Source organism: Balaenoptera acutorostrata, chromosome 5, assembly GCF_949987535.1.
Source record: "Balaenoptera acutorostrata chromosome 5, mBalAcu1.1, whole genome shotgun sequence".
Taxonomy (NCBI): domain Eukaryota; kingdom Metazoa; phylum Chordata; class Mammalia; order Artiodactyla; family Balaenopteridae; genus Balaenoptera; species Balaenoptera acutorostrata.
The window spans coordinates 57,476,226-57,620,404 of record NC_080068.1 but is presented as its reverse complement, the minus strand read 5'-3'; positions in this window follow the sequence as shown (position 1 = coordinate 57,620,404).

The following is a 144,179-nucleotide window of genomic DNA, read 5'->3' as shown; positions in this document are numbered from 1 at the left end:
TGCCCAGCACATATGAAATGTTTAAAAAATTAATTGGCAACTATAAATCTGCTGTATTTGAAACAGAAGAATTAGATTACTTATTTAGTAAAAGATAAACTTCGTTTCTTTAAGAATATAATGTTTAAACCATGCAGTTCTGTTTTCAGAACTATGTTCAGTTTCTCTACCTCTGTAATCTGTACTTTTCCCCATTTCAGTTTTTTTTTTTAAGTCTTTATAAGTCAGAAATTCATTAAATTCATTTTTTTACCCATTCATTCTTGTAACCAACTTGCCTCAAAGATGGATTTATAATATTTTATCACTAAAACACAAAACAAAACATTGTTTTCTAGATACAAAAATATGAAGATTTAAAGTGTGCAACCAGAACTATGATTCTTAGGATGTTATTTTCTTTTTCATTGATCTTGCTTGAAAAGATAGTCAATTGCTGGCTCTTTCTCCACTGGTAATTTCTTTCACAGTTTTTAAACCAAAGCAATGATGAAATGAGCCTCTATAGTACAATATAAAGAATAAAACCAGTCCACACTCTGTACAGTTTGGTACTCTGTACAGAGTAAAGTGATTGTGCTGTCCTTCTGAAATTGATGCATGTTTAAGAGACAGGAAAGGAGTCCATTTTTCATGACATATTCTGAATGATAGTGTGCATGTTAGAAGACAATGTCTGCTTGATTTTTTCAAAAAAATTAGAAAAACCTTAATAATTCAGTCAGTAGGTTTTCCTGTTAAGTAACTGCTTCTGATGACTTCATGCAGTTAGCTAAATTACCTGATCATTTTAGCAGTAGTTCTGGTTGCAGTTTTATCTTTGACTTCTGCCAGTTTTGGCTCTGCCTTCATTCCTTATAACTACAAACAATTCTGTCTGTGATGTGATCTTAAAGGTATAGTATATGTTGCCCTCTAGTGATTCATATGAACATTGGAAAAGTCATGTAGACTTTCGTAGCTATTCAGAACTGTACAGAGACTTCTTATGTCATCATGCATAATCTATATACTGTTTTCCATTATTTTCCTTTAGTAACTTCAGTTTTTACATTCCATTCCATTACGCAAGTCCAAACTAAACTGTTCTCCATTCTTCATAAAAGAACAGAACAACGAAAATAAAATACTCTCCAACAAGAAATTTTTCTCTTTGTTGCTTCTAACTGTATTTTTATGGCGTGCTTTTAACCAGAGAAGTCATTAACCTAAATTTATTATCTATTAATGTTTACTCACTTTTCTTTAGTATTTCTTGAAAATAAAGAAAGACAAGTAGAATTGAACACCTCATGGACAGGTCTACAGTAATGTTTATTGACGGTATAGATAGATGTACTATCTTGAGCAGAATTACCTGAGATGTTTGTTTAAAATGCAGATTCCTTGTCCCCAGATCTGAATCAGAGTCCGATAATAGGGCCAAGGAAGCTGCGTTTTTTATTTGGTTTCCAAGTGATTCTTGACTATTTAAAACTGATCTGAGCCCTTTCAATTCTTTCCCATGTAATTTCAAGTTTCTCTTTGCTAGATTAATCTTTCATATCTATTAGTCTCTCATTTATGGCCTTTAAGCAAAGATACTTCTAACATATGTTATCTCCTTTCATGATTTTTCTTAGGTAATATTGTCTCATGATTTTATCTTAACTTGATTATATGTAACAATTTAGGCCCAACATTAAGAAAATTCCCTTCAGAGTAACTTCATTTCTAAAGGAATACAAAGACTTCCTAACTTACAATATAACAAAATAATTGTTTTCTTTTACAAATGTTTAATAGTAAGCATGTCTCAACGTACTAATATTTAAAGTATCTAGTACATCACATGCATTTTCACACTGGTTGTTTCATTAAAATGTTACAACAGTGTTTTTGGATATTATTATTACTCTTCCTATTTGTAGCAGAAGAGTCAGGACAATAAAGTTAAGGTAATTTGACTCAGTGACTAAGTGAGTGCAAGAATCCTTAAAATATTCTACCATAACAAATTAAGACAATATTTGAAAAGAAATTTTAAGATTGTGACTATTTCTTGTGTTACTAATGGGAAAGTATTTCAAGGTAGAATTTTTTTAATATATGTTTTATTATCTAATTTTTATTAAAAATGCTTTCGAAACTAGAAAAATTAGAGACCAAAGATATGCCTGTCATTTAAATTAGTAATAAAACCTCTGAAGTAGCTAAGACCTTGACTAAAACCAGAGCCAGAATCAAATACTGTATTTGCAAGTTGTTAAAATACAAGAAAAAGGAATCATATTTCCCATGGCATTTTTGCCAGTTCTTTTCTGAGGTTTTAAAAAGTCTCTTCTATTTTAGAACATTTTAAATCATATATATATATCTTCAAATAGTAAAAAGGAACATATTTTTTAAGTGAATCTAAAATTTAACTTGAAATTCCCATTCAATCCACAGGGACTTATAAACTATTTAAGAAACTTTGTGATTGAAAAACCTTGGCAATTTTATCTCAAAAGGGGGCTCCATCTACTGATGCCAAGACAAATAAGCCATTTAGCCCACTCAAAAGCAATCAATTAAATGAAAACCAAGTTACTTAAATAGGAAACTTGTAAACCAATAAACCATGGCTAATTTTACTTAAATTTTCTTACCCTTTGCTCATACAAAAAAATCAACACAACTAGCAAAACATCTCATTACAGACACTGACAAGACCATCTGGTTACCACCAACCTTTATCTGTTCCCAACCTCCACACTTCCTGCAAGGCTAGGTCCCTCTCTAATGTTCTTTTTCACTCATGTTGAAACTAGTAAGTACCTGCTAGGTATGGGGGACTGTATAACTCTGCAGCAAATATCAGGGTATTAAGTCATATTGGCCTTATGTCCTCAAAAAGCCTCAACCTAGGATGAGAGATGACAAAATAAAGAGTTAACTATAAAGCAAAGCAAAAAAATAAAAATAAAATAAAAGCTATGAGAAGGAAGAAAATTTTGTTTAAGAGGTATATCACAGAGGGGGAGGGAGAAGATGGCGGAAGAGTAAGACGCAGAGATCACCTTCCTTCCCACAGATACAGTAGAAATACATCTACACGTGGAACTGCTCCTACAGAACACCCACTGAACGCTGGCAGAAAACGTCCGACCTCCAAAAAGGCAAGAAACTCCCCCCGTACTTGGGTAGAGCAAAAGAAAAAAGAAATAACAGAGACAAAAGAATAGGGACGGCACCTGCACCAGTGGGAGGGAGCTGTGAAGGAGGAAAGGTTTCCACGCACTAGGAAGCCCCTTCGCGGGCGGAGACTGCGGGTGGCGGAGGGGGGAAGCTTTGGAGCCACGGAGGAGAGCGCAGCCACAGGGGTGCGGAGGGCAAAGCGGAGAGGTTCCCGCACAGAGGCTCGGCGCCGAGCAGCACTCACCAGCCCAAGAGGCTTATCTGCTTCCCCGCCGGGGCGGGCGGGGCTGGGAGCCGAGGCTCGGGCTTCGGTCGGATCGCAGGGAGAGGACTGGGGCTGGCGGCGTGAACACAGCCTGAAGGGGGCTAGTGCGCCACAGCTAGCCGGGAGGGAGTCCGGGGAAAAAGTCTGCAGCTGCCGAAGAGGCAAGAGACTTTTTCTTCCCTCTGTGTTTCCTGGTGCGCGAGGAGAGGGGATTCAGAGCGCCGCCTAAACGAACTCCAGAGACTGGCGTGAGCCGCAGCTATCAGCGCAGACCCCACAGCAACAGGGGCGCAGAGGAAAAAACGGAGAGATTCCCGCACAGAGGCTCGGCGCCGAGCAGCGCTCACCAGCCCGAGAGGCTTGTCTGCTCCCCCGCCGGGGCGGGCGGGGCCGGTAGCTGAGGCTCGGCTTCAGTCGGATCGCAGGGAGAGGACTGGGGCTGGCAGCGTGAACACAGCCTGAAGGGTTTAGTGCACCACAGGTAGCCGGAAGTGAGTCCAGGAAAAAGTCTGCAGCTGCCGAAGAGGCAAGAGACTTTTTCTTGCCTCTTTGTTTCGCGGCAGGCAAGGAGAGGGGATTCAGAGCGCCGTCTAAACGAACTCCAGAGAAGGGCGCAAGCCGCGGCTATCAGCGCGGATCCCACAGCAACAGGGGCGCAGAGGGAAAAACGGAGAGACTCCCGCACAGAGGCTCGGCGCCGAGCAGCGCTCACCAGCCCGAGAGGCTTGTCTGCTCAGCCGCCGGGGCGGGCGGGGCTGGGAGCTGAGGCTCGGGCTGCGGTCGGATCGCAGGGAGAGGACTGGGGCTGGCGGCGTGAACACAGCCTGAAGGGGTTGGCGCACCACAGCTAGCCGGGAGGGAGACTGGGAAAAGGTCTGCAGCTGCCGAAGAGGCAAGAGACTTCTTCTTGCCTCTTAGTTTCGCTGCGCGCAAGGAGAGGGGATTCAGAGCGCCGCCTAAACGAACTCCAGAGAAGGGCGCGAGCCGCGGCGATCAGCGCGGACCCCAGAGACGGGCGTGAGGCGCTGGGGCTGCTGCTGCCGCCTCCAAAAAGCCTGTGTGTGAGCACAGGTCACTCTCCACACCGCCCCTCCCGGTAGCCTGTGCAGCCCGCCACTGCCAGGGTCCCGGGATCCGGGGACAACATCCCCGGGAGAACGCACTGCGCGCCTCAGGCTGGTGCAACGTCACGCTGGCCTCTGACGCCGCAGGCTCGCCCCGCCTCCTCCGTACCGCTCCCTCCCCGCGGCCTGGGTGAGCCAGAGCCCCCGAAGCAGCTGCTCCTTTAACCCCGTCCTGTCTGGGCGGGGAACAGACGCCCTCAGGCGACCTACACGCAGAGGCGGGTCCAAATCCAAAGCTGAACCCCAGGAGCTGTGCGAACAGGGAAGAGAAGGGGAAATCCCTCCCAGCAGCCTCAGAAGCAGCGGATTAAAGCTCCACAAACAACTTGATGTGCCTGCATCTGCTGAACACCTGAATAGACAACGAATCATCCCAAATTCAGGAGGTGGACTCTGGGAGCAGGAGATATTAATTCTTCCCCTTTTCCTTTTTTTTGTGAGTGTATATGTATATGCTTCTGGGTGAGATTTTGTCTGTATAGCTTTGCTTTACAATAGCTTTATTTTACTTCACTATATTATAGCCTCTTTCTTTCTTTCTTTCTTTCTATTTTTTCTCCCTTTTACTCTGAGCCGTGTGGACGAAAGGCTCTTGGTGCTCCAGCCAGGCATCAGGGCCGTGCCTCTGAGGTGGGAGAGCCAACTTCAGAACACTGGTCCACAAGAGACCTCCCAGCTCCACGTAATACCAAACGGCAAAAATCTCCCACAGATCTCCATCTCAACATCAAGACCCAGCTTCACCCAATGACCAGCAAGCTACAGTGCTGGACACCCTATGCCAAACAACTAGCTAGACAGGAACACAACCCCATCCATTAGCAGAGAGGCTGCCTAAAATCATAATAAGGCCACAGACACCCCAAAATACACCACCAGACGTGGACGTGCCCACCAGAAAGACAAGATCTAGCCTCATCCACCAGAACTCAGGCACTAGTTCCCTCCACCAGGAAGCCTACACAACCCACTGAACCAACCTTAGCCACTGGGGACAGATACCAAAAACAACGGGAACTACGAACCTGCAGCCTGTGAAAAGGAGACCCCAAACACAGTAAGATAGGCAAAATGAGACGACAGAAAAACACACAGCAGATGAAGGAGCAGGCTCAAAACACACTGGACTTAACAAATGAAGAGGAAATAGGTAGTCTACCTGAAAAAGAATTCAGAATAATGATAGTAAGGATGATCCAAAATCTTGGAAATAGAATAGACAAAATGCAAGAAACATTTAACAAGGATGTAGAAGAACTAAAGAGGAACCAAGCAATGATGAAGAACACAATAAATGAAATTAAAAATACTCTAGATGGGATCAATAGTAGAATAACTGAGGCAGAAGAAAGGATAAGTGACCTGGAAGATAAAATGGTGGAAATAACTACTACAGAGCAGGATAAAGAAAAAAGAATGAAAAGAACTGAGGACAGTCTCAGGGACCTCTGGGACAACATTAAACGCTCCAACATTCGAATTATAGGGGTACCAGAAGAAGAGAAAAAGAAAGGGACTGAGAAAATTTTTGAAGAGATTATAGTTGAAAACTTCCCTAATATGGGAAAGGAAATAGTTAATCAAGTCCTGGAAGCACAGAGAGTCCCATACAGGATAAACCCAAGGAGGAACATGCCAAGACACATATTAATCAAACTGTCAAAAATTAAATATAAGGAAAACATATTAAAGGCAGCAAGGGAAAAAAACAAATAACACACAAGGGAATCCCCATAAGGTTAACATCTGACCTATCAGCAGAAACTCTGCAAGCCAGAAGGGAGTGGCAGGATATACTTAAAGTGATGAAGGAGAAAAACCTACAACCAAGATTACTCTACCCAGCAAGGATCTCATTCAGATTTGATGGAGAAATTAAAACCTTTACAGACAAGCAAAACCTGAGAGAGTTCAGCACCACCAAACCAGCTTTACAACAAATGCTAAAGGAACTTCTCTAGGCAAGAAACACAAGAGAAGGAAAACACCTACAATAACAAACCCAATACATTTAAGAAAATGGGAATAGGAACATACATATCGATAATTACCTTGAATGTAAATGGATTAAATGCTCCCACCAAAAGACACAGGCTGGCTGAATGGATACAAAAACAAGACCCATATATATGCTGTCTACAAGAGACCCACTTCAGACCTAGAGACACATACAGACTGAAAGTGAGGGGATGGAAAAAGATATTCCATGCAAATGGAAATCAAAAGAAAGCTGGAGTAGCAATTCTCATATCAGACAAAATAGACTTTAAAATAAAGACTATTACAAGAGACAAAGAAGGACACTATATAATGATCAAGGGATCGATCCAAGAGGAAGCTATAACAATTGTAAATATTTATGCACCCAACATAGGAGCACCTCAATACATAAGGCAAATACTAACAGCCATAAAAGGGGAAATTGACAGCAACACAATCATAGTAGGGGACTTTAACACCCCACTTTCACCAATGGACAGATCATCCAAAATGAAAATAAATAAGGAAACACAAGCTTTAAATGATACATTAAACAATATGGACTTAATTGATATTTATAGGACATTCCACCCAAAAACAACAGAATACACATTTTTCTCAAGTGCTCATGGAACATTCTCCAGGATAGATCATATCTTGGGTCACAAATCAAGCCTTGGTAAATTTAAGAAAATTGAAATCGTATCAAGTATCTTTTCCGACCACAACACTATGAGACTAGATATCAATTACAGGAAAAGATCTGTAAAAAATACAAACACATGGAGGCTACACAATACATTACTTAATAACGAAGTGATTACTGAAGAAATCAAAGGGGAAATCAAAAAATACCTAGAAACAAATGACAACGGAGACACGACGACCCAAAACCTATGGGACGCAGCAAAAGCAGTGCTAAGAGGGAAGTTTATAGCAATACAAGCCTACCTCAAGAAACAGGAAACATCTCGAATAAACAACCTAACCTTGCACCTAAAGCAATTAGAGAAAGAAGAACAAAAAAACCCCAAAGCCAGCAGAAGGAAAGAAATTATAAAGATCAGGTCAGAAATAAATGAAAAAGAAATGAAGGAAACAATAGCAAAAATCAATGAAACTAAAAGCTGGTTCTTTGAGAAGATAAACAAAATTGATAAACCATTAGCCAGACTCATCAAGAAAAAAAGGGAGAAGACCCAGATCAATAGAATTAGAAATGAAAAAGGAGAAGTAACCACTGACACTGCAGAAATACAAAAGATCATGAGAGATTACTACAAGCAACTCTATGCCAATAAAATGGACAACCTGGAAGAAATGGACAGATTCTTAGAAATGCACAAACTGCCAAGACTGAACCAGGAAGAAATAGAAAATATGAACAGACCAATCACAAGCACTGAAATTGAAACTGTGATTAAAAACCTTCCAACAAACAAAAGCCCAACACCAGATGGCTTCACAGGTGAATTCTATCAAACATTTAGAGAAGAGCTAACACCTATCCTTCTCAAACTCTTCCAAAATATTGCAGAGGGAGGAACACTCCCCAACTCATTCTACGAGGCCACCATCACCCTGATACCAAAACCAGACAAAGATGTCACAAAGAAAGAAAACTACAGGCCAATATCACTGATGAACATAGATGCAAAAATCCTCAACAAAATACTAGCAAACAGAATCCAACAGCACAGTAAAAGGATCATACACCATGATCAAGTGGGGTTTATCCCAGGAATGCAAGGATTCTTCAATATACGCAAATCAATCAGTGTGATACACCATATTAACAAATTGAAGGAGAAAAACCATATGATCATCTCAATAGATGCAGAGAAAGCTTTCGACAAAATTCAACACCCATTTATGATAAAAGCCCTGCAGAAAGTAGGCATAGAGGGAACTTTCCTCAACATAATAAAGGCCATATATGACAAACCCACAGCCAACATTGTCCTCAATGGTGAAAAACTGAAACCATTTCCACTAAGATCAGGAACAAGACAAGGTTGCCCACTCTCACCACTATTATTCAACATAGTTCTGGAAGTCCTAGCCACAGCAATCAGAGAAGACAAAGAAATAAAAGGAATCCAAATCGGAAAAGAAGAAGTAAAGCTGTCACTATTTGCAGATGACATGATACTATACATAGAGAATCCTAAAGATGCTACCAGAAAACTCCTAGAGCTAATCAATGAATTTGGTAAAGTAGCAGGATACAAAATTAATGCACAGAAATCTCTTGCATTTCTATACACTAATGACGAAAAATCTGAAAGTGAAATTAAGAAAACACTCCCATTTACCATTGCAACAAAAAGAATAAAATATCTAGGAATAAACCTACCTAAGGAGACAAAAGACCTGTATGCAGAAAATTATAAGACACTGATGAAAGAAATTAAAGATGATACAAATAGATGGAGAGATATACCATGTTCCTGGATTGGAAGAATCAACATTGTGAAAATGACTCTACTTCCCAAAGCAATCTACAGATTCAATGCAATCCCTATCAAACTACCACTGGCATTTTTCACAGAACTAGAACAAAAAATTTCACAATTTGTATGGAAACACAAAAGACCCCGAATAGCCAAAGCCATCTTGAGAACGAAAAATGGAGCTGGGGGAATCAGGCTCCCTGACTTCAGACTATATTACAAAGCTTCAGTAATCAAGACAGTTTGGTACTGGCACAAAAACAGAAATATAGATCAATGGAACAGGATAGAAAGCCCAGAGATAAACCCACACACATATGGTCAACTTATCTTTGATAAAGGAGGCAAGCATATACAGTGGAGAAAAGACAGCCTCTTCAATAAGTGGTGCTGGGAAAATTGGACAGATACATGTAAAAGTATGAAATTAGAACACTCCCTGACACCATGCTCAAAAATAAACTCAAAATGGATTAAAGACCTAAGTGTAAGGGCAGACACTATCAAACTCTTAGAGGAAAACATAGGCAGAACACTCTATGACATACATCACAGCAAGATTCTTTTTGACCCAGCTCCCAGAGAAATGGAAATAAGAACACAAATAAACAAATGGGACCTAATGAAACTTAAAAGCTTTTGCACAGCAAAGGAAACCATAAACAAGACCAAAAGACAACCCTCAGAATGGGAGAAAATATTTGCAAATGAAGCAACTGACAAAGGATTAATCTCCAAGATTTACAAGCAGCTCATGCAGCTCAATAACAAAAAAACGAACAACCCAATCCAAAAATGGGCAGAAGATCTAAATAGACATTTCTCCAAAGAAGATATACAGATGGCCTACAGACACATGAAAGAATGCTCAACATCATTAATCATTAGAGAAATGCAAATCAAAACTACAATGAGATATCATCTCACACCGGTCAGAATGGCCATCATCAAAAAATCTAGAAACAATAAATGCTGGAGAGGGTGTGGAGGAAAGGGAACACTCTTGCACTGTTGGTGGGAATGTAAATTGATACAGCCACTATGGAGAACAGTATGGAGGTTCCTTAAAAAACTACAAATAGAACTACCATATGACCCAGCAATCCCACTACTGGGCATATACCCTGAGAAAACCATAGGTCAAAAAGAGTCATGTACCAAAATGTTCATTGCAGCTCTATTTACAATAGCCAGGACATGGAAGCAACCTAAATGTCCATCGACAGATGAATGGATGAAGAAGATGTGGCACATATATACAATGGAATATTACTCAGCCATAAAAAGAAATGAAATGGAGGTATTTGTAATGAGGTGGATGGAGTTAGAGTCTGTCATACAGAGTGAAGTAAGTCAGAAAGAGAAAAACAAATACAGTATGCTAACACATATATATGGAATCTAAGGGAAAAAAAAAAAAAAAGGCCATGAAGAACCTAGTGGCAAGACAGGAATAAAGACACAGACCTACTAGAGAATGGACTTGAGGATATGGGGAGGGGGTGGGGTGAGATGTGACAGGGTAAGAGAGTGTCATGGACATATATACACTACCAAATGTAAAATAGATAACTAGTGGGAAGCAGCCGCACAGCACAGGGAGATCAGCTCGGTGCTTTGTGACCACCTAGAGGGGTGGGATGGGGAGGGTGGGAGGGAGGGAGATGCAAGAGGGGAGAGAAATGGGAACATATTGTATATGTATAACTGATTCACTTTGTTATAAAGCAGAAGCTAACACACTATTGTAAGGCAATTAAACTTCAATAAAGATGTTAAAAAAAAAAAAAGAGGTATATCACAGTTTTTTTAAACATTTAGAGATGATTCCATGAAAAAAAAAAAAAAGATGAGATTTGAAAATGTACTGAGAAGAAAGAGGGGATATTGATAACTAGAAATAGAGAGGGCTTATAGGATGTTCAAAAAGTAAAGTTATAGAGTCTAACAAATAGACTCACAGACACAGAAAACAAACTTATGGTTACCAAAGGGAAGGGAGGAGGGATAAATTGGGAATTTGGGATTAACAGGTACACAGTGCTATATATAAAACAACAAGGACCTACTGTATAGCACAGGGAACTGTATTCAATATCTTATAATAATCTATGATGGAAAAAAATCTGAAATGCCTTTTGCAACAACACAGATGAATCACTTTGCTGTACACCTGAAACACTGTAAATCAACTAATCTTTTTTTTTAAATTGATCAGTAAAGTTAGAGAGTCAGGAATGTGTGGGCAGGACCCAGGAAACAGTGTTTCAGTTATTGTTTCCTCTTTAGCAGGTATCTGGAACCTACACACAGTCTCCTAGTTTGCCTATTTCTCTAGTTCCTTCTCATTCTTCATTAGCTACTTTTCCTTTGCCCATTAGAGCTCTCTGCTTTGTATGTGTTCAAACTATATAATCTCTATCCATAATTTCAATCTGTGGTCTCAGCTGCTAGCTATGTGATCGTGTCTATCAAATATAAATGTCTGAACCCCAACAATGTACTCAGAGTGAATATTCTGGTGAGTATTCAGAATCCCCTTTGAGGACTGAGGCATTTTTCACCTACCTGCTTGGAGTGTTGTAGTTTTCAGCTGAATTCCCTTCCAGAAATTACATTTATTAGAAAATAGCTTTTTCTCTGTAATAGATTCCACACATAAGTGAGATCGTACAGTATTTGTCTTTCTCTGACTTACTTTACTTAGCATAATGCCCTCAAGTTCCGTCCAAGTTGTTGAAAAAAGTACAAACTTTCAGTTATAAGGTACATAGGTACTGGGGATGTAAAATACAACCTGTCTACAGTTAACCCTGCTATATGGTATATTTGAAATTGCTAAGAGTAGATCCTAAAAGTTCTCATCACAAGGGAAAAGATTTTTTGTATGTATATGAGATGATATCAACTACACTTATCATGGTATTCATTTCACAGTATATGTAAGTCATTATGCTATACAATTTATATAATGCTGTTTGTCAATTATCTCTCAATAAAACTGAAGAAAAAAAAAATAGCTGTCTTGCCCAAGGTTATGCTCCCTCCTCGAGCAGGCCCACATCTAGTAACTGTTAAATACAGGAATATAAAGATCTGTCCCAATTTTTGTGTCAATTAAAGACAATTCTGAAGAGCCATTCCAGAGCCCAAACTTTCCTGAGATGGGTTAAGGTCTATTTTGGAAATGCATCTCAGTTCAGCTCTTCTAGCTGCACAATTCTACTTCCTGCAAACCCCTTCTACCCCTAGATAGATGTTGATCCTGAGGGCATTCTTCAGTAATTGTTCTGCATGCAAACCTTCATCTCAGAGACCATCTTGGAAGTAATCTACCTTAGACAGTATATTCAGCTGTTCTAGACCCCTTCTACTTGCATGACAGAGGCTTTTCAAAGTCAAGATACTCAAAATTAAGTTCATTATCTTTCCCCTCCAAACATGCATGGCTACTCATTTATGATTTTTTTCGGGGGGGGGGCAGATATCTATACTATACATTCCAGTGGTGCCTCCTCATCCATACCCTTCTTCTTAAAAACAGTCTACTCCATCCACAGTCTGAAAGGACCAAGCCCCTGTACTTAGGGACCACCACTGACTCAACCAGGATTCTGTTGTTACCAGAGTTGCCACCAGACCCTTGCTCAATACCCACCAACCCCTCTCTTGAACTGGAACTAACATATCTTTAAGTCACGGAATCTAGACAAAGAAAGGAAGCTGTAGGAAGAGATAAATAAAAACTAGATAGAACCAGCTGAAACCAAGATAGGGATGAATCTGACCACCAGCAGACCCTGAGCCTCATTCTACACTGATCTGACTACATTAGCGTACTAAATGACACACCTTCTGGCTGTGTGATCACAAGTCACAGACCAAAAAAAGAACAGAAAAGGGATGGCACCCCATTTCCAGGAAAACCTTACTCTTGCCCAGAAAATGAATGCACATTAGTCTCACTCCTCCCCATCATTTGTCTCACTCCTCCCCACATTGTCCTCACTCCTTAAAAGCAAATCCTTCTTGCTATTAAGGCAAGAAGTTGATTTGTGAACTAAATTCCTGCTTCTCCATTCTCTGGCCATTGAGTAAAGCTTGTGCTGCTTCAATCTCAGCTTTGGTTTCCTTTTTGGCTGTGCAAAACAAGAAAAAGAACCTTCCCCAATGAGGCAGGGGACCTCGGCAGGGCTAGGGCCCAAGTGGGTGTCCATACGACCTAATTCAGTAACACTATCGATCAGGAACTGGGATACGACATATGACAGACACTGAGTTAGTCCTTTGGCTCCAGAGTGTAAAATTGGGGCCAGATATTACTTCATGCCAAACCAAAATTTCATGCCAAGCTGAATCTGATGTTATAGAAAAGGGAAGGAAAGGAGGGAAGGAGAGGAAGGGAGGGAAGGAGAGGAAGGGAGGGAAGGAGAGGAAGGGAGGGAAGGAGAGGAAGGAGAGGAAGGAGAGGAAGGAGAGGAAGGAGAGGAAGGAGAGGAAGGAGAGGAAGGAGAGGAAGGAGAGGAAGGAGAGGAAGGAGAGGAAGGAGAGGAAGGAGAGGAAGGAGAGGAAGGAGAGGAAGGAGAGGAAGGAGAGGAAGGAACTATGAACCTTTAAGAAGCCACATTACAGAGAGAACAATAACAAATTTGTAGAAGGAAACTTAAATGAGAACTCATTTAGCTGAAGAAAGGGATAGAGATGGAAAATTGACACGCCTGATTACTTCCCAGTTCTCTTGTATTCAGACTATTTTTCGAAACTTGGTTTTATAAAAGATTTGCCTGAAACCTTATAATAAGTATTATATTTATCACCAAATAAAACATAAGGCACACCTCCTGCTTTTATAAACAACAGCAAGATTTATCCTTTTAATCCGAAACCTGAGAGGGATTGAAGTCCTTCCCTTATCTCCCACAGCTAAATAGCTAAAAAATTCTTCCATTTTTTTGTCGCAACTCTTCTCTCATTCCAACCTTACTGCAACTACTCAAGCTCTTCCTTGTCTGTCCATATGGATATACTGCCCATGGTCCAGGTTCGATCAGTCCTTCATATTTCTTTATGTGTTGTCACTAACATACTGATCTGATAAGGGCATTCCTTGTTAACTTTTTTCAATGATCACACCTCTAGATCTATAAGACCAAACCTGAACTGCTGTGATAGTACACAATGTACTTTCTTCTTTGGTCCCATATTATCTGGCTGGTTCCATCTTCTGTCACAAGCACTGCTTGATTTTTATAATCTAGTATTCGCCGTCCCATAATTTCATAAACTTGTTCTACTTTCTAAAGTTTCTCTTCTTTTGCACATGCTTCCTACTGCTTAGAACATTCTCCTTCATTCCTGTGGAAAACTGTTCATTCTTAATCCATCAGCTTAAAAGTCACTGTTTTTAACCAATTAGTTCATAAACTTCATCAGGACAAGAATCATGCTTACTTTAGTCACTGCTTCCTCTCCACAGAGCATAGTCTACTATATCTAGCAGGTCTATCTCCTGTTTTGTGACTTAATCAATGCCTTTCTTCAGTTAGGTGGCTTTAGGCATCCTCCTTGTCTTGCAACTTTGTGCTCATAATTCCATCATTGCAATTAATATATCGTATTGTCATATTTTTGTGAGCATAACTCTCTTCATAAGAATGAAAGTGTTTTGAGGACTATTTCATGAATTTTCATGTAATCAAATGTTGCCCAGAAATGAACAAAATACTTGGTATACTGCACTCAGAAATATTTGCTGTATGAATGAGTGAATACTTATAGGGTGGAAGTAAAAGATAAGGCTGCAGATCTAGACAAAGCTTGCAGCTCTCAGTAAGAAGGCAAAACCTCTGAGGGATAAAACCTAGAAATTTCCTCTTTAGAACAACAGAAACAATGTGCATGCATGGACGGTGAGAATTTCCCCTGAAACCAGATTGTGTGAAGAAGTGAGGAATGCCACAAACAAGCTGTATTTACAGAAAGCAGTCTGTTGACTCAGGAGGCAGGAGGGAGAGACTCTGCATTATCAGCAGCTGTGCAATGCTGAACTCGGGGGCTGGGAGGAAGAAGATCCTACAAGAATGTGCTCTCACGTACAGCCCTGTGCCATAGGAATAATTCCTGCGAGCCAGTAGTTGAGTCCTGGTTCTTCCCCTACCCGTCAACACCGCCTACGTTCCCACCCGCAAACACCTCCTACATACAGCAGGCCCCAGAGGAAATGAAAGATGAACAGTGATTGAAGAAGAAGTGGCAAGGAGCTATCCAGAAACAATGCAAAAAGAATGACTACAAGGAACAGGAAAAACAAGAGGCAGATGAATTGGACTTATGGAAAAAAAGTATGTTTAAAGACATTGTGATGATTTCAGTAAACTAAAGGAAACAAATCCTACAGAGTAAGAACTCAAAAGGGAAAGAAAGATTCAGAGAAGGTGTGGTGAGAAAATGGAATGAGAGAGTATGTGGGCTGGAGAAAAGCAAGAAAAAAAAAAAAAAGATGAATGTCCCCATAGAAATGAAAATCAGATTAGGTGCAGCAGAAAGGAGAGAACATACAGCTAAAACAATAGGTCAGGTAGGATGAAACACAGAAACAAATAGCTAAGAAAATGTCATTTAAAAATGTATGTTCTAATAGCAACAAAAATTTGAGCTGTGTGAGAATACAGCTAGCAAAAGATGTTATGACCTTTCTATAGAAAATAAAATTGAAAGACCAATGGAGAGAGGTTACTGAGATCATGAATAGAAGGCTCAGTAACAAAGTAGTAAACTCTCCTAACATATCTTATGCACTTGAATTAAAAATGTTTTTATTCAAGGAATCCATCAACATTATTCTCAAATATATATGGAAGATCAAAAGGCTAGGAGTAGCCAAACCAGTAATGAAGGCTAAAAATGATGAAAAGTGACTTCACAAAATGCCTAGACTTATTATGAAGCTATTTTAGTAAGGACAGTGTCATATTACCATGGGAAAATTAACAACGAAAATGATATAACTTACAGATATGGCTCTTTTTGCAAGATACATAATAACTTTATGACAAAGATACTATTACAGTTATTTTACAGATGAGGAGTTTGAGACACAAGGAAGTTAAGCAACTCGCGCAAGGTAGCAGATTCAGTTTTCTAACCTATGCTCCATAATTTGGATTTTAAATCACCATTCTTTTAACAAAAGCAAAACAAACAGAATTTTTTAAAAAAATGAAGCAGACGTATGCATATGTGGAAATCATATATGATAGAGAAGGCACTGCAGAAACTGGGGAAACGATGGCTATTTAGTAAATAATGCTTAGCATAATCAAATATTCCTATGGTAAATAAAGGAAATTAGATCCATACTTCACACCATATATAATAAATTCCAAATGGAATATAAACAAATATAAAAAGCTAACATTGTGTAAGAAAATATAAAGAATATCTTATAACATTGAGATGGGGATGGTTTTCTTCTACAGGACACAAGAAAAGCACAAGCCATAAAAGGTTAGACAAATTATACTAAAAATAATTTCTGCTGATCAAAAGGTACTATAAAAAGGAATTATAAATCACAGATTGAAGTAATTTAAACATATAACTAGAAAAAGAACCGCTACAAATCAATAAAAAAAAAAAAAAAAACTAAAGAAAAATTGGGGGCAAGGGAGAACCATGAACAAACTTCACAAAGGAAACCAAAATTTCCAATAAATGTATGAAAAACTATTCAAAATTTAGAAGTCAAACAAATGCCCATTAAATGATAAACTATACCACTTGTACCAAAGCAGTACATTTTAAATGTCCAAAAATATCAGACTTCGGTGAACATGTGGAGCAATAACACTTTTGGGGGGAGCCTCGGTAATTTTAAGCACTTATGGAAGTAATATGCTATCATGTGCTGCAGCAGAAAACACTTAGACTATAACCTGCTAGTTTCACTTTAGCAATACTGATTACTTGGGTGCTGTCTTCCAGAATGCTCACAGCAGTGTCCTCACATCCTCTTGTAAATAAGCTTCTTACAAGTTCATCCCATGAGTTTACCACATTGGTCTTGAACCTTAAAGGTGATCATAGTTTATGTTGTTTCTGGGATCCCTGCTGCACTATAATGATCCCCACTTGTTTTAGTAGCACATGAAAATTCTTAATATGGAAATAGTTGTCCCTTCACTAAAGCCAACTTACATTCAACTCTCAACTTGAACTGAGGAGACCTCTCTCCACTTTATATTCCTCCTAAATGGAGTAGGCCTCTGGCCCCACAACTTTTCATTGGTCAGCTGATGTCTCCCACAAGGCTCACAATCATCCAAAGTTCTACAATAAATTTGGCCTCCAGCATGAGGAATGCATAGTTGTCAGCACTCAGGTGATTCAGTTTGAGATCATTTTTTGTTAGTTTGGCTTCAGTCTGTAATTTGTTCAAAAATCACATGCACCATTGGCCTGCCAATGCAGGGGACACGGGTTCGAGCCCTGGTACGGTAAGATCCCACATGCCACAGAGCAACTAAGCCCCATGCACCACAACTACTGAGTCCGCATGCCTAGAGCCCATGCTCCGCAATAGAAGCCACCACAATGAGAAGCCCGCACACCGCAACAAAGAGTAGCCCCTGCTCGCCGCAACTAGAGAAAGCCCATTCACAGCAACAAAGACCCAATGCAGCCAAAGATAAATAAATTTATAAAAAATCACATGCAACAGTTACTCAGAAAACAATGTATTAGATAAAGTGCTAATGACACAACAGTTAACAAGGTAGATACATTCTGGCCCACACAGAGGTCAGAGCTGGAGAACCAGAGCTTTTAAAGACTACTACATATTCCACTGCAACTTGTTAACTAGGTAACCTTTATTTGGGGCAGTGTCATAATGTAAATAAATATTAAATATAATAGAAACATTTTTCCTTTGGATCCTCACATCTTCTTCATGGAATAATCAAAGAAATGTGAAGTGTAAGAATATGAATGAGCTTACAAAAATAAGGGAATCTAAAGAGACTACATGGGTTGAAAACAATAAGGAGGAAGCAAATGCACAAGCACAAAAGCAGCAGCAAAGCAGACAATACTACTGAGTCCCCTATTAAAGATTTCCCAGAAAGTCACATTAAGACAGTAAAATGAGCAAAGTGTATTTTGCAGTTCAAATTACAAAGTAAACAAAAACAAATGGTGTGTTTCCAGGCAATCTCATCTCTGAACAGAAGTGATAATTCTTCTATCTCAGCTGCATACTGGGATGCCCCAAAACGCTATTTTCTTCATTCTGAGAGGCTTGTAGCACGGTTCCTTCCTTAGGATTCTCAAGAGTGATGAAGATTATGATATTCAGTCACTCGTAATCCTGAAGGGGGTGGAAACAAGAGACAGCCAACTGTCTTATCCTACATGGCTATGAGAATGTGTTGTTACAATGCCCACCCAATGGGCCTAGTAGACTGCCAAGCACCACATAGGTCAACAGTAAGTGTTACCCTTCCACTATACTGAGCGAGTGTAATTAGTTTCACCAATATGAATATATATATATACACACATATATATGTGTATATATATATAATACACATATACATATAAATCTATATGAATGTGTGTTCATACATGTGTGTGTATACATATATATATATATACACACACACACAAAGGGAATATTGGTTAGTGGCCATGAGAGCAAATAATTTTTTTTCTGCTTAAATTAGCCATAGTGATTAAGTGATTTACCTGACTCACAGAATCACTGAAGCCTAGAGAAATATCTTGGGGCAGGCCTTCTTGAAACATAACCACATCCCAGAATCTTTGTGGTAAAAACTATCACCACTTCAGCTAAGATCACCAAGCACCAAATGCCAGACAATCAGCCCTTTTGTTAACAGCTACTATTGCCAGCAAAGGGGCCACATCTGCAAAAAGAACTGAGCCCCATGCACTCACTGTCAGCGCAAAGAAGGAAGCCTCAGCTAAATTACACTTACATCTTCACTCAAAAGGTAAGTAAGTACTATATAAATGTAAGTAAGTACTATGTAAAGTAAGTAAGTACTATGTAAATGTCTGCTATTCTTTTCTTCCTTCTCCTTTCTTCTTTCCTTCCCTCTTTTTCCTTTTTTGCTTATACCAGTAATATATATGGGGAAATGTTAATGTGGTTATTAAGAAAAGTATTAAACGAGGATAATTAAGATGTTCTAACCTGTAGCGTCTCATACATATATCATCTTCAGTCTTATGTTCATTTTGATATTGGAATCTCTTTAAAAATCACTGACCTCAAAATCCAACAATAAACTAACTAGTGTTTCAAAGGAGGTAAATTCAACTTTTTTCCTTGCCCAATGTTCAGTGAAACTGTAAACGAAAGTTTAATTATAACATCTCAGAAAGTAAAACTTCCTGAGTATGAAAATTCTCACTCCTAACAAAAACAAAGAAACAGCAAAAGCCATACACACAAACAAACAAAAATACCCAATCCAATTAGGATCCACACAGAGTTTTACTATGGGTACAATGTAATAAGCATGTGTTTTGGAGCTAGAGAGGCTAGAGGTGTTACTCTGATGTCATAATTACTTGCTGTGTAACTCCGAGCAGTTACCTACTCTCTTAATCTCAGTCTCTTTGAAGATAAAGTGGGAATCATAAAATCTGGCAAAAAAAAATTAGACAATATATGATAAGGGCAGAATGAATGGCTGTTTTATGACCTAAGATATCAGACACATAAAATGGCATTGGTTTCATGTCCTATCATTATTATGATTACTATCTTAACACTTTACAATTATCTTACCAAAAATGTGCTTCATAGTTTGTTGGAATTGTCTCAGATGTTACTACAGAGAAATATTATACCATAGAAAAGTTAGATCTTTAGAGAAATGCTCACCTAAGTGCCCAGAGATAAGGATTCCATAGCCTACTGCCTTTCTGGGTGGCAATGGCAAATTAAAAATTCATAGAGCTGGAAGGGATCTTCAAATATCTAACAAATTCTCCACTTCCCACAAATGAAGACACAGAATATGGAACGTTTATGTAAATACAGATCTTGGACCACATCCTAGACCCCTAGTTCCACAGTAGTGCTATTTCCATTCCTACTTCTTAGATTTTCATTATAAAACTTGTAGAATCTCACACACACATTTTCCCTTAATTTATATAGTCATTGTTCATGCACATGTTTTCCAAAGCTTTACTGAAATCCTATTACATGTCTGCAGACAGAAGGAAACAAAGTGGTTTTATGCTCAAACTCACCATCCGGTAGTTAATACAACACAGCTGAAAAACAATGCAAACCAAATGTCCTAAGTGTTAACAATACTGAGAGAAAGATGTAATTGATCTGTTGTCAATTTTCTTTTACAAAAGGCCAATAACTAATTTTTTGCATAGAAGGATGACATACAAAATGCAAGTTATTAACTAGCATTAAATATTGTAAACACTAAATATATTTTCAAAAACATGTCTTATACTTCTTTGACACTTCGTAGAACTCAAAACATCTTAACAAGTTGTTTTAATCTTGCTCCTACATTTCCCCGCTGTGAAGTTATGCTACTTCTGCCCCCTATTTAAGGTAGCATGTGTGATAGAGGGGTTCATGCTAAGTTTCTCTCTTAACAACTTTATTTTGAATGACTAGTACCAATTAAAAAATACCTTGGTTGGAAGGAAGAGTTACACATATATGTATACATAAAAGCTAGATCATTTTCCTTTCTTTTAAGGCAGATCTACCTGGGGATGTTTATTACTGAACTCTTAAAATTTAGCTAAATTTTTTATATAAACAAAATCAAAGTTCAATAAAATAAAAAGACATAGTTTAGCAGACTATATATATATATATATATATATATATATATATATCAAAGGTTATTGATAGTAATGTTCTTTTACTCTTCAAAAATGGATATCCTAAATGAAACTAAGAAAATTAATTCCACCTAACAAAAAATAGTCTATTAAGAATATTTGTTTGGTTAGGTACATACTGACCATATGTCAGTATTAAAATGAAAACATAAAAAGTCAGTTCAACATATTAATTTACCATCATGTTAGGGCCAGTAGAAAGCTTTCTGCCGTTTTGGGGAGAAATTATTTCTTGTTTATATCCCCTAGTATGCATAGAATTTTGGTATAGTATTGACATTGTATTTATATCCATCTAATCCATAAAAGATCTTTTAATGATTGGCTATGTTACATGTGACTATTAGGCATTTTTAGTATGTATTAAAAATTTAGAATACTAAGCCAGCGCTGACTAAATTATTTATGGGTACCCACTTCTCCTTGGTGTTAAGGGGAAAATGTCCCGCGTGTGTTTTAATGAGAAGACCTGTTATTTCCATTCCTTCAAAAGATAAACCATCTTATCTGATGCTGAAATCAAGGGCACATCCATTTGTAAATGTTCCAAAGTTAACTTCCAAACTGCAAAATCTAGTACATTGTTGCTTTTTAACATCTACAGTGTTTAACCTATTGATCTCTTCCTTCTTGGGAAGCTCTTTCATTTTTTGGATCCTGTGAAATTCTCTGCTTTACTCTCTCTCTCTCTGGTATTTCCTTTACCATTTTAAGATTATCTTCTCTCTACATCTCAAAAGTTTGTTTTTTCCAAGCTTTCCTTCTTGTTCTTCCATCTTACTTGTTTATTCATTTTAAAAAATCTCATACCTTTCTGTATACCAGCACTAAACATGTGCTAGTTTCTCAGAATGAGACGGTTAATACGAGAAAAAAGAACTCAGCAGTCGTACAGCTTAGAACCTTTTGGGGATACAGACAAGTAAACACACATTGTTAAACTAAGATATTGTTGGAAAGATACTGTGTGCAATGGGAGCACATGGGAAGGTTCCTTAAGTCAAATAAGTGTGTGGGTGGATGAGCCTTGTCAAGAAATACATGCCATGTGAAGTAACATCTAAACGGAGCTCGAAAGGATGAGTGACTGTTAGTCAATTAAAGAAGGGAAAGGACAATACCAAGAAGAGGTAAAATACTATGTGTGAATCCTCAAAGTTGAGAGAGAACATAGTACATTGGAATAAAACAATCATAGAGAATTAGCACTTCAGAGGGCTAAAGGGCCTCACGTGACTATGGATCAAAAGTGGGGCTGGGGTTGGAGTTGCTGCTTGGAGAGAATTTTGGTGAGATAGGAACAGGAAACATAAGCAGGGTCAGATCACCGCAGGATCTTGTAAGAAATATTAAGGGACACGGCTTTTATCCAGAGGACAATGAGCATCCGTTTTATTCTTTTAAATTCAGGAGCCACAGAATGATGAAGTTCATGGGCACCACCCCTGATAATAGTTACTCCAACATTTATCTCCTTCTCAAAACTCACTTCAATCCTAGAGCCTTATATCCACTGTCCTAAGAAACTCACACTTGGAAATCTCACAAGTATCTCTACATTAAATGTCCAAATGTGACTTCATCATCATTCTCACACCATCAAACCCTCTCTTCCTTGTTTACTAAATTCCATGCCTTAAGAAAGACTCTCATCCTTTCCCTTTACCAAATTCAGGGAAGTAGAATGCTCTACCATATTTGCCTTTCTTTCAGCCTCACCTCCAACCAATTGTCAAGTGCTATTAATTTGCTTCTTTAAAGCATTTAAAACCTGCTTAATCTTTTCTATATCAAGAGCAATTGCCTTTTGGTAAAAACATGATTATTTTTCACACTGATTATTGCAATGGGCTAAGTTGTGTCTTTTTTTTTTAATGTTTCCTGCATTAGTGCATCATTTACATTGCCACCAAAAAAACTTCTTGAAAATTTTTCAATAAAAACCAAAAAATTCCATTGCACGAGGACAGAATCTTGTTTAAGCAGGCTATTGACTCAGATGGTGACTTCAAGAACCATGTAAAACTTTTTCTCTTCTACCTCCTCCTTCCTCCCTTCCCCCTCCCTTCTCCCCCTCTCTATATATGTAAAACAGAAAACAATAGTACATTCATAAGTGATTAAATAAGGCGATATAATTTTCATTTTACCTGGAACATATCATCAATCCCACTTAAAATATTCCAACTGCTTTGATGTGTTAAGTCCAAATATAGCATATAAGATACTTCATGATTACAAACCTGTCTTGCCACACTCCATTCCCACTCTGTGCTAAAACAATCTAAGCTGCTGACAGTTCTCCAAATGAATCATGCTTTCCCATACCTCTGTGTCTTTACACATAGTTCCCTACGCCTGGTTTAGCACAGGCTCCTGCCATCCTCCTCTTACTAGCTGACTCCTAATCATCTTTGAGTCAAAGCAAGTACCATCGGTAGTCAGCCTACTAGCCCAAACAGAATAGGTACCTCTCCATAAGACCCTATCACAGTACTTATCACATAGTAACCATGTGTTATGTTTTCCATTCTGCATCCTTGGTACCCAGCAGAGTTACTTACATCTAACAAGTGCTTTATAAATTCTCATGAAAGGAGGGTGTAAGGGAAGGAGGAAAGGAAGGATAAACCATAGCTCTCATCATATAAGTAATTCATTGTTTGAAAAAGTTGTTTCTGCTGAACAACCAGGTCTCCCTGGCCACAAATACTTCAGCATAATATCTCAGTAATTAATAGTCCTATGTAAGGCTTAGTTTAAGGAATTATATTGAGAAATTATGTTAAAATGTACATATGTAACTTACATTCCACATTCTCGTCATTTTGACCTGTAATTCCCTCAACAAACCTTGTTCTTCCTATTTTTTGCATGTATACTTCCCTTTGACAGGAACACTGTCACATACCCGTTACGTGATCTCTCTCACAGGTGCGTGCATGCGCGCACACATATATACACACACACACACACACACACACACACACAACAACTTCCAGAGAAGTCATCCCTTGAATTTCAGCTGGGCTCTTACTATCCCTTATCAATTCAGTTATTACATTGTCTGACTGCCTCAAGTCAGCTGGTAAAAGGACCATGTTCTTCCTCTTTCATCACAGTCTGTAAGAAATCCAGTATATGTCTTTGTTGGTAGTGTTTACAATCATATAAGAGATGCTAAAGAGTACATATTGACATCCCAGGATAAATTATTTCAGTATTTTCAACCTACGTTTCTTTTTTTAAGCTCAAATTCTACTAATGACTGCTTTCTCCATGTAGAGCATTTAGCACAAATGGTGTATTATTGTGTAGTCCACTCAACTAAACCAATGGTCTGTGCTTAAGTGGATCCAACATCTCTGGAATTAATTTTCATAACCATCTTTTCTTCATAGCTACTCACTGAGTAGTTAAGTTACCTGTACCTCACCTCGGAGGGCAAACATTAAATATGATTTTCCCAACTTATTATACTTATTTTCTTGCCTATTTCTAGATTCCAGGCTTTATGAAGATACACAGTTGTTTTCTTGTTACTATATCATTGTCTAAGAGAGTGATTGACAGAAAGCCCTCAATGTATATTGATTTAGTGACTGAATTATGAGTAAGCTTTTATTTTCTTTTAAAATATTTATTTATTTGGCACTGGGTCTTAGTTGAGGCCTGTGGGTTCTAGCTCCCTGACCAGGTATCGAACCTGGGCCGCCTGCATGGGGAGTGCAGAGTCTTAACCACTGGACCACCAGGGAAGTCCCATAAGCTCTTATTTAGAATCAGCTAGAAAACTTGTATTGATTATTCATTGACTGAAGTAGCTACTGGAATGGTGAAAGGATAACAAATTTTTTTTCTTAATTTTTCCTCAGGGTAGGCAAGATTTTACTTAAGCTATTTTCATCAGAACACCTAAACCAATAGAAGAAAGTGTCCCTGCTGATAACTGCGGAGTTGACTGGCTCCACAAGAGCCCTTTCCTACATAAAAAACCAAGCAAACAAACAAGACCAGATCAACAGCTTACTTTACTGATAGGAATAGAAGCAAATAATGTGTACTGTCCCAAGAGCATAGCTTGGAATTAGGCTTGGTGTATTATAAGGATTAATACTCACTAGCATCAGGAGATTGGGATTGACATATATACACTAACATGTATAAAATAGATAACAAGAACCTGATGTATAAAAAAATAAAATAAAATTCAAAAAAAAATACTAGCTCACAAGTTACTAACACACCTGGTTCTTTTCACATTACTTTAAGAGCCTGTGTAATAGTTTTCTATTGGTGCAATAAAAAATTACCACAAATCTAGTAGCTAAAACACTTCTATAGGACAGAAGTCTGAGATGAGTCTTACTGAGTTAAAGATCAGGTTGTCACCAGTGCTATGTTTCTCTCTGAAAGTTCTAAGGGAGAATCCATTTGCTTACTCATTCAGGTTGCTGACAAAATTCAGGTCCTTTGCAGTGGTAGTACTGAGGTCCCTTTTACCTTGCTAGCTATCAGCTGAGAGCTGTTTCTAGATTCTAGAAGTCACCTGCATCCCTTTGCCCATGTCCCCCCTTCCTCCATCTTCAAAATCAGCAATGACATATTGAACCTCTCATTTCTTATTTCTTGTTCTATCCTTGCAGCTTTCTAAGCGACTCTTCTGCCTTCCTCTTCCACTTTTACAGGACTGTGTGACTCCATTAGCTCCATATCCCTATTATAAAATCCTTAATCTTAATTCCATCTCTTTTGCCATAGAAGATAATATAATGGTAAAGGTTAAGATGTGGACATCTTTGGGGACATTATTCTGCCTAGCACAACTTGTATATTAAATAACTCATGTTTTACCATAGGCTAGTTTTGAATATTAATCTGAGCAGTTAGTTCCATCTGAAAAATTTTTGAATATGTGATTTTAGTAACTAATTCAGTTCAAGAATTCACCTTCACAGATGAGTTTATATTTTTCTTACAAATCAAGTCAAAAATGTTAATATTACACATTACCTGATGAATTCATGTTTCATCCACTACTGAATACCAACTAAGTAAAAAAGTCAAATATTTTAGGAAAACTATGATATGCCCATTGACTAAAAGGCTTACAATGTACTTTGTAATATACTTTGTAATATAAATAAACAGTTTTTATTATTTGCTTTATATTTGATTTGTGGCTTTCTATAGACTTAGTTTTTGGGTCTAGAATCAAGCATAAAATAATTATATCCATAACCAAATTTGATATTAACTAAGATGCTTTAAAATAAATTTTCTCAGTGCCTTGAAAGGATATTTTAATGCCATAAAAACTCGCTCTTCTGCTGGCAGGATATTGAACTAATGGCGATTATTGAAATTCTAAGTAAAGTTGTTGAGCTCAGGAGTGGGAGTCAAGGAAAATGATTTATTATCCCCCAATACTACCACTAGCCTCCAAAGTTTTTAGTGCCTTCACACATAAAAATGAGGGGATTACACTGCATGAAACTTCTAATTTTCTGACTATAACTGCTTTCAAGTCAGTTCTTTAATGAATGTTTAGGTACAGGTGAAACTAAGAGATAAACATTAACAGAAATTTTTGTTTCCAGTACAAAGATAGAAAAATAAAAAGAATATACAGAAGAGTTCATAAGTTTAATAATTGAAAAATATTGATTTCATGTTAATATATTGTTTATAGTGCAGTTAATACCTAGAGACCAACTCTAAATCTTACACTTTGCAGAGACTGCTCAGTTTTACAGTTTGTCTGGATTACTTTGATGCTTACCCTTACCTTTCTTCTATTATTTTTTCCACATGGACTACTTTATTGATAAATCAAAAGAAAAAGGATCAAATAAACAAAGCAACAAAGCAGGAAAGTGCTCACATCAGGGTTGTAGCCAATCTAATTAATTTTTCATTTGGTTCTCATGTATTAGAGACCAATCAATTTGGGATTATGTTTACAAAGTTATAAAAGGAGAGGAGACTGGGCCCTCAATCTGTTGTCTAGTCTGTCCAAATTAGTCAGTTAAATGATCTCGGGGGATACCATAAAGCATATGAGTAGTTCTTGTAAGTACCTTTTCTTTTAATTACAGATCAAGTTGTCAGCGCTTTCTGCAGACCTTGACTTTGGCAGAAGAGCAAAGTTCTGAAATCAAACAATGCGGCTTTATTTTTCAGATTTTTTTTCCTTTGCTTTTTTCACCAACATGCTTTAGTTAAAATATCTTTAGAGAGCTATTTTAGCATGTGGAGGTTTGGCATGCCAGAATTGACTATCACTCAACGAAAGGCGTTTCCAGTCAGATAAAAAGTGATATTAAGATTAATGGCCTTCATCCTATAAGAACGTGTCACTCTTAGAGATACACTGAATCACTCCAGAAAATGGAATTGTATGAAATAGTAAGAAGGGGCACGATATTTCAGGGAAATAAAGAACATGGAAAAATGGTGTCTTCTAAAATGAAGTTCCCAGAACATTAAGGTGGAACAAAAGTAGAATTTATGTGTTGATCAAAGTTTGGGGGCACACCTGTGCAAGGTTTGAGGTACATTAATATGCTCTAAAGCCAGTGTTAAAAATCACTGCTCTAGGACCTGGCAGTTTAAGACAGCTGACTTGAATATCTAGTAACCTTTAGAACCATCCCTAAGCTTCCCAAACGTTCCCTCTGGCTCACTCTAGCTCTCTATTTAATTAGTCAGCAAGTCCCTAAGGCCTACCTCTCCTTAAGTCTCTTCTCACCAACCCTGCACCATCACTCACCTGGCCTGTTGCAATACATCCCAACCACTCTACCTAACTCCCATCAGAACGATTACAATATCCACCTGCACTATGTTAACACGTCCTTTACACAATGATTAAAGTTACTTTCAAAAATGTAATCATTCTCTTCTATCTTGATATTGTTATAACTCAGTTAAAAAAAGAATCACTGTCTCTGTGAAGGCCTTTGGAAACTTCCTTTATTTTATTGTGCTCAAGGAATCAGGAAATGGTAATATAGTCACTTCCTACCATTAGGCTGACAGTAAATATCAACCTGACTCATTCTGAAATCCCTGCCCAGACTCTCAGTCTCTGGCTCAGGAGAACTTCATAGACTTCAGGGCAACCTCTTTTTGGATTACTAAGTGCCAGAAAGTTTTCTTGATATAAAGTAAAAGATAGTAGAGGAGAGAAAAGGTAAAATGAATATTTTGAAATATATCAATATATTTCGTGCAACACCTCAGGCTTTTTTAAAACCAAAAGCCACTAAACAGAATCCTTAACCCTTTGTTATGTAAAATGAATTTTAATACTTTTAAAGTAATTTTATTTAAAAAATCAGTTGATTGTTTTACTAGCGATAAGTTTTCTCCCTTTAACAGAGATTTTAATTGTGAGAATTCTTGGAAAAGGTAATGAACTCATACTACAAAACCAGATGGATTCACAGAAGGAAAAGATGAATGCTGAGTTTCCTTTACAAGTCTAGAATTTTTTTTCCCTCTCTTTTGAGAAGATTAATTGGAGCATGATGCTCTTTATCTCTATGCACACAATGACTTGAAATTCATGGCTCTCTTAGGATGTAGTTTGAAAACTGGATCAGAGTTGAGTCCTTTCAGAGCCTAGTGAGGATTCCTATTATATCATTTTCATTGGGGTTTCATGGCTTAATTAGTACTTGTTAGGAATCAAGTGAAAGAACATGGTTTCAATTCCTTACCCTGAGCTACATGAGCCCAATGTTTCCTAAACTGTGTGAGATGGTTGTAGCTGTTTGACTTAAAAGTGCATTCCAAGACATAGTTAAACAGACTTTACTTTTTTTAAGTCAGATTTATGAAAATAAAATGTACATATAGTAAAATTCACCCTCTTACTGTAAATTCCAGTGAATTTTGGTAAAGATACACTTTCTTATAATTACCACCATAATAAAGACAAAGAACATTTTAATTAGCCTACAAAGTTCCCTCACCCCCCTTTGCAATCAATCCCATCCCTCAACCCACAGCCTCAGGCAATTTTGATCTGATTTCTATCCCTTTCTTTAGTTTTGCCCTTTTCAAAATTTCATATAAGTGGAAAATAACGTATGTTGGCTTTTGTGTCTAAATTGCTAAACATTAATAATTTTGAGATTCACACACATCACTGCACTTATCAGTAGTTTGTAACGTTTTATTTCTGAGAAATATCCATTGTATAGGTGTATTACAGTTGATTTATTTATCAAATGACATACATTTGGGTTTCTAAATGCTAAACCCATTTCCCAAAGTGACTGTTCTATTTTGCATCTCCATCAGGATCCTACTCTAAAACTTCTGAATTAGAAATTTTTTAGATACCATCAATCAGCATTTAAAAATAAAAAAACAAGCTGATTCTTATACACACAAATTACAAGATACCAGGATTCCTATCGCCAAGGGTGGTATTATTCCTTACTATAATTATCATCATAATTATCAAGAAATATTTGCTGAATTACTGAGTTTACCAATTACCTACACAAACACTATAGTTGTACAGCCAAAATATACTATGCATTATTTTTCTATTGCACTGTAAAACATTACCACAAACTTGATAGCTTAACACAAAATTTTCTAGGAGAGTTTCATAGATGAGAAGTCCAAAATAGTTCTTACCGGGATGAAATCAAGGAATTGGCAGGGTTACAAGACGACCTAGGAGAGAGTTTATTTCCTTACCTTTTCCAGCTTCTAGAGGTTGCCCACATTCCTTGGCTCACGGCTCTGTTCCTCAAACTCAGAGTCAGCAAGCTTGCGTCTATCTGACCATTCTTCCATGGCTACTCTCTCTTCTGACTCCAGCTGTGAAAGGTTCTCCACTTTTAAGAACTCGTGAGATTAGATGGGGCCCACCTGGTCAATCCAGGATACTCTCCTCCCCTCAAGGTCCTTAACTGAATCCATCAGCAAAATCCCTTTTGCCATGTACATAACATTCACAGCTTTCAAGAATCATCAAGGATATCTTTGGGGGCCATTATTCTGCCTACTACAGACTATAAGTTTTTCATGAAATTATTAGAAAACATTGACAGTTTTTCTTTCTTATTGAAAGTCTGGACTTTGGTTCCACTTCACTGATTTACTAAAATTTGGAGTAAATTAACTAATCTCTTGGAATTTCTATTTTTCTATCTACGATTAGAAGCATAAAAATAGGTTTTTATAATCTCAAAAAATTAATGTTCATTAAGTATAGAATAATCCCAGGAACTTTGTTCATAACATCCTGGTTTGTTGGGCGAGTGTTTGCAAATATTAGGAATAACAATGTTTGCATGATTATTGTCATGAGTCTTTTTTCTTGTAAACCATCGTCAGTAAGGAGGGAACACAGTCTACTGAGCAGGCCTGGAAACATGCAATGAAGAGATAGCATGCTTGCATCTGGTGTCACTAGGCAAATGCAATTTGGCACTTATTTTAAGACAAAATATATTCCAAGTTAAGAAATACAGTGTATGTTTTGCCACATTTCTCAAAGCAATTAGACTATTAAAATATACGCTACCTAAATAATTTGTTGCTATGAGAAAATATTAAGAAGATGCTTCTGAAATACCAAAATTACTTTGTCCATATTTAAATGCATTTAGGAGTTGTAACAAAAACCTGAGGTTTGAATTTAGAAAATTCAGGTTTCAATCCTGGGTCTACCATGTACTGATGTCTGAGGGATTTGAGATAAATATATAACTTCCCTAACTCAGTTTCCTCATCTGTAAAATGTAATTAACAATACCTCTCCCAGGAGTGTAATGTGTATCAAATGAGAAAATAGTTAAAAATGCATTAATTGTCAAAACTAGAGTCATCATCATTATCATTATTATTTTTATAGTATATATGTCAAAGCATTTTTGGATCATAAAATAAGATGTTATACAAAAGTCATTCCAGGACTGGAAACTGAAAATGTAAAACTTTCAATAAATATATCACATTATTGCCAACATATCTAAAAGCCTCAAGTTTTCTCCCATTTCAGGTATTGGCCAATTAATGATAAATAGACATGTTATATACAATGCACAACATAGCAATTTTACTCTTAGATATAAATCCAAAAGAAACTCAGATACTTACATGAGGAGACATAGAAAAGTTGATTGTAATTGCAAAAATATAGAAATTTATGTCCACCAGAAGAATTTGTAGCTAATTTGTGGAATAGTCTTTCAATGGAATACTATATGGTATTGAAAATGAATGAAGTAGAGCTGCATGAATGAAGTGGGGGACTCACAAACATATTATTGGGCCAAGAAAAAAAAAAGGTTGCAAAGATATACATGTAATAAGTATATATTAAGATATGACACCATTTATATAAACTTTTAAATCATTACATACATATGAAAGTAGAAAGAAATGCACGTTGAGTTGGGAGTACGGTTGCCAGATAAAACAGAGGATGCCCAGTGAAATCTAAATTTCAGATAAAAACCAATAATTATTTAATACAAATATGTCTCATGCAATAGTTGGGACAACTGAAAAGTTTTGGGTAGTTTATCTGAAATTCAAATTTTACTGGTGGCTTATGTCTTTATTTGCTAAATCTGGCATTGTAATTGAGGGAAAAAGAGCTGCACAGGGGCTTCAAGTTGGATTGGTGATGTTTTAGTTCTTTCAAAGTCTTAAATATTTCACAGTATGTTAAAATATTAACAGGCAAAAATGAACCATTCACCAGGAGAAAATCTCTAGTTAAAAGATAAAACTAAGATCCAAGACCAACAAAAAAGAATCAGGAAGGATGACAAAAGGTAAAGAAATAACTAAAGCATACAAATTTTTTTAATTATGAAAAGGGCAATAAAGTGACATCATGCTCTACTTTTGTTATTAATATTTTGACATTTATTTCTTCCCAAGCCACTCTCACCTGAGATGAAATAACTAATTAATTATAGAATTCAACCTAGAAATAAAAATTTAGATTTTTGATGTTTCCCAAAACTCTGTAATAATTTTAGTTATATTTCAATCAATGAAAATATATTTGGCCACAGGTGAGAACTGTAATAAATGGAATGTTTAAATCTATAAAACAAGATGCAAAGAGTGGCCATGACTTAATTATTTTAAGCCTGGAAGAGGAAAGGAAATGAATAGATGAAACAGAATAATTAAACATACATTTACTTCTCTAGTCAAAATCAGAAAATATTGGCTCTCCATCATGGCTAGGGATCACATTAAAATCACCTGGAGAGTTTAAAAAATATGAATGCCTGAGACTCACCTGCAAGCAAGTCTAATTTAACTGATCTGCAGGAGGAAAAAAATCGCTAGTTTGTAAAACTCCCCAGGTGATTCTAATATAAGGTCAGTGCTGAGACCCATTGCTCTCAAACTTGAAAAGCCGATTCCTGTTTGGGAGATAGTGTAAAGCAAAAATGTTTGTCCTGTGGATGTAGGAGATAGCGCCTAAGAAAATAAATTCAAATATCAACTGACTCCATTGACTTTATACTAAGGATTTAAAATGAGTGACAGGAAAACAGGTATATGGAAGCATGATACCTCTCACATAGTCAATGCCGAATAAACAGATCTTCACTGAAATAGTTGAAGTGTGTAAACATCCTAAAAGATAATGATACTTGTAGCTTACATAGTAAGTCTTGAGGACTATCAGTAAAACACTAAGAAACTGAGAAAAGGTCTAATTTCAAAATGTGGAGAAGGAAATCTTGCTTTTTATCTTAGAATGAAAATACTTCCATGTTTGCCAGCAACCCTCTGCCTTTAGCACAGTGAGATGAATTTAAGACAGTCAGTTTTTATTTCTACTTGAGTAACATGAGCTTTGGTTTATGGCCCTTTTTCCCCTAGCCTCATAATTAAATGACTAAATCCCATCCACAGCATTACCTACAGAAATGACTGGAGAAAGATTAGCCATTAAAGAGAGAGGAGATTGCTATTATGGCTTTTAAGGCCTATAACCACCCACTCTCTTAGGAATCCTATTATGGCTGAGCATTTGTGTTATTGGTATTGCAATTCAATTCACATATATCAAGCTGCAAACTCCATTTACAGTCAATCCATATTTCTAGGTCTTCTCTAATAACTTATTCATTTGTGTGTTTCACTTTGGAAGAAGTTATGTGCTTCAAAATATCTTCATCTGTTGCCAGTGACTATGGAGCTTCCTTTTGTGGTATGAGAAAGCATCTTTTCCCTATTAACTAAAATCCAAACACCTGCTGTTTTACCTTTGGTTTTACTTTGAGGTTCATAAAACCTTATTATGATGATTCATGTGATTTCAGATCTACTTTCTATTCAAAAGAGCAGTAATAATACATGCAATTGTTTCCCCTGGTGAAGAATGCTGATCAGAATCAATTCTATAAATCAGGGTAAACAGATATCAAGTACAAATGAATTTCATATATTTTTCCTTTTATAATCAAAAACAATTATATCACTAATGTGTGTTAATATCTTTAAATTCAACTCTTTAGAATCAAATAACTGGCCCAAGTTAAGCAGGTGACCACACATATCATCCGACTACAGTGCTCAATTAGCCATAAAACACAATTTTTTGACAGAATAGCTTGTAATGTTTGGTGAGCCTTCATTTTCCTCCTCCCCCATTACATCTAAGTGAAGGATTTTTCCTTTTCCCATGTTTAAATTCATTTCATTGACAACAGACATTGCAAACTCCTCAATGATTTCTCTGTGCCAAATGAATTTCTGTCAAACGACTTGGATGAAATCTGTCTACTCCTAGTGACCAAATTGATCCAGCTGCAGCACAAGATGAAAGAGATCATTCATCTAAGTTCGGCTGTGCCAGAGCCTGCTCCCTCCTACACATCCACCGTTGCTGAAAAGGAGCAAATAACTTTATCTTACAAGCAGAGCTGAGGATAGTTGAGTGTTTTCATTACCTATGGACATCAATGGCTTTGGGACATAATTAATCATGCTGAAATCATTTCATTATTTTAATGAGGTTTTTCCCTTTCCTCTAACTATGATAAAAAGTATGGAGGAGAGAAATTCTCCTCATTATTTCTGAAACTAAAGGAGACTTTAGGAAGGAAGTGGAATAGGAACAAAGAGAAAACTTGCAAAAGAGAAAACTTGCACCCACAGCAGCTGATCTCTCGTTTTGCTTCAACAAAGACCAAGGGAAGTGTGATGAGGAGGTGGATTTGTGGACACTCTAAGCTCAAAGGCAACATGGCTGCTGGGGTCTTGGTGTGTGAAGGAAAGTGATTTCATCTCAAACTCTTCAGAAGTTGTGTTCATCCTGAGTATTTGAGAGCATGTTTTTTTTTTTAAAGAGAGGAAAGAGAAGAATACATGTATATATACTAACAATAGGTAAAAATAAATGAACTTAACGGCTCTTCAAATAAGAACTTCACTGTTTTATCAGAAAGGAATAGGATCATTGTTATGTTTAGAAAGTGGAAGAACATAGGATAGTCTCTGAACATGTGAGCATATATATATATATATATATGTTAGATATTGAAATGTTGAAATATTTTCCATTTTATGAGAAAGAGCTTTGTTGAGATTAATTCTGGACAGCCAATAAGCCAAGGTTCAGAACACTGGTCAGCACTGAAGATTCTGTTTTCCTGAAAGCAGTGAGTCTCAAACTTTAGTGTGACTCAGGATCACCTGGATCATGGATCGCTGGATCCACCCACACAGTTTCTGATTTAGAACGTCTGGGGCGGGGCCTGAGATTCTTTTCTAACACATTTCCAATTGTTGCTTAAGCTGCTAGTTTGGGGACCACACTGAGAACCAGTCTTAAAATCATCATGTGGTATAGCATCTGTGTGTTGTTTTGTAGAAGTAGCCAAGGCATGTTTTTGCATCTTAAGGCCTCAGAAGTTCTTTACTGTGAAGACATTCTTCACAGAAAGATATGACTTTTAGTAAGCCTGAAATGTTAGACTGATAATGAACTGTCCTGTTCTCCATTATCCAAAACGAATCGCTGTCATTAAACAGGTGAATGAAGCCATCATTGTGGCTATCCTTCAAGGACATCTTACTCTTTTGCATTCACTCCTACCATACTTATCATGTTAGAGAAAAATGTGTTCTATCATTTACCATGGCACTTTTGTGTTTCTGGAAGGTAAGTTTTCATATAAATCAAAAGCTTTAGATCTTGACAAAATCTCAGATTTTTGCGTCATGTAGATTAAACCTAGAAAAAAAAAAACAACAACACCGTATGCAGTCCATTCAACTCAATTCCTCCTTTACAATGCCAGACACTGGGACCTAGAGTACAAGTGCATTCTCTTTGTGTGTGTGTGTGTGTGTGTGTGTGTTTCAAAGACAACTTTTATATATGTTTTTTTTTGAATTTTTTTTTATACAGCAGGTTCTTATTAGTTATCTATTTTATACATATTAGTGTATATATGTTAATCCCAATCTCCCAATTCATCCCACCACCACCAGGTTACCCAACTACACAGTTAAAGTCAAAGGCAGCAATGGAACCAAAATCTCTGACTTTCTATCCAATGCTCTATTTTACTCACACATTCACACACTTACTTGTCCACAGTTTCCCTCATTCATTAAGCAATGGCATTACGCATATGAAAAAATGTGTCACAAACTGCTAGGCACTAACTGTGCAAAAGAAGGAAAGGAAGAATGGAACTAACATCTTCTTAGACATCACTCTGTGCCAAGCACTGTGTCAAGGGAGGGTACCTATTGTGGTTTCCCATTTAATCTTCATGGCTGCTTTGAAAAGTATTACCACCCCCATCGTTACTAATGAAAAAACGTATACTGGCTGAACCCCAGTATTTCGACCTCAAATTTAATGATATTAATATCATAAGACACAGTCCATGTCCAAGAGAAAAGCAAAACCTACACAGACTTGAACACAAATAACTTCAATGAAATGTCATAAAGACCCATAAAAGAGATAGAAATGAAGGAAGAAGCGGTGAACACTGCCTATGAAAGAATGTTACTAAAGCTGACATTTATTAGTCATGTATTATATACCAGGAAATTAACTTATACCAATCTGATTTGATCCTTTCAACAACCCTGTGCAGAAGATATTATGATCCTCATTTTACAAGTGAAAAAAAAAGTGGAAAATAGAAAGGAATGTGCCCAAAGCTGCAAAGCAGATCTGTGTCTTAGGTTAGATGTGTCTAACTTCAAAGCCCATAGCTTTCCCATGCGCTCTGCTTTATATTGTGTATGCTACAATAACATCTACCTCTCCTGTTCCTATCTTGAAATGCACAAACCCCCTGGTATGTGGATTGCTCTGCTTTTTACCCACATAGTGTCAATAGACTTCCACTCTTTTCTAGGAGTGAATCCTGTGCCTCCAAAAAGTTGCTCACTGGTAGTGCAAGCTGAAAAAATGCCTGCACAATAGTACTAAAGGTTTTACTGGCAAATTTTTACCCTTCCTAGATGCTTCAGTCCACGTCTTAGAATGTTTTCTTTCCTTTTGACAGTCGTATCATTACGAGCTTCACTCTGAAATAGAGCAGAATAGGCAGAGAGATAAAAAGCTCACTCCTTGGAGAACCACAAACAAAATAGCATTCCAAGAGCATTATTTTCATAAAGAAATGTATTCACTCAGAAGATGAATAGAGTTGGTGTCTCTAAAGACTTTCCCAAACTTACACTTCCAAAAAATTAATAATACAAAGGAGAGTGCTTTAGGAAACGAGTGGTACAGTAACTACATTCTGTTTTATTAGAGAAAGACAGGCTTCCCTCACAGGGTAGCAAAGTGTTTCACAGCTATCAGCCCTCCAGACTGATTAGATATAGTTAAACCCATCATGGCCAGGCAGGGTCTGCTGATTCCTGGGCGGAACGTGGGACTCTGGGGGCAAACCGCCCTGTGTGTGGGGAAAGCATTATCCTGGGCAGTTGAATGACGCTGTCTGACTGCTGCCTGCTTCTGTGTCACTTTGCTATTCTGACAGTGCCATGAGGGACTCTGAGCTTTAATAATCTCCAGAGACTAATAATGCAAGAGCTAATCGTTAGCATCTCCCAGAATTCTTGTAGTTCTCACCTCCTCCAGATTCTCTGGCTGCTGTTTGTGTAACTGAAGAAAACATCAGAGCCAAAGGGAGGCAGTTTATCTTGTGAGCCTCCCTGTAGCAACTCAGCCTAGCTGGGTTGCATAACAAAAATCCGGGCAGAGGAAATAATTGATCATCAGGGGCCTGTGGGTGTGGTATCTCCTCTCAAAACCGATCTGAACTGAAAGAGAGAAATTAGTTTTAAGAGGAATTAACAATTTTTAGGCTTTAAAGCAGTCTTGAAGAGGCATCTTCCCACCGGAAAAAGCAACCTTAGCAGAGAGACATACAGGAAGAGCTATATTTATTATTCAAAGCTAATAAATATTGGGGAGTGACATCGCAGGCTAAATAGGTCTATCTTGCACTCATTGGATTTAAAACACCAAGTTGAAAGGGTACTGAGAGATTATTAGTCTAACATAACCAGTTAGATGCAGAGTATAAAATATGATACAAGCATCCTGACACCCTCTCAACATTGATTCTGTTATTATCATGTGGCCTATCACAATAAAGTTATACTCATAATACTACTAGAGAAAAAAAGTCACGAAACTGCTGGCCTAAAGGACACCTATTAATTACATACCAAACACTCTTTTAGAAAACTCTCTAGGTATATAAATATAAATACAGGGATCCAGGAATACTTCTGGTCTTTCAGTTTATCTGATAGCTCAGGAGGCACTAGTAGATAAATAAAAGCAGCAAGGAAAGAATGGAAGCAGCATGTACTTAGCAATTAGCAGTTTCAACATCACCTCGAAAGTTGTTAAAAATGCTGAACCTTGGGCCCAGCCCCAGACCTACTGAATCAGAATTTGCATTTTCACCTGAGCATACAAATTCTCTGGCTATTATGCTAATAATCTTCCATTGCTTAGCCTTCTAACAAACTCCTTTTTGTTTCTGTGGCTGCACAAAATATTTGGTGCACCAAAATATTTTAATATTTCAGGGAAACCCACTCAAAGAAAAAAAGAAAGTATACAAGCGGAGAAAGCAGTTATTACTAGAATTTGAGCTTAAAAAAAAAAAGGTAGGTTGAAAATACTGAAGTAATTTTTCCTGGGATGTCAATACGTATACTTTAGCATCACTTCTATGATTGTAAACACTACCAAGAAAGATACACACTGGATTTCTTACGGACTATGATGAAAGAAGAAGAACGTGTCTTTTTATCAGCTGACTTGAGACGAAGTCTCAACTGGGGTCTGATCTGTAGCAACGTGAATGGACTTGGAGAGTATTATGTTAGTGAAATGTCAGACAGAGAAAGACAAATACTGTATCATATCACTTATATGTGGAATCTGAAAAACACAACAAACTAGTGAATATAACAAAAAAGAAGCAGACTCAGATACAGAGAACAGACTAGTGGTTACCAGCAGGGAGAGGGAAAGGGGGAGGGGAATTTTCAGGGTGGGGGAGTGGAAGGTACAAACTGTTGGGTGTAAGATAGGCTCAAGGATGTATTGTACAACACGGGGAATATAACCAATTTTTTGTAATAACTGTAAATGGAAAGTAACCTTTCAAAATTGTATATATATTTTTTAATTTAAAAAAAGAAGTTCTGGGGTCTGAAATATTATAGTAGGACATTAGAAACTCCCTTTATGCATTTTATGAGCTTACCCACAAGTTTTCTGTTTATTTTTTTAATACCTTATCTCAGGTTTCTTTTTATCTTTCACCTTTGCGCTCTGCACCTGTGCTAAGTTCCGGCGACATCATCCCTACTTGCCCCTTCTTGTTCGGAGGGGACATGATGTCCACCTGGGGTACAACTGCTTCACAGTTATAAGATTCCACTGATGGAGTTCCACTTCACCACAAACCACTTATCATCTAGGCCTCACGTAGCAAAATCTCCCTTCCTTTGGTGTTACTTCAAACCACCTTTCTTACTTGTACTTCCTTCCCCATTGTTTTATTAGGTCTGCTGATGGAGAAAGGGGATCCCCCATGATGAGGCGACATCAGTGTGATTCAGGTAATCATGCTGGGCTGATGAAATGCAGAGGAAGCTAAACAAAAGTGGGCTCAATATGGGTCTCTGAAAGCATATATGTTACTGAGGCCATAAAACTGCTAAATATATTATCTCCAGCGCCCATATACCTTACTCAGAAAAAAAGATTGGAAACAGTAGGAAACCTCAAAGGCTATTTTCAACTAATTGTCATTAACAACTTTATGCATACGCAATCTTAAAATTATCACCTAAAAGCCCAAAGCTAAAGTACTGAAGAATTCTTATACTGCCCTTTATGGGAGTTGTTTTCTCACAAATTTCCAAAGAAAACAATAATATGAAAAAACTAATAATCTAGAAAAAAATGTAATTATATACCAAGTCCCACTAATCCATACAGTGGGCTATGTGGATAAAGTTAGATGGTCTCAGTTCTAAATAATATATATGAAACAAATGAATATGGGAACAAGATGGAAAAAGACGCAGAATAACAGGGATGTGATCTAGAAGATGAGAGTGTTTCTTGTGAAACCAGTTTACTGGTCCCAAAATCTACGGGCAAAATTCACAAGAAACCAGGAATTCATGGATTTTTGCCTGTACTTTTATTTCTAATTTTAATATGCGTTTGTCTGTATTACTGGGACTTGCTGTATTACAGAACATTCAAATAAAGATTTGAAATGAGCTATCTACAAAACAGAAACAGACTCACAGACACAGAGAACAGACATGTGGTTGCCAAAGGGTGGAGGGCAGGAAAGTGGGAAAGGGATGGAGTGGGAGTTTGGGGTTAGCAGATGCAAACTATTATATATAGAATGCATGGACACCAAGATCCTACTGTATAGCACAGGGGACTATATTCAATATCCTATGATAAATCATAATGGAAAAGAATATGAAAAAGAATGTATATATATATATATATATATGTATAAATGAATCACTTTGCTATACAGCAGAAATTAACACAACATTGTAAATCAACTATACTTCAATTAAAAAAAAAAAAAGATTTGAAGTGATCAAATGCATCCCATGTCCTATTCTTCATAGGCTTTAGAAATTGCAGCAGAATGGCTGCAATTGCCAGTTAAACAATTTCATGATGAATTTGGCTGTGAGTACACAGGGATCTATATTTGGAGTTGTAACACTAAGTTTTAAGCACAAGATTAATTTAGAACACTGTCCTTTACAAGAGATTTGGAAACAGAACACAGGAAACTCTTAATCATACCAAATTAGCTATTTCTTTGGATTTTAGCTAATTTCAATAATTTATTCAACTCATTTGACAAAAAAAAAAGATCCTTAGATTTAAAAAAAGTCAAAGTCAAGTGAGAGTTCCTTGGCTTTCTGAAGTCTAATATTTTCCTCTACTTTAAACAAGCAGGACCACTTCCTGAGCTATAAAATAAATCCAACCCTAATATTAAATCTCCCTCTTGATCAAAACCTCCTGTTTTTTCTTGATATCTTGCTCACATATCCCCATTTTGACCCCTTCTTCTAGATTCCAGGACCTCTAGCTCCTTGGCTCTCTACCCCCAGTTAAGAGTTCTACTGGCTCCCCTGTGTATCCTGGAGGCCCTGTCAATCATTTACTCATCCCTGAATTCTTTCAGACGATCATCCTGGTGCCAATCCTCAACCATAAATAAGTCCAGCACCTCCCTGATTGATTGAAGCAGCGACGTCACCCATCAGTGCTTAGAACTTAGTGAGATATCAGTAATTGCTGGCTTATTTTTTCTTTACCTGTCTTATCTACTCATTTACTCCCATTCCAGACCTCAACAAAATAACTAAGAGACTACAATCCACGTTTGTCTCTTCTCAGCCACATCCTCAGAATTCTTAGAAATTACTGCATTTTCCTCACGTTGACTTCTCTCATGTCTGACAGAAGCTGTCCCTATTTTGTTCATTCTTTAAACTTTCTACATTCTTTTTCCCTTTGTTCTTCACGTTTTATCCTCTTCCTTTCTGGAAAAAAAAAAAAGCATCTATTTCACATGAATTCCTTTGACTTTCTCCACATTCTTCCTTCCTGTATATACTCCTCTGTCTTCAGGAACCTTCCATTTCCCTCATCGGCAAAACTAATTCCTCCACTTGTTTAAGTCCCATTAATTACCTCAAGACTCTCTGAAACCTTTTTTTTTCCCCATTATTCTCATTCTTATACCTTCAACTTTTCCTTTGCATTAGACTTTGCTCTCTCCTGCCCTAGAAGGATTATATAGTTATTCTCTGGCCACCTCCAAAGAGCACAAATTCATTTTGCATCTATATCTCACATTTGTTTCTCTCAGAAGAATCACATACTTTTGCCTGTGTGTATGTACTTTTCATATATGCCATTGTCTCAAAGGAATTTGGGGGATTTTAAATTTAAGCTAAACATTTGAATTCCTTGAACTTAGATTTATTCAGCCGCAAGTAAGGAAGTGATGGAACTCACCATAACTTGGACAAATCTCTGAAATCATTCAGGTTACTTACTAGCAAAGACTAACAAAAGTGGCCAGCTGCTCTGAGTGGAAATTGAAGCTACAAAGGCCTGGACCAAGAGGATACAGAGAAGTTCAGGGACTAGGGGTCAAGAGGAGCTTGTGAGGGCTAGTTTCCCAATTTCTTAGTGCCTAATTTGTAAAGAATTAACTGAAAAATAAGATTAAATAATATATATATACACATATATATATGTGTATATATATATGACTCCTTTCATGAAATTTCCTCCTTATACTTTTGACCAGGGAAGTTCAAGGCAAGTGGCAACCTAATATATAATTATATTTAATACAAGAAATCCTATGTCTTTATACTGATTTCTGAAAATAAAAATATTTAGATAGCCATTGGCTCATTATTAACAATAGCGGACATGGAACCGATAAGATAAAATGTTCTATTTATTTTTCTATTTGCATATTGTCTTTTAACAAAGCAAATTAATTAAATAAATGTTGATTGAAATAAAACTGGGCTTTTTCATTCCAAAACCAATTTTCATCAGCACATTAAGAAAATTTTTCTAGCTTGCTAATTAAAAGAAATATTAGAAAATCAAAAACAGAAATTTAAACATAAAATAATAAGCAATCTGTGAAAAGGCCTTTCTTTGTTTAGACTTTCTATTTCTGACCAATGATAACATGTTAGGAAACTTCCATATTGTGTAATAACAGTTTACTCTGACACCTTACAAAACAAGCAAATCTCTCCTATTTTGCTCCTGCAAAAAATGAATAAAGAGCATATCCATCAGCCTTCTGTTCTTGGAGTGATATGGAAAGAACACTCACATAAACTTTTTTCCTCATATCATTTAGCACTATGCAAATCAGTGAACCTCTTTGTTTTTGCTATGAGGAGTAATTCTAATTTCAGGCATTTACCTCATGTAGTTATTGGCTATTCTGAAGGAGTCACATGGGTGTTCAGGTATTTATTCTTTGTTCCAAGGATGACCACAGAATTAGCTCTAACACAAACTTCAAATACAAAAATGTCATAAAAATGTGGTAGGGAGGAGCATTACCCAAGCAAAGCTTCTTCACCTGGGCAGCAGGAGTGCTTTCCTTCAGCAGCCAGTTGAATCCAGTTTGCAGTCTTTCCAACTCAAAGAACCAACCTCACTGTGCATCTCAGAGATGCCACAGGAGCCAAGAGCACCTCCTCATCACAGATGATTCTCATTTTGACAAGCTCTATGACAAAAACCTGGGAAGAAACAGAGAGCTCACTTTGGAGCCATGTGGCTGACAAGGTCTTGGGGCGGCTCCAGGCTGATGTCAGCCTCTGAGGTGGGAGAGCAGAGTTCAAGACACTGGACCACCAGAGACCTCCGGACCCTACATAATATCAATCAGTGACAGCTCTCCCAGAGATCTCCATATCAATGCTCAGACCCAGCTCCAATCAGTGGCAAGCAAGCTCCAGTGCTGGACGCCCAATGCCAAACAACTAGTAAGACAGGAACACAACCCCATGCATTAGCAGAGAGGCTGCCTAAAATCATACTAAGTTCACAGACACCCCAAAACACACCACCGGATTGGGCTCTGCCCACCAGAAAGACAAGATCCAGCCCCACCCACCAAAACACAGGCATCAGTCCCCTCCACCAGGAAGCCTACACAACACACTGAACAAACCTCACCCACTGGGGGAAGACACCAAAAACACTGGGAACTACGAACCTGCTGCCTGCAAAAAGGAGACCCCAAACACAGTAAGTTAAATGAGAAGACAGAGATATATGCAGCAGATGAAGGACCAAGGTAAACACCTCCCAGACAAAACAAATTAAGAGGAAACAGGCAGTGTACCTGAAAAAGAATTCAGAGTAATGATAGTAAAGATGATCAAAAATCTTGGAAATAGAATGGAGAAAATACAAGAAACATTTAACAAGGACCTAGAAGAACTAAAGAGCAAACAAACAATGATGAACAACACCATAAATGAAATTAAAAATTCTCTAGAAGGAATCAATAGCAGAATAACTGAGGCAGAAGAACGGATAAGTGACCTGGAAGATAAAATAGTGGAACAAACTAAGGCAGAGCAGAACAAAGAAAAAAGAATGAAAAGAACTGAGGACAGTCTTAGAGACCACTGGGACAACATTAAACACATCAACATTCGAATTATAGGGGTCTCAGAAGAAGAAGAGAAAAAGAAAGGGACTGAGAAAATATTTGAGGCGATTATAGTTGAAAACTTCCCTAATATGGGAAAGGAAATAGTTAATCAAGTCCAGGAAGCACACAGAGTCCCATACAGGATAAATCCAAGGAGAAACACACCAAGACACATACTAGTCAATTATCAAAATTTAAATACAAAAAAAATATATTAAAAGCAGGAAGGGAAAAACAACAAATAACATACAAAGGAATCCCCATAAGGTTAACAGCTGATCTTTCATCAGAAACTCTGCAAGCAAGAAGGGAGTGATTACATATTTAAAGTGACGAAAGGGAAAAACCTACAACCAAGATTACTTTACTCAGCAAGGATCTCATTCAGATTCGACAGAGAAATTAAAACCTTTACAGACAAACAAAAGTTAAGAGAATTCAACACCACCAAACCAACTTTACAAGAAATCCTAAAGGAAGTTCTCTAGGCAGGAAACACAAGAGAAGGAAAAGACCTACAAAAACAAACCCAAAACAATTAAGAAAACGGTAATAGGAACATACATATAGATAATTATCTTAAATGTAAATGGATTAAATGCATGAACCAAAAGACATAGACTGGCTGAATGGATACAAAAACAAGACCCATATATATGCTATCTACAAGAGACCCACTTCAGACCTAGGGACACATACAGACTGAAAATGAGGGGATGGAAAAAGATATTCCATGCAAATGGAAATCAAAAGAAAGTTGGAGTAGCAATACTCATATCAGACAAAATAAACTTTAAAATAAAGACTATTACAAACGAAAAAGAAAGACAGTACATAATGATCAAGGGATCAATCCAAGAAGGTATAACAATTGTAAATATTTATGCACCCAACATAGGAGCACCTCAATACATAAGGCAAATGCTAATAGCCATAAAAGGGGAAAACAACAGTAACACAATAATAGTAGGGGACTTTAATACACCACTTTCACCAGTGGACAGATCATCCAAAATGAACATAAATAAGGAAACACAAGCTTTAAATGACACATTAGAAAAGATGGACTTAATTGATATTTATAGGACATTCCATCCAAAAACAACAGAATATACTTTCTTCTCAAGTGCTCATGGAACATTCTCCAGGATAGATCATATCTTGGGTCACAAATCAAGCCTTGGTAAATTTAAGAAAATTGAAATCAAATCAAGTATCTTTTCTGACCACAACACTATGAGACTAGATATCAATTACAGGGAAAAAAACTGTAAAAAATACAAACACATGGAGGCTAAACAATACACTACTAAATAACCAAGAGATCACTGAAGAAGTCAAAGAATAAATCAAAAAATACCTAGAAACAAATGACAATGAAAACACAATGACCCAAAATCTATGGGATGCAGCAAAAGCAGTTCTAAGAGGGAAGTTTATAGCAATACAATCCTACCTCAAGAAACAAGAAACATCTCAAATAAACAACCTAACTTACACCTAAAGCAATGAGAGAGAGAAGAACAAAAAAACCCCAAAGTCAGCAGAAGGAAAGAAATCATAAAGATCAGATCAGAAAAAAATGAAAAAGAAATGAATGAAATGATAACATAGATAAATATAACTAAAAGCTGGTTCTTTGAGAAGATAAACAAAATTGATAAACCATTAGCCAAACTCATCAAGAAAAAAGGGAGAAGATGCAAATCAATAGAATTAGAAATGAAAAAAGGAGAACTAACAACTGACACTGCAGAAATACAAAGGATCATGAGAGATTAATACAAGCAACTCTATGCCAATAAAATGGACAACCTGGAAGAAAGGGACAAATTCTTGGAAAAGCACAACCTTCCGAGACTGAACCAGGAAGAAATAGAAAATATAAACAGACCAATCACAAGGACTGAAATTGAAACTGTGATTAAAAATCTCCAAACAAACAAAAGCCCAGAACCAGATGGTTTCACAGGCAAATTCTATCAAACATTTAGAGAAGAGCTAACAGCCATCCTTCTCAAACTCTTCTAAAAATAGCAGAAGGAGGAACACTCCCAAACGCATTCTATGAGGCAACCATCATCCTGACACCAAAACCAGACAAAGATGTCACAAAAAAAGAAAACTACAGGCCAATGTCACTGATGAACATAGATGCAAAAATCCTCAACAAAATACTAGCAAACATAGCAAACAGAATCCAACAGCACATGAAAAGGATCATAGACCATGATCAAGAGGGTTTTATCCCAGGAATGCAAGGATTCTTCAATATATGCAAATCAATCAACATGATACACCATATTAACAAATTGAAGGATATGATAATCTCGATAGATGCAGAAAAAGCTTTCGACAAAATTCAACACCCATTTCGGATAAAATCTCTCAAGATAGTAGTCATAGAGGGAACCTACCTCAACATAATAAAGGCCATTTATGACAAACGCACAGCCAACATCGTTCTCAATAGTGAAAAACTGAAACCATTTCCTCAGAGATTGGGAACAAGACAAGGTTGCCACTCTCACCACTATTATTCAACATAGTTTTGGAAGTTTTAGCCATGGCAATCAGAGAAGAAAAAGAAATAAAAGGAATCCAAATTGGAAAAGAAGAACTAAATCTGTCACTGTTTGCAGATGACATGATACTATACATAGAGAATCCTAAATACGTTACCAGAAAACTACTAGAGCTAATCAGTGTATCTGGTAAACTAGCAGGATATAAAATTAATGCACAGAAATCTCTTGCATTCCTACACACTAATGATGAAAAATCTGAAAAAGAAATTAAGGAAACACTCCATTTACCACTGCAACAAAAAGAATAAAATACCTAGGAATAAGCCTACCTAAGGAGACAAAAGACCTGTATGCAGAAAACTATAAGACACTGATGAAAGAAATTAGAGATGATACAAACAGATGGAGAGATATGCCATGTTTTTCAACTGGAAGAATCAATATTGTGAAAGTGACTATACTACCCAAAGCAATCTACAGATTCAATGCAATCCCTATCAAAATACCAATGGCATTTTTCACAGAACTAAAACAAAAAATTTCACAATTTGTATGGAAACACAAAAGACCCCACATAGCCAAAGTAATCTTGAGAAAGAAAAACGGAGCTGGAGGAATCAGGCTCCCTGACTTCAGACTATATTACAGCGCTACAGTAATCAAGACAGTATGGTACTGGCACAAAAACAGAAATATAGATCAATGGAACAGGATAGAAAGCCCAGAGATAAACCCACGCACATATGGTCACCTTATCTTTGATAAAGGAGGCAAGAATATACAATGGAGAAAAGACAGCCTCTTCAAGAAGTGGTGCTGGGAAAAATGGCAGCTACATGTAAAAGAATGAAGTTAGAATACTCCCTAACACCATTCACAAAAATAAACTCAAAATGGATTAAAGACCTAAATGTAAGACCTGACACTACAAAACTCTTATAGGAAAACATAGGCAGGACACTCTATGACATAAATCACAGCAAGATCCTTTTTGACTCACCTATTAGAAAAATGGAAATAAAAACAAAAATAAATAAATGGGACCTAATGAAACAAAAGCTTTCATACAGCAAAGGAAACCATAAACAAGGAGAAAAGACAACCCTCAGAATGGGAGAAAAGATTTGCAAATGAAGCAACTGACAGAGGATTTATCTCCAAAATATACTAGCAGCTCATTCAGCTCAATATCAATAAAACAAAAAACCCTATCCAAAAATGGGCAGAAGACCTAAATAGACATTTCTCCAAAGAAGATATACAGATTGCCAACAAATACATGAAAGGATGCTCAACATCACCAATCATTAGAGGAATGCAAATCAAAACTACAATGAGGTATCACCTCACAACAGTCAGAATGGCCATCATCAAGAAATCTACAAACAATAAATGCTGGAGAGGGTGTGGAGAAAAGGGAACCTTATTGCACTCTTGGTGGGAGTGTAAATTGATACAGCCACTATGGAGAACAGTATGGAGGTTCCTTAAAGAACTAAAAATAGAACTACCATACGACCCAACAATCCCACTACTGGGCATATACCCTGAGAAAACCATAATTCAAAAAGAGTCATGTACCACAATGTTCATTGGAGCTCTATTTACAATAGCCAGGATATGGAAGCAACCTAAGTGTCCATCAACAGATGAATGGATAAAGGAGATGTGGCACATATATACAATGGAATATTACTCAGCCATAAAAAGTAACAAAATTGAGTTTTTTGTAGTGAAGTGGATGGACTTAGAGTCTGTCATACAGAGTGAAGTAAGTCAGAAAGAGAAAAACAAATACCGTATGCTAACACATATATATGGAATCTAAAAAAAAAATGGTTATGAAGAACCTAGGGGCAGGACAGGAATAAAGATGCAGATGTAGAGAATGGACTTGAGGATACGGGCAGAGGGAAGGGTATGCTGGGATGAAGTGAGAGAGTGTCATGGACATATATACACTACCAAACGTAAAATAGATAGCTAGTGGGAAGCAGCTGCCTAGCACAGGGAGATCAGCTTGGTGCTTTGTGACCACCTAGAGGGGTGGGATAGGGAGGGTGGGAGGGAGATGCAAGGGGGTGGAATATGGGGATATGTGTATACATACAGCTGATTCACTTTGTTATACAGCAGAAACGAACACAACATTGTAAAGCAATTATACCCCAATGAAGATGTTTAAAAAATAAAAATGTGGTAGGGACCCATATTTCTTCTCACATTGTCTTTTCTCATCCATCTACCATCCTTCAGGAAACTGCTAAACACTCTACCTCCTCCGACCACCCATTTTGGCTATATAGATATTACTCTAAAATATTTTAAGCTCCAGGTAAACTTTGAGGCAAATTTGTAAATCTTTTATCTTTAAAAAGAAAAATTGTTACTTTTAAATGCGTATGAGTATGAAGAGTGAAGCCAGATGAAATGATTTTTCATGCCCTAGGCACCAGAGCCCCAAGCACATGCATGAAATAAGGTACAGACTTTGACTCGACAGAATGAATATTCTTGTTTTAAGAAAATATAGAAAGGCTTATTGTATTGCAAACATTCCTCATGTAAAAATAAAGTATTTTTCTTCATTTTAGTGGCCCTCTGAGCTGATGAGCTGCTTACAGCATCAGTACTTGGTGCACATATGTTAAAAAAGCTGCCAGATGATGGCTGTTCCAAGGATAACACAGGACACCCCAATGGTGGGTAGGAGAAGGGTATGGGAGAGGAAGGGACTGATGCAGAACTGACAGTCCTGATAGGAGCAGATGGTGGTGAATACTCACAGAGCTTTTTTAATACACACCGTTCCTTATTCCAAGCTATTGTATAGGGACTTCCTATATGCTAGAGCTTTCAAAGCTAATTGCCTTTGTATCTGCTGCCATAACTGTGTTTGTCCAAGGGGAAGCTGGGGGTGAGGGGACAGAAGAGCATATAGTGTGGACTTTCTGGCACTCTACTCCTTATTCAACTGTCTATTAATTATGTAATTTCACAGTTCAGAGATTTCAGACGGTGCAGCCAGGAATAAATCAGATGCCCTTTGGGGTTAGAAAGTAGAAAAGAGAGAGAAGAAAGAGGGGACGGCAAGGGTTGAAAAGTCTATGTTTAACTTCATGAGAAGCCATGAAATCAAGCTCAGTGTTGAAAAAAATTATCCGTATAAAAAAGCATCAGAGTATATTCAGAGAATAGTTAGGAGAGATTGGGGGTTTCTGCTGAACCTGTGTAAGAACTCCTGAAGACATGTGCTTCCTGGCTGTCTTCTGTGGGAGAGATTTTGTTTCCATGTGTCATTTTCAAAGTACTTGCTGTTCATCGTTTTTACTTGCTGAGCACCCACTGTGTGCTATTGAGAGCTATTAAGGGTGGACAAGACTGTATTAATCAGGGCTCTCCAGAGAAACAGAACCAATAATACATGTAGGTAGGTAGGTAGATAGATAGATAGATAGATAGATAGATAGATAGATAGATAGATAAATAGATAGATAAAGATTTATTTTAAGGAATTAGATCATGTGATTTGGGAGGCAGGGAAGTCCAAAATCTGCAGAATAGGCCAACAGGCTGCAGACCCAGAGAATAATTGATGTTGCAGCTGCAGTCTGAAGGTGGGCTGCAGGCAGAATTCCCTCTTCCATGGGGGACTTCAGTCTTTTTTCTCTTAAAGCTTTCAACTGACTGAATGAGGCCCACTCACACGATAGAGGGTAATCTGCTTTCCTCAGTCTACTGATTTAAATGTTAATCCCTCAGAAAAAATACCTTTACAATAACATCTAAATTGGTGTTTGACTAAATATATGGGTACGGTGGCCTAACCAAGTAGACACATAAATTTGATTATCACACACAATCACCCTACTCCTTTAACTTTTTAAAAATGAAATTAACCTCCATAGAAATTTTTCTTCAAGGACACATCTCATATCCATTTACATGAAAATACCTGTCTTCTGTGAAGATCTGTTCAAGAAAACTAAACTTTATGAACTCTGTTTCCCAGGGATATTCTTTAAATATTGTTTTATTTAAAAAAATTAAAATTCTGAAATGTCAAAAAACTTCACTCATTTTTTCTCTTAGCATTCAAAATTATCTTTCCCAATAAACTTCTCAGTTATAGGGAACTGGCTTAAGTGAAAGCAAGTGGTTTTGTTCTTTCATAACATTGGGGACTTTCAAAGACCTTGTTAGCCTGAGATTTAATATTTTAGTCTTGGTTATTTAAAAAGTCAATATGATTGGTATAGTGTATGTGAAAGAGTTAGAAGAAAGAGAGCATGAGGCAGGTGGATTTCTTGATTATTTCAGTCCATGAAGCCGAAATTGCCATTGGGTATAATACATGGAGATTTTCTATCTATGGAGCTTCTGAGTAAGAAAGAAATATGACTAAACAAGTGTGAAGAATAAACATAAAATTAAAGTTTATGGTAGGTGGTGCTTTATGTTTTACAAAATGTGTCATCTAGTTATGATTTGTTCATTTGACCTTACCAAATTTTCCTAAGCCATGCAGGGTAGCTACTGTTAGACCCAAGCTTCAGAATTGGCAGATGAGGTTTCACAGGGATTATGAAACTTGCTTTTGGCTACCTAGCTGGTAAGTGGAAAAACAGGATTTAAACTATGTCCATCTCATTCTCAGTCTAAGGAACTTAAGGGCTGGGCAGCTGTACACCAAGCTTCAGATATGTGCCTCGATGTCTTCATTTCTCAAACAGGAATAAAATAACACTGCTCAGAATTGTTTTGACGATTACATAAGATAGTGCAGGAGGAGTGGGGAGCAGTTGGCATATGGATAATACTGAATCCTTGACAGCCTTTAGAATTATTAATCATCAGCTGCCACACAATGGCTCAGTGCACAGTGGAGGGAGAGGCGAGTGAGTCCTAAGCCCCAGCACCCAGAAAAGAGACTGCTTCTTCTGCCCTGCAGTGTTGCTCAAGGCAGAGTTTCCCCAACCGTGTAGACTACAATGTTGTCAATGAGAAAGGTAGTCTCCTTGGAGTTGAGCAACGTCTCTTGCTTATCATGGCACTACAGAAGCAGCTGTCACTTTATTGTTGGTGACTAAAATGTTAGCCAAGGTGAAAACGGCAGCCCTGAAAAAAAAAAGGAACTGGTAAAGAGGTGGCCAATTGGAGCAGCACCCACCATAACCCAGCCCTTTAGGTATCTTATGTCAAATAGCAAGGAGGGCTGTATGAAGTCAAACTTTTTACCACTCCCTACCCACCCAAACCCTAGTGATATAATGTCTTCCACATAGTTCATTTCTATCTCTCTTATTTGAATTTTAGGGATGGAAATTTATAAGCAAAATTAAAATTTTAACTACTTAAAACTGCTGGTTGATTAAGTAGACAAATAATTTTGAATATTATTTTCTGACATCATCTCATGATCTTTTAATCATATATTGATATTTTTAAAAAAGGAGGGTAAATACAATGTCTCCACTTGGCATATAGAGAAACTGAGACATATAAAACTTAATTATAGATTGTACTTAGATTTATAAATCAGTGAAAAATCCAGAATGGAACACAAGTGATGTTTTTATTCATATTATTTGTCTATTCAGAGAACCAAATGGCATCACTTACATTTCAGAGAGAACAATAAATCAACCTAAATTTCTTTCACAAACCTTGGATAGTATAAATTCACTATTCCAAAATGAAAAAAAAAAGCACCTTAGATTAAAATATCAATATAAGTTGTCTTCAAGGAATCAAATAAAATATTAAATCTAAAAAAGAAGTTTGTTTATACTGAAAGGCTCAGTGAAAAATATCAAAGTCAGTTTGTCTTAGCAATAACCCTATGAAAATCAAGTTGGAAGACATAAATGCTTATGGGTGACAATGTTTATTATTATGGTGTTAAACAAATAATGATGACAACTAGATAATACATTTAGAGCATGTAACAGAATGATTCAGCATACTAATTTTTTCTACTACTTTTTAAAAACATATTTTTAATAGTGAAACATACGGAAGACAGACTCATGATAAAGATAGCAGTCTTGATTTAGAACTTACCTTTTCACTAAGGGGCTAACAATTCTTGTTATGCTTTCATCTTTTCCATGCAACATCTCAAGTGAGCCAGCTTTGAGAGCAGTTAATGCAAAGACAAGATAATCATTTCTGGTGTATGGCTTATATTGGGTCTCCCAGAAGCTTGACTGTGAGATTAGGATTTATGTGCAAGTAGTTCATTGGGGTGATAATCCCAGGAGAGTGGGGAAGTGAGGCAAGGAAGGGAAGGAAGCTGGTATAGGCTTTTTCATGCACAGGTTAACAATGTGGACAACTAGGATTCAATCTGTTTCAGTACTTTTGGTAGAGGGTGAGAAATATGCCCTACAGTTTTACAATTGGAGTAGAGGGAGAACTAGGGCATTTATTCACCAGTTCCCATTTGTCATTTGCGGGCTGCTGATGGGTAGGGTCCATTGATGGTTAACTCCCTAGCATTTCTGGCCTGCTCTGCCTCAGGCCACTGCAGTCAGAAAGAGCCTTTAGGTGCTTGCATTAACAAGGCAGTGAGTGACAATGGGATATAGTTTGGAAACCCAGAGCAACTGTTACCTGTTCTTAGCCCCAGATGTAGACTGGCTTCATAATTATAGCATGGTCATCAATCTCTAACACTTCATCTCCTAGATTCTTTGGTGCAGTCCCTCTAATATTGACCTAGTGGTAGCCTAGGGCAGGGATTCTGCTAGCACCTCATGCCATGGTCAGTTGTGAGATGTGCAGCACTAATGTATTACCAATAAGAATTCAGATACCAAAATTTGAAAATAATTAACTTTTTAATGAATTTAAGTGAATCCCAGGTTATCCTCTTTAATGTATCCGTTTAACTCCCTGGACTGATATGCTTCTTAGGTGAAAGAGTGAAGGATAGAGTGATAATGTGTGCTCTGAAATGCTTATAACCAAGAGTCCACCTCATCTACCCCAGAAACTATAGTGTCTCTCTCATATGGACAAACTTCATTTGTATTTTATGGGTTAAAAGTGCTGGGAGTCTGGTAAAGATAGTGATTCATCTCATGTATATTCCTTCTGAGTGAGGGACTTGCAAAGGGCATGCCAAGCACAAATCCTCAAAGAGTTGGAGGCATATTCTCTCTTTTCGTGGTAAAGTTTAACTTTCATGAGAAATTTAGTTAGACATCTGATCAAGTGCTTTCCAAAGGGCGTGCAATTATCCAGATTGCAAATATCATTCAGAATTGGAAAAGACTGGCATGTTATCACATGCAGGTTTTATGGGTCATGGTGAAGTAAAGTGCATTATAATTTTAGCCACCCTGAAGAACAAAGGAAAGAGAATGTATACATTTAGAATATTTAATAAAATAGTCTCAAAGCAGAATTCGCTACAGTATTTAGGATGTCCAAGAGATGTTATAAGAGCAAGTATGTATTTCAGTGCATTTTGTAAAATGGTTTCAGAGTGGAATGTGTCCAAGAGACCATCACTGGAAAAGATATTAATTATTAATTCAACAGTTTGAACATTGAGTACTATGCTAATCAAAAGAACTTGCCCTTACAGAACTGAGTTCATACACAGAGTCAGAATATGCATAACAAAATTTAAATATAAGAAAAGGCATTAGATAACTGTATATAATTATTCTGAAAAGACAAGTTGGGACATTAAGAGCTGGAAGTTCATAGAAGGGTCTCACCGTTAGTGATGACCTGGTTGAGAAGATGGAGATTGAACTGGATCTGAAAGACTGGTAAAGTTTGGATAGGATTAAACCACTCTTAGGTTAAGGACAGAGAAAGAAACAATGAATAGAGAGACCTTACAAAAGTACGAAGGAGAAAAATACCTCAGATAATGATTACTGATATAGTAGCTATTCAGTGAATAATTCAATATTCAATAGCTCATTATTCAATAACTCAACATCTCAATATTATTTTTAAGCATTTATAACAACCATCAAAAGGATGGAGTCCTGGGTTTGAGATTCATTTCAGTTCTGCATTTCTGTTAATATTTATATATTTATATCAATTTTTCCCAAGCATCAGGCAGTAGGTCACCAAATAAAGGATTTAATGCTACAATATTTTGAAGATTGTTTCTTAGAGACCATTAGGGGAAAAAAATGTTGTTAAAGACAGCTATGAATAATCCCTTTCTATAACATTAAAAACTTAGTTTTCAAGTCAATCCAGATTTGGGTTCTCCTGAATAGTGAAGAAATGACCTAGACAACAATAAGAATCTTGTTTCTTTATTATCAATTGTGCCCATTCGATGAAAAGCAGTAGAGAAAAACAATGTTATGGTTATGGGTATTATGAGACCACCCAGACAAGATAATTTGGGAAAAATTATCCCAAAAGGAATAATTTCAAAAGGTCATTTATTCATAACTTTTCAGAAATGCCACACTGAGGTCTCTGCAATCTTTCTTGATAGCCTGAGTTTCTGAGACCACAAATATAGCTAAAATTTAATGGGTTTTTAAAATTATATGTGAAACATATTTTTATAAGATTTGTATATATTCCCATTTATTCCCTTCAATAACCCTATGAGGTAGAAAATATTATTATCCCCATTTTACAAATGAGAAAAACAAAACTATATAAAGGTTAAGAAATTTGTCCAAGTTTTCAAAAATAGTAAGATTTGAACCCAAATACTTAAGGAATATGCCTGCATTTAATAGTAACAGAATAACTGTTTTAATATCCTTGGCTACTTATTATATCAGTGTCATTTCTGGATCTGTTTCTTTTGACTAATTTCCTCCTTATTATGAATCATATTTTTCTGCTTCTTTGCATGACTGATAATCTTTTATTGGCTATCACACATTATGAATTTTTCCTTGATAAAAATTTTTGTATTACTTTAATACTTGAGCCTCATTCTAAGATTCACTTCAGTGCTTTTTGAGGCTTACTTTTAAGGTTTTTTGGATAGGTTCAGAGTAGTCTTTAATTTAGAGTTAATTTTGCCCTACCGCTGATGCAATGCACTAATGAATATTCTGCCCCAGCCCATGTGTTATGAAAGAATTTTCTGCTTTGGCTGATGAGAATATAAAATAACTCTGCTTCGTGTGAGGACTGGCAATTATTCTGTTTGTTCATCTTTCTGGTGGTTCTTTCCCCTGCCTCACGTAGTTTCCTCACATGCATTCATCAATCAGTACTCATTTGAGAGGAACGCTCTACATATTTTCAGAACTCACTCTCTGTGTAGCTTTTTCCTCCCACTATTCTGCCTTGAAATTTCTAGCTACTTTGGCCTTCCTGAATTCTTAGCTCTATCTACTCAACTCAGGAAGATTGCTGGACTCTGAGTTTCACTTTCCTCTGCTGCCACCTGGAAACTCTTCAAAACTGAAAGGAGAGCAATTTTAGAGCTCACTTTGTGTATCCCTTTTCTCAGGGATCATTGTTCTTTGTTGCTTATTATCCAAAGTCCACAAACCATTTTTTCTTCCTTTTTTAATTTTTTTTTTTTTAGTTGTTTAATGTGAGACAGTAAATCCAGCCACTATACTCCATCTTAACCAGAAGTGGAAAGGATTTGCTAGAGGAACTCATTTCCAGAGATCTAATCCTAGACATCGCTTTACTAGTGATAAACATCTAAGTCATCTGTGAGATGAAATGTGAAAAAAGTAGGTGGTAGGGTTCATAACTGTTGCCATCCTTCATAGAAGTCAGGTTATGAGCAGGAAACAGATGGTACACTCAAATTAGATCATTTTAGGGGATGTTAATAAGGGGAGAATTTAGCAAGGTATGAACACTGTTCAGGAAAAGCAGCAAGAAATGGTGCAGTATCCCAAAATTTGTGACAGAAGGGGCTGTTTTCACGCTAGCCCTGAGAGTTGAAGAAGAATTTACTTACAGAACACAGAGAAAGAATTATTCTTGATAGAAGCTGTAGACATCAATAGAAAAACACAGTCAACTTAAACTCACCTAGCAAAAAAGGATTAGGTCAATATAAAACCTGACCTCACAATAATCTTACCTACAAGATCTCCTGCCACAGCCTCCTATGGATTTCAATCGGAAGTTGGAGGCCAAAGGAGTCATGTGATCTGTTCTGTGGGTCAGTGTCCAGAATGATTAGTGCAGAATGGAGAAGTGTAGAGGTTTGATCTGGATAGACAAATGGAGAGTTCCAAGACACTTCACCAAAGTAAACTGGAAAATATGATGTGTATACTATTATCAATTCTAAGAGCCAATGAAGGGAATAAAGTAATCATGTCACATCAAATATAACCACAGTTAAAAATGGTAGCCATGTTGGGGCATCTACATGGGTGATATCTTTACAAAGTATTCATAATAGTCAGGTAATTATACACACAGGAAATCTGAATAAGCATCAGTAAGCATCACAACCTATTTTACCACTTATTCATTGTTTTAACAGAGGTTTAGCAAGTAGCTGTTAACCAATCATTCATCAAGTATTTTTAAGCACTCAGCATTATACCAAGAAATAGAAGTATATAAAGAAGCAAAATATATGGTTGTGGTGGTCAAGGAAACCACAACTTGGGAAAATAAAATACACATACAATGAAATAATCAAACACACACACAAATATACACAGTATGATTTGTTTCCTAATGATAAATGATATAAAGATTCAGAATTATAGCATAGAAAATCATCATAGAATGAAATATATGTAGGTCATTAATTTGAGATTTAGAGGAATTTGTAAATTTACATACTGCTTTCTTATAAAATTTTAATGATGTAGAATTTTTTACTGACATTGCTGTTTGTTGTTGGAACCCTGTTATTGAGGACCTTCAATTTCCTGATATTTATTCCACTCAGCAAAAATGTCCTATTACTTGGCAATTAAAAGAAATTATTAACAATGAACACTAACCAGTGGTGTCCACTCAAACATCTGCTAGAATCTAAACTATAGAACAAAGAGAAAATTGTCAAAGGACATTGGTGCATTTATCTGTTTCATCATGTCTCTGATATTTAAAAAAACTGAAAATATAAATTAGGAAATTAAAGCCAAAGTGTCCTTACTTTTAGAAGTGATTCAGGGGCTAAATATCTTAAAATGAATTAAAAATAATGTTTCAAACTTGCCTTTCATTAAAGAGTCCCAAAAGGCAAAATTGGTAAAGCACATAACAATTCCCCTATTAAACAGCTCTTCTGATTTACTTGGCAGATTAGAAACCTGCTCTCCACATAGGTTTGTCAGAACCATTAGTCATCAAATAGATGTGATCATGTAATTTGTATAATCAATTGAGAGGCACATAGTTAGCTTTCACCCAGCGGAACTGCCTTCTGACTTTCCTCTCTTCTTTTGTCTGGATTCCAGAGTTTAGTTCATATATATCACCTCTAGTCTAGATCTTTTATTAATAATTTAGGTGGTTCTCTAAGGCACTTCACAAATTCTTTGACTGAATCTACCCAGAGCTATTAAACTGTCATTCTACTTTCTCTTTATTTACACAGAGTTGATGTGAAGCTATTGGAATTCTTTTCAATCAAGTGTAATATAAACATCAAGCACTTTCTACAAAATGAAGGACTATTTCAGAAATGTTCATCTAGTACCAATTTAGAAATTCCAGCCTAATCCATTACATTGTGAAATCTGGATGAAGAGATAGGATCATTAAAATCCCACATTTTCCAGACACCTCAGAGATGCAATGAAAGTAAGGATTCAGTTTTAAATAGCTTACTACTTGACTTTCACAGATATTTGATTTAAGAAGGGGTTCAGGAATTTGTGAAATCTGCATTTCTGTTCTGTAGAATTAGAAAAACCATGAGCATTCTACACTGAACCAAATAATTTTGCTTTTCAACTGCACGTAATGTGAGCAGCTTGCTCATAAGGAATGCCATTAAAGAATCAAGGAAAAAAGAAAGAAAAACCTATTCCTTATGCTAAATTGATTTCTGTTGTTTTCTATTGTCTTCCTCTAGTAAATAAAGAATGGATAGAACCTCTCCTTATAAATATCATCACATGGAAATTTTTGTTTTTGGTGAAGAGAAAAGCTTTATTAACATAATACCAAAGGCAGAAAACATAAAGGGTAAAAGATTGATTAATTTAACTACATTAACATTTAAAATATTTAAAATCTCTTCATAGGGTTAAAAAAACACCTTAACTGAAGTTGAAGGTTACATAACAAACTGGGAGAAATATTTTCAATATAGATGTCAATCGATATATAAAATGTCTGTACCAATAAATACGAAAAAATAGAAAGGAACAAAGAAAATTAATATGCAACTGACAAAAAAAAAAAAAAACATTCAATGGTCAATAAGTGACATTCAACCCCAGAAATAAGGAAAGAGATGCACTGGAGAGCCAGGACCAGGACTGAGATGCAGCAGGTGTTGCTAATAAAGACATACTCTGTTCAAGCAGCCCGATACCTCCAGACTGGCTAATACAGAGCAGCTACCCACCCCATGTACCCCACTCCACCAGCTTCCCTGGCACCTAATAACAACATAAACTGAGTAACAAAGGAGGAATAAGGGAAAAATGCTATCATAATTCTTTAAAATTTTACCTAATATTTCCTATAACCACACATAACTAAGATTTCTTAACTAAAAAATTGCTAAAAATCAGATCAGTAAATCTTAACAATTTTTAATGGAGTTAGATATAAACATTTTCTAGAGGAAGTACTTTCTTTACAAGATACAAATAGTTCATTGGATCTGACTCAAGTGGATCAAAGTTTTTGCTCTAAATATTTTAATTTTTCCTGTTTATCTTTTAAAATTTGTTAAAGAGAACTTTTGAGATAACAATCCAATTTTTCCCTTCTACTCATACTTTTGTCCATATAAACGTGTTAGAAAGTGGTAGAAAAGATTTAAGATTAGAGGGTAATAAACATACTTAATCTGTTTTCAATTACTACAACCCACTTAAAAGGGTAATTATTGAAAGTTAGACCACATGAATTTTTTAAAAAGAATTCACTTCATTTCATTTTACATAAAGCTTCAAGTTTCACCAGAAACTGAAAGCCATGCGTTCCGAAAGATTAAAAGCCAGTGGTTAAGTGTTTCTATGTCACTATAAATGATCTCTTTAAGGGGGAAAAACATGATAAAGAAAGACAAAAAAATACTACCAGGCAATGAGCTTGAATAATAGGCCTTTAGAAAAGGGAAAATTAGATCCTATTTAAAACTATAAATTGAGATGCTGCATTATTCACTTTCTATGCAACCACGTATATATTTGAACTGCTATTTGTTAGTGGGTGGTTCTGTAGTGAGACTGCATAATGTGCAAAGATATTTAAGCAATTTTTCAGTGATATTAAGTATTATTTAATGTGCTGCAGAATACTATAACTTGCACATGGTAACACTCTCATAAATTGGATTTAGAATAATATTCCGTGTACTAATGGGGCAATTACTTTCTAAGAAAAGGAGAATACTTTGAAAAACTCCATTGGTCTTAAAACCATACTGACTCTCAGCCTCCACAGAAAATTTCATCTCCACTGCTTTTAAAGTTATGTGTACCATCTTGAAGCAACAGTAAGCAAACAGAAAAGAAAAGCAACAAATGTGAAACAAAGTTTGAAATCTATACTATAAAAAAAAAAGAGATCTCATTTGTCAAAATCTGGAGGTGTGGAATTTTCAGCTATTTCCCAATGCTGAGACCAGCAAGCAGTAAATCTAATCACATTATATCTCTTTCCTTTGAAAAGATAGTCCAACCTCTGACTTCTATGGTTCCTTTATTCCCCCACACTAATGTGCTTAAAATCTCTCTCATCTAATCCGTGTTTAAGAGATTTATCTTCTATCAGGGATTATTTTCACAGTGATATCTTCGCCAGTGAGTTGCTAACAAAAAGTGGAGAAAGATGTGCTCAGAAGGTGTAAAATTCCACAGCACAGCACGCCGTTGAAAGAACAGGCACTCAGAGACTTTATGCAGCTACTCTACTCATGCTGCACTTTTTCTCCCACCTAATTCACTTTTGTCAGAAAAGTTAGCTGGACTAGAAGGGCAATGTTTATTTTACTTTTTCTTTTCATTTTAAGCAAGATGCAATTACAGGCTATTTAGTAACATTGTTACTCTTTTAGGCCCTTCCTAAAAAAATTCCCCAAAGTATATATACTAAAATATCTACACATGACTAGAATAGAATATCCATGATCTACCTACTATCTATCTATCTATCTATCTATCTATCTATCTATCTATCTATCTATCATCTATCTATCCATCTATCTATTGAGAAACATGAGTGGAGGTTCAGAGAGCATAGCTACTGAGGAAAGCATGGGATCTGAGTGAAATCAGTTTAATAAGCGCTGAATACAGGTAATGGATGATCTTCCTTACTCTGCATGTGTTGTAAGTTGTTCAGGTAAAACTCTAACTCCTTAGACACTGAAACTCTTGGAAACAAGAATTCAGTGTGATAATGTTCTAAATCAGCAGTCCCCAGCCTTTTTGGCACCAGGGACCGGTTTCGTGGAAGACAATTTTTCCATAGACTGGGGGCGGGGGGAATGGTTCAGGCAGTAATGCGAGCGATTGGGGAGAGGCAGATGAAGCTTCACTTGCTCGCCCACCACTCACCTCCTGCTGTGCAGCCTGGCTCCTAACAGGCCGCGGCTGGGGGGTTGGGGACACCTGTTCTAAATGTCATACTTTGCTGAGCCATTTAAATGCATGAAGCTAATGATCTCATTCTTTGATGCTAACAAGAAAATTATATTTGACCTAATTATAACTAAGGTAGAATTTAAGATAAACTTTCAAGTTATGAGGAACAGTCAGATTAGTGAATCTGTTTTTGTTTTGATGACCACCACCAAGGATGCCATGTTTTGAAGGAAAGTACCGGGAGCCAAAGCCCATCTAAATCAGCCTACAATTTGGCCTATCTCATTCAACAGGTTTTACTGCTCCCGATTCACATTACAAATTGAATGAGATAAATGTTGTTGGAGTGAACTTCCTTCTCCTGACTTTATGTCTTGTCTTGGAGGAACATCAGTTAGTGTAACTCTCTTGTCATTTTTCCAGCCCATAATTCAGTCCTTCTAAAGGAAGAAGTACATTTTCACTTGGGTAAGTGTGGAAATGGACTCTGGGAGTGTCAAGCTGAACCTGTCTCCTCTTTTTATCTCTTGAGTATCTGCCTGCCCACAGACAACATTTTCTCTGGTGTGCTCCGAGCTACAGGAAATGTTCAGTGGACGAGGCTTTGCTCTTCCCTGGGAGGTCTGGGAGCTGTCAGGCTCTGCCTTGGATTAGTCTATTAATGTAGTTTAGCACTAGGAAGCACATTTTGGTCATACGCGTAAACCAGTTCTTCAACATTGCTAAAACAAAAAACTGATGTCCCTCCTTGCTCCCCACCTATCTGTCTTTACTTCATTTATCAGTTTGTTAAGAACTTATGTAAAAAATAAAGGAATATTTTTGTATTGACCTTCTCAAGCTCCAATAAATATGCTACCTTAAAACTAACTTAAACAGTGAAATAAATACAGCCCAAGAAAGAAGAAACATTGAGCTCTTAAAATCCTATTCAAGGTGACATTTAAATAAGACACTTACATTTTTAGAAGAAATCATGGAAAATTTTTAAAAAATAACTATTTACAAAGGGGAGTAATAATTCAAGCTGGAATGATCTAAAAGGTGATGATGTCTGTAATTCTGCTTGTATGCTCACTATAATAACTTTTAGAAATTTTTATTCTAAAAGAAATTTCACCCTTCTCATAAGGGTGCCTTCATATTAGGGATGTGTTTAGATATTAAATGGACATGCAAGCAGTGAGAGCAGATGACAGAAATTCTAAATTCTAATGTCAAGTTCTCATGGGCTACCACTAACCCAATTTCCAGGATTAGATTCAAGTTGGATCTAGACGTATCACGGTAAATCAGATCTGAAACCAAAATTTCAGGCCTGTTAATTTAGTTTTTTTCTGCTCAATTTTAACAAGATGTGTCTCCAAAATAAAGGGGCGTGTGGATGAATTGCTGATTTGCCCACATAGCAGAGCAAATTCAACAGTTATCTAATAGACATGACCCTATATTTTAACAATATTGACAAAATTGAAATGAAAAAATGTGAAAAGAGGTATTAGTTGAGAAAATATGCCTTAAAATTTTCTTGCAATTCATAAATACATTGCTTAACATTTTCAAAATATTCAAAGCACCCTGATCTCTCAAGGAAAGTTTTGACACAAAACTTACTATGAACAATCATAGTAAGACTAATAATGGCAATAATGGGACAACAGTTTGAGTATCCAAGAAAGACAAAATTACCAGATAAATTTTGTATTTTGATAAGATTATAGTCTGTTTGTTTTCTATATAATTAGATAAAAATCTGGCTTAGGGTCTAGACTCAGCAATACATACCTGTTAAATAACCAAATACATTGAGAAAGATCTCATATGAATTATTTTATGTTGGACATATATGTCATGTAAATGATTAAAAATATTAATAACATATTAAATATTTATAAAATATTAATCTGAAATAAACAGCCTATATAGTGATTGGTGATTCTGGGTTTCTGTAGGAAAATTATATACACATGTTTGTTCAATATATATAAAATGAGGAATTTTACTGAATACAGAGGAAGAACTGAATAATCTTGATGAGAAGGGAAAAGTTGACAGGATATTACATATACACTAAATCACAAAAGATAAGTTAATTTATCCTAGTTGAGCAATTTAGGTGGTAAAGTGTCCTTGAATTGTGGTGAAAAATGAGAGATGAGTCATCCCAGATATAATATCACGGTCAAGAGATATGGGGATATATGTATATGTATAGCTGATCCACTTTGTTATAAAGCAGAAACTAACACACCATTGTAAAGCAATTATACTCCAATAAAGATGTTAAAAAACAAATAATATCACGGTCAAAGAAATGGATACATGACATTTCAGTGACTCTTAGGAAAGTGGAAAATAGATTTGAAAAGTAAGGGGACAGGGAGGTCATGACATGAGACTGTACAAATAGGTTTGGATTTTGGCCTGGAAGAAATGGAAGTTCATCAGAGTTTTCTCATAACAGCAGTGACAGGACCAAATCTATAACTTAGGTCCATAACAATAATAGTATAATGGGAATTACGAGAAACAGTATAATCTTGATTGCATGATGTAAAGGTCTGTATATATGCCTAAATTTAGTAAATAAAGAGATAGAGTCAGGGAGCTAAAAAGCTCTTATAATCATCCATGCAAGAGATAATAAAAGCCTAGTGATAGTGCAAGTGGTGAAGAAGGGAAAATGTTAAAGAGATATTTTAAGGAAGAATCAACACAACATTGATTGGATTATTACATAGAGGGAAAAAAAATCAAAGTGACATAGGATTATAAATTACCTAATAGAAGATACAAATAATAGGGCCCATAATCTCCATGGAGTTAAATACACCAGTGGTTTTAAATGGACTTTGAAAGATGTATTCAATATTTTCAGGTGACTTTCTTAATGCTTATATTCCATCATCCATGACCATTTTTAACAGATTTACATGTTCTGACTTTTCCAAAATCTGTATCATTACACAGAAAAAAGAGTTCATATTTCCTAAAGAAAATGAAATAAACATTTGCACTTATAATCTTTGACAACCCATGAAAATAATAATTATAACTACTATAATAGCTATTACTTACATGACATTTATGTGTAAAGCATGTTCTACTACAAGCTTTCTATATATTAAGATGCTTACTCCTCAAAATAACCCTATAAGCCCCATTTACAGACAGATGAAGAAACTGAGGCATAGAATATGGTTAAGTAACTAATAACTTGCCCAAGACCCAAGAGCTAGTTATGTGGCAGAATAAAGATTTGAATACAGGTGATCTGGCTCCAGTGTTCATATTCTGAGTCACTACAGCTTGCTGGGCTTTAGCGTTTCACATGGATAACCTCCAAAATTGTTCCATTCATCACAGTTGTAAACATCCTAAAATATGTAAAAGCCAATACCATCCCTAGTCACAAAAAATAACTGATAAAAAATGTAATAGAAAAAACATTATCTATAACAGTGATAAACTTGAAAGATATATAATTCTAATAAGAAACATGCAAAAATGTAGAAAATTATAAAATATTAATGAAAAATGTAGAAGATGAATAAGTGGGTATATGCTATGTTTACAATGTATAATAAACTCAGTATTTAAAAATGCCAATTTCAACTATATACCAATAAAATGGACAACCTAGAAGAAATGGACAAATTCTTAGAAAGGTATAATCTCCCAAGACTGAACCAGGAAGAAGTAGAAAATATGAACAGACCAATTAAAAGTGCTGAAATTGAATCTGTGATTAAAAAACTCCCAACAAACAAAAGTCCAGGACCTGATGGTTTCACAGGCAAATTCTATCAAACATTTAGAGAAGAGTTAACATCTATCCTTATGAAACTCTACCAAAAAACTACAGAGGAAGGAACACTCACAAACTCATTTTATGAGACCATCATTACTCTGATACGAAAACCAGACAAAAATACCACAAAAAAAGAAAATCACAGGCCAATATCACTGATGAACATAGATGCAAAAATCCTCAACAAAATACTAGCAAACCAAATCCAATAAAACATTAAAAGGATCATACACCATGATCATGTGGGATTTATCCCAGGGATGCAAGGATTTTCAATATCCACAAATCTATCAGTGTGATACATCACATCAACAAATTGAAGAATAAAAACCATGTGATCATTTCAATAGATGCAGAAAAAGCTTTTGACAAAATTCAACACCCATTTATGATGAAAACTCTACAGAAAGTGGGCATAGAGGGAACCTACCTCAACATAATAAAGGCCATATATGACAAACATACAGATAACATCATACTCAATGGTGGAAAACTGAAAGCATTTCCTCTAAGATCAGGAACACGACAAGGATGTCCACTCTCACCACTTTTATTCAACATAGTTTTGGAAGTCCTAGCAGTAAAAGAAATAGAAAGAATCTAAAATGGAAAAGAAGAAGTAAAACTGCCACTGTTTGTGGATGACAATGATACTATACATAGAAAATTCTACAGACATTACCAGAAAACTACTAGAACTCATCAATGAATTTGGTAAACGTGCAGGATACAAAATTAATACACAGAAATCTCTTGCATTTCTATACACTAACAATGAAAGATCAGAAAGAGAAATTAAGAAAACAATCCCATTTACAATCAAATTAAAAAGAATAAAATACCTAGGAATAAGGCAAAAGACCCATACTCCAAAAACTATAATGTGCTGATGAAAGAAATCCAAGATGACACAAACAGATGGAAAGATAAATGGTGTTCTTGGACTGGAAGAATCAGTATTTTCAAAATGACTACCCAAGGCAATCTACAGATTCAATGCAATCTCTATCAAATTACCAATGGCATTTTTCACAGAACTAAAATTAAAAAAATTTAAATTTGTATGGAAACACAAAAGACCTGGAATAGCCAAAGCCATCTCAAGAAAGAAAAACAGAGGTAGAGGAATCAGGCTCCCTGACTTCAGACTATACTACAAAGCTACAGTCATCAAAACAGTATGGCACTGGAACAAAAACAGAAATATAGATCAATGGAACAGGATAGAAAGCCCAGAAATAATTCCATGTACCCATGGTCAATTAATCTATCACAAAGGAGGCAAGAGTATACAAAGGAGAAAAGACAGCCTCTTCAGTAAGCGGTGCTGGGAAAACTGGAAAGCTACATGTAAAAGAATGAAATTAGAACATCCTCTAACATCATACAGAAAAATAATCTCAAAATGGATTAAAGACCTAAATGTAAGTCCAGATACTATAGAACTACTAGAGGAAAACATAGGCAGAACACTATTTGACATAAATTGCAGTAATAACTTTTTGGATCTATCTCCTAGAGTAATGGAAATAAAAACAAAAATAAACACATGGGGTCTAATTAAACTTAAAAGCTTTTACACAGCAAAGGAAATCATAAACAAAACGAAAATACAACCCACAGAATGGGAGAAAATATTTGCAAACGAAGCAACTGATAAGGGATTAATCTCCAAAATATACAAACAGCTCATGCAGCTCAATATCAAAAACCAAACAACCCAATTAAAAAATGAGCAGAAGATCTAAATAGACATTTCTCCAAAGAAGACATACAGATGGCCAAAAGGCATATGAATATATGCTCAACATCACTAATTATTAGAGAAATGTAAATCAAAACAACAATGAGATATCACCTAAAACCAGTCAGACTGGCCATCATCAAGAAGTCTACAAACAATAACTGCCGGAGAGGGTGTGGAGAAAGGGAAACCCCCTACACTACTGGTAGGAATATAAATTGGTACAGCCACTATGGAGAACAGTATGGAAGTTCCTTAAAAAACTACAAATAGAGCTACCATATGATCCTGCAATCCCACTCCTGGGCATATATCCAGAGAAAATCGTGATTCGAAAAGATACACGTACCCCAAAATTCATTGCAGCACTATTTAAAATAGCCAAGACATCGACACAACCTAAATGTCCATAGACAGATGAATGGATAAAGAAGATGTGTTATATATATATACAATGGAATATTACTCAGCCATAAAAAAGAATGAAAAAAATGTCTTTTGCAGGAACATGGATGGACCTAGAGATCATCATACTAAGTGAAGTAAGCCAGACAGAGAAAGATAAATATCATATGATATCACTTATATGTGGAATCTTAAAAAAAAAAAAGGATACAAATGAACTTATTTCCAAGACAGAAAGAGACTCACAGACTCACAGACATAGAAAACAAACTTCTGGTTACTAAAGGGGAAAGGAGTGGGGAAGGGACAAATTAGGAGGTTGGGATTAACATATACACAGTACTATATATAAAATAGATAACCAACAATGACCTACTATATAGCATAGGGAACTATACTTGATATTTCATAATAACCTATAAGGGAAAAGAATCTGAAGAGGAATATATATGTATATATACATATATATATATATATAATAAGTAAATTGTTTTGCTGTACACCTGAAACTAACATGATATTGTAAATCAACTGTATTTCTATATAAATAAATAACTAAATAAATATAAATAAATAAAATAAAAATGCCATTTTTCCCTGAGTAAATCTATAGATCCATTCAATGTCAATAAAAATCCTAGAAAAGTTTTTTACAGAATTTGAAATACTGATACTAAAAGGCAGATAGTTGAATCATAACACAAAGAATTGCCAACACAATTCTAAAAACTGAATATAAAGTGGGGAAAATTGCCCTACAAGATACCAAGTTTCATTATGAAATTGAAATTAAAGAGTGCCATAATGACACAAGAAAGAGACAAACAGATCAATGGGAAAAAAATAGATCAAACACAGATTAATGATACTTGAATATGCTATAGACAAATATAAATTCCTAACTGAGTAAAAATTTAAAAGCAAAACTATTGAAATATAAGATAGATCTATATGATCTTGGGTTTAGGTGGCATTTCTTAGAAAAAATACAGAAAACATAAAAAGGATAACCTTAGAGTAAATTATTATTAATTTGACTAAACTGTGTTTAATTTATATAAATACACTGAACAAATGAACTATATATAAAATTGGAATATTTGAACTGACTTTTAGAAAGAATTAACTATGTAAGTAACAAAGAATTAGTATCCAGAAATTTTTAAAAATGTAGAAATGAAGATTTACAGAACTTCATAGAAATTATTACCTGGAATTAAGACCAATTAATCACACACACATGCACAAAGCAATAAAAAATAACATAGAAAAATATCTGTCAGTAAATCTAGCATCCAGAATTCAGCAACTTCTTCTCAGCCCCTTTACTATCTCTCTAGAATAGGCCCCAGTTTTTCTTGGCCAGGATTATAGCAGTAGCCTCTTAACTCATCTAGTTTTACTCTTGTCCTCTTTCTACTCTCAACACAACAGAGAGATCTCATTAAATTAGGGGTTAGACTATAACAGTTCAGAACAAAACCATTACTTTCTTCATCTCAACTTGAGTTAAAGACTTACGGTGTAGAGTGATTACAAATCCCAATTTGCCCAGGAGAGTCCTGTTTTATTTTTGTTGTTCCAACCAAGTTATTACTAGTGCTCCCTCTCACTCTTAAAAGTGTCCTGGTGAGTGATAAATATATAGTTATTTGGCAAGATCCAATCCCTGCAACATCTCTTTTCTCATCTTGTTCCACTCTCCCCATTTATTCAGCATTAGCATCATTCCCTGCGTGTTCTTATTTCAGGAATTTTTACTTACATCTTAAATTTCCTCTGCCTGGAATGCAGATATCCCTTGTCTACATCCCTCTCCAGGTTTTTGATAAAATTTCAACTTATCAGTAAAGGGCCATTTTATTTGTAATAGCAACACTACCCTCATACTTCTACTTGATATACTCCACTCCCTAACTCTGCTTTATATTTTGTCATAACTTTTATCACCTTTTGACATATTATATGTTCATTTGTTTATTTTTTTCTCTTCCCCCAACCCTCTAGAATATAAGTGCATGGAGAGCAGGAATTTGTACTTGTTCATTCACATCCAGTGGTGCCTGTTACATAATATGTAATCAACAACTATTTGCTTAATGAAAAATAACTGTATTGGGACTTCCCTGGTGACACAGTGGTTAAGACTCCTCACTCCCAATGCAGGGGGCCTGGGTTTGATCCCTGGTCAGGAAACTAGATCCTACATGCATGCCACAACTAAGAGTTCACATGCCACAACTAAGGAGTCCATGAGTCACAACTAAGGAGCCCGCCTGATGCAACTAAGGAGCCCACATGCTGCAACTAAGACCCGGTGCCACCAAATAAAAATAAATATTTTTAAAAATAACTGTATTGCAGAATATTATGCACAATGCTGATACTTCTTATGCAAAAATGCAAAATGTTAAGACATATAAAGAAATAATGCTGTGTACTATACTATTCCACATATACCAAAATTTTGATTGTAGTTACTTTGGGGGAAGAAGAAAGAAAGAAAAAAATATGATTGGGAACAGTGTTATTGGTTATTTCAACCTTAGCTGAAATACTTTTATATGTATATTAACAAAACATGAGGTAAATATGAAAAAATTAATGGTTTTAAATTCATAATGGTGGAAATACTGATATTTTCATATTACTCTTTATACTTCTTCTTGAATATATTAAATGTATTACTTTTCTGCATTTTTTATTTCCTTAAAATATGGTTCGTATTAGTTATAATCCCTCATTGTAAACTGAATACCAGAGGAGAGTGATTTTCTCATTCACTAGTCAATAAATTATAAAGTCTTCCATAAAATTCAAATTGATTTGAAGAACGCATTTATTAAACCCATATACCCTTTTGGATATTGCATTTAGTGGAAAATATTGAAGCTAAAATCATAAACTAGAAGCAAACAAATGATGTTCCAGGGTATTATTCCCTCTATAATATAATTGAAGGAGTATCATTTATTTCAAAGTAGTTTAACAGTCTTTACTATGTTATATCATAGAATTTTTTTCCTGGCATGGCTTCTCACTAGCTCTCCAGTTTTGCCCCATGTCTCTCTAAAGCTTACTCAATAAGTGCCTTCTTTCATTTTTCTGAGCATGAAAGGAAAATAATATTTACTGAGATCACATAACTTCCTAGTCTTTTTGCTCATTCATGCAATAATGTAACACTCTTCTCCACCAATCTCACAGAAACAACTGGCATCTTGTTTGTGAAAAGCATTTTATGAACTCTAATTCCTTTTATGATCATTAGGACTTATTATCATTCTCTGGAAAAAACAATTCCCTAAAAATTTAGCAATGATTTTTGTATGGGAAAAGATGTGGAAGAAAATTAAACATAAGTGAAGGTGTTCATAAAGATAGATTTTTCCTTTAACCATAGATAATTAATGAGAAAAGTAACAGGGAATTCTCAGCTGAAGTTCTGTTCCAGTACTATGACAAAAACTTCTCTGTTCTTCATTTCTTGGCCAGAGAGGATATTTTAAATGATTGTTTTCCATAACAATAATAGCATACCAAAAGGTTGTATTGATGAGAACTTTATTTTGGGAACAAACGATGAACACAGAGCCACAATTGGATACCATGACATTGCTGATAAAATTAATTTCAGCAAGCGCAGAAAAGGGAAGCAATTGGTTGAGATTTTTATCTTTCTGATACTGAAGAATCTATAAAAATCAATTGAGCGACTCAAAAGAAATGAAAACTTTAAAGAATTTTTTTTGAGTATTTTCACAGAAATAATGGCAGATACCAAAATTACATAGAAACATGTACATTGTAATCAGAAACATTTCAACTGGAGGCTACATTTTCAACAAATTACATTCTATGAAGAAAGGTTAAAATTATCTCTAGACATGGTGATAATATCATTCTATCCAAAAGATAAAGTGGAATCTACTCTGTGAGTGATTATCTTTTCTTTCCCTTTCTTTTTTCTTGATTTAGTTTCTTTCCAGAACAATAACAACAAAATAGTTTGTATAGAATAAAGCAGTTAGATGAAACAGAATAGGTAGTACACTAGCAGAGAACTGATTTCATATGCACGAAAAAAGTAGTTTATGTATTATTTTCTCGTTTGCTTATAATCAGTTCAAACCCAGAAATATGCACAGAAAGCCCACCATGTGCAAGACAAGTCATCAAGAATAAAATGTTTTCTTTTCTCAGATTTCCATGTATCTTGTGACTAAAACCTTCCAAAATTAGAACCTATATTGTCAATATGCAATAATCATCTATGAGTTATTCCAAAATTATTTCTATGAATTTGTCCAGCTGATGCCTTAAACATGTCTATGTGAGTTTCACTGCCACCTAGTTTATGTCTTCAGTGTATGGAATGATTTATTTTCTGTTACCATCAGCAAAGAATATTTATTCTATCTTGTTTCTATCACCACATGGATAAAAGGCATCTGATACAAGGGGTTTACAATACACAGTTTTGTCAGTATATCATTAAATCCAAGGTGCCCATCACAGTGCCAGGTAGCAAAAAGATACACTGAGTGAATGAAGGAATGAATGAATGAACTAAGTAAATTTCAATCTTTTATTGAAGTATTTAAAATACTTGATAAATGGAAATAGAATACTTTCCAAATCAACATAGAGGTTTAATCTAATACTAATCAACTTTCCAATACGGACTTCTAAATAACTTGGCAAAATGATTATGAATGTTACAGGAAAAGAAAACAGTAAGAATAGCATAGACATTTTTGAAAAAGATGATTACTGAGATGTTTTCTTGTATATTGAAACACAAGATAAATTTGGAATTATAAGAAAAGTTATCCTGGATATTAGATTAATATCATATAATAAGTAGCCTAATATATTAGAAATCTTGTATATAATAAAAATTACATTACTAGTAAGAGTAAAAAATTTGATTTTTTTAACATATTATATTGGAAAAATTGGACAATTACTTAGGGGAAAAATAAATTTTTTCTTCATACCTTATCCCAAAACAAATTCCAACTGGACAAAACAAATGTAATAAACATAAACATTAAAACTTGTAGGTGAGTATTTGCTGAACACTCAGAATGGGCAAGGACTTTCTGAGAATGTAATGATAGATTAAATAATAAAGGAAAAAGTCAATTGATTTGACTACATAAAATTTTAACACATCTGCTTCCTCTAAATAGTCAGTTTGGCCATCTTCTCAGCACTCAGCCAGAACCAGGGGCCAACATCTATATTTAAAACTAATTAATACAATTAAAGTCAAATGATAAAGATGAGGGAGATAACTGCAACAAATATGAAAATTAACAGATAAATATCCTTAATAAACACTGAGGTATACAATTAAAGAAATACTGTCTCTAAATCCAGTGAATCAAAAATGATTATGATCAAATCACTTTCAAATAAAATTTAAGATATGAAGAAAACTATGGCAAATACCCCATATCGCTAATGAAGGTATACAAAATGAAATAACCGGGTATCATTTTTCTACCTATCAAGTTTACAAACTTTTTTACACAATGATAATATTCCACTGTTGTATGAAATCAGTACCATAGGCATTCTTCAATCAAACTAGTGAAGAGGAAACACTGATATAACTTTTGGAGAAAGCAATTTTGACAGGTCATAAGAGGACAGTGAGCTTTCCTTACAGATGTGTAAAATTAATGAAACCATGACCTTCATATTCCAGTTTAAAATAATGTCACAGCCAAAAAAAGGCACCAAGTCTGCAACCAATATATAATTTTAAAACAAAACATTTTTTTCTATTTTTATAACACTCCTATGGAGTTATTTATCTTAGACCTGAATAACAGTTCTTAAAAATTCCTTTTTTTTCTATCTACTCCCTTACTCGGTGAAGCTGCCCTCTTTCAACATGCCATTAAAAACAACAGCAACAAAAAAAAATTTTCCCACTAGACTAGTCCAATTGTTACCATATCCCTATAAATTTTCTCCATGGCTCCTCAATTCTGCACCAAAAAATAAGAAAGAATGAATGTGGCAAACGAGGAACTTGACGGGGAGTGAAGCAGGTCAAGAGAAATAAAGCAATCAATTTCAGGAATAGAACTGGAATTTCCTTTCATGAGCAGGGTAGATGTAAGACTTAGGAACACTCCTAAATTAATATTTTATTCTGATATGCAAGAAAACAATCAATATACTGTCAAAGATTGTTTTCAAAGAAAGATTCACTTGCAGCATTTAAATAATAGCAAAACGTTGGACTCAATTTCTATGTTCATTAATAGGTTAGAGATTATTTAAATTACCAATCATTCATGTAGGAAATATGCAGTGATTTAAACTCATGTATTTGAAGAGTAATGACATGAGAGAATTCTAAGTGGAAAAAAAAAGCAGGGTAGAACTATATTTTCAATATGACAGTACTTTTACGTGGAGAAAACTAAAGGAAGTGCACCCAATATGTTGCAATTGCTATCCTAGACTTTTTCTTCAGGTTCCTTGTATTATGTTATGTCTTTTCTAAAGTTCTGGCAGTAAGTACGCTTTGTTTTAATGATTTTTTAGAGGTAAAGAGGTAAAGAAAATGTGAGAAAATGATACTTTAGAATAGTTAGTTACACGTTAATCTCTGTGTTCACACTGATAGGAGAGGTGGCTAATTGCCAGTCAATCCCAGTTACTAAGAAGTTAAAGCAGTAAATTTTCTTCCATTAGATACAGTTAAAGCTAAGCATGAAGATTCCTGTTGTTTTTCTCTGGGCTATTATTACAGACGCTAGAGGAAACGGCATCATCATGAATCTAAACTCGGGATGGTGACTTGACAGTGTGTTGGTAAAAGAAACTCATGTTACCTAGCACAAGTCTAAGAGAGCACAGAACTAATCTATCTTCTGATACAGTACCAATTCTAAATGAGAGGAGAAATGGTGATGCATTAGTCTATGTCTCTAATGTCACAGATCTAATTTAACACACTACTGATAAGATAAATCTTTGACTATGTCTTGCATAAATAACAGATTGTTATGACACTGTTAATATAGCATGAACAATTAGCCAAGGGATTTCGAGCACGCTTTTTCATTTATTCTTATTGAATACTGAGTATACACAAATATTTGTAGAATATATTTAAGGTATAAAATAATAATAATACATGAAAATCAACCAAATTATCTCTCAGTTTAAAAAGGACATTTAAGTCTCTATGTAACCTTTTCTACTTAGCTGTAATGGCTCTCCTGAATTTTGTATTTACTATATTCTTCTTTTCCTTTCCTTGATTTATCAGACGCTTATATCTCTAAAATTGTCCTGTTGAGTTCTGCATGTTTTCAAACTTTAAATAATGAAGTTGTACTGTATCTACCCTTCTGTAACTGCCTTTTGACTCAACTTTAGTTCCAGAGAGCCATCTTTGCTTATTTATATGTTGATAAAATTAATGAAATTATTCTTTGTATAAGCTACATTTTAAGACTCTAGCATGTAATGTATCTTTTCTAATATTGATGTATTTTATTTGTGAATTTCATGATTTACTTTTTTTTTTTTTTGCTACTACAAACAATGTTGCTCTAACACATTTGGCTTGTTCCCTGGCACCTGGCACAATGGGTTTTAGCATGCGTATTTAGGAGTGGAATTGTTAGGCCATAGGATAGTTGAGTTCAAAATTACTATATGATCCCAAATTTCTAAAGGTTGATAGCTAAAGGATTTTTTTTTTCTAAAGAATACTTTATTCATTTTATTTATTGCTGGATTTTATTTGATAACACTGTTTTGAATATTTTATTCTAGGTTCATGTCTGAGATTAGCTTGTATTTTATTTGCCTATGATGTTCTTATTAGGTTTTGTTATCAAGGTTATGTTAATATTACAAAAATGATGTGGGAGTATTCCCTCTTTTTCTTTCCTCTAAAAAAAAAGCATTTAAGACAATAAGTATTTGTTCTTGAACATTTGATAGATGTTTCTAATAAAAGTAAGTGGGCCTAGGGAGATTTTAGTTTTAAATTTTTAAATTAATGGTTAATGTGTTATTACAGGGATATTTTACAACTCAGGTACAATATTTACTTGTTATGGCATTATTTAATTGTTAAGGATTATGATTTATTGTTATATAATTATTAAAGGTTTTATATGTCTAAAACACTTTACTTTTTTAAAATTATTGCACTTAATCTTTTAATAGTCATATATTTTGATAAACTATTGTGTCTCTAGTTACTAACACATTTTTATTACAAACATTTTTGTATCTTCTTTGTTTTTCCTGTGATCAAACTTTCCAAAGTATAATAATCAATACTCTAGGAATATTTTCTACCATCTTCTTTTGTGACTTCAACTTCTTCCCTCTCTCCTACATACTTTTTTTCCCCTTTTCTTTCATGTGGATTGATTATTTTTCATCTTCCATTTATATTTATCAACTTTATTTAACATTATGCAATGTTTTCAATTTTTAATGATTAATTTAAATATGTTAATAAGAAAATAGTCTAAAGCTCTAAGTGTAGAAAATACTAAAGAATAATTAAAAGTAAACATAAGGTTATACCTAAACAATAATAATAATTTATGTCAAGTTTTAAAACATACGTATGAAACTAAAATATAGAAAAACAATAGTATACAAATTGGGAAGGAGGGATTATATAGAGCTGGGTGTTCTAATTATAACACCTACATTATGAATTATATATTATTTAAATATAACATATAACAGTGAAATTTACAAGTCAAGACATCTCTAGGTAACCATTTACCTAGTTATTCAAACTCAAGATTAAGAGCAGGATCTTCCAAAAAACAAAAAGACTGCCTTTACTTCAGACATCAGAAACAAACTCAAGGTTCTCCAGGGTCATATTCACTTCTCACCAGCTGCCTACAAATCTGGAGTTTCTGATATCACCTTCAGGTAGAAAAACTCACAGAACTCAAGAAAGCACCATACTTATAATTATAGCTTTACTATAGCAAAAGGAATCAAATTAGAACTAGTCAAAGAAGAGATACATAGAGAGCAGTCTGCGAGGGCTCCAAGTGTCCTCAGGCACATGTTACCCTCTCAGCATTGAAGTATGACAATACTCAAAGAATACTGCCAACCAGGAAAGCTCGCTTGAGCTTTGGTGTCCAGAGTTTTTATTGGGGTTTTATTACCTAGGCATGACTGGTTGAATCATTACCCACATGACTCAACATCCAGCCTTCTACCTTTCCTGAAAGTTTGGACTGATATCATGTGATCCAACTCTATAACCCATGCTTAGTCTCCCTGGCTTGGCCAGCCAGTCATTCTGAGTCATCTCATTAGCATAGACTATCTATGGGCTCACCATAAGTCACCTCATCAGCATAAACTATCAGCTGTGGTCTGAAAGGCTGGGAAATTCCAAGGGTTTAGAGTTTACCTATCAGGAACCTATCATGAACTGGCCAGCCAAGTTCTTTATTATACACCACTAAAAGAATTGTTAAAGAATGCACACCTTAAATAGAATGACAAAATTTATAATAATAAAAAGTAGAAAAAGGACACAAAACAAGAACATAGAAAGGGTAAGACAAATAAAAAGCAAACTACACTATGCTAAATTTAAACCCATATGTTCTAAACACACAAATTGAAATAAAAAAAATAAGATCGAATTTTAAAGAAAACATATGCTGTTTATAAGTGACACATCTAAAATATAAGAATACAAGAAGAATGGAAGTAAAAGAATGAAAGGAATATACTATGCAAACACTAACAAAGTTGGTATGGCTATATTAATACCAGGCAATGTAAATTTTATGACAATAAGTATTATTAGAAATAAATAGGTACATTTCATTGTGATATAAGTTTAATTTATTAGAAATGCATAACACTTCTGAATTGTCATGCAACTAACTTACTTGCCTCAAAGTTATAAAGCAAGAAAATGATAGAACTAATGGAAGAAATAACCAAATCTATAATCATAGTGAGTAATTTAAAAACATCTATTCCAGTAACAAATGATTTTCTAAAAAAAATGAAATAACACTTTGAGTGGTTCTTAAAGTATGGTCTATGTGTGGACTTACGGAGGGAACATTTCAAAAGTCCTTTTGCTCAAAACTATTTCTATGATAATTCTAAGATATTATTTGCTTTCTCATACACAAACTTACTGTGTTGACACATGTACTGGTGAAACAAAAGCAATGGTGGGTAAAACTGTTGGTACTGTCAACTAAAAAAAATGCATGAGCTAAAAGTTGAAAATTATGTTTTATTCAGTGGCCTTACTGAGGACTATAGCCTGGGCTGATAGCCTCTCAGATAGCTCTGAGGGCCTGTTCCAAAGAGTTAAGGAAGGCACCAGGATATATGGGAGTTTTTGCTGAAAAAAAAAAGAAAAGAACAAACATGTAGTCGAACATCAAAAGATTACTGCTAGTCACGAAAACAAACATCTCAAGTTAATGATTTTAGTGTTTTTCTATGTATGGGAAGACGCAAGAGCCTAGGCTTATTGAAATTATTCCTTTGATATACATCTTAACTATCTAGGGCCAGTATCCTCAGCATCCTGTTTTTCTCTGTCCTGAATTCCCCTCATAATGCACCATCAGGGGTGACTGCAGTGGCTGATGGCTTTAGGGGTACAACATTCTTTGTTTACTGAAATGGCAGGCAACATTTTTTGTCCATAGCACATTAGCACAAATCAAAGCAGTAGCTCCAAACTGTATTAGGAGTCAATGTATTCCTTACTACCATTAACAAACAGTTAAAATTAAGCAAACACACAGGGAAACCAAAGATGTGTTTCAATGGCCTCTAATAATATATTGCTACAAAGAATTTGATAACTCAATTGGCAACTCAGATACTAATCCAGTAATTTCCTGAGCATGATTTGATGACCCATGGGTCTCCAAAACCCTCTAAAACTGTACTAAAAGTCCTGTATTTTTTTACTGTCATGTACTTAAAGAAAAAAAGAAAGCCATTTTTACCTAAAAATGTCCCTGATGAACAATAAATATTATTAATTTTATTAAATCTTATCTCTTGAGCACACATTTTAAAAGATTCTGTGTTACAAACACGAACTATGCACAAAGAATTTCTGCCTCATACAAAAGTATGATGCTGTCTAAAGGAAAAATACTTGTGCAGTTGTTTAAACTATGAGTTAAACTAACCATGTAGTACCATTTTCTTAAAAAAAGTAATGACAAAGTATTGTTATTTAGACTTGAGTATAGACATTTTTTTCAAGAAAACAAATTAAATGAGATTATCATTTCAAGGAAAACAACTGTCAATATTTTTTGCCAGTAGGAAACGTATAAACCACCCTGAGCTTGAAAGCTTCCTAATACTTAAAGACTCTTAAGATTGGTGGTGAGATTAACAAATGTGATTTTTGGATATTCTATAATGTAATGTGTCAATATTTAGAAAATCTGCATATAACCAATATTTTCAGAAGACCAATGCATAATGTTATAAAATCATGCACAGGTAGAGATCCATTCAAAGTACGAAATAGACCTGTGAATTTTAATGTAACTGACTGAAGGTTTCATTGATATAGCTTCAAATTCCATGTTGTAACTAATTCAAGTTGTGGTATGGTATAAAAATGATTATCCACAATTATCTGAAAATGCTTTTAAAGTACCTCTTTTATAAACTACCTATCCATGTGAGTTTAGATTTTTTTCTCCTACTCCATCCAAAACAACTGAGCCCAACAGGATTATTACAGAAGCAGATATAAGAATCTTTCTTCATCATTAAGCCAGACATTAAAGAGATTAGGAAAAATGTAAAACAATGCCACAGTTCTCTCTAAATCGTTATGTTTTGGAAAATATAGTTTTCATAACATGTTATTTATATAAAGATATAGTATTGTTATTCTAATTATATAACATATTTTTTGAGTTTTCACTTTTAATAAGGCAGATATCAACAGATATAGATCATATAAATGAAAGTTTTTCGTGTCCTCAATTTTTAAGAGTTTAAAGATACCCAAAAAGTTTTAGAACCTTTGTTGTAGAACAATTTAACAAATAATCAATAAGGCTGGCCAAGCTGAGTAATATAGGATAATGTACCTAACAACCAAAAACTATACTCTCTTTAAAATTTCATATATTGACAAAATTAATGATATGCTGGGCATAAAGGAATTCTCAACAATTTCAAGGTACTAAAAACTTACAGAGTGTTCCCTGATCACAGGGGAATTATTGTAAAAATCCACTAAACAATAATCACCATATGTTTAGAAATTAACAAATATACTTTTAAATAACCTGTTAGAGGAAAAAACACAGTGTTGATTAGAAATTATTTAGAACCTAATTGCAATGAAAAGAGTACTTATTAAATCTTATGAGATGCAACTAAAGTCATAGTAAGAGGATAAATTATAGCTTCAATGCATATATTAGAAGAGATGAAAGGCTAAAAATCAATGAGTTATGTATCCATCTAAGTAAATTGAAAAAATTAGAGCAAATCAAATTCCCTAAAATTTTAGAATGGAAGAATTAATAATTAAAACAATAGTAGAAATTAAAGAAAAACAAACATAGCCTGACCAAGAAAGCCTAAAGTAGTTTTTTATGAGTTAAGTTGAAACATAATTTATATACAGTAAAAGTCACCCTTTTCCAGAAGTAAATTCTGACAAATGCATATCTATGTAACTACCACTCCATTTCTTTCACCCAACAAAGTTCCCGCATACCCCTTTGTGGTCAGTTCCCTTCCCTTGCCTCAGCCCTTGACAACCACTCATTTGTTTAATGTCCCCACAACTTTTTCTTTCCCAGGATAACATATAAATGAAACCCTACATTACGTAAATATTAGTGACTGGCTTCTTTCACAGCATGAATTTTAGATTCACTCATGCTGCTGCATTTATCAAGAGTGCATTTCATTGTACAAGATGTACCATAGGTTGTTTATACATTAATCAGTTGATAGACATTTGAGTAGTTTCCACATTTTGTTGTTTATGAATAAAGCCAGGACTGACTTCATGGTTATACAACCTGCGCAGTAGCAGAATGCCTGCAATCACAAGAGCCCCAATGCCTGGCTTAGTGCTCTGCTATCACTGCCTTGAAATTCTTAAAAATTTTATCTTTGAACTTGTGTTTCGTAAATGAAATCTGATGGGACAACGGAGCATGGACTTGAGCAAAGGAGACACATGCAATATGAGTATCTGCCATCCCTTGCTACCCCATCACATATAGTGTTCACAATACCCCATGAGCACAAAATTCTGATGGGTCATGATGCATGGGAGTTCAGTGAGACTCAAAGCAGTCACAAGGCAAATGTCTTATGTCTAGTACTGAATAAGCAGGGACACTGGTAACCTGCCAAAACTGATACAAGAAGAAATAGAAAACCTGAACAATTTACTGAAGAAATTAAATACACAAGTAAAATCTTCCTCAACAAAAATGTCAAATGTATTTATTGCTGAATTACTCTAAACATTTAAAACAGAAATAATTGCAATCTTACACAAACCCTTCTAGAAAACAGAAAAACTGGGACTACTTTCAACCTCTTTTTATTAGATAAGCATACCCAAATTTGACAATGATTTTCCAAGAAGGGAAAAATTGCAAGCCAATCTCATTCATGTATATAGATTCAACAATCCTAACTAAGATTTACAAACTAATTCCAGTTCCAGCAGTATATAAAAGGAACTTCCTCATGACCTGATTGGCCTTATTTTAGTAATGCATGGCTGTGTGTCAATTCAAAAATTAATCAATGTAATTCATTACATTAACAAAAATAGGAAATCATATGATCATGTTATTGATGCAAAAAAGCATTCAAAAAAATTCAAAATCCATAGCATAAACACTCAGCAAATTAGCAATCTAAGAAAACTCTCTTAATATAAAAAGGATATCCACAAGAGAAAAATAAGCACATATCATACCTAATTGTGAAATGACAGAATTTCTTCTGCAATTGAATATTAGAGTAGAATTACCACAATTGTCCTTTACAGTCAGTATTGTACTGGAGGTCAGGTCTTGGTCAAAATACTGAATTTTTAAAATGTTATAAGGATTGAAATGTATGAAATAATCTGTTATTATTTATAAATAATCCTGCATATGAAAAATCCAAAAGATTGTACAAAGTATTAGAATAAATAATTGAGTATAACATGGCTCCTGTACATTAGCCAATATATAATGTATAAAAAGAATATGAAATTAAAATAATGTGTTTAATATGTTTCCTCAGAATACCATAAATTTGGTTTTGAGATAAATAAGGCCTCAATAAGCAAAGTAATATAACATGTGCAAGGATCAGCAGGCTCAATATTATACTGATATCAATTCTCTATAGCACATTTATTAAGTTCCTATTGCTGAATAACACATTTTGACAAATTTAACAGATTAAAACAACATCCACTTACTATCTCACAGTCTTCTATGGGTCAGAAGTTTGAGCAGGGATCAACTGAGTTCTCTGCCCAAGGTATCTCAAGGCTTAAATTAAATTGTCAGCTAGGTCTGCAGTCTATCCAAAGCTCAAATGAGCTTCATGTTGACAGATTTCAGTTCCTTGAGGTTGCAGGGCTGAAGTCTCTGTCTTCCTGCTGGCTGTTGGCCAGAGTGGCTCTCAGTTCCTATAGACAACCCTCAGGTTCCAACAATGTAGTCCTCTCACAACATGCTGGCTTATTATTTAAGTCCAGCAGGTGATTCTCACTCTCTTCTGCCACGTGGAGTCTTATATAATGTAATGCAATCACAAGTGTGACAATCTTATTATAGTGCTCATAAAATATAACATCATCAAGGGAATAATGTTGCATCATACTAACAGGTCCTACCCACACTCAAGGGGAAGAAATTATACATGGCATGTACACTAGGAAGTGGTTATCTTGGGGGCCATCAGAGAATCAGGGGCCAAGACTTCTGCAATGCCAGTCTAAATTCCAACAGTTTTTGAATGGAAATTGAAAAATAGAGTATAAAATTAATATAAAAATGAATAGGTCAAAACATAAAATAGATAGCTAGTGGGAAGCAGCCGCACAGCACAGGGAGATCAGCTTGGTGGTTTGTGACCAGCTAGAGGGGTGGGATAGGGAGGGTGTGAGGGAGGGAGACGCAAGAGGGAAGAGATATGGAGACATATGTATATGTATAACTGATTCACTTTGTTGTAAAGCGGAAGCTAACACACCATTGTAAAGCAATTATACTCCAATAAAGATGTTAAAAAAAAAATGAATAGGTCAAGAACAGGAAAGAAAGTAATAAAAAAGAGACAAATATGATAGGGCTGATTTTACTGGATATCAAGACACATTTTAAAGCTGAACATATTCCATGGAAGGGCACTCATTTACTAAAGCATTAAGGAATGCCCTGATAAGAAGGACACCAGCATCATCAAGAATCTCAGTGGTGGCTATCTGCTATAGACCAGGCTGAAGGAAGGAGATAATGTTAAAAAATTAGGTTCACAAATAGCAAGGAGGAGGAGAGAATCCTTAAATAATGTCAACATAGTGCACTTAATTATCAGAAGCAAAGCATGTACAATTATTTTAATGAGTATTAATAATGGATTAGCAGCCAGGGGGACTTAGTTTACAGACAGCTATGGAAATGGTTGATAGAACATGGTTTTCACATGGCTTTCACAGTGGCAAGGAAGATGGGTGGCCAACAAGGGCTTAATTTACACAACCAAAATAAATAAAGGTGAATGATAGAGTTGGAGGTAGTTATTCCAATGAAGAATTAAAATCTCTTGCTCAGCTTTCATACCTGATCCAGTTCTTAGACCCAGAACTCACTGAGATGGAAAGAGACTCAAAGGAAGGACCCAACAACACCATGCCAATTTTCTATGATAATAATTTTCCCAGACCTTCCCAAAGGGACCTTCAGCCTTTCACTTATGTAACCCTGCCCAGAGGAAAGTGGAATACTCAAACGTTTGAGGAAAATTAGTTCAAATTCTTACTAACCCTTGGGACCTCAACAGCATGGCTCCCCTCTTATAATGGAAGCATAGGGAGGCAGGTAATAAATAGAATCATGGCTCAGATCTAGCTCATTGGAGGTCCATTAAGTCTACAGACACACCTGTTGGTCCATTCCCTGGTTCCCAAATGAATACAATTGGTAGTTGGCAGAAACTCCACATTGTTTACTGGGTCTGTGGTATAAAATTTATTATTGGGAAAAGGTCAGACTGAAGCATCAGAATTGCCATTTGCACCCCAGGTAATAATTCTAAAATAACACTGCATTCTAAGAGGAGGTAGCAAACTAGTGTCACCCATAAAAACCTAAAGGATGATGATTTGTTCATATCATCTTATCTCTGTTTAATCCTCCAGTCTAGCCCTCACAAAAAAAAAGATGGAACCTGGAGGAAAACCACTAATTCTACCAGAGTAGCCCCACATGCAGCTGCTGTACTCAATACCATAGCAGATCAAACCTTAGGTTTGGAATGTGGCCATTGATCTGGTGAATGCATTATTCTCCATCACTCTAAAGAATCTGGATCAGAAGCAGTTCATATTTACAAGGGACAGACAAATACATGTAGTTATGGTCTTGGCCTAGGCTATTTTAACTCTTCCACCTCTGTTTAATGTATTCCCTACAGACTTAGACCATTGGTCATTTTACAGAATACCACATTGGTCCACTATATTGATCCATCATGATGATCAGACTAGATGAACAAGATATGGAAAGTAGATTGGAGATCGTAATAAGACATAGGTTCTCCAGTGGATAAGACATAAAGCCAAAGAAAATATAGGGTCCTACCACATCAGTGAGTTTTCAGGAGTCCAGTAGTAAGAGGCATGCTGGGACATACTCGACAAAGACAAGTCATTGCAGCTTGTACGTTCTACTATTAAAAAGAAAACAGCCTGGTCAGATTTTTTGAGTTTTGAAGGAAGTGCATTCCACACATGGGAATACTACTGTGACCTAATGGCATGGAAAGCAGCAGGTTTGAGTGGGACCAGTGTAGGAAAGGACTTTGCAGCAGGCGTAGACTATGGTGAAAACAACGCTTCTATTTAAGGTCAAACAACAGAGCAGAACCTAAGATACTAGAGGTATCTGTGATTGTAAAAGATACCTAGTGGAGTTTATGGCAAGGCTTGACAAGAAAATCACAATGTATATGTCAGGTTCTGGAGCAAGGCCATGCCTTCTTCAGTGGAGAACTACACACCACTCTAATAAGAGCTCCTGCATGCTACTGGTCCCTGGTAGAGATAAAATATCTGGTCAAGTGACTGTATGTCCAGAGTTATCCACCGTATAGTGGGTTTGGTGAGATCCACCATCAAATCATAAAGTTGGGTAGACTCAGCAGCAATTCACTGTAAGATGGAAGAGATATGTGGAGGATCAAGAAGAAGCAGAGAACGTAAATAAGCTACATTATGAGGTGGCCCAGTGCCCCAAATCATCCACCTCTGTAATACCTGTACTTCTCATCTCAACCTATAGCCACCTCAGTGGTCCCTAAAGAGTTTCTGTTTTCACTTAGATTTGGCTTCTAAGTAGACATTACTTTCCTGTCAACTGATCAATATATTTTATGCATTATTTTAATCATTTTATTGGGATAGTAGGGAATCTTCTCTGCCATACCTACTAAAATTGGAATGTTAGTATTTATGTCATTAGTTCATTTAAATTTATTGTTTATATAAGTTCTATAATGTTAAATATATACATACTACTTAGGATATCATGCTAATTTTGTTACGCAAATCTAACATGGTTGACAAAATAGCATTTTTGTACCACTTCATTCATTTTCTTCTCAGTTTAGCCCTTTGTTCTGTAGGACTGACAATCTTGAAAGCCTAATTAAATGACCTGGAAAAAATAATAATATATAAGGCAAAAGAAAGGGAGAATAACTAAAAAAGATTAGTTTCATTTCAGAGCTCAACAACCCAAAAAAACAATCAGCTTTGGGAGAATGAAATATTTCGAACTAATTTTTGTACATAGTTGAAATGTGCTGTTAAACATATTGGATCTTTCACTTTTATTTCTCCATGAACTATGGCAAAGTCACAGCAAATTTATAAAAAATGGAATGGTCATTCCACATTTTAAGCCCCTATCTGGAAATAATAATGGATTATTGGATATATAAAATATGTGTATATATGTACATATTTTCCCATATTACTAACATTCATATATTATATACAGAAATGTGAGAATCCATCTCTTGTTTTCAAATTCCTGAGAAAAGGTATGTGACTAGAAATCGAAAGCAAAACTTAAACATCTTTTCCTGATTTTAATAATATTTAAAACAGATCTATATTTTATGCTATGAAATAAAATTATCATATGAAGCAAAACTTACACTTACTATGTTTCTAATTGCTTTGCAACTATTTTCATTCTGGTAATTTATATAAATAATGTGATAACTTAATAAGAACTATCAAATGCCATATTACAAATTAATAAGAGGGTAAAGAAATAACTAAAATTCTAATTCACTCAATGTGCTTTGTATATTTTTCTGGATGCTAGATTTAACAAGTGAAATGTCTTTTTAAGAGTGTAATTAAGAAAAGAGCTGAAATCAAGTCTATGGAAGCAGAGGTGATGCAATCAGATTGATTCTTCATGCTTCATATACAATTGTGAACATTCATTATAAAAGGCCATATAGAACTGGAGCAACTGAGATTGGGTCTGCATGAAAATGTCCACTTGACAGTACTGATAATTTAAATAAATCTAATTTGCATATATATATATATATATATAGTTGATCTTCACTATTTGTGGATTCCATTTTTGTGAATTTACCAACTTAATAAAATGTATTAGGAAACCTAAAATCAATACTCAGCATTTTCAGTTATTTCTGAACATGTTCAGACCAAAAAATTTGAGCTGCCTGGTACAATGTTCCCAGTTGAGGTCCAACAAGATGACCCTCTGCCTTGTTTCAGCTCTGTACAGAGATGACCAGAGGATAGAGATGGTAGGGGCAGTGTGTGGAGTGCAAGATGCTATGGCTCTGGGGCCAGCTGGATGGGTTTGAATCCCAACTCTGGCACCTGTTACTGGAGCAATCTCAGGTAATGCGGTCACTTACTTCAGAACCTCATTTTCTTTTTTGTAAAATAAAGAAAATAGAATCTACCAAGATAAGTTACTTTAGGATTTAAGATATTAAATTTTGTGAGATATTACACACACACACACACACACACACACACACACACACACATTTTCCCCAAGAGCAATGGTTTAGTATTTGCTAATTTCATGTTTGTAGCAACTTTAAAGAACATAACTATCACAAATAATGAGATCTGACTGACTTTATATATACACATGCAAACATACATTTATAGAATTTAACCCTGAATTATACACAGAGACATGGTCTGAAATATTCTTAAATCGTATTTTCATCTGCAATAGTCACAAAGACATGTGCTTATATGAGCAGAGCTAGAAATGATTATATTATGCAGTATTTGGAGAAAGTAAAAATCATGCACTGATGATAAAATAAATCACAGACTTATGGTTAGTAACATTCTGCTGAAATAAAAATGTAAAACAAACAACAAAATTAAGTACCTTCTAAAATGTGGAAAGAATATTAAAGAAATATATTGCCTATCACCATTTACTAATAATGACTTTTTAAAAATTTATTTATTTTATTTATTTATTTTTGGCTGCATTGGGTCTTTGTTGCTGCTTGGGGGCTTTCGCTAATTGCAGTGAGTGGGGGCTACTCTTTGTTGCAGTGTGCGGGCTTCTCATTGCGGTGGCTTCTCTTGTTGCAGAGCACGGGCTCTAGGTGTGTGGGCTTCAGTAGTTGTGGCATGCAGGCTCAGTAGTTGTGGCTCGCGGGCTCCAGAGTGCATGCTCAGTAGTTGTGGCACATGGGCTTAGTTGCTCTGCGGCATGTGGGATCTTCCAGGAGCAGGGATCGAACGAACCCGTGTCCCCTGCATTGACAGGCAGATTCTTAACCACTGCACCACCAGGGGAGCCCACTAATAATGACTTTAAATAAGTCTCTGAGTAATTACCATTTAAAAAAACTAATATTTTATGAGGCAAAAGAAAAAGATTAATCTTCAATTAATTTAGTTTCTAATTTAATAAAAATTATACTTTTCAACTTATATTTCCACATAACCAGAGAATTGATGTCTTTTATCCTGTATTTATATATGCAGTTAGTTTTTTATTTCACTGTTTATAACAGATATTATTGATAATAGGTAAGATGGAACTAGGTTACAGAGATATGACATAAATCAATCTCTGTTTCATTCCCTAACTCCATTGGCAGTATACATCACCTATGGTCTATTGATGATTTTAAAATAGAAAAGAAAATGGTCACAGTTTCTTTTAGAGTATACTGATTAAAATCCATTGTTTTAGTTAAGAATGGATGGTGAGTCCTCAAACTGGTTAAAAAATATATAACATTTAAAACTGTGACCGGTGTTTGCTTCCTAAGATGCTTCAGGAATTGAAATTGAAATTACCTTTACAATGGATTCCTTTTTGTCCTGAAAAAACAAATGTAGTAGTATATCATACAATTATGCAAATACAGACCAAATAACTATCTATTCCCGAGGAACATCTGAATGCAGTTGTTAAACAAACAAGAAAGTCGAGTAGTGGTTTTTATTCTACTGTTCAAGACTTGGGAATGGTTAAGAGAGTGTTGTGGGGATCCTTTCACTGGAGTGCTCGGCATTGTCCAGTGGACCCTCTCTGGGTACTACCACACTTTAAATGATGTACACCTTTAATTGAATTTCTATTGACTAGACTATTATTCTGTCCATAGCCATGCAAATGATTTTTGTTTTCAGAAACACAAATAAATTGTCTGGTAGAGAATATAAAAATCCATATTAAAATTCAAATTTGAACAGGCTTTAACATCTTACTGGTTTCCCCATTAATTATTTAGTTGAATAAAATCTTTGGCACATGTTAATTTTTTATTTTATGAGAGTTTTATGTTATAATAGCTATAATGTTTACAATGTTATAATATGCTAAACATAAGTTTTACGAGTCATGATTTTACAGTTTTGAAAAATACATCTTAAAACTATGAATAGGATTTTCATGCAGACATGCAGCAATAGTTTTACTGTTTTTTTCTATATAGAATTAAACTACTCCATGCTTATAGCAATAGGAACATACAGATATGCTCTTTCTCTTCAAGTAATACTGGAGAAGAATCTAAAAAAAAAAAAAAAAACTGAGATTGACTCTCTCATTGACCTATTAGTGGCTACTTTAAGTTTGCAATTAATTAATTTTAAAATTGAGGCAGGGAGTGATCATAAGATGGTAAAAAACAAAACAAAGCAACTGAAGCAGAGTAAGTACATTAAAAAAATAATAAAAGGAGATTAGGTTGAAAAATAGGTGGAAAGGATTTGAAGGTATCCTAGTATCAAGGGGTAAATTTAGCTAATATGTAAATAACACAAAGCCATTGGGCATTAAAAGCATCAGAGTGAAAGATACAGAATCGGTATCAAACAAAATACCTGAGTTCAAATCTGAATTCCATCCTTTATTGGCTGTGTCACCTTGAGTAGGTTAAATAATATCCCTGAGCCACGAAGGTCCTTTATTTCTGCCTTTTGGAATTAGCGTAAGGATTAAATGAGAGAATATGGAAGGACACTTTGTAAACTCTTCAGCACCATGCAAATGTTAATTATGTGTATTCATAAAAACCATGAGAATAGCTTTTTTAACTAAAAAAAACCTGTTCTTTTGGATGGGAGATTTTCAATATGTTCTCATTGCTCCTTTAGTTACATAAGGGCTAAAATTATATAATGCACTTATATATTTCTACTTTTTCCATAAATTTCTTTGAACATTTTCCAATATTATTATTACATTTTTCTGTTACCTTTGAGAATAGCATATTCCAAGAGTGCTTTCTTTCCTACCACATAAAATCCAGCTAATAATTTCAGCTCCATATAACCTAACTACCTATGGCTACACTATACCTTTTAACTTGACGGATATTTTTCCTAGTTTACTAAATCATCCTGATTTTTGTCATAAAATAGAAGCAGCCTTTTATATTTTCACGTATTGATTTTTATATTCAGAAAAAAATTTTTGAACATGTAAGACACTGATGCATATATAGAGCCAACTCATTTTTTTCTGAGTGGGCTGAAATAACTAATGCCTACTTTGAAAATGTTAGATCTACATACAAAAGAGTGTTGGGAAACTTGGCAGATGTCTGTTCCTTGGCCAAAACTCCAGTTCTACCCCTTCCTCATAAGAAAGCTTTCTCTGCAACTGAAGCAACTGGCAACAGTTAGGGTTATAATTCTTCAAAGGGCTACAAGTGGTTAGATGTGATTCTCTGCCTTTGTTTTTAATGAATTGCAATCCCTAGATATTTTCAAAGCAGTCATTTTCTCTGAATACCCACCTTATCATTACATAGTCTCAGAAAAGTGTTAACTTGAATATATTATTTCTTCCAGAGCAGCGTTGCGATTATATGGCTTTTTCTTAATCCACAGTTAGGCTGTGGTTTCCATCACATGATGGTCATCTGGTCTACCCTTTCTATTCTCTTTCCTTAAAACACATTTTCTAAGCATAGCACAACAAAACACTTTAAAAACCAATTTAATCCTCCTTGAGTTTCTTTGGTAGTGATTTTATTATTGCTTCTTAATATATTAACTATTCATTTAAAAGAAAAAGTATGTCAGTGAAAACTATTATCAAATTTAACATCTCTAATCTGGTTTTCTCCTGAATCTCTAGCCTCCTTTTAACTAATTGTAGTCATTGGTGATTAAGCATTATTATATTCTTGTTCAAAATTTCCACCCTGATAGTAACTGCTAAATTCATATATTACAAAGTAGCATTTCCCAGATAATGTCTCTTTTCCATCTCCTGAGAAGTGCTTTCTATGGAGAGTGGATAACAAGGAGATAGCCAGCTGTATACACACAAGAACATCTACATTAAGCAAGCCATTCCATGCTGTAGAGACTCAGCTGTCGATGCTGTGGTTTTCAGAAGCATAGTTTTCATCTTAGCATACATAGAAATGCCTGATAAAATTGTGTCAATTAACATTTAGTTCACAGAATTAATATTTATAGAACCTTGACCTTATAACTCCTTTGTAATCAACTGTTTGGGCCTGAAATTCTGAATTTGAACTCCAGCCCCAATATATTTGTAATTTTGAGTAAGTTACATAAATTCTTAATTTAGAAAGTAAGGATTATAATAATGGCTGCATGTGGAGTTGTTGGGCAGAGTCCATGAGATGAAGCATTTAAAAGCTCTATAAACAGTCTGGTATTACAAGAAAATGTACTCATTCCTTTACATCATCTCAAGTCCTAATATCCTCATACTCAAATTTGTGTAGTAGGTAACAAAGGGATAAAGACTGACAAAAGTGATTATTCTTTTATTTCCTAATGTGTGTTCTCCAGATTAATAAAATATGAGAAAAAATATTTTAAAAATATATTATGCTAGGCAGATAAATATTTTATTTGATGTCACAAAAAAGCGAATCAATATTTTCTTGACATTTTTCAGTTCATAAACATCTAAATGTTTAGTTTTATATGAGTATTGTCTTATAGTGTTATATCAATCTTTTAGAAGTTAAAAGAACACATTAACAGCAACATGTGACTTTTTCATTAAATAAGGCTTTGGTTTATTTTTATTGGCATTGGCTATTCCCCTACACCATTTACTCTTCTTGCTTTCAGCGTTTATGATGAAAGCCAGAATTCTTTTCCTTGTTCCTCTGTAGGTAAGGTGTTTTATTTTCCTTTGGTTTCCTTTCAGATTTACTCTTTGTCTCTGGTTTTATGTAACTTGAATATGATATGCTTACCTGGTTTTTAAAAATCTGTTAGCTTTGCTTTCTTAGTATTTTATATTTTTTTGGTGTATCTGAATATCCTGAATCTGTCATTTGGTGTCTGTCATTACTTCTGGAAAGTTCTCAGACTATTTCTTCAAATATTTCTTTCGCCCCATTCTCTTTTCTCTTCTGGTAGTCCAATTACAAATATGCTACACATTTTGATATCTCTGCACAGTTTCTGGATGTTGTTTTTTTTTTAATTTATTTTTCTCTTTACATTTTAGTTTGGGAAGTTTCTATTGACCTATTTTCAAGTTCACTGATTCTTTCCTTGGCTATGTGGAGTCTACAAATGAGCCCACTGAAGGCATGCTTTATTTTCCTTACTGTGGTTTTCATTTCTAGCTTTTCCTCTTGATTCTTTCTTTATAGCTTTCATGTATCTGATGACCTTGTCTTTTGGCTTTGCATGTTTTCCATTTTTTGCACTAGAACATTTATCATACTACTCATAGTTATTTTAATATTCTTATCTGGTAATTTCAACATCTGTATCATATCTGAGTCTGGTTCTGATTGCTCTTGTCTCTTCAGACTGTGATCTTTTCTTGCTTTTGGCATTTGTTCTATCATTTTGTTGAAAGCAGCACATGTTGTAGAGGGTAAAATATACTGAGGTAAACAGGCCTTTAGTGAGAGGATTTGAAGCTGGCCTATGTTTAGTGTTTGCTGTAGTCGTAGGTACCAGAGGTTTCAAATTCCTCTAATGTCCTTGTTTTTGCTCCCCTCTTGGCTTTGGGACTACCTTTTGAATTGTTCCTCAGAGTTCATGTCTTGAAGCTGTTTAGCTGTGATCCACTGCTGTAAGACTGAAGACTTACCGGTGTGGTTGTAGGGTGTGGAGGAGGAAAAGAATTCATAAACTTCCCATTAAGTTTCACTCTTTTCAGAGGCCTGTGTCTAGGAGGTGTTTCACACTTCCCAAGTGTTTCTGTCCCTCCTCCAGTAGTAGTTTTTTCCTTTCTTACTATTTACTCCCTTCCCTGGATAGTGTTCCCCGTGTATTACATTGAATCCCTGCCTCCTAGTGACTAGGTTTTTGTTTCCTCCTACTGTTCCCACACCTTAGGTGTGACAAGAAGACTGGAGGAACTCAGATATGAAAATGTTCCAGGACTGCCCAGTGGGAAGCCTTTCTCTCTGGAGAGGAAGGCTGTGTTATGGAGAAGAATCTGGGAGTGTTACACTTTGCCTACTCTTCTTCCACCCTGGCTCCACCCTCTGCTAGGTTTCTGAGGGCATTTTTCTTGGATCCTCATTCTGAGAACCTGGTGGGGCTCCTAAAGAGAAAGTCCATGAAAACATGGAGACCCCTGTGATTTCAGCCCTCAGGAGTTTCTCACTCTTACTGTTGTTCGTGCTCAGCCTCCAATAGCAGCTCACTCAAATTACTAGTGAAGTAGTCCTACTATGGATTCTACTGGCTTCTGCTGCATCTAAGCAGATCTCAGGAACATGCCTGCCTCTTTAGATTTTTGTTGTAGCATTTTTCTTTGTAAACTTGAGGAGTCCAAGAAAAATCATAGTTTTCAGTTTACCTAGTTTTTATTTGTTGTAACCCTACTCTGTTCACACTACCTGATTCCCCATCTCATATGATTCACATGTAAAGATATTATGACATAAACTGCCTTTCATTGATGGAATTTTCGCTTGCAATTTAATTATTTCAGTAACTATAAAGCTTGACTTTTGTAGCATACAAACCACTAACAGGTCACTGAACAGCGAACAACTCTTGATGTGTTTTCTTTTTCTATCCTAACTTTCTTTCCTCACGTCATTCAATGTTAAAAGAAAAAAAAAGGGGGGGGGATGCCAATCAATTCCTGTTACTCCTGAATCTTTTAGTTACTAAAATTGAGGTGACGTATTCTATTGCTTCCTATTGAGATGAGTGATGAATACAATATTGGTGTTGAAATTGATGTCTGGCCAACACAATCATTGGAAATGCAAAGGCATTAATATGATACATGGCAGGTGCTGCAAGCTCATCTAAAATAGCATATTCCAAAGGATGGGGGTTAGAGAAGAAGAAAAACCATTCTATGTGGACACTGTCATCATAATTCATCATGTTGTCCTGGACAATTAAAGGACAGTTCTGTTATTCTTTGCTTCTTGCATTAAGATCCCAGTCAACTGGTCTATTTCCCTGGAGTGCTTTCTGATAAATCTTCCCCAACAGTTTCAATTTACTTCTCTCCACTAAGCCAGGCAAATATATACAATCCAGAAAACTTGAGAAGTTGAAAAGATGGCAGGTAAAATTGTCCATGGATGATACTTCTGAGTGCAGGCCTAATAGGAATTATTTCTACTCTCTGTGGTTTAGACATGACTGGAGTTGAGGGATGGAGTGAGTTGGGAATAGTTAGCAGGGAAGTAAACTGGTAGGTGATTCACATCACCTCCTCAGCAAGAGATTTAAGTTGACTAAAAATCACTTAGTGATTCTTAGGTGCCTTTTATAAATTGTCCCATTATAGTGCTAAACAATTTTCAGAATGTCTCTAGCTTTCCAGTTTGGTAGTTGCCAATCACATCTTCTTTTTGTTCTTTGTTGGGCAAATGGGGCATATTCATTACATTTGTATTGCTTTCTGGCTTATAGTGGTCTTCCCATTTGAGCCAGTGAACTCTTTTTAGAAAACCAAAAGATAACAGAAGCATATTATCTCAGACATGCATAAAAGTTATAAAGTAATTGTATGTGTGAAGAAAAATATTCTTGATTTATGACTCATCCAGTTGGTCCAGAGTATCCACAGAAAACCCCCAGCTGATAAGCCACCATGGTTAAAAGATATGTGGTACCATATTAAGGAAAGTCTGGCAATTATCTAGTGAACTTAAGTTAGGAAAACAGCACATATAGATAATTCTGATGTTAAATAAAGCCACTTTTTTAGATTATCAAATGAAGGTGCAAGTTTACATATTAGACTTCAATAATAATATTCTTATATTATATAAAATAAATACTTAGATCAAATTCTACTTTAGAGAATTACATCCTTCGTGTTTGTTAACCATCTGTAATATTATTTCCTTCTTAAATAATTGCCTTCTCTCTGACATCCAAAAGCACTCCAAACTTTTTCCTTCATAATGATGTCCACAGGCTAAGTCTGTGAAAATAAATTTTACTAGTTAATTAACCTACTATATGCTAGCTGATTAACATACTTCCGTTCATTTAAGCATTAGCACCCATTAGCTTATTGATGAAGAAAGTGAGAAACAGAAATATTGGGCTCCATCTAGTGAGCAGCTTATCTGAGATTGGAAACTGAGTTACTCTGCCACATCATGATACCCTTCTGCAACCTTCCTCGGCTATCCTGTTTCACAGATGGATACTCAGGATATGGAAAGTCATAAACCAAGAGAGAAATAGGTAGCTTTTTAATATAGAGTAAGTGTCTATGCTGTTTCTTATTCCACATAAAGAGTTATAAGAAATTCAGTTTGGAAGAAGTGTACCACTGGATTTCTTTGTGTGGTGAAAGTAGGACACTTTGTTTTGTGTTGGTAGGACATTGTGTGTTCGTTTAAAAACATACAAACAAGCTAAAAGTGTGTTTAGTCTTAATTGAATGGTGCTGCCATTGACAACTCCACAATCCTTGCAAAACTTTTCTAGAAGCCTCTCTATATTGCATAACGTGGTAGAAATGACCTAGGCAAATAAATTATTTCTTTTATTACAGAAATGTAGGATATCAAGGATCCATTTTCACTCTGAGATTTTAAAGTAAGCATAGAGATAGCATTAAGATATGTATAAACATGAGTGATAGATTGAGTTGTCTAACAGCCAGCCTCAAGCAGAAAAACCAACTGACTTGAACAAAGGATCTCAGCAGAGGGAGATTTATGTTATTCAGCTGAATTACATTCCTTTATAGACTGCTGCAGATGGGTTTCAGGAAAAGCAGCCATCTATCCGATTTAAATAGACTGCATGCTAGTACTATAGATGTAACATTAATTCATTGTTGGGAGTTGCTGTAGGCATAGAACTAGCTTTGTTCTTTGACAGTCTCCCCCAGTTTAAATAGAAATGCCATTTACCAGGGTGTCAAAATAAGTAGGGCCCATATAACACTATAATCAAGTTGCAGTGACATTACATATTTTAGCCTCAATATTGAAAATGGTTACGTCAGCGGAGACTTACAATCTGCAGAACTCTGCTGACCCCTGAGAGCCACTTGTAATTTATCAGGTGGTTATTGTCTTCTATGTGTCAATAATAATACTGGTATCTTTAATTTGTGCTGCATATTATAGTTATGATGCTAATAATCTTTTCTGTAGACTCTCTTCTTTAATTTTTTATGTTTGTGAAATATATATTATTATCTTAGATTTAGGGATAATAAAATTGCACAGGAGATGTTAAATGAGTCTCTCAAGTTTATACAATCAGAAAGTGATAAACCTAGAATTCAAATACAGATATCCTGACTCCAATGCCAGTAGTCTTTCCATGGCACTGTGTTAGGTAATCTGGAATGGAGTTACGATAAATGAAGTATATGATGGAGTATGGAGTATATTAAGATTTCAGTTGTGAGTAAAGCGTGCATACAAACAACCCTAATAGGAACTGTGACGGCGGGCATTAAGTCTTGCAACTTCCTTGAAGCATATCTTGTGTCTCTGTTATTCATCTAGTTGTGGCAGAAAGGGATAGTGCTGCCACAAAAAAACCCACAGGCAAACTTACCTCAATAGCTCATAATAATTAGAAACCAGGCTTTAATTCTGAATACTAACAGAGATGTTATGTTCAATCCTATGTTACTAAATATGCACTAAGCTGCTTACAGGTAGGCCACACACAATCTAACAATCTATGTGAAAGCATTCTAGATCTCTTTTACATGTACAGGGTCTGAGAGGAGTGGGAACATATTTAGCTAATGTGTTCAGGCATTTACCACTACTACTTGTTTGGAATGCTGCTAACGTTAAGACAACCCCCCCGCCACCCCCCAAAAAAAACAAAAGAAACAGAAAACCTTAAACAGTTTTATGTTAGAAAAGATATAGAGTTAACCTGAAATGTTTTCAAAGAGTATGAGAGTCTGATATCCATAAAGTGTACATTTTCTAAAATGAGATGGATGAGATGCTTTACATTTTAAACCATTAATGATGCAGCATCTGCACTTCCAATTCAATTGGCAGCATATTGTCTTCACTCCACTCTCCCTTTACAGGGAGACTATCTGTCAACGTTTAACAACATACAGACACCTCTCCACCTGCAGTTTCAGTCTCCAATGACTCTGTATTAATGAGGAAGTATCAACACTTGAATGCAAAGCCTCTCTTAGGATACATGGTGACCAGAATGATGAAATAGTTCTTTTGTAGATAATCAGTGGATTGGATAGAAGGAAATACTTGTTCTGCCCAGTTAAGTCATAATCTTAAAGTATTCTAGTACCTAATAAAAACATATAGCCTGGTTAGAATTTTATGGGAATGACTTCATTTTAAAAAGAGGCAACTGAATCAAGTTTTAAAATAGGTTCATCGAGGGTAGAAACAGTTCAGTTTTCTTTCTTTTTTTTTTTTCCACAGCATGTTTATATGTAGCTCATTGTATAACATAATACACAACTCTGATATTCTTTTTTGATCAATAAAACATAAGTAAGGTATGTAAAATAAAACATTAACATATTACTTAAAATAAACATACCTTTCAAAAATTTGAAAGAAAATCATAGAACTTTGATTATTAGGAATAAGCCAAATATGCACATCCCACTCTTTTTTAACTGACCTCTGTCATTTCTTTAACTCTTCTACTTATGCCTAAAGCCAGATTCAAACAATTTCCCAGGTGCTATATAATTTTGAATTCAACAAGTATTTATCAAACAGTTTTATATTCCAAAAACTGTGCCAGGTATTTGAGAAATTTTTTAAAAGTAGAACTTTTTCTAGGCCCTCAAGAAGCAGCTCACAATATTACTCTAAGAAGACATATGCCAATCATATAATACAAAGAAAAAAATGTGGTCACATTTCAAATTTGTGAGAGAAAGAATAAGTGCAATGTAAATTACTCAGGAGGAAGATGAGATAGAGAACACTGAAATTCAATTTTATTCCTTAGTTGACTTCTCTTTACTATTCTCTATTTCCTATGCAAACTTTCTTTGCTTTGCATGCATTCAAGGAAAGTAAATGATTTAAAGTCTTTCTCCAAGCTATAAAGAAAAAGTAACAGATTGGTTTGTATACACACAACACACACATACACATGTATCATTCTACAATCATATGTATGATTGAGTGATCATTCCTATAGCATATTAAATCCATACAAATTAATGCCTCTATTTACCAAAGATAATCACAAATTTATTGAAAATGGTGTCTGTGAGAGAGGTATAATTTTTAATTATAATGAAGTATAGCTTGAAAATTACTTTATTTCATGGTATCTCTGAATACACACTCACAAATGCAATATACCATTGTACATTACATGTATGTATAAATCTAATTTATATGTAGACATATATATCCATATCCATATATTTTATGTATATGTATGTGTGGGTGTATTAGTTTATTCTGAGAGACCAATTCTTCACATAACCTTAGAGATCAAAACATTACCTAGAAGTCTTGATAAAACTTAACCAAAAAGCATAACAAAGTAGAAGTAAACTAATGATGGGCAAAAGTCATCGGTAATTGCTTATAAATATTAGTTTTTCAATTAACACAACAATTGCAAACTATCAGTACCATTTTCCGTATCATTTTCACTGAAATGAGCCTCTGAAATAAAAGGAAAACTCTCCTTTTTGTTCTCTGGTATAAGCAACTCTTTGGAAGTGAATTAAGTAAACATGAGCCTTGTGCATTTGATAAATATGTATGTCTTATTTCTCCTTTTCCACTGCTTTTCATCCAGCTGCAGCTGGGAACCAAGCAATAAATACTATTTATTTATTTTAATAGTATGCTTAGTGAAAGTATTACCAATATTTCCTAAGCTTAAAAACATCCCAAATGCATTTTACTGCTAGGCTCAGCATTTTCATAGTAATTTACAACTTAAAAAGGGTAAACTCTATTACTCTATGTCAAACCAACAACTGGGTAAGTGCAGAATGTTACCCTATGAAGTATGACCAAATTTACTGTTGCAGTCATTAGTACATATTGATTCTGTTTATAACAACCCAAAGGGAATAGTAAACCTATTATGCTGGTGCTTGGTCTCTTTGTCCAAAAGGAGCCAAACTCGGCAGTGCCAAGTTTCAAGCAATGTCCAATTAGTGCAGCAATCAATGCAGCTCCTTTTCCTTTGGTTATTTTAAATACAACTAGTCAGTGACATGAACTTCAAGATCTTGTATCTCACAATCACATCTGAGCAACGTTTCTGCTCTTATGCAAAGGCAACTTCACTTGATCACCTTTTGAAGTCAGACTTTCCCTGTGTGAAACCATTTGTTTATCTCTTTTGTCTTCTATACAAAATGGCATTCAAATTTACAATACTGCTATGCCCTAGGTGGTTTCTTATAGGCTCTTTTATTTCTATATCTTAGGCTTCAACATTTTACATTCATGGTAACTTGGACGGGTTCCCATTAAATCCTGGTAAACATATTTGGTAGTCAATTGTCAGACGCCAGGTTTTCTCTTTATAATAGAAAATCACTGTACGCCTGAAATATATACAAGTTTATTCATCAATTATACCTCAACAATGCCTTTAAAAATCCAAAACAAACAGAAAAGAGAACATATGGCTGGGACCTCTGCCATCAGAGGGCAGTCTACCCTAATTCAAGGTGTTATGGGCTGAGGGACTTCCCTAGTGGCACAGTACTTAAGAATCTGCTTGCCAATGCAGGGGACACGGGTTCAAGCCCTGGTCTGGGAAGATCCCACATGCCGCAGAGCAACTAAGCCCATGTGCCACAACTACTGAAGCCCACATGCCTAGAGTCCGTGCTCCGCAACAAGAGAAGCCACTGCAATGAGAAGCCCACATACCGCAACGAAGAGTAGCCCCCGCTTGCTGCAGCTAGAGATAGCCTGTGTGCAGCAGCAAAGACCCAATGCAGCCAAAAATAAATAAATAAATAAATAACTTAATTTTTTTAAAAAGGTGTTATGGGCTGAATTGTGTCCCCTAAAAATTCATATGCTGAAGTCCCAACTCCTAGTACTTCAGTATGTACCTGTATTTGGAGATATGGTCTTTAAAGCAATAATTAGGTTAAAAGGAGGCCTTTAGGGTGGGGCCATATTCCAATATGTCTGGGGTGGCAACAGTGCAGAAGGATGACCATGTGAAGAGGCAGAAAGAGGGCAGCCATTTGCAAGCCAGAGAAAGAGGCTTCAGAGGAAACAAGCCTTGCTCTCACCTTGATCTTGGACTTCAGCCTCCAGAATTGTGAGAAAAAAAATTTCTATAGTTTAAACCAAAAAGAAGAAAGAAAGAAGAGAAAGAAAGAAAAAAAGAAAGAAAGGAAGGAAGGAAGGAAGGGAGGAAGGGAGGGAGGAAGGGAGGGAAATCAAATTGTAAGCCTTTGAAGAGAGGACAGCTCTTGCTATCACTTCCATACCAAGAAAGTCTTTCTTCTACCAATGTTGTTTGTTCTTCCCAAAAGGAGAATACTTTTCTGATTGTAAGATTAAGGAACACTAATCTACCTTTACTAGTGGGCAAGTTCACAGAGCTAGGTTTGTTTAGTTGTACTGAAACATGAACATGAACTTTACTCTTTCACTTTAATTTATCATATGACCAGTGAGAAGATAAAAGATCTTAACATTTGAATTTGGGCTTAAGGGGATGCAGAGTCTCTCATCTTCCTTTGGGCTGTGGCATGTTTCACAGAGCTCTGCATTGAAGTAGTTAAGTCCTGCCTCCTAACTAGTATCATTCCATGTATATAATGAACCTAAAGAGTCATATAACAAATGAGTGACTAGACCAAGGCAAAATTTCATCATTTTGGAGCCTCTCATCATAAAATTCATTTATATGTATCATATAATTAAAATCTAACCTATACCCCACCCCAAACAAAACCCACATCTGAGATAACAATTTGAATGTAAACAATGTTGTATCTTTTATCCAGAGGCATGACAATGTTTTGAATCACTATCAATTAGAATAATAAGGAGTTGGCAAATTATATCCTATAGGACAAATCCTGCCTGAACCTGTTTTTGTAAATAAAGTTTTATTTGAACATGGCTCTGCTCACTAGTTTCAACAGTTTATGGTTGCTTTTGCATTACAAAGGCACAGTTGAGGAGTTAAGACAGAGACCATGTATCCTACAAAACAAAAAAATTTACCATCTGACTAACAGTAAGTTTACTGACTCCTGGACTCTGTCATACTTTATATAATGATACATATTAAAATTCCTAGAATAGCCCCTAATAGTAGTAGGTCCCTATATATACTAGCCACTAAAGTTCAGTGGATTGAATTATTAATCTAATATAAATATTTCATGTAAACTTTATAAATGAGGGAAACCCTGCCTTAGAGGCAGACTTCAATCAAACTTTCTTTGCTCTCTCCTCCCTCTCTTTCTCCCTTCCTTCTCTTCTCCTTTCTCTTCTCTCAGGTGTAAAAGGAGAAAATATAATAGTAATGAGTATCCTCCTTGAATGAAACTTGCAGAAATGTCTGCCACCACAGGCAGAGACTACCCCCTCAAGCATGTTGGCAAACCAGTCTCACTAGGAACACCTGAGGGAGCTAGTCTGGGCTGAGTCCCCACACATTCTTATACACTACCCAGTATCCACTTGTTCTTACCGTTCTCAGTTTTCACTGTGAGCCTTGTCTTTGTTGTAAACACCTTTGCCACAAGCATATTTTGCCACATACTAATTGGCCATAAGGCGATTTTGCTGTGAACCATAAAATAACTGGTTGACAATTTTTGGTTTGATAGTTTGGTTTCAACTGGTTGAAATGTGTTTAACATTTTTTTCAGTTAGCAATATTATGGACGGCTTTATTGAGCGGACAGAAGATGATGATTTGCCTCAAGAATTGGTTTCTTATTTTGAAACATACTACATTGGAGGTTAAAGAGGCTGAGGGCCTGGAAGGCACAGACTTGACCCCTTTTTCCCATAGAACTTTGGAACATCTATCAATGGACATGTGACTCTATCCAAGAACAAACAGCAGTATAGAGAGTCTCACAACTCAGTACAAGACTCAATTACAAATATGCATCCTAGTGTTTGGGAAACGATACCTCTATTAATGAAGGAAGAAATTTTAGTGAACAAGAAAAAGCAAGTTGCCAAATGATAAGACAAGCAAAAAAATGTATAAAATACTATGAACGACAGACTTGGAAGACAAGCGCTTAGGTATGACCCACAAAATAAAATAATTCTTTGTTCAGTATTGCCATGAATCTACACACATTTTAAATGTCTTCAAATATTTTGTATTTCATAATAAAAGTCTTTTTAATTCTGTTACTCATTTTTCATGTTTCATTATGTCCTTTTTAAGGTCCCTCTTTTATTTTTCATTATTTTATCTCTTATGGCAAAATTAACTTACAGCTAATTAGTTATGCAGTGAAAATATTTGGGGCAAAAATGCTTGTGGCAAAGATGCTTATGATAAAGATACCAGACTACACTTCTCCTCTTATCACTCTAGTTACTCTACCATTTGTGCAATAAAATGCCTCAGCAAATGCTTAAGTAGGAGTCACTGCCATTGTCAATTTCATGGACTCATGAGATGGCTAATTTATGAATTTAAATGCTGCATAGGTGGTCATACTGAATTGCAACTTTTGTTCACATTTGATTTATCAGTTCATGTTACACAGCCTTAATATTCTTCACAGGAGAAGCACTAAAAGATAAAGAGAGCTGGTAGGAAATGAGGAGGATGAAAGGTGGAAAGAATAAGATTAGTAAGAATGCTATAGCTATAGTATTTTTAAAAATACTGTGTGCAAACATAGAAGAAATAATTACTTCTTCCCAAGACATTGCATCAATTTTCCTACTTCTCAAAATAAATTGTCATAAACAATTTGTCTTTTCTCTGCTGCATCGTTTGGATGTTTATTTTCCTACATGGTTATATTAAGTTCTTGAATCATTTAATTTTAAATAAATCCATTATGTCAGTTTTCATTATAGTAGTGTATATGCATAATAAATTCAACTAAAAATTAAACTAAAGAATCAAAAGAGACAAACACAGACATGAGGCCAAGTATTAGCCCAGCAGAGTTGACTGGAAGTTCAGTCATAAACATTTCCAAAGTGAAAGAGCAGGGAAGTTGCTAATCACAAACTCCAAAAATTCACAGTCAAACCTTACATATTTAACCATATTCTTTCTCTACTTACTTAGTCTTTGATTTTACAACAATGAATGAAAAATTTTCAAAGTGTAAACATTGTCTCTAGAGTACTCTTATTTGTTATAAAGTGTTATAAGTGGTACTAATTGGTTCAACAACTTCTAAACAACAGGAAAATATACCAATTTTTAAGTTTTTAAAGTCTTGGGAGAAGTGTTTAAATGCTACTTTTAACAGCTCTTTGAAAATTGATGCATGAATATTATAATTTAAAGCATTCTCTACTGCACAATTCAAACAAGCCTCTATGACCATGTTTATCATTTAAATCACAAAAAGCATGCACCATTTACATGGCTTTGAATATACTTATAGACTTCCAAAGGGATGGGGGGAGATGGGAGAGGGCAGGGAGTAAGGGGGGGGGGGGGGTGGGCATTATGTAACTGACTATGAACAGCTTTCATTAATATGGAAAATGTTGAAATTCAGAGTCAATGTATTCCCACTGTGTATCTGGAAAACATAGTGCTTTGGCTAAACATATTTTCAAAACAAAACAACACCACCAACAAAAACAGATGAGTATTTTAGAAAAAAATTAAAATCTATATTCCATCTGACTCTTTTCCCAATTGTTTCTTCATTATACTGTGAAATAAGGGACGTTGTTCACCATCCATTTCTACAAGGATTAAGTCCTTAGCCACTGCAGTCACTGACCTACAGTACACCCTGGAAGGATGCCAGCAGGAAAAAGAGCAGGATGAGGCACTCTGTGCTCTAGGAAAACAGGCAAAACAGGCCCTTAGATAGTCACATATATTTCAGAAGAAATTTTTTATGAACCTGAATTCTTGCACCTTCCCATACTTAGAAAAACACTCAAATCATTAACTGAGATATCTGTTCCTTGTGACTAGCAGCAACCTTCCACTGAGATGTATGCTGAATTGTAAGTAACTCCCCAACCAAAATCACATATATTCTGGCCTCTCCTCCTACCTTTTCAGATCAGTTTCTCAGAGCTGAGAGGCTATCTGCCAGACCATAGTCCTCAGTAAGTCCCTGAATTAAATTGAACTCACAGCTCTCATGTTGTGCATTTCTTACTAACAATATATTTACTATATGTTATGAATGGAAAAACAGAAATAAAGTAATATTTATTAATATTATATTGCTCATGATACATTTTCAAGTGAAATATGAATTTACAAATAAAATTTTGGTGTGAAAGTGTAAAAATTCTAAAAAGTTCTCAAATGTAATTGTTTAGAAGATACTTCTTTGGGCCTCTTAAACATATCTTATCCATCTGTTCATTCAACATAGCATTCTCTAGGATGCTTGCACAATATTTACATCATTTCAATTGTATGTGTAAATATGGTGATGGTGCCTCTTTAAAAGGACACCAGTATATAGTGTAACTGGTACCATACATCAGGGATCCAGACAGTTCTCCTATCATCCCATTTCCAGATGCTCCTAATCTCTAGGTCTTACAGCACTATCAAAACTAACATGCCATACTGAGCCAGAAGAAGTGAAATGGAGCAAGACCCTGTCGGGTCCTCTCTGGTACAAATCCTTTCCGTGTCCCCCATTTCTTATCTGCAGGAAAAAGGCTTCAGTGTCCTAGACCTTCCCTGAGTTCCAAAGGGCAGATTCAAACAGTTCCTAATCAGGGAAGGGGGGGAATGCAGAAACAAGGGAGGAACAGTCGAGAAACAATAGTACAGTCTAGGGGCAGGGTCCTGATTCCTCAGTTCCTCCTCAAGGAATATATATAACAATATCTTTCAGTTCTTCTGCAGGAACTAAGGTCCTCACCCAGGTGGAGGATGGTAACTTCAGGCTGAGCACAAAATTCCTGGAACATCACCCTATTACCTCACACCAATCAATCAGAAGAAAAGTCACACAGCCTGCAGTCCTCATCCCAAACTTTGCCTAAAAAACTTCTCCTCATAAACGCATCAGGGAGTTTGGGTTTTTTTGTGCATGAGCCACCTGTTCTCCTTGCTTGGCCCTGCAATAAACCTTTCTCTGCTCCAAACTGACATTTCAGTTTGTTTGTCCTCACTGTGCATCGAGCACAGGAACGTGCATTTGATAACATAAGTCTGTATCAGGTTAGCTCACTTACTTTCTTCTCTTTTTTGAAACAAATAGATTTCTGCTAATCCTACATATATGAACATCTGTATATTTCTCTATTCAGGCATATATAAGATTTGTATTATAAGTGAGCAAAGCTATCACAGTTTCTTCTCAGCTTGTTATGAGACACAAGTTCATGTGCCCAACACAGAGTGAATTTTTAACTCACAGTTTTAACTCACACCCTAATCTACAGAGAATACAAAAGGTCACCAATACCTTGAGTCTGCATCAGAATCATAGTATGGTAGTCCTTGCCAACATTTCATGGTTGCTGGACATAAATAAATATTTGATTGATCAAATATACTTAATGCTAGAGAAGAATGAACTTATGCCCACAAGAGGTGTAATAGTATAGCCCAAAGGAGGCAGTTGCAAGTGAGAAATTTATTTGAATTCTCACTTTATCTTAAATGTTTATATTTTTTTTTTACTTTGCTTAGTCTTTTATTTGGTCTTTCAATCACACAGCAAATGTTTACAAAAGATCTACTTCATTCCAGACAGTGTTGTATACACTGGGAAGAGGAATAAATAAAAGCAATCAGTCTAGTGCAAGAAGAGATGTGTCCATCAACAGCATCATCACCATCATCATCATGGAGAGAGCTAAGGGGAAAATTAGAAATATATGCAAAGAACAATAGTAACACGATCAAAGAAGAAAGGAATGATATATGTGTGAACTACTTTTTCGGTTCTGTTCCTCTTAATGCCAGGTCCCCAAATTTATCTATAATAAAAGAACCCTCTAACAATGCTAATTAGCAAAACTGAGACCTATTATAACTTCTTTTCTTTTTTTTTGGGGGGGGGGTGGGGTTTTCCCAGACCAGGGCTCAAACCCATGTCCGCTGAATTGGCAGGTGGATTCTTAACCACTGTGCCACGAGGGAAGTCCTGGACAATGGATCTTTTTTTTCTCTTTAATTATTTTATTGAGGTATAGTTGATCTACAAAATTGTGTTAATTTCTACTGTCCAGCAAAGTGATTCAGTTAGACCTATACATATATTCCATTTCATATTCTTTTCAATTATGGAATATCACAGGATCCCAAATATAGTTCCCTGTACTATACAGCAGGACCCTGTTGTTTATCCATTCTATATATATACTAGTTTGGATCTGCTAGTCCCAAACTCCTAATCCATCCCTTCTCCAACATTTCCCCCTTGGCCACCACAAGTCTGTTCTCTGCCTGTGAGTCTGTTTCTGTTTCGTAGATAAGTTCATTTGTGTCATATTTTATTTTATTTTATTATTTATTTATTTTTTATACAGCAGGTTCTTATTAGTTATCCATTTTATACATATTAGTGTATATATGTCAATCCCAATCTCCCAATTCATCACACCACCACCCACCACCAGCCACTTTGCCCCCTTGGTGTCCATACGTTTGTTCTCTACATCTGTGTCTCTATTTCTGCCCTGAAAACTGGTTCATCTGTACCATTTTTCTAGGTTCCACATATATATGTTAATATACGATATTTGTTTTTCTCTTTCAGACTTACTTCCCTCTGTATGACAGTCTCTACATCCATCCACATCTCTACAAATGACCTAATTTCGTTCCTTTCTATGGCTGAGTAATATTCCATTGCATACATGTACCACATCTTCTTTATCCATTCGTCTGTTGATGGGCATTTAGTTTGCTTCCATGACCTGGCTATTGTAAATAGTGCTGCAATGAACATTGGGGTGCATGTGTCTTTATGAATTATAGTTTTCTCTGGGTATATGCCCAGTAGTGGGATTGCTGGGTCATATGGTAATTCTATTTTTAGATTTTTAATGAACCTCCATACTGTTCTCCATAGTGGCTGTATCAATTTACATTCCCACCAACAGTGCAAGAGGGTTCCCTTTTCTCCACACCCTCTCTAACATGTATTGTTTGTAGATTTTTTGATGATAACCATTCTGACTGGTGTGAGGTGATACCTCACTGTAGTTTTGATTTGCATTTCTCTAATGATTAATGATGTTGAGCATTCTTTCATGTGTTTGTTGGCTATCTGTATACCTTCTTTGGAGAAATGTCTATTTAGGTCTTCTGCCCATTTTTTGATTGGGTTATTTCTTTTTTTAATATTGAGCTGTATGAGCTGTTTATATATTTTGGAGATTAATCCTTTGTCCACTGATTCATTTGCAAATAGTTTCTCCCATTCTGAGGGTTGTCTTTTCGTCTTGTTTTAAGTTTCCTTTGCTTTCCAAAAGTTTTGAAGTTTCATTAGGTCCCATTTGTTTATTTTTGTTTTTATTTCCATTACTCTAGGAGGTGGATCAAAAAAGATCTTGCTGTGATTGATGTCAAAGAGTGTTCTTCCTATGTTTTTCTCTAAGAGTTTTATAGTGTCTGGTCTTACATTTATGTCTCTAATCCATTTTGAGTTTATTTTTGTGTATGGTGTTTCGAGTGTTCTAATTTCATTCTTTTACATGTAGCTGTCCAGTTTTCCCAGCACCACTTATTGAAGAGACTGTCTTTTCTCCATTGTATATACTTGCCTCCTTTGTCATAGATTACTTGACCATAGGTGCATGGTTTTATCTCTGGGCTTTCTATCCTGTTCCATTGATCTGTATTTCTGTTTTTGTGCCAGTACCATATTGGATTGATTACTGTAGCTTTGTAGTATAGTCTAAAGACAGGGAGTCTGATTCCTCCAGCACCGTCTTTTTCCCCTCAAGACTGCTTTGGCTATTTGGGGTCTTTTGAGTCTCCATACAAATTTTAAGACGTTTTATTCTAATTCTGTAAAAAATGCCATTGGTAATTTGATAAGGATTGCACTGAATCTATAGAGAGCTTTGGGTAGTATAATCATTTTCAAAATGTTGATTCTTCCAATCCAAGAACATGGTATATCTCTCCATCTGTTTGTATCATAGTTAATTTCTTTCATCAGTGTCTTATAGTTTTCTGCCTACAGGTCTTTTTTCTCCTTAGGTAGGTTTATTCCTATTTTATTCTTTTTGTTGCAATGGTAAATGGGAGTGTTCCTTAATTTCCCTTTCAGATTTTTCATCATTATTGTATAGGAATGCAAGAGAAATCTGTGCCTTAGTTTTGTATCCTGCAACTTTACCAAATTCATTGAGTAGCTCTAATAGTTTTCTGGTGGCATCTTTAGGTTTCTCTATGTATAGTATCATGTCATCTGCAAACAGTGATAGTTTTACCTCTTCTTTTCCAATTTGTACTAATTTTATTTCTTTTTCTTCTCTGATTGCCGTGGCTAGGACTTCCAAAACTATGTTGAATAATAGTGGTGACAGTGGACATCCTTGTCTTCTTCCTGATCTTAGAGGAAATGCTTTCAGTTTTTCACCACTGAGAATGATGTTTGCTGTGTGTTTCTCGTATATGGCCTTTATTATGTTGAGGAAGTTTCCCTCAGTGCCCACATTCTGGAGGGTTTTTATCATAAATGGGTGTTGAATTTTGTCAAAAGCTTTTTCTGCATCTATTGAGATGATCATATGGTTTTTATTCTTCAATTTATTAATATGGTGTATCACATTGATTGATTTGCATATATTGAACAATCCTTGCATCCCTGGGATAAATCCCACTTGATTATGGTGTATGATCCTTTTAATGTGTTGTTGGATTCTGTTTGCGAGTATGCTGTTGAGGATTTTTGCATCTATATTCATCAAGGTTATTGGTCTGTAATTTTCTTTTCTTGTAGTATCTTTGTCTGGTTTTGGGATCAGGGTGATGGTGGCCTCATAGAATGAGTTTGGGAGTATTCCTTCTTGTGCAATTTTTTGGAAGAGTTTGAGAAGGTTGTGTGTTAGCTCTTCTCTAATTGTTTGATAGAATTCACCTGTGAAGCCATCTGGTCCTGGACTTTTGTTTGTTGGAAGATTTTTAACACACTTTCAATTTCATTACTTGCGATTGGTCTGTTCATATTTTCTATTTCTTCCTGGTTCAGTCTTGGAAGATTATACCTTTCTAAGAATTTGTCCATTTCTTCCAGGTTGTTCTTTTTATTGGCATAGAGTTGCTTGTATTAGTCTCTTATGATGCTTTGTATTTCTGCAGTGTCAATTGTCACTTCTCCTTTTTCATTTCTAATTTTATTGATTTGGGTCCTCTCCCTCTCTTTCTTGATGAGTCTGGCTAATGGTTTATCAATTTTGTTTATCTTCTCAAAGAACCAGCTTTTAGTTTCATTGATCTTTGCTTTTGTTTTCTTTGTTTCTATTTCATTTATTTGTGCTCTGATCTTTATGATTTCTTTCCTTCTGCTAACTTTGGGTTTTGTTTGTTCTTCTTTCTCTAGTTCCTTTAGGTGTAAGGTTAGATTGCTTATTTGAGATTTTTCTTGTTTCTTGAGGTAGGCTTGTATTGCTATATACTTCCCTCTTAGAACTGCTTTTGCTGCATCCCATAGGTTTTGGATCATTGTGTTTTCATTGTAAATTGTGTCTAGGTATTTTTTAATTTCTTCTTTGATTTCTTCAGTGATCTCTTGGTTATTTAGTAGTGTATTGTTTAGTTTCCATGTGTTTGTGTTTTTCACATTTTTTTCCCTGTAATTGATTTCTAATCTCAGAGCATTGTGGTCAGTAAACATGCTTGATATGAGTTCAATTTTCTTAAATTTACTGAGGCTTGATTTGTGACCCAGGATGTGATCTACCCTGGAGAATGTTCTGTGTGCACTTCAGAAGAAAGTGTAATCTGCTGTTTTTGGATGGAATGTCCTATAAATATCAATTAAATCTACCTGGTCTATTGTGTCATTTAAAGCTTGTGTTTCCTTATTAATTTTCTGTCTGGATGATCTGTCCATCATAAGTGAGGTATTAAAGTCCCCCACTATTATTGTGTTACTGTTGATTTCCTCTTTTATAGCTGTTAGCATTTGCCTTATGTATTGAGATGTTCCTATGTTGGGTGCATATATATTTATAATTGTTATATCTTCTTCTTGGTTTGATCCCTTGATCATTATGTAGTGTCCTTCCTTGTCTCTTGCAACATTCTTTATTTTAAAGTATATTTTATCTGATATGAGTATTGCTACTACAGCTTTCTTTTGATTTCCATTTGCATGGAATATCTTTTTCCATCTCCTCACTTTCAGTCTGTATGTGTCCCTAGGTTTGAAGTGGGTGTCTTGTAGACAGCATATATATGGGTCTTGTTTTTGTATCCATTCAGCTATCTGTGTCTTTTGGTTGGAGCATTTAATCCAGTCACGTTTAAGGTAATTATCTATATGTACGTTCCTATGATCATTTTCTTAATTGTTATGGGTTTGTTTTTGTAGGTCCTTTTCTTCTCTTGTGTTTCCCACTTAGAGAAGTTCCTTTAGCATTTGTTGTAGAGCTGGTTTGGTGGTGTTGAATTCTCTCAGCTTTTGTTTGTCTGTAAAGCTTTTGATTTCTCCATCAAATCTGAATGAGATCCCTGCCAGGTAGAGTAATCTTGGTTGTAGATTCTTCCCTTTCATCACTTTAAATATATCATGCCACTCCCTTCTGGCTTGTAGAGTTTCTGCTGAGAAATCAGCTGTTAACCTTATGGGAGTTCCCTTGTATGTTATTTGTCATTTTTCCCTTGTTGTTTTTAATTATTTTTCTTAGTCTTTAATTTTTGTCAGTTTGATTACTATATGTCTCAGTGTGTTTCTCCTTGGGTTTATCCTGTATGGGACTCTCTGCACTTCCTGGACTTGTGTGGCTATTTCCTTTCTCATGTTATGGAAGTTTTTGACTATAATCTCTTCAAATATTTTCTTGGGTCCTTTCTCTCTCTCTTCTCCTCTGGGACCTCTGTAATGTGAATATTGCTGCATTTAATGTTGTCCCAGAGGTCTCTTAGGCTATCTTCATTTCTTTTCATTCTTTTTTTTTTTATTCTGTTCCTCAGCAGTGAATTCCACCATTCTGTCTTCCAGGTCACTTATCCGTTCTTCTGCCTCAGTTACTCGGCTATTGATTCCTTGTAGTGTGTTTTTCATTTCAGTTATTGTATTGTTCATCTCTGTTTGTTTGTTCTTTAATTCTTCTAGGTCTTTGTTAAACATTTCTTGCATCTTCTGGATCTTTGCCTCCATTCTTTTTCCGATGTCCTGGATCATGTTCACAATCATTATTATGAATTCTTTTTCTGTAAGGTTTCCTATCTCCACCTCATTTAGTTGTTTTTCTGGGGTTTTATCTTGTTCCTTCATCTGGTACATAGCCCTTTGCCTTTTCATTTTGTCTACCTTTCTGTGAATGTGGTTTTTGTTCTGCAGTCTGCAGGACTGTAGCTCTTCTTGCTTCTCTATAACTTATTTTCTTAAATTTTTAAGCCTACCATATTTTATATAACGTAAATACCCAGTAAATATTCACTGTTACTGATATTCATTTAAATGACTTATTTAAACAGTGCTGAAAAATAAAGAAATGTATCAGAATAAGAAGTAGATAATATATGAAAGAACTCTTCAGGCCTCTCTGCTTTTCTAGACTCAATCATTGCCTTCCTGGCCTGTAACATGTAGTAGATTCACCTTGCCTAAATAGAGTCTCCCAGTCCTGCCTTCATTTGTCCAGATTTACTCTGCTGGTATGTTTCAGGTCTTCTCCAGTTTCCGAACGAGTTACTGGCATCTTTAAAATCGTAATGTGAAGTTATGTGTGTCTTGAACTTGAAAGATAAGACTTCTGGAGGATATTTAAGTAAATTCGATTTATGTCCTGCCTCTTGAACTCCAAACAACTCTAAATTTACATCTTATTTGGCAGGACTGTAATTACAGGGGAAAGTCCTCTTTCAAAGGCATTGCTCTTAGAAATATACATCTACCCACTTAAGTAATGACTTGCCTTGAGAAAGTACGAAGTGCTGAGCTCTCCTTGAACCACACTGACGATTTCTCTCAGCAGTGACCTGAAGACAACGATGTGTACTCTGAAAGAGGATTGCCATGATTTTTAATCTGGCTGGCTTTCTGACCAGGCAAAATATAAATCATTTAATCAGCTCCCAACTGAGCATCAGGTACAACTAGTATAAATTTTCCTTCATAAAAGTTTCATCAAAGCTGGGGATGGCTGCACTGCCTTATCTTTTGCTAGAGAAATTACAGCCTGCAAAGATTGGCTGGTCATCATACGTGATTTATGGGCTTAGGGGGGATGGCCTTCATGCAGAGGAGTTCAAGTGTAAATGGCCTCTGCAGTTACTTCCGTCTTTCCCTTAAAATAATGCTTTGCTTCATTTACTGCAAAGGAAATGCCAACTAACAACTGCTTTTCATTTTTGTTTGTTTGTTTGTTTGTTTCCTGAAAACACTCTCACTTCCATCAGTTTCCAGCTAGAAACAGAATTGACAGATACAATCTTCAGTATGGTAATTGTTTCTTATAAGCTAACACTTCTGTATGAAGAGCTAGAAGAATAAAAAGAATCATAAAGCTCTACCTAGTTTCATACTGATATTTATAAAATGAATATTATTAAATTAGATGTCTTGCTATTGGCTATTTTATATTTCTGATAAAACATCTGTGGGACTGTAAGGTGGAAAATACTTCCAACTAAATGAAGGAAATGTGGATTCAAAAACTTTCTTAATAATATCACTAACTCACTTGTCTCTTTTGCTTTTGTGATATTAAAACTGGCACAATTCAGGTGGAAAAAATCATCTTAGTATCATAAACACTATTCAGAATGAGAGGGCACAGTGAAAAACTACTGATGGAAAGACTAAATAGTCCTAATCATGAAATGTTTGTAAGACAAGTGATATATCTCTCAAGTACTGGTCACATCAAAAACTAAGACATAAATCAGTGCTAACAAGTAAACAGGTAAGTTAATTTTGGGGAATCTAATTTGCAGGAGGCTTACAACACTCATAATGTATTTCAACTTAAAAGCCCCATCATTTCATACTTTTAAATCAATAAGTATCTGAATTGATTTACACTCCAATTCTATGTAGTTTAATTTAATGTGTTTTTGCTGAATTATAGTAAAACTTAAAGTGGGGCAAATAGGTACAAAAATTTGATTCAAAAATTTAAAATTCAGTTGAAAAGACTGGGGATAAGGTAAATGTTAAACAGTATATGTCCCAAGAAGTACGATTTATATATTCTGAAAACTATCAGCACACAATCAATTAAAACTCCTTAACACAAATGAATATAAAGTGTCAGAAGTAACATGGCCACAGATGAGCTGTCTCACAAGAACAATCTTTCTAGCTGATAACAGAGTGAGTTCTCTTCTCAGATGGAAAAATGGAATAACAGGCTATTGCACGTGTGACAAAGGGAAAAAAAGGAATTTTTGATTATGGTGTTAAACAAGTAAAATTTCTCTTAAAACAAAAAACAAGGCAAATGCTAATCCAAGAATCCTCAGAAAGTCAATCATAATCAACTTCTCAGTCACAAAATCCAATCAGTTGCACAGTAGCTGCTGCTCTCACATCCTGTGTACCATAACTCGACCCCTGAAATGTCATTAAGTCTTAAAGAAAGTAGAATTCTGGAAGCTTCCAAGGGCAACCTTATCCCCAGGTCTCAAGCATGAATAAGGACCTCATTGAGGATTCCATAATCCACAAAACTCAGGTTCCAACATTCTTCCACAAGTCCTTTTGCAGTTTTCACCAACTTTAGTGTACAGAGGAGTTGCCCAGGGGTTAATCCAAATCTTCCTAGATTTGAGTTTTTTACCGGAAATTTGAGTCAGTTGGCTTGGCACCTGGCTTTCTCCATCGTCACACAACTCTTCGAGGAAACATGATGGAGATTTGCTGCTGCTGTTGTTAAGTCTACATAAACACTATACTGAAAAAAACCTTTTTAAATACAATAAAAGATCCTCAGGTAATGTGATACATTCTAGATGCTCACTCTTGTTCACTAGGTGAATGAGACAGTAAAAACTGATTTGAAGAAGAAAATTTATAACTTCTGATCCCTGGTGTGCCTGGCCACAGTAAATGAGAAATAAAGAAATCCAGGACTATAAAAACAATGGATGTCAAAACCAGTTTGAGCTTGATTTATGTTTCTATTTCAGGAGGATAAAACAACACTTTTCATTGAGAGTGATGTTATTGGGTTACTGGTCTTACTTAACCTGAAGTTGACGGTCCATCATCTTCATTCTTCACTGTAGACTTGTAAGCTTACGTGTGACAGCTCCAAGGAACTATCATTTCTCAGAAGCTCTGGGCCTTTACTGGTCAGTGTTTCCCCCTCCCCTTCAAGTGAAATGTTTCACCATCTAGTCAGCTATATAGTCCAGAAATCTCTAATTTCTTAGAGAGTAGCTTCAATTTCTTAAGTTCTTAAATTTCTTAAATGCATGAATTAATGAAAGGAAGTCTGTTCATAGTCCTGTCATTCCTCCCCATATTTTATCCATTGACGAGCTACTTTGATTTTTGCCCCTAAATACTTCTCCACTTCTTGAAAATTATCAGACAAACTCAAACTCCATCATCTCAGAGCTCTGTTCATTTGCATACGCACAAATCAAATCATGAAACAAAAAAAATGACCCCTTGAGGACCCCTTTCCCCATTTAAACTTCTTGGTGGCTTCACATTGCTATTAGGATTAGAACAAAACTCCTTCACATGCACATATAGCCTTTTACAGTTTGGTCCCTACCTCCCTCTTCACCTGAATCTCTTATCTTGATTTCATTTACCCTACTGTCACTGTGTTTGTGCCAGGTTGGTCTGCTGAGTCTTCCTTGTTCACTGTGCTCCTTCATGCTCCCTTCTTCCATAGGGCATTTGCATATTCTGTTTCCTTTCTTTGTGATGTCCTTTCCACTCAGAATCCCATGAATGCTTATGCATCCTTCATATGTCAGCTCAAACATAACTTCCCAGGGGAAGGTTTTCTGTCCATCCCCCTGAGATCAAATCAGAAGGATACATGCATCCCAATGTTCCTTGCAGCGCTGTTTACAATAGCCAAGACATGGAAGCAACCTAAATGTCCATCGACAGAAGAATGGATAAAGAAGGTGTGGTACATATATACAATGATATATTACTCAGCCATTAAAAAGAATGAAATAATGCCATTTGCAGCAACATGGAAGGACCTAGAGATTGTCATGTTGAGTGAAGTAAGTCAGACAAAGAGAAATATCATATGATATCACTTATATATGGAATCTAAAAAAAAAAAAATGATACAAATGAACTTATTTACAAAACAGATACAGACTCACAGACTTAGAGAATGAACTTATGGTTACCAGGGGGGAAGGGTGGAGGGTAGGGATAGTTAGGGAGTTTGGGATTGACATGTACACACTGCTATATTAAAAATGGATAACCAACAAGGACCTACTGTATAGCCCAGGGAACTCTGCTCAATATTCTGTAACAACCTAATTGGGAAAAGAATTTGGAAAACAATAGATACATTTATATGTATAACTGAATCACTTTGGTGTACACCTGAAACTAATCAACTAATCACTGTACTCCAATATAAAATAAAAAGATAAAAAAAATAAAGGTGAAAGGGAAAAAAATAAAATGAATATGGAAAGTAAAAAAAAATATATTATAGGAAGACATAAACTACAAAGCTTTCCTTTATAACTTGGCAAAGGTGAATTTTCCATATTTTAATGATTACTTGACTAAAAATTATTTCTTCTATTACAAAATTCATTTAATTTACTTTAGTATTCCTAGCTTTCAGCACAATAAAAGTCACATAGTATTTCTTGAATGCATGAATGAATGAAGATATATGTTCATATCTAGAAAAATAAAATTATGTGACTCCAAGGACAGAAACTGAAGTAAATTCAAACTGGTAATTGAAATGATATAGGAAAAAATCATTATGGCAGCATCATTCTCAAAATTTTCATCCTTAGATGCTTTTACACTCAAATATTATTGAGGCTTATGTTTGTATGGGTTATATTGAAGAAACTCACTATGTTAGATATTAAAACTGAGAATGAAAATATATATTTATTTATAAACTCATTCAAAAATAATATAAAATAAACCCAGTACATGTTAACATAATATATATTTCCCAAATAAAACAACCAGTAAGAGAAATGGCTTTGTTTTACATTGATATAATCTCTTTAATATTTAACTTAATAAAGGACAGCCAGATTCTCAGATATGCTTCCGCTGCAATATCACACATCACGTAGCCTCTAGAAAACTGCACTTGTAAGAAAATGAAAGTGAAAAAGTAAAAAGAATTTTATAATGTATTATGAAAATAATTTTGATCTTGCTGACCCCATGAAAAAGCATGTTAGGTACCCACGCCCCCCGCCAGGGATTCCTACTTTGAGAACCACCGATATAATTTATTCTCCAAACTGAGAGACTTTTGAAAACAAAAGACTGTACTACAAATATTTATGCTAGAATATCAAGCATAAACATGGCTTATCATTAATGTGTTAATAAATGGTTATACAAATATGCTAATTAAAATATCTTATACAGTTTTCCCTCAGTATCTGCAGAGAATTAGTTCTAGGACCCATTGGGATACCAAAATTCATGGATGCTCAAGTCCCATAATCGCCCCTGTATCCACGGGTTCCACATCTGTGGATTTAACCAACCGCAGATCATGTATTAAGTTTGTAATCTGTGGTTGGTTGAATCTGCAGATGTGGAACCCAGACCTGCCAATATGGAGGGTCAACTGTATATTTATTTTAAAAAATTGGTATATAAGTGGACCCACACAGTTCAAACCTGTGTTGTTCAAGGGTCACCTGTAATTCAAAACAAATATAGATCATATAGGATGGAAAATTTTACTACACAACCATAAAATTTTTTAAGTTGGATACACTTTTGTGTACTCACAGAGTTAACATTGTGCCTTATATACGATAGGTTTTTCAGGGATACTTAATGAACAAATGAATAAGTTACTGTGTAAAGGAATAACTAAATAACTCTGACTGCATGTTTCCCAGCCCTTAGAGTCTGTTTTGAAATGGACAGAGGAGGGTGAATTAATACTGTTGCAGTGATTCTACCATATTATCCCCTACTTCCTCAAAGTCACAACTTTTCAGTCTATTTATTACAAAACTATAAAGGTAGAATCTATGAAGTGGAATACAAAGGCTCCTATATGGTCTGATTGGAGAGCCACAGAGCCTTTAATCCTGAAAAATTCTTCCCAACTCTAGCTGTACTTGAAATATATTGACCACAGTTGCTAAGAATTATTATTCTTCCTTCTCTATTGCCAATTTTTAAATGTACGTATGCTTGGGAGAAACATCCCTCATTTAAGAGCAAAGTAGCCACTCAACACTAACCTTATATTCAAGTCCTTAAGATTTCCCTAGAAATTGTTCAAACACACACACACACACAGGGCACAAACCACTTACAAAAGGATATTTAATCTTTTATTTATTCAAGATAGAAAACTTCCTGAGTTTGAGATGGCCTTAGATATTTTCTCTTCCACAGAGATGACCTTAAACATGAAAGCATTCTTGGGTGCAATATAGATTCAGGATAGTAAGAAATGTTGAGGACAGAGGCAGGTGATTTAGTAAGTTGATAAGAACTAATTCAACAAATATATGGAATCTTCTTAGAAAAAGTTTAATGATTAAGATTTAAGATTAATGATATAATTTTAAATACCTTATAAAATATTTTTCATATATCTTTTTAAAAAACACTACTTTAATACTTTTACAGCCAAAAGTCAATGGAAAGAAAAGGCAAATAATCTCTTCTAATTACTAAGTGTTTTAATGTATTATTAGCTGTTGCTATATCATATAAATTGACTAGAATCATTTTCAATTTTCCAGAAGTCATATCTAAATAAAAACACTAAAAACTGAAACTGATATAGAAAAACATAATTTGTTAAATGATTTACTTATTGATTTCATACTGCTCAAAATGATTTATTAATCCTCTTTCTACATGTTAATTAGGCATATTAATATTCCTTTTGCTACAAGGGATTCAAATATACAAAAAAGCTAGATTTGAATATAAGTGATATGACAGAAGCACACAAATAACTAAAATATAAGGCAATGATCCAAAGTTTTGGTGGTTTCCAGAGAAAGGGGATATTACTTTTGGTTTTGATCATCTAGGGAAAAGAAACACAGATTTAAGCCTTTGTTGGGTACATATGAGATAAATTCTTCTCTTGAAAATGAAATGAACCTGGTAAAAGAATTATCCTCCGAACAGTCCCTGAATACAAAGTGAGTGGAGGGCTGGCTTCTACTAGGAGGATAGAGAATCAAAGTTAGTTTTCAGTTGTATTGTTAGGAAATAGAGGTAGAAACATGGCTGATAGTAATAAAAAAAAAAATTACAAGGAAAGATGGTAAAATGGAAGGTGAAAGCATAAGAAAAGAGTTCACAGAGATGTTGATGGTCAAGATAATTGAAAGACAGGAGGAGCAAGGAAGGTATTCAGCTTCTAGATCCGTTTGTGAATATAATGTATGGGTGGTAACCGCATTAGGTTGAATAGGTAGCCAGAATTTCAGCTCAGAATATAAGATGTAAAAATGTAGAAGAGGGAGAGATATGTCTTATTCATGTTTATATCTCTGGAATGTATAACAGTTCCAGGAACTTAGCAAGTGCTTGAGAAATGGCTATCGATTGAGGACTGAATGTACAGTGTGTAGTCCTTGGCTCACGCTGGGTAGATGTGGATCTAAGCCTGTGAAAGAGAACTTGGAGATAGACCACAGGGGTCTTGCCTGTCCAGACAGATTACACTTTACTAGATTTCAATACAGTGTCATAAAATATTTTTGAAAAATGAATTAACTATTTAAAGAAATACTTAAGGATTTTCATAGCAAGTTACATTCAGGACACATGGGAGCAAGAGATTTCAAGCTATAGGTATCATTTCTAGGAGGGAAAACCACTCATCTGCAGAGAAAACACAAGGAAGGAACCAGAGAAATGAAATTTACTGATTTTTTTTTTTTTAACGCCAGGCACTACATTACACACATTGGGTACATTTTCTGATTTCCTTCCTTTTTCTAAAATATTTTCATGCACAATTTTTATATGAGAAATCTGAGGTTCAGACATTTTAAATAATAAAAATTACATACAGAGAGAGAAGATACGATTTAACCTTTACTTTAAAGCACATACTATTTCTACTATAACAAAAGTTACATTCTGGGAAGCACCTACTTCAAAGCTGATTAGAAGACCTTATGGAAGATCAAGAGTTTGAACATCAGGGGACTTCCCTGGCAGTCCAGCGGTTAAGGCTCTGCACTTCCAAGGCAGTGGGCACAGGTTCAATCCCTGGTTGGGGAACTAAGATCCCACATGCTGTGTGATGCTGTGTGGCGTGGCCAAAAAAAAAAAAAAAAGAGTTTGAACATCAGTGATGGAGATTAAGAATGTCATGAATTCTTGGCTACACTTCCCACAGAGATGTGGAGTCTACTTTTTCCCTCCCTTGGAATCTGTGCTGTGACTCTTCTTGACCCATGGGATGTGACACAAATGATACTGCCTATCCTCCAAGGCTAGGTTATAAGCCTTGGAGCTTTTGATAAGTCTCTTGGAAAGCTCACTCTGGGGGAAGCCAGCCACCATGTAAAAAATCTGACTCTCCTGAGAGTACCATGCTTCAGGAATCCCAAGTCACTTAGAGAGACCCTGCAGAATGAGATGCCATGTGAGGAGAGAGCAAGGCTCCAGACATGGGAGTGAAGAAGCATTCTCGCAAGTGGATCCTCCAGCCCCAGCCACCCCAGCTGATGCCGTGAGGATCACCACGCTGAGTACTTCTCCAACTCCTGACCCACCAAACTGTGATCAAAATAAAATGGTTGTTGTGAGCTGCTATGCTTTAGGGTAAACTGTTGAGTAGTAATACGTAATTGGAAGAGCCAGAGACAGCAAAAGTCACAATACTGCCATTGATGATTTTTAAAATGATGAATCAAATGATGTTGAAGGTGCTTGTAAACATTGAGTCTTACATAAATAACCTAATGATTAATGATATGTTAAATCAGATTATTCCAATATAGTAACATCACACACACACACACACACACACACACAGCAAGCTAAAAAAAATGAGAAAAAAGTAGCAGGTGAAAATGAAATGTGAGGAGAGAGGGAAATTCTAGTAGTCAGCACTGATCTGTCAAATAGGACTCATTCTGATATTTGCAGAGCTTTACCTCAAAGGGTCATTTTAAAAATCCTCCTTACCTCTGTGGGAATTCTTTAGCCCCAGTGACCCACCTTCAGTGCCCTACCCCACAGCTAGGTCAGTTAAAATCAATTCTCAGTCAAAAATCAACGAACAAGGAAAGACTTAAAGGAAAGGAGAGAAAGATTTGACAAGGGCTTTATTGAAACCTCTCTGCACTTTACACATTTTGGGCCTAGAAATGTAATAAGCATTTGCTAGTCATCCTGGGAAAAGCTATTTTCTCTCCTCTCAGCTAGACCCAAAGAATGAGGCAACAATGCTTTGTCTAAAAATCTCCTTTTTCAAAGAAACTAATATTAGACTGTAAACTAAGAAAGGTGCTGTGCTTTCAGGAAGCATGTCACCAAACTCATTGATTGTTTCCTGCCCATAGATAAGCCTGAGTAAGTATGCTCATTGATTTATGTCAGTTCTAAAAGCCTCAATTCTCCTGAATTATTCTAGTGCATTTCAAGCCAACAAATTCTAATTCATTTCTTTAATCTATGGACTGCCTAAGAAATTTTCAGTCATTTCAATAGGATTTTTCAAATGTATAAAACGTATTTTTAAATACTCATGTCTTTGTTAAATATTTCATATTTCAAAATGATCTGTTGATGGGCACCATGGAACTTTAAGTGGAGTTAAGTATATGTGCACTTAGCTCATATACCGTGTTCTGTCAAAGACCTTTAGTGTCTCTGACAGCACTTAACGATTTGATCTGGGCATTTGTTTCTATGTTGTCTACAGTGGTGACATTCAATCAGCATAAGATTCTAGCAGCCATTTGACTTTAGCTAATAACAGGTGTAAATCATTATTGCTGCACAGGGTGAGAAATGTAGGGTTCTTCTTTAAATTAGCATGATGACTCTCATTTTCCTTTTTTAAAGTTTATCATAAATACCAGCAATTGACAGGTCCTGCTTTTCCATAGATTTCCCACAGCAAATATTGAAATATGATGACACATAAAACACTTCTAGAGGTGATATGGCACAATAATTCTAGCAGAACTTTCACAATTCTTCACTTCTGCCTCCCTCTGTATGTTAAACGTAAATCAATTTATCGTGTTAAAAGACTTCAAATTCACAGGCTCAGGCTGCTCGAAAAAGAAATAATTTCTTTACCTATGCCAAACCAAGGAAATTAGGCAAAGATAAGACAAAATCTCAGGCTTATTTGTTTATCCATATATACCCTGTACTTTGATAGTATTTGGCACATAATGGATGTCCATAAATAGTTGTTCAATTAGTTAAAAATTAGGTAGACATTTTAATTGTCCCCAAATGATTATTAAGGCAAAATAATATATATATAATATATTGTATGTATTTTACATATATAACTTATTTACAAAACAGAAATAGACCCACAGACATAGCAAATAAACTTATGGTTACCAAAGGGTAAAGAAAATAAACTTATGGTTACCAAAGTGTAAAGGGAGGTTACCAAAGGGTAAAGGATAAATTAGGAGGTTGGGATTAACATATACACACTACTATGTATGAAATAGGTAAACAACAAGGACCTAGTGCATAGCACAGGGAACTATACTCAATATTTTGTACTAACTTATAAGGAAAAAGAATCTGAAAAATAATATATATTTATCTGAGTCACTGTGCTGTACACCTGAAACTAACACGACATTGTAAACCAACTATACTTCAATTAAAAGAAAAAGGAGTAGGTCACTGGAAAAACATTCAAAGTTCTGTATGCACCCCTCCCAAATTTCATTCTCTTTCCCTTCAGTGTCTCAGAGGACATCATATCTAAGCTTGCTGTTCTTTTAGTAGTTTTACCACATGTATTTGTATCTCTCATCAAAAGAGTGCTTTGTTTTGCCTGCTTTTGACCTTTATATAATTGGAATTGTCAAGTATATGTTCTCCAGGAACTTTTTACAATTTTCTCTATTGTGTTGTTAGATTCATTATGATCACTCATTTTTGCTTCTCTGTGGTACTCCATTGTATATGAACATAACACAGTTTATATGTCCTGTCTTCTGCTCATGGCATTTCCTTGATTCTGTTTTTATTTACTTATGAACAGTTCTGTTGGAAACACTCTTTAATATGTTTCTGTTTCCTGGTATGCGTGTATGATAGTTTCTCAAGAGTATATATGCAAGTACATTTAAAGGGTATATTGCTAGGTGTAGAGTTGTTGGTTACACATTGTGCATATCTTTGCCTTTTCCTGAAAATGCCATAATGTTTTCCACAGTGGTTATATAAATATATATTCTTAACATTAGTGTGTAAAATTTCCAGCTGCTGACATTCCCACAAACATTTGATATTCTACTAATATTTCAAGTAAAGTACTTTTTTAAAGCTATTGAGCTAGTTTTGAGGGACTACGAAAACTAAAATGTCAGCATTTTCTTTCTAAAAAGGTAAAAAATAGCCAATTGACAATAAAAAGTGCCTCTACATAGTTTTCTTGAATTATCAAAAGCAATTATTCTCAATCCATATATAGTCAAATATCATTTAATAGCCAAGCATGTAATATATTCATTCAGAGGCCAAGTTGTCTTTTTAGGTCTTCATTACAGAAGATTTACCATTTTATCAAAGCAAACTAATAAACAATTCACAAGTCTTCAACAATAATATATGGTTATTTCTAAGGTAGACAAGGCAAGTGTTTCATATTGCAACATTTATCCTGTGGAATATTTGAACTGTGGTATGTTATATAAGGATAAGACTCTGTGTTCTAGTGAGTCTGAGTTTAATTTGGTTCCAATGTACTCATTACTGTACATCATCTTAGTCTTTATTAAGTTAATGTACGTTTTGAATATCCAAAAGGAGCATCTCATATTTAGTGCTTTCCAAACTTTTTAGGCCACAGAACCCTTTTGCTTATAGTGTTCCATGAAACGTAGTTTTGGAATTGTGGTCACATAGTATTTGTATAAACTTAACGAAAGCCCAACAATGCAAAATTGTGCCTTATGTTGTACCTTTCTGTGAAGTCTATATCCCATTCTTTGATGAGATTTTTAAAATGTAAATCATACATTACTTCAGGGAATGTGAACTTATCTAGCTTTTCCAAAAGGCAAAGTGATGATCTTTATAAAAGCTTTAGATATTTTTAGTTTGAGATTATATTTTTAGTCTATAATACTTTTGAACAATGTTTTGGACCTTGTATTTTTCAGCACTAGAAATTATCCTTACAAAATAATAAAAGTTTCATTTAAATACATGCCCAAAGATGATAAAATTAGAAACAGCTTTAATTTACAACAATAAACCAGGCTTAGTTACAATAGGATATACTGATAAGCTAGAAAGCATGTAATCTGTAAAAATTCTATCCAAAAAAAATCCAAAATTGTTTAATAACACCAAGAAATATTCATAAAATACAAGATTAAGTTGAAATATATGAGTATTTTAAAGCACACATGCATATATTAAAATGGAAATAAAAGTAGAAAGAACACAAAATCTAAATAGTGGTAATCACTAAATGGTGGAACTGTGATTAATTTTAATTTATTTATGAAATTTTGCATTTTTCCCAAGTGATTTACACTTAATGAGTACCGTTTTATCAGTAAGAAGAGGTAATCAAATATTACTAAATTTAAAAATAGCCTTTGAAATCCATCACTAAAACCAATGAACAATAAAAAAAATGCTCTCAGCAATTTTTTAAAAGTGAAACTTTTTAGTTTGATGTAGTCCCATTTGTTTATTTTTGCTTTTGTTGCCTTTGCCTGTGGAGTCAGATCTAAAAAAATATTGCTAAGACTGATGTCAAAAGTTACTTCCTATGTTTCCTTACAGGAGTTTTATGGTTTGGGGTCTCACATTCAAGTCTTTAACCTATTTTGAGTTAATTTTTGTATATGATGTCAAAAAGTGGTCCAGTTTTATTCTCTTACATGTAGAGTTCTAGTTTTCCCAACGTCATTTGTTGAAAAGACTGTCTTTTCCCCATTGTATATTTTTGCCCACTTTGTGGTAGATTAATTCATCATATAGGCATGAGGTTTTTTTCTGGGCTCTCTGTTCTGTTCCATTGATTTATTTGTCTGTATTTGTGCCAGTACCATACTGTTTTGATTCCTACAGCTTTGTAGGATAGTTTGACATCAGAGAGTTTAATACCTCCACATTTGTTCTGTACAGCAAAGGAAACCATGAACAAAATGACAACCTACTGAATGGGAGAAAATACTTTCAAATCATATATCTAATAGGGATTAATATCCAAAATATATAAAGATCTCATGCAAATCAATATCAAAAAGCCAAACAAACAATTTAATTGAAAAGTGGGCAGAGAATCTGAATAAACATTTTTCCAAAGAAGACATACAGATGGCCAACAGGCACATGAAAAGATGCTCACCATCACTAATCATCAGGAAAATGCAAATCAAGACAACAGTGAGATACCACCTCACACCTTCAGGATGGCTATTATCAAAGAAAACAAGAAAAAACAAGGGTTGGTAAGGATGTGGGGAAAAAACAGAATCCTTGTGCACTATTGGTGGGAATGTAAATTGGTATAGCTACCATGGAAAACAGTATGAAGGTTCTTCAAAAAATTAAACATAGAACTACCATATGATCCAGCGATTCAACTTCTACGTATTTATTCAAAGAAAACAAAATACTAATTTGAAAAGATATATGCACCCCTATGTTCACTGCAACATATTTACAATAGCCAAGATATGGAAGCAGCCTAAGTCCATCGATAGATGAATGGATAAAGAAGATGTGGTGCGGGGCTTCCCTGGTGGCGCAGTGGTTGAGAATCTGCCTGCTAATGCAGGGGACACGGGTTCGAGCCCTGGTCTGGGAAGATCCCACATGCCACGGAGCAGCTGGGCCCGTGAGCCACAATTGCTGAGCCTGCGCGTCTGGAGCCTGTGCCCCGCGACGGGAGGGGCCGCGATAGAGAAAGGCCCGCGCACCGCGATGAAGAGCGGTCCCCGCACCGCGATGAAGAGTGGCCCCCGCTTGCCGCAACTGGAGAAAGCCCTCGCACGAACCGAAGACCCAACACAGCCAAAAATAAATAAATAAATAAATAAATAAATAAGAAAATCCTTTAAAAAAAAAAAAAAAAAAAAAAAAAAAAAAAAAAACGTTTGATTGAATTTTAAAAAAAAAAAAAAAAAAAAAAAAAAAAAAAAAAAAAAAAGAAGATGTGGTGCATATATATATATATGTATATATATATATACATACACACACACACAATAAAATATTGTTCAGCCATAAAAAAAAAAATAAAATCTTACCATTTGTAACAACAATACCATAAGGGTATCATGCTAAGTGAAATAAGTCAGAGAGAAACAAATATCATATGATTTCACTTACACGTAGAATCGAAAAAACAAAACAAACAAAATGAAACCAGACTCATATAGAGAACAGACTGGTGGCTGCAAGAGGAGAAGGGGTTTGGGGTGGGAGAAATGAATGAGGGGTCTCAGCAGGTATAAACTTCCAGAAATAAAGTGAATAGATCATGGGAATCTAAGGTTTACTATGGGGACTATAATCAGTAATATTGTATAACTTTGTATGGTGACAGATGGTAACTAAACTTACTGTGGTGATAATTCCTAATACACACAGACATCAAATCACTATGTTGTACACCTGAAACTAATATAATATTGTATGTCAATTACACTTCAATTTAAAAAAATAGATTTTCTTTAAATTAAATTTATTCCTGAAGAAACAATTCAAAGTACAAGGTAGCTTCAACAAGGTAGCTTCAGAAGAGGCAATCTATTTCCAAATTACCTGAGCTGTTTGATAAAACTGGAGATTCCTGGGCTCCACCCCTAGAAAGTCTTCTTCTAAAAGTCTAGAGATCTCCAATTCCTTAAGCAAAGTTAGACTTGGTTTCTCTTGTGAGATGTATCACTTGTTTTAGAGTATGGATTTATCACCTATGTGCTCTGAGGTCCACTTTCCTCATCTTTATGTAGTGGAGCATTTTGGTTGGTCTAAAACCTGGTACCCATTATTCCATTGGTGACTAGAAACTATCAGGCATCCAATTCCCAGCTCCTCTGCCCTATACACATATCCATTTCCTCTGGAGCCATATTTCTGTTGCTGCGAGTACTTGCTGGTATTATCAATACTAATTCTTTATGTTGATTTCCTTTTGCAAAATTACAGAAGGATAAAGAATCTTCCTGGATAAAAAGAGTAATAAGGCCCTGATCCCTTATACTGCAGAAGGAAAATACAAAATATGAAAATAATGTCTGCACATTTCCAAACACCTATGTGCCACACAGAGGTGTATGGAGATATGGGGTTGTACTAGAGGCAAAGCTCCTGGATCCATGAACTCCCCAGGGACCAGGGGCTCCAGGGGCTGCCATAGAAATATTGTTATTTGATAAATGTGCCAAGATGTGAAAAAGTTTGGAAAATTCTGGATTACAGGAAAAAACAACAGGGACTCAGATTAGGTTATATGGAATATTCAATGTTTATTGTAATGCAGAAGATGGGTCTAGACTGTTTTCCTGTGAAGTGGAAACAACTTTAAGGTATCAGACGTGAGAGGTATGTGCTATTTCCAGCACAGCATGCAGTAAACCCTGAAAATTATCCTGGACCAGCCTCTTAAGTGTCACTGGAGTCCCTCAGAATATGCAGCTGCATGTGTACACCAATGGGCTACTTTTGATAGAACTGCATCCCCCCTAAAAGATATGTTGAAGATCTAACCTTCAGTACCTATGAATGAAAAAATTGGAGGTAGGTTTTTTGCAGATGTAATCAACATAAAATGGGTTCATACTTAGGTCATATTCAGATTAGGCAGGCCCTAATCTAGTGACTTTTCGTCTCTATAAGAAGGAAATTTGGACACAGATACACAGAGGGAAGAAAGCCCTCTGAGAACAGAGGCAGAGATTGGAGTGACGTAGGTACAAGCCAAAGAACACCAAGGATTGCTGGCAACCATCAGAAACTAGGAAGAGCCATGAACAAATGATCCCTAAGAGCCTCTAGAAGAAACCACCCTGCTGATGCCTTGATTTCACACTTCCAGAGCTCAGAACTGTGAGACAATAACTTTCTGTTGTTAAAAGCTACCCATTTTGTGGTACTTTGTTATGCAACCCTAGAACACTAATACAGGTGGAAACCAATGATCCAAAACCACTGAAGAGCTGTTATAGTTGCAGCCCAGGTCACTGGCTGACTGAGCATTGTTGGATCAGAGCATCACTGACCAAGGGAAATAGGGATTGGTCATTTCTGGAAGCAGCAACATGGGGGAAATGTTTGCAGTATCCTATGTTCTTTGAATCAGAAGCCTAGAAAAATACACACCAAGAAGGAAAGCCTTGCAACTACCTACAGAGGAGTATGTCAAGGTTTTCAACTTGAAGTTTTACCAGGAATTGAATAACCGTTTACAACATACAGTGGTTATAAAACGTCCCGCTGTCATTTTACCTGGGCCCAACATTAGGATGGCATTGTCTCAGTACATGGATGAGCTGATTTTCACATGTACAAGAGAAACCTTCCAGATATGCAACTGCATATTCTCTGCTTCCTTGTCACTTTCCACTGTGTACATGTTAATTCATACTAATTTACTTTGAAATAAGGAAAAATATAAATTAGGGGAGCTTTTCTACATCTGAAAAAGAAAAGGGCATAAGAAAACAGAGTGTGGAAGGACAGAAAACTATATTTATATGTTTATAAATATTTTTTATCTTATATTTATATTACTTCTGAGGTTACTTTTCAGTTTATAGTTGGTAGAAGGCAGGGGGAAGAATAAGAAGGGCCATGACTATGTATTGTATTTGAATTTGTGTATATTTGTTCACTTATGAAAAGGAACCCTTCCCTACTGTGATCTTAACTCAAGTTTTCCTTTCTATCTCTGTTCTATCTTTGAGTTAAAACGTTTTATGTACCTTGTGTCAAAAGGGCAGTGAAGAAAGGGGGTACAGACTTACAGGATTTTGAAAACTTTGAAAAAGTAGCACAACAATTGCAGTTAAATGTGTGATTACTATAATCAGCGCTGTACTATCCAGAACTCATAAATTTCCCCATGTGGACTCAAGTTCAGATAATTTACAATGGAATATTACTCAGCCATAAAAAGAAACGAAATTGAGTTATTTGTAGTGAGGTGGTTGGACCTAGAGCCTGTCATACAGAGTGAAGTAAGTCAGAAAGAGAAAAACAAATACCATATGCTAACACATATATATGGAATAAAAAAAAAAGGTTCTGAAGAACCTAGGGGCAAGACAGGAATAAAGATACAGACATAGAGAATGGACTTGAAGACGTGGGGAGGGGGAAGGGTAAGCTGGGACAAAGTGAGAGAGTGGCATGGACTTATATGTACTACCAAATGTAAAATAGATAGCTAGTGGGAAGCAGCCTCATAGCACAGGGAGATCAGCTTGGTGCTTTGTGACCACCTACAGGCGTGGGATAGGGAGGGTGGGAGGGAGACGCAAGAGGGAGGAGATATGGGGATATATGTATATGTATAGCTGATTCACTTTGTTATAAAGCAGAAACTAAAACACCATTGTAAAGCAATTATACTCCAATAAAGATGTTAAAAAAAAAATAAGGCATTGAAAATCATGTAAAAAGCCTTAAAGAATATGAACCACTGGGTAGTAAGTAAGTGAATCTATGGCATTTCCCTATCTATATGCATGCTGTTCTCAACCAACTTTAAATAGATACTTTTATGTGCTACTTATAAGAACTAAATAATGTCTTGGTTTACCACTAGCTTGGCATCAAGGCAAAATGTACCTTATAAACTTTTTTTGTTTTCAGACTCTAAGAAAGCTGCTATATCAGGATACCTTCCTATAACATCAAAAGACAGCACAATATCTTTAAGGATGACTTTACAGCTGGGTTTGAAATCCTTTCAGATCTCTCTGAAAGATAATGTGGTCAAGCAGAAAAGAATTTCTGCCATCCTCGATATATAACAAGGAAGATAGATAAAGGGATGGTAACATAGGTAGATAGAAAAAAGATAGACAGATACATAGATAAACAGATAATATGTGAACATACTATGTGTGAGATCTCTGTGATACATGACATATTTGTTTATCATAGTCTTCACATCAGAACTGGAAACTTAAATAATCATTGTAAGGCCAGAGATCTTTAATGAAATGTTAAATACAAATACAGAGACATTCAGTGTTAGAAGTTTTTAAAACTATAATTCATAGCAATTTTCAACCCTTTCTCAGACTCTAGAAGAATGGCAGTTACTTTTTAACTTTTCTTCCCACTCATGAAAAGTTATCCACTGAAATAACAAAAACATGATTAAGTATAATGATCAATGGTTGGTTTGATTCATTTTTGACAGGTGACACAGCCAGTGATGATCAGACCTTCATCACAAGGAAAAAAATTTATAGCACCCCTAATTACATATAATTTTAGGTACCCAGCCTAATGGCTTTTGCAGATAAGAACAAAATAACTTTTATTCAATCCACACTCTTATATTAATCTAAAAGATAGTACATTTTCATATTGATATGTTTTTTTAAATCATCTAGTATCACAACCACGGAATAAAAATCATCTGCTGTTACCCAACTGAAAATTCCCCTTTTTAAAAATATTGATTACCCTAGAATAATCAATTAAGATTTGGCAAAGTCTTATTTACAATAATTCAACTGAGCAGCAATATTATTTAGAAACTGGTCACTAGGCATGTGCTGGTAATAAATAGAATCCATATTTAATTCAAACTCACAGACAAAAACATTACATTTAAATAACATTAATATTGTGACAATCTTACAAAGACCAAGGAATTCAATATTAAAGCTACCATTCTTTCTTCAGATGTTTACTTAAAAAGATAAAAGAATAAAGCATTTTGAGTTATATATATTTAGAACTGGAAAGAAAATGTTATTTTATTATAGATTTTTAAAATGGTTTTTGCTGCATATTTATAGAGTAGGCTTAGAGTAGGTCAAACTTTTGCTAATACATAAAATTTGGCTTCATTTAATTCCATGCTAGTGGCCTTAGACATTTTCAAATGGTAAAATCTCCTCAATATCTCTGAAAGAAGTGTTTTTATTTTCCAAAAGACCAATTTTCATTAGCTATCTTAAATAGTTGTTATAAAAGTTAGAAATTCAAATCACAACAGCAAACCAAAATGTTATGTTTCTCTTTATTCTGAGAAGGGTTCCTAAGGGTGCCTAACTAAAGAAACCATGAACACCTTCTAGAGTAATGAAAATAAAAACAAAAATAAACAATGGGACCTAATTTAACTTATAAGTTTTTGCATAGCAAAGGAAACCATAAACAAAACAAAAAGACAACCCACAGAATGAGAGAAAATATTTGCAAACAAAGCAACTGACAAGGGATTAAGCTCTGAAATATACAAACAGTTCATGCAGCTCAGTATCAAAAAAACAAAAAACCAAATCAAAAAATGGGCAGAAGATCTAAGTTGACATTTCTCCAAAGAAGACATGCAGATGGCCAATAGGCACATGAAAAGATGCCCAGCATCACTAATTATTAAAGAAGTGCAGATCAAAACTACAATGCGATATCACCTCACACCGGTCAGAATGGCCACCATCAAAAAGTCTACAAACAATAGATGCTGGAGAGGGTGTGAAGAAAAGGGAACCCACCTACACTGTTGGTGGGAATGTAAATTGGTACAGCCACTATGGAGAACAGTACGGAGATTCCTTAAAAATCTCAAAATAGAGCTACCATATGATCCAGCAATCCCACTCCTAGGCATATATCCAGAGAAAACCATAATTCAAAAAGATACATGCACCCTAATATTCATTGCAGCACAATTTATAATAGCCAGGACATGGAAGCAACCTAAAGGTCCATCAGCAGATGAATGGGTAAAGAAGATGTGGTACATATATACAATGGAATATTACTCACCCATAAAAAAGAACAAAATAATGCCATTTGCAGCAACATGGATGGACCTAGAGATTGTCATACTGAGTGAAGTAAGTCACAAAGAGAAAGACAAATATCATATGATATCACTTATATGTGGAATCTAAAAAATGGTACAAATGTACTTATTTACAAAACAGAAATAGAGTCACAGATGTAGAAACCTAACTGTGGTTACCAAGGGCAAAAAGCGGGGGGGTGGGGGTGGTGGTTAATTGGGAGATTGGGATTGACATATACAGACTACTATAAATAAGAACCTATTGTGTAGCACAGGGAACTCTACTCGATACTCTGTAATGACCTATATGAGAAAAGAATCTAAAAAAGAGTGGATATATGTATAAGTATGGCTGATTCACTTTGCTGTATAGCAGAAACTAACACAACATTGTAAATCAACTATACTCCGATAAAAAATTAATCAAAATGCATCGCCAAAAAAAAACATGAGCATTACTATGCTAAATATTTGTTTAAAAAAATCTAAAATCTGTACTAGAAATGCTCATTTGAACAAACTAATTAGATGAAAAGAACAATTAGAAAAATGAAGACAAAAATAGATGAAAGATATTTGGATTCTCAACCCAACTCTCGCACTGACCCATTGTGTGATCTTGGACAAGTCACTTCAGTTATTATATTTGCTCCTATAAATGAGGGAGTGGGGCTTTTAAGGACTTTTCAGGTTTTAAGATTCTATGCATTTATATTTTGAAAAGCAGCAATTAAAAGGCTCAATTCCTTAACTGAATTTTTCCTACTGAACCATAACACAAGTATATTGTTAAGAACAATAAAAACAAAGGCACTGTGAAATGTAATAGCATGTTGCCTTTCACATATAAATAGCCTAAATTTCACTCACAGGAGCATATATGTCTAACTTTTATACCAGAAGTGATAGCTTTTGCTTATTCGCCTACCTCTCCTTTTTTCTTCCTTCTGTCAACCTTAGGGAGGAATTGAGGTATAGTAGAACACAGGAAGTTATTTAGCTTATAAGAGCAAACCTCTATAACTGACTCTGTTGCTGAATAAGCTTCCTTCCATGCTTCCCTTAGGACAAGGAGGCTGCATATCGATGTTCAAACCTGATCAGTTATTTTAAGTGACAAGTAGATGCATGCATGTGGACAATGGTTAAATTTGTTTGTGAAAAGTCAGGAGAGCAAATTTCAAGAATCTCCTTCATTAGCAATGCAACACTAATGAGACCCTTTTCCAGTTTTCTAGTTCTAAAACCAACATTTTGAAGTTGATGAAAAACAGCTGGCTGAAATTCAATCTGGCTTTCACTACAGTGATGTTTTTGTAATGTGCTAAAATGTTCTATAGAGAATGTGATATACTAAACAGAGTCCATCCCCTTAATCTTGTGTATAATTATTATAACCTCAAAACAGCAAATAAAAAATTAACTGATATTAAATGTTATTGAGTAAAGGAATTGTCAAAACCTCTATCTTTTTCCAGATCAATTTATAACCTCTTGCCTTTACCATTACTTTCTACAAGGTACTAAACCTCAGGAAAATAATACTGGAAGTCATTCTTGATTTCATACTAAGAACACAGCTCTATATTTGAGTGTCTCATCAATTTAACAATATTTTGCCAACTGAAGCATATAATGCTGTTCACCTGATCAGGAAGGTGCTATACTACACGACAGAATAACGTTCACTTTATACTGACTTATCACAGAGATGGAGTATCCAAACTGTCACTGTACAAGACTGCATCTGCTGCCTTTTAGTCCATCAACTCAAATTGTTGTTTCTCTGTTTCGAAATAACAGGAAGCACTAACAAACAAGTATACAATTCTTCACTGGGATTAAAGAGCAAAGCAGTTAATTGCATCTGTCACATAGAAGGTAAAAGAACCAGAAGATCATAGTTCAATACAAATAATAACCTCTCGTAATAAAACAAGGAGCTTTGAAATTAGAATTTTATGGGATTATGTGATGTGGCCACTCCAGAATGGCTCAAACTTTTGCAAATAAAGTGATTTCTAGTATTTTTAAATCTCCCAAAGATTTTTAGAGACTTGTTCATATTGTTTTGTACAAATCTAAAAATCATATGTATTCCAACAAGAATTGACTTTTTCTATTTATAGTAAAACTTCTAATTAAATTATAAAATGAATTAATCACTCCTTGTGAATGTATCTTCATGGTAGACTGTTCAATAAAATTAGGATGTACGTATAATGCCTCAATCACAATAAGACTTTATTTCTTAATTAAACAAAGCCTAAAATGCATCCTCCTGTTTGATAGGCAGCTCTCTTCAAAATGGTAATTTGGGGACCTGGGCTCACTCCCTGTTAGTCGTCTTCCGTGTTCAACACCTGGCTTGAGTGGTCACCATGATTTTCTTCATGAAGACAATGAAAGGTGAAAGAGCATGTGGAGAAGCAATACACATTTTAAAATCACTTCATCACTTTCCATTAGAGAACTAGTTATGTGGTCCCATACAGATGCAAAGAGTACTGGGAAATTCCTGTTACCCTTGACTGGATGGTGCCTTCTCACCTACGCCTCTATACTATAAAAGAGACCATGATGGCTGATTAAAAAAAGCAGTTGTGAAGTTTTTATTCTGTTGCCAAATAGTGTATATTCAACCCAGTGAGTCAAAAAGCTGCTTTTGTTTCTTGTTTCATCAGGAAAGTGTCCTGACATAACACTAGATACAAAAGTATTCTTTAAAAGCCTCAACGGTATAAAAATTATATCTGTAAAAATTTTCATGAACTCTTTCCCTAGATTATTAAAGTCATAGACCCTTATTAAACCCTTTTTTCACCATTCCAGGTAATCTCTAAAATACAGAGTAAGCATATAGATATATGAAGATATTTAATTATTACAAACGGGCCACATAGTACATAGAATCAAAGTTAAGGGATCAGACTTCTTAACAGAAACTGAGTTTTTGGACAATCTCACTCTGGAAAACCTATTTCCATAACTACTGACACGTATTCCTTATCCTAAATGTCCACATGTGATTAAAAAGAATGCAACTGATTTTGTGTTCTTTCAAATTTATTTTTGTGCTGAGCATGGGATATTTATTCATGTCCACCTGGAACCTCAGAGTGTTGCAGATGTAATTAGTTAATTTAATATGAGATCATAGTGGATTAGGGTGAACCCTAAATCCAGTGACTGGTGTCCTTAATAAGAAGAAAGGACGCAGAGACACACAGAGAAGGCCATGTGAAGACATACGGAGGGAAGAAGGACATGTGACAATAGAGGTAGAGATTGGAGTGATGCAGCTACAAGGCAAAAAAGAATATAAAGGATTTCCAGAAACCACCAGAAGCTGGGAGAGACATGGAACAGATTCTTTCCCAGAGCCTCCAGAAAGAACCAACTCTGCTAACACCTTGATTTCAGACTGTGGCCTCCAGAACTACAAGAGAGTAAATTTCTATTGTTGTAGGTCACCCAGTTTGTGGTAATTTTTACAGCAGCACTAGTAAACATACAGAGAACATCACAGAATTACATCTTAGAGTTACCCTAGTTGAACAATCATGGCCCTTTTCCTGGGCATTGGATTCCCTTCCTGTTTGCTGGCCTGTAAATCTTTCACTTCTTACCTTCAGGAGGTCAGAGATCAGAAGTAGCTATTGCAGCAAAAAAATCAAGAAAATTCTCCCCTTTATCACAAAGAAACATGGAATTAATTACTTTACCATCTCATTCCTTAACTTCTCTCTGACTTCACTTGATTTGGGAAGATAGTAATTTTCTCTCCCCATTGGGTACTACAAACGTCTTTTTATTCCACTCAAGTGTCCAAACCTACTTGTTTTTATGTGACAGTTTTGATGAGAAGTTCATTGCTGGGCCATGGGTCTTAGAATCTCATAGGGGGATTTAATAACAGTAGTAACAATAATTCCTTCAATGTTTCTTACATTCTGTGCACTGTGTTACTTTCATAACAGTCAATCAAAAATTCTAGTTATATCAAACACTTACTGTTCACTCATGGATCAGGGAACACACTTACACTTTGAGTTGCTCTTGATCAGGTCAATAAATAAATGATTTTCTGGTGCACTGTATTAATGCTCAGGTAATACCTGGAATAGATAGTTTAGATTTACTTAACAGTGTAAAAGACTAACTCAGTTTTTAGCATTGCCTTTTCAGAACAACACTGCAAATAACGGCTGAGGGTCCCCAAGATTAAAAGTCATCTTAGAAATAGAATGTATGTGAACCAAATAATTTTAGAAGTAAATGGGACTACAGAGATTATTTTCACTTAATACCTTATTTCCACCACTAATCTTTTGTCCCTCTTTTGATCAAATTAGTGAGACACTCAATGGTACTCTAAGTGTAAGATAGCTATCGAAATTCTCTGTATTAAAAGAGGAGAGTAGTGACATAAATTGTAGTAACCCATCTTAGTTTTTCTCTGAAAATATATTTGTGGTTCTACCTGAAGTTCCATATTCCATATCTCCTTGGTCATAAATAACTGACGGTCAATGAGTTAGGGAAAAAGTGCTGACGAATTAGGAAAACTTTATTCCTACAAAGAACTCTGCCTACAGGTCTGATATTATCACCACCACTATCCCAAACCCCTGAACCTTTAAGGAAAATGCCCCTAAAAGAGCAAGAGTCATCTTTTCACATTGACGAATCCAGATATTTCTTTATCATTTCAATCTTTTAAAGTCTGCTACAAATACTATTTTGGAAAATCTCCAAATTCCCATCGTGACCACTGCTTTCCTATGACTTGAGATATTTGGTGTCTATATCTTTGCATTAATGCATTGGGGAATCTCTTCTCTATAAAATACTTTTTATTTATCACCAACTACAGAAGACACATGCTTTATTGTATAATCACATGAGCTTGGTTCTTTGAAGTGGAATTTCAAATACTCAGAGTATACTGTAAAAACCTTATTTGGACTATAATTATCAGTATTTAATACTATATACTACTAGATAGATAATACAGGGAAATATAGGTTTTATGCCTACAATTAACTTAATCATAATTAATTTTGCAGTAAACTAAGAAGAATGAAATCATTCAAATGTACTCTCAGGAGTTAACTGCAATTCAGATTATTAGAAGAAAGTGATTTATCTCTTGCTCATAATAGAGAAAAAAGGCAAAAAAGCCATATGAAAAATAGAAAAAAATTTTTCTTAGAAAAAGAGAACTATGATTATAAATTTTATAAATTTCTGTGTAATAAATGATGATACGTCTAAACTCTAAAAATCATTTTTTAGGTAACGTATGAAGATACTTCATAAGGAATATAGTCATGACATTCTGAACTAAATAATGAATGAGCATCTAATAAAAATCTAACAGAAGCCTGAGGAATATTAGTTGCCATTGAAAAAAATATTATATTCCAGTTCTTTCTGTTTTGTTCTCTCTTGTTTTAAGAGAAAAATTATTACTTTGGATTTATTTCTTATTGGATATTATTTAGATCATAGTCAACTACTACGAGGAGAAATAGATGGCTTTACCAAGGTTTAAACAGAGAATATTTGAAATAATCAATAAAAGGTTTGCAGATCAAATAAAAATTATATTGGCACAGATTATTTCTAAAGTTGGATTAAAGAGCATATAACTACATTATTTTAGTAATAAAACCACATTGTAATAAATTTCCAAGACAATATTTATTATAATGTAATCAAGATTTTGAGGAAAATCAACACTTCAAGAAAGTTCATGACTCCATGCATCAAAAATATTTAAGTGGCATGTTTTTCTAGGAAATTTTGTAGAATTCTGTTGGATTTTGTCTTTGCCAGTTCTGTACTTTTTTTTAACATATTTATTGAAGTAAAATTGCTTTACAACGTTGTGTCACTTTCTGTTGTATAACAAAGTGAATCAGCTATACGTATACATGTATCCCCATATCCCTTCCCTCTTGCATCTCCCTCTCACCCTCCCTATCCCACCCCTCTAGGTGGTTACAAAGCACAGAGCTGATCTCCTTGTGCTATCCAGCTGCTTCCCACTAGCTATCTATATTACATTGGTTAGTGCATATATGTCAATGCCACTCTCGCACTTCGTCTCAGGTTACCCTTCTCCCTCCCCATGTCCTCAAGTCCATTCTCTACATCTGCGTCTTTATTCCTGTCCTGTCTCTATGTTCTTCAGAACCTTTTTTTTTTTTTTTTTTAGATTCCATATATATGTGTTAGCATATGGTATTTTTCTCTTTCTGACTTACTTCACTCTGTATGACAGACTCTAGGTCCATCCACCTCACTAAAAATAACTCAATTTCGTTTCTTTTATGGCTGAGTAATATTCCACTGTATATATGTGCCACATCTTCTTTATCCATTCTTTTGTCCGTGGGCAATCAGGTTGCTTCCATGTCCTGGCTATTGTAAATAATGCTGCAATGAACACTGTGATACATGATACTTTTTGAATTATGGTTTTCTCAGAGTATATGCCCAGTAGTAGGATTGCTGGGTCATATGGCAGTTCTATTTTTAGTTTATTAAGGAACCTCCATACTGTTCTCCATAGTGGCTGTATCAATTTACATTCCCACCAACTGTGCAAGAGGGTGCCCTTTTCTCTACACCCTCTCCAGCATTTACTGTTTGTAGATATTTTGATGATGGCCATTCTGACTGGTGTGAGGTGATACCTCACTGTAGTTTTGATTTGCATTTCTATAATGATTAGCAATGTTGAGCATCCTTTCATGCTTTTGTTGGCAATCTGAATATCTTCTTTGGAGAAATGTCTATTTAGGATTTCTGCCCACTTTGGATTGGGTTGGTTGTTTCTTAGATATTGAGCTGCATGAGTTGCTTGCATATTTTGGAGATGAATCCTTTGTCAGTTGCTTCATTTGCATATATTTTCTCCCATTCTGAGGGTTGTCTTTTTGTCTTATTTATGTTTTCCTTTGCTGTGCAAAAGTTTTAAGTTTCATTAAGTCCCATTTGTTAATTTTGGTTTTCATATCCATTTCTTTAGAAGGTGGGTCAAAAAGGATCTTGCTGTGATTTATGTCATAGAGTGTTCTGCCTATGTTTTCCTTGAAGGGTTTTATAGGGTCTGGCCTTATATTTAGGTCTTTAATCCATTTAGAGTTTATTTTTATGTATGGTGTAAGGGAGTGTTCTCATTTCATTCTTTTACATGTAGCTGTCCAGTTTTCCCAGCACCACTTATTGAAGAGGCTGTCTTTTCTCCATTGTATATTCTTGCCTCCTTTATCAAAGATAAGGTGACCATATGTGTGTGGGTTTATCTCTGGGTTTTCTATCCTGTTAAATTGGCCTACATTTCTGTTTTTGTGCCAGTAGCATACTGTCTTGATTATTGTAGCTTTGTAGTATAGTCTAAATTCAGGGAGCCTGTTTCCTCCAGCTTTGTTTTTCTTTCTAAAGATTGCTTTGGCTATTAGGGGTCTTTTGTGTTTCCATACAGATTGTGAAATTTTTAGTTCTAGTTCTGTGAAAAATGCCATTGGTAGTTTGATAGGGACTGCACTGAATCTGTAGACTGCTTTGGGTAGTATAGTCATTTTCACAATGTTGATTCTTCCAATCCAAGAATCTCCATCTGTTTGTATCATCTTTAATTTCTTTCTTCAGTGTCTTATAGTTTTCTGCATAGAGGTCTTTTGTCTCCTTAGGTAGGTTTATTCCTATGTATTTTATTCTTTTTTTTTTTTGCAATGGTAAATGGGAGTGTTTCCTTAATTTCTCTTTCAGATTTTTAATCATTAGTGTATAGGAATGCATGAGATTTCTGTGCATTAATTTTGTATCCAGCAACTTTACCAAATTCACTGATTAGCTCTCATAGATTTCTGGTAGCATCTTTAGGATTCTCTATGTATAGTATCATGTCATCTGCAAACAGTGACAGTTTTACTTCTTCTTTTCTGATTTGGATTCCTTTTATTTCTTTTTCTTCTCTGATTGCTGTGGCTAAAACTTCCAAAACTATGTTGAATAACAGTGGTGAGAGTGGACAACCTTGTCTTGTTCCTGATCTTAGTGGAAATGGTTTCAGTTTTTCACCATTGAGAATGATGTTGGCTGTGGGTTTGTCATATATGACCTTTATTATGTTGAGGTAAGTTCCATCCATGTCTACTTTCTGGAGGGTTTTTATCATAAATGGGTGTTGAATTTTGTCAAAAGCTTTTTCTGCATCTCTTTAGATTATCATGTGGTTTTTATCCTTCAATTTGTGAATATGGTGTATCACATTGATTGATTTGCATATATTGAAGAATCCTTGCATTCCTGGGACAAACCCTACTTGATCATGGTGTCTGATCCTTTTAATGTGCTGTTGGGTTCTGTTTGCTAGTATTTTGTTGAGGATTTTTGCATCTATGTTCATCAGTGATATTGGCCTGTAGTTTTCTTTCTTTGTGACATTTTCATCTGGTTTTGGTATCAGGGTGATGGTGGCCTCATAGAATGAGATTGGGAGTGTTCCTCCCTCTACTATATTTTGGAAGAGTTTGAGAAAGATAGGTGTTAGCTCTTCTGTAAATGTTTGATAGAATTCGCCTGTGAAGCCATCAGGTCCTGGGCTTTGGTTTGTTGGAAGATTTTTAATCAGAGTTTCAATTTCATTACTTGTGATTGGTCTGTTTATATTTTCCATTTCTTCCTGGTTCAGTCTCAGAAGGTTGTGCTTTACTAGGAATTTGTCCATTTCTTCCAGGTTGTCCATTTTATTGGCATATAGTCACTTGTAGTAATCTCTCATGATTCTTTGTATTTCTGCAGTGTCAGTTGTTAGTTTTCCTTTTTCATTTCTAAGTCTGTGGATATGAGTCTTCTCCATCTTTTTCTTGATGAGTCTGGCTAATGGTTTATCAATTTTGTTTATCTTTCCAAAGAACCAGTTTTTAGTTTTATTGATCTTTGCTATTGTTTCCTTCATTTCTTTTTCATTTATTTCTGTTCTGATCTTTATGATTTCTCTCCTCCTGCTAACTTTGGGGGTTTTTGTTCTTCTTTGTCTAATTGCTTTAGGTGTAAGTTAGGTTGTTTATTGAGATTTTTCTTGTTTCTTGAGCTAGGATTGTATTGCTATAAACTTCCCTCTTAGAACTGCTTTTGCTGCATCCAATAGGTTTTGGGTCATCGTGTTTTCATTATCATTTGTTTCTAGGTATTTTTTTATTTTCTCTTTGATTTCTTCAGTGATCTCTTGGTTATTTAGTAGCGTATTGTTTAGCCTCCATGTGTTTGTATTTTTTACAGTTTTTTTTCCTGTAATTGATATCTAGGCTCATAGCGTTTATCTAGTCTCATAGCATTGTGGTCAGAAAAGATACTTGATACGATTTCAATTTTCTTAAATTTACCAAGGCTTGATTTGTGACCCAAGATATGATCTATCCTGGAAGATGTTCCATGAGCACTTGAGAAGAAAGTATATTCTGTTGTTTTTGGATGGAATGTCCTTTAAATATCAATTAAGTCCATCTTGTCTAATGTGTCATTTAAAGGTTGTGTTTCCTTATTTATTTTCATTTTGGATGATCTGTCCACTGGTGAAAGTGGCGTGTTAAAGGCCCCTACTATTATTGTGTTACTGTTGATTTCCCCTTTTATGGCTGTTAGCATTTGCCTTATGCATTGAGGTGTTCCTATGTTGGGTGCATAAATACTTACAATTGTTATATCTTCTTCTTGAATCCATCCCTTGATCATTATATAGTGTCCTTCTTTGTCTCTTGTAACAGTCTTTATTTTAAAGTCTATTTGGTCTGATGTGAGAATTGCTACTCCAGCTTTCTTTGATTTCCATTTGCATGGAATATCTTTTTCCATTCCCTCACTTTAGTCTCTATGTGTCCCTATGTCTGAAGTGGGTCTCTTGTAGACAGCATATATATGGGTCTTGTTTTTGTATCCATTCAGCCAGTCTATATCTTTTGGTTGGAGCATTTAATCCATTTATATTTAAGGTAATTATCGATATATATGCTCCTATTACCATTTTCTTAATTGTTTTGGGTTTGTTATTGTGGGTCTTTTCCTTCTCTTGTGTTTCCTGCCTAGAGACTTTCCTTTAGCATTTGTTGTAAAGTTGGCTTGGCAGTGCTGAATTCTCTTAAGTTTTTCTTGTTTGTAAAGATTTTAATTTCTCTGTCGAATCTGAATGAGATCCTTGCTGGGTAGAGTAATCCTGGTGGTAGGTTTTTCCCTTTCATCACTTTAAATATGTCCTGAAATTCCCTTCTGGCTTGCATAGTTTCTGCTGAAGGATCAGCTGTTAACCTTAAGGGGATTCTCTTGTATGTTATTTGCTGCTTTTCCCTTGCTGCTTGTAATATTTTTTCTTTGTATTTAATATTTGATAATTTGATTAATATGTGTCTTGGTGTGCTTCTCCTTGGATTAATCCTGTATGGGACTCTCTGCACTCCCTGGACTTGATTGACTATTTCCTTTCCCATATTAGGGAAGTTTTCCACTATAATCTCTTCAAATATTTTCTCAGAACCTATCTTTTTCTCTTCTTCTTCTGGGACCCCTATAATTCAAATGTTTGTGCGTTTATTGTTGTACAGTGGTCTCTGAGATTGTCCTCAATTCTTTTCAGTCTTTTTTCTTTATTCTGCTCTGTGGTAGTTATTTCCACTATTTTACTTTGCAGGTCACTTATCCATTCTTCTGCCTCAGTTATTCTGGTATTGATTCCTTCTAGAGAATTTTTTTTTAAACATCTTTATTGGAGTATAATTGCTTTACAATGGTGTGTTAGCTTCTGCTTTATAACAAAGTGAATCAGCTATAACATATACATATATCCCCATATCTCCTCCACCTGGCGTCTCCCTCCATCCCTCCCTATCCCACACCTCTAGGTGGTCACAAAGCACCAAGCTGATCTCCCTATGCTATGTGGCTGCTTCCCACTACCTATCTATTTTCCATTTGGTAGTGTATATATGTCCACGCCACTCTCTCACTTTGTCCCAGCTTACCCTTCCCACTCCCCGTGTCCTCAAGTCCATTCTTTACGTCTGCATCTTTATTCCTCTCCTGCCCCTAGGTTCATCAGAACCTTTTTTTTTCTTTTATATTTCATATATATGTGTTTGCACACGGTATTTGTTTTTCTCTTTCTGACTTACTTCACTCTGTATGACAGACTCTAGGTCTATCCACCTCACCACAAATAACTCAATTTCATTTCCTTTTATGGCTGAGTAATATTCCATTGTATATATGTGCGACATCTTCTTTATCCATTCATCTGTTGATAGACACTTAGGTTGCTTCCATGTCCTGACTATTGTAAATAGAGCTGCAGTGAACATTGTGGTACATGACTCTTTTTGAATTATGGTTTTCTCAGAGTGTATGTCCAGTAGTGGGATTGCTGGGTGGTATGGTAGTTCTATTTTTATTTTCTTAAGGAACCTCCATACTGTTCTCCATAGTGGCTGTATCAATTTACATTCCCACCAACTGTGCAAGAGGGTGCCCTTTTCTCCACACCCTCTCCAGCATTTATTGTTTGTAGATTTTCTGATGATGGCCATTCTGACTGGTGTGAAGTAATACCTCACTGTAGTCTTTTTTTTTTTTTTTTAATAAATTTATTTATTTATTTATTTTTGGCTGTGTTGGGTCTTTGTTTCTGTGCGGGAGCTTTCTCTAGTTGTGGCAAGTGGGGGCCACTCTTCATTGCGGTGCGCGGGCCTCTCACTGTCGTGGCCTCTCCTGTTGCGGAGCACAGGCTCCAGACACGCAGGCTCAGTAATTGTGGCTCACGGGCCTAGTTGCTCCACGGCATGTGGGATCTTCCCAGATCAGGGCTTGAACCCGTGTCCCCTGTATTGGCAGGCAGATTCTCAACCACTGCGCCACCAGGGAAGCCCCTCACTGTAGTCTTGATTTGCCTTTCTCTAATAATTAGTGATATTGAGCATCCTTTCATGTGTTTGTTGGCAATCTGTATATCTTCTTTGGAGAAATTTCTATTTAGGTCTTCTGCCCATTTTTGGATTGGGTTGTTTGTTTTTTTTGGATATTGAGCTGAGTGAGCTGCATGTAAATTTTGGAGATTAATCCTTTTTCAGCTTCCAGAGAATTTTTAATTTCATTTATTTTTTGTTCATCAGTGTTTTTTTGCTCTTTAGCTCTTCTAGGTTCTTGTTAAACATTTCCTGTATTTTCTCCATTGTATTTCCAAGATTTTTGATCATCTTTACTATCATTACTCTGAATTCTTTTTCAGGTAGACTGCCTATTTCCTCTTCATTTGTTTGGTCTGGTGGGTTTTTACTTTGCTCCTTCATCTGCTGCGTATTTCTCTGTCTTCTCATTTTACTTAACTTACTGTGTTTGGGGTTTCCTTTTCGCAGGCTGCAGGTTCATAGTTCCCATTGTTTTTGATGTCTTCCCCTAGTGGGTAAATTTGGTTCAGTGGGTTGTGTAGGCTTCCTGATGGAGGGGATTGGTGCCTGTGTTCTGGTGGATGTGGCTGGATCTTGTCTTTCTGGTGGGCAGGACCCTGTCCCTTGGTGTGTGTTGGGGTGTCTGTTAACTTAGTATTATTTTAGGTAGCCTCTCTGTTAATGGGTGGGGTTGTGTTCCTGTCTTGCTAATTGTTTGGCATGGGGTGTCCAGCACTGGAGTTGCTGGTCATTGAGTGGAGCTGGGTCTTAGCGTTGAGACAGAGATCTCTGGAGAGCTCTCACCAATTGATATTATGAGAGGCTGGGAGGTCTCTGGTGGTCCAATGTCCTGAACTCAGCTCTCGCACCTCAGAGGCTCAGGCCTGACACCTGGCCGGAGCACCAAGACCCTGTCAGCCACACGGCTCTGGAGGATGGGCAAGCCAGAAAGTAATCAGGTTTCCAGCCCTTGGATGGTGCCCAACTTGGGATTGGGGCTCTGCAACTCTACCTCAGTGGTTGGCATAGCTGCCCCAGGAGCTTCGGGGTATTGGTTCTGGAAGGAGAGCCAGTTCTGTATTCTTAAGCAAGTCATTTAATGTCTTAATGTCTTGTGTTTCTTGTTTATAAAATGAAGTGAAGAATAATGTCTACTGCAAAGAGGTGGTGGTCAAATGAGATGAATTAAGTAAAAAACTCCTTAATACTATGCACTTGCTAGATCTTATGTAATGCTTAATTCACAGGAGTTACTCAACATATTTATAAAAGGAAAAAAGGACAGAGGGAACGAAGGAAGGAAGCGAGGGAGGGAGGGAGGATGGAAGGAGGGAGAAGGATGGAGGGAAGACTCCTTAATTGTAAACAACAGGGGAAAGGGAATGTTATGTAAAAAACAGTTAATTGCATTCAAAATAAAGGAACGGAAGAAATCAGAGAAGTTTGTATATGTGAGGGGAGATAAAGTTGGTTTTAAAAAGGGAACTTTAGAGAAAAATAAATTG